This window comes from Delphinus delphis, chromosome 13 (assembly GCF_949987515.2).
Source record: "Delphinus delphis chromosome 13, mDelDel1.2, whole genome shotgun sequence".
In the NCBI taxonomy this organism is placed as follows: domain Eukaryota; kingdom Metazoa; phylum Chordata; class Mammalia; order Artiodactyla; family Delphinidae; genus Delphinus; species Delphinus delphis.
The window spans coordinates 73,308,374-73,452,552 of record NC_082695.1 but is presented as its reverse complement, the minus strand read 5'-3'; the positions used below and the strand labels follow the sequence as shown (position 1 = coordinate 73,452,552).

At 42.8% G+C, this 144,179-nt stretch overlaps 1 protein-coding gene and 1 pseudogene across 2 annotated transcripts; one reads left to right on the top strand and one right to left on the bottom strand.

The window, feature by feature from the left end:
• Positions 1-51,646: 51,646 nt before the first annotated feature.
• Positions 51,647-111,366, bottom strand: MALT1 (MALT1 paracaspase). Of its 2 annotated transcripts, XM_060029137.1 has the most exons (17): positions 110,973-111,366; positions 101,261-101,427; positions 92,140-92,261; positions 87,747-87,906; positions 85,918-86,096; positions 85,403-85,499; positions 84,775-84,807; positions 81,850-81,876; positions 80,071-80,103; positions 74,366-74,569; positions 66,473-66,650; positions 65,264-65,338; positions 64,591-64,718; positions 60,643-60,792; positions 59,340-59,497; positions 58,089-58,214; positions 51,647-57,049 (listed from the first exon to the last, which is right to left on the bottom strand). In XM_060029137.1, exons 1-17 carry the CDS (start codon positions 111,245-111,247, stop codon positions 56,609-56,611), a joined length of 2,553 nt encoding a protein of 850 aa, XP_059885120.1. In that variant the 5' UTR covers positions 111,248-111,366; the 3' UTR covers positions 51,647-56,608. The 2 variants fall into 2 exon arrangements, with proteins under 2 accessions (XP_059885120.1, XP_059885121.1); XM_060029138.1 differs by lacking the exon at positions 74,366-74,569.
• Positions 102,529-103,997, top strand: LOC132436314 (histone H3-like centromeric protein A pseudogene; annotated as a pseudogene).
• Positions 111,367-144,179: the final 32,813 nt, after the last annotated feature.

Below are 144,179 nucleotides of genomic sequence, written 5' to 3'. Positions count from 1 at the left end.
CCCAAGGAAAAATGTTTCTTCAGTACTTGAGTTTATTTTTAGAGCCTTATGGCCACAAGGGTAAGTAAGTCTTTGCTCAGAATTGAGTTCACCTCCTCCCTGAGGCTCCAAAGAGATCTGAGGGGGCAGTAGGTGAAACTGACTTGTCTCCTCCAGCTGTTTCCAGGGCTCACATCCATGAGGTCCTTCCCGGGGGCAGAGCCAGGTTTTGTGGGGCCTGGAGGTTAAACCATTTGCAGACCTTCTCTAAGAAAAGAATAGATAGAGCCATGGGAACACGTCACTAGGGTCCCTCTCAGGGTGCAGACAATCAAAGGCACTCAAGCTTAGGCTTCAACACCTTCATAGTAAATCCTCTCTTCTTCCCCATGCTTTTTTTTTTTTTTAGTATTTAAAAAAATTGAGGTCAAATTTACATGACATAAAATGAACCTTTTTTTTTTTTTGCGGTACGTGGGCCTCTCACTGTTGTGGCCTCTCCCGTTGCGGAGCACAGGCTCCGGACACGTAGGCTCAGCGGCCGTGGCTCACGGGCCCAGCCGCTCCGCAGCATGTGGGATCTTCCCGGACCGGGGTACGAACCCGTGTCCCCTGCATCGGCAGGTGGACGGACTCTCAACCACTGTGCCACCAGGGAAGCCCAAATTTAACCCTTTTAAAGCATACAGTTCAGTGGCATTTAGTGCATTTGCGGTGTTGTGCAACCACCAGGTTTATCAAGTTCCAAGATATTTCTATCACGCCAGAGGAAAACCCTGTAGCCATTAGGCAGTTGCTCCCCGTCTCCCACTCCCTCTGGTTCCTGTCAACCACCATTCTGCTTTCTGTCTCTGTGGATTAACATATTCTGGACACTAAACATAAATGGAATCACATAATACATAACCTTTCACGCCTGGCTTCTTTCACTTAGTATACCTTTTCAAGTTTCATCCATACTGTAACGTGTATCAGTACTTCATTCCTTTTTATGGGCAAATTATATTCTGTTGTATGGATATACCACAATTTGTTTATCCAGTCGACAGTGGATGGACATGTGGGGCATTTGGACCTTCCTTTTGGCTACTGTGAGTAATGCCTCTATGAACATTCATGCGCCAGTATTTGTTTGAGTCCCTTTTTTGAATTCTTTTGGGTCTTTATGAGGAGTGGAATTGCTGAGTCATATAATTCTACGTTTAACTTTTTAAGGAACTGCCACAGTGTTTTCCACAATGGCTACACTATTTTATATTCCCACCAGAAAAGTGTGAGGGCTACAATTTCTTCATATCCTCACCAACACTTATTTAATTTCCATTAAAAAAAATTATAGTTATCCTAGTGGGTATAAAGTGATGTCTCACTGTGTTTTCCCTCATGCTTTTTTTTGCTTTCCATTCAGTTGGACATTTTTCTGACTTTCAATAACATCTTGAATACAACCGTTTATGTAAAAACCTTTTTTTTCCTGATGAGTAATAGTCAATAACAAAGAATTTGGGCTTCCTTGGTGGTGCAGTGGTTAAGAATCCGCCTGCCAATGCAGGGGACACGGGTTCGAGCCCTGGTCCGGGAAGATGCCACAGAGCAACTAAGCCCGTGTGCTACAACTACTGAGCCTGTGCTCTAGAGCCTGTGCTCTGCAACAAGAGAAGCCACTGCAATGAGAAGCCCGCGCACTGCAACGAAGAGTGGCCCCTGCTCTCCGCAACTAGAGAAAGCCTGCACGCAGCAACAAAGACCCAATGCAGCCAAAAATAAATTTTAAAAAATTTTAATTAAAAAAAATAATAACAAAGAATTTACTTGGGTCCATGTTTACTCAGAGCAGTGCTATCAGCCCCCAAACATCTAAATGATAGGATATGAACTTGGGCCGATGGATGGTCTGTCTTCTCGGGGTAAACTAGGAGATGGGAATTGCAGACGCTTTGAGGATGTGGACTGGACTGCTGGAAAGATGCTGAGCTGGAAGTTGACATGCTTGGGCCTCCATCTTCTCTCTGACACTGAGAGAATTATTTAGTCCCTGTTTGCTAAGGTTGCCAAAATACCACTCACTGGGTGGCTGAAACAACAGAAATGAATTTTCTCTCAGTTCTGGAGGATGGAACTCTAAGATCACGGTGCTGGCAGGTTTGGTTTCTCCTGAGGCCTCTCTCCTTAGCTTGCAGGTGGTCACCTTCTCTCTGTGCCTTCACATGGCCTGTCCTCTGTGTGCATGCTTTCCCGGTATCTCCTACTCTTCTTGTAAGGACACCAGTCATAATGGTTGTGTCCCACCCAGATGACCTTATTTAGCCTTAATTATCTCTTTGAAGCTCCTGTCTCTAAATACAGTCACATTGAGAGTTAGGGCTTCAACATATGAGTTTATGGGGGACACAGTTCAGACCCTCTGAACTTTGATCTTATCATTATTGCAAAGAGAATTGAAATCAACTTGAGAAGTCTATAGGAAACGAAAAAGTAACATCTCAGCCCTCTACCATGCCATTAATTGGGTCGGTGAGTAAGACCAGATGGCGAGATATGACAAAAAAGCTGTGTCCTCAGGGCCAGGAGAGGATGGCTTTCTGCTTGGAGTTTACCACCAAAGTCCTTTTATTTCACTGGCCCAGGAGTTTATTATGAGGATCAAAAAAGAAAATACAGGGGACTTCCCTGGTGATCCAGTGGGTAAGACTCAGCACTCCCAATGCAGGGGGGCAAGGTTTGATTCCTGGCTGGGAAACTAGATCCCATATGCATGCCACAAATAAGAGTCTGCATGTTGAAACTAAAAAAAAAGAAAAAAAATTATTTTGGCACAGCCAAAATAAATAAATAAATAAAAATACATAGATAAACAAATAAGAAAATACATTTGGAAATGGTTTCAATTATAAAGCACTAAAAGAAGCAAGCCATTATTATTACTCTTTCTTGTTCATAGGATGCAATCTCAGCTATGTAGTTATCAATGTTGTCACTAAAGGCCACCTCCTTGAGTGCTTCACTTAGAGCATTTGCCACTGAATTAGTAATGATTTGGCCTAGCTGTGAGTGACAGAAAACCCCAATAACAGTTGCCTAACAAGATATACCAATTGAAGGAGTAAGCAATCTGCTCTAAGAAGTCTTCAGGGACCAACCGTTATGTCCAACACGGTGGCACTAGCGTTCCAAACACCAGGATGCAAGAAGGGATGATAAAGAAGAAAAGGATTGTGGGTCACATAACCTCTGCACCCGTCCATCCCATCGGCCAGAACTTCGTCACAGGGCCACACTGGGCAGCAAGGGAGGTCAGCAAATGTAATCTCTACTTTTTTTGTGTGTGTGGGTGGTCACGTCCTTTGATAAAATTTTTACTACTAGGAAAGATGAGAAAAGCAGATATTGCAGAAAACTCGGAGTCTGTGTCTTACAATGTGCTCCTCCAATTCTCTGGACTTCGGCAGTTATAAAAATCAATCAAAAAGGAGCTGTTAAATAAGCCAAGACACATAGTAGGCAATACTTTGGTGGGTGTGGTTTCATATTAAAACACTGATTTGGGGCTTCCCTGGTGGCGCGGTGGTTGAGAGTCCGCCTGCCGATGCAGGGCACACGGGTTCGTACCCCGGTCCGGGAAGATCCCACATGCTGCGGAGCGGCTGGGCCCGTGAGCCATGGCCGCTGAGCCTGCGCGTCCGGAGCCTGTGCTCCACAACGTGAGAGGCCACAGCAGTGAGAGGCCCGCGTATCGCCAAAACAAAACAAAACAAAAACAAAAAAACCCCACTGATTTTAATAACTTGCTTCAGAGTCCACAGGCTCTGAGGTGAGCTGAAACAGATAAACTATGAAAATAGTACTATGACACCATAAAAAAAAAGGAGTTTTGGAAGGCATTGATTCAGTTCTGCAGGAAGCCTCCTAAATCAATTCCTCCCTGAATCAAGTCAGGGTGCCAGTGTTTTAAAATTTGTGCTTGTTTCTTCAAAAAAGATATACAGACTGCCAACAAACACATGAAAAGATGCTCAACATCACTAATCATTAGAGAAATGCAAATCAAAACCACAATGAGGTATCACCTCACACAGGTCAGAATGGCCATCATCAAAAAATCTACAAACAATAAATGCTGGAGAGGGTGTGGAGAAAAGGGAACCCTCTTGCACTGTTGGTGGGAATGTAAATTGATACAGCCACTATGGAGAACAGCATGGAGGTTCCTTAAAAAACTAAAAATAGAACTACCATATGACCCAGCAATCCCACTACTGGGCATATACCCTGAGAAAACCATAATTCAAAAAGACACATCACCCCAATGTTCACTGCAGCACTATTTACAATAGCCAGGTCACGGAAGCAACCTAAGTGTCCATCGACAGATGAATGGATAAAGAAGATGTGACATATATACAATGGAATATTACTCAGCCATAAAAAAGAAACGAAATTGAGTTACTTGTAGTGAGGTGGATGGACCTAGAGTCTGTCATACAGAGTGAAGTAAGTCAGAAAGAGAAAAACAAATACCGTATGCTAACACATATATATGGAATCTAAAAAAAAAAAAAAAAAGGTTCTGAAGAGCCATGGGGCAGGACAGGAATAAAGATGCAGACATAGAGAATGGACTTGAGGACACGGGGAGGGGGAAGGGTAAGCTGGGACGAAGTGAGAGAGTGGCATGGACATATATACACTACCAAATGTAAAACAGATAGCTAGTGGGAAGCAGCCACATGGCACAGGGAGATCAGCTCGGTGCTTTGTGACCACCTAGAGGGGTGTGATAGGGAGGGTGGGAGGGAGGGAGACACAAGAGGGAGGGGATATGGGGACATATGTATACATATAGCTGATTCACTTTGTTATAAAGCAGAAACTAACACACCATTGTAAAGCAATTATACTCTAATAAAGATGTTAAAAAATTTTTTTAATAAATAAAATAAAACTAAAATTTGTGCCTGCAGAATTTTAATTTATGGAAGTAACTGAGTGATCACAGGGAGAGGCCAATGCCATTGAAAGATTTTTATTACTTACATTTCCTAAGAGAAGAGGGCATGCCATGTAAGGCCACAGGGGAAGCACCAGATTTTGGTCAGAGGAAGGGGAAAGCTGAGGCCAGTGTCTTCGCGGAGTTTTCTGTGGAAAAGGCATGGCAGGGCAGAGTATACAGCTTAGGAATGGCTACTCTGAATAATTCTAACGGGCTTTGGGCTATAAAGGAGGTTTTTAGTTGCCTGGTACCTGGCCCTGGGATGACTTAGGGGATATATTGACTTGATGTGTGAGAGTTAGATAAAGAGGTCACTGGGGTTATGGACTTGAGATTGTTCGGTTTGCACATGAAAAGTGCTCTCCTAAGTAGGCTGTTACTATCTTTAGGACTTAGCTTGCCCTGGTAAGTGCAGTCTCTCCCTGAATCTCTAAGGCCCCTCCGAGATGTCAAAACATCATAAGATACAAAAAAATTAAAAACATGATTAACACGGAGCTAGAACAGATAGAATTTCCATCACCAGGAATAGTGCTTCGCCATCAAACAACAAAGATTAGGGGCTGCCCTGTCTGCAACGGTGATTTGCAAGATTTCTTCCAGTCAGGAGACAGCATCATATGATTTTAAGGGAGCAGGTGTTGGAATCAGGCCCACGTTTAATTCTGCTTGTAGCCATGTGACTTGGAGAACTTGAAATACGGTCTCTAAAGCTCAATCACTTTATGTACAGAATGAGTAGAATAATATCTACATAGAGCTGTAGTTAGAATTAAGTGAGATCATGTGTATGAAGTCTTAGCTCAGTATCTGGTTGATAATAAGTGGCCAATGTTCCTTAGCTGTGTTAAAAGAGAAACTGAGGCATATTAAAAATTTTAAGAGTTTATTTGAGCAAAAATTGCTTCAAATAGGGCAATGCCAAATTAGAAGTGGTTAGGAGGACTCTACTGACAGGAGCTTGGGGAGACTTTTATAGAGAAAAGGTGGAAGCAAAGCAAGGAAATGATTGATTGGCTACAGCTTAAAGCCAAGTTGGCTGTTTGTAACTTGTTGTCCTTAGATTTCAGTTTCGTAACCTTGAGGCATTTACAGGCTTAGCGTTTGGTTTGCTGACACAGGTGCCATGGCCTTAGAGCCACCTCCGTCTAATGGGCTTTTTGTTAAAGTAAACAGTTGTTATTGTTGACATTATTATTAGCAACAGTTTGTTTACACAATACTCTAGAAGTACAAGAAAAAATAAGTTGTTTATTTATTCAGCACGTACTCTGTGGTAGTCACTATTCTAGGCCCCCGAAATATCTAAGTGACCAAGCAGGTTCCTGCTGGCCTGGAGTTCACATTCTAGTGGGGGACACACCATAAACACGTGGGTGAGGAAATGCAAGCAGGACATAGGAGAACGGTCATGGGAAAAGCTCTTATTTTCTCGCTGTGTGACAGGCACTGTGCTAAGGTCTTTCCATTCATTATCCAGTTTAACCCCCAGAACAACCCTATGAGGCATGTTATTATATCCCCATTTTATAGATGAGGAAACACTCAGAGAAATTATGGTGCCAGTAAGGGCAGAAACAAGACTCTAACTTCTTCGTGGGTATGTTGTGCTGCCCGTCTTTTTTAAAAAAAGACATTTATCTATTTTATTTATTTATTTGGTTGCACCGGGTCTTAGTTGTGGCATGTGAACTCTCAGCTGCAGCATGCATGTGGGATCTAGTTCCCTGACCAGGGTCTGAATCCAGGCCCCCTGCATTGGGCGTGCAGAGACTTAACCACTGTACTACCAGGGAAGTCCCTGCCTGCCTTTTTTTCTGTTGTGTTTTTTTGGTTTTCTTGTTTGTTTGTTTTTGTGTGGGTTTTTGTTTGTTTGTTTGTTTTTGCTGTCATGTTAAAACACAGCCTCCAGCTGATAGGAGTAAAATCATATAGATCAAGGAATCTTCAAAACACAGCTCTTTGTAGTAATTTAGTGTGCTCACTCTCTTAAACAAAGAATATTCCTGAAAGTACACTGTATCTAAATTAAGCCTATTCTGGGAAAACGACTTCATCAGCTTCTTGTGTCCATGAAGTGAAAAGCGCCGAGTCAGCCTACGCTAATGACTGGTTTAATCAGAGGTCTGTTTAGTTTATATTTCTCCTGAGCTGAGGTTCTTTGGCAGAGGACTTGGGAAATCTCATACCTCACAGGATGGGAGCTTTTAAGCTAGGAGCTGGCAAATGTAAGGAATCATAACTAACCACTGAGAGTTTAGGAGAATACATCCAGAGACTTTCATAATGCTACAAATGTGCATACCTCCCCTCCGGCAAAACATTTCCCCATAAAATGTAATTATGCATCGGATGGTGTACCATTTAACAACATGGTGGACGAGGCCATGCCACGTGTAATCTGATCCTTCACTGAATTTTACTTTATTGCTTAACCCAATTTCCCCCTACCTTTTATTTTTCACTAAGAATCATTACTTTCTTAAACATCCCCAATTTCTCTTCACTTCCAGGACAAGCACTTGGCTTTTTTTTTTTTTTTTTTCAGGGCTATGAGCATTTAATCTCTGTACATGAGAGATGGTACATCCAATTACAAGTGGGAGCTACCAATACTGACTGAGCCCTAGATGCTGGGAGCCTCCTTTACCAGCCACAGACGCACACACCCACCCTCACTCAGCAAGGTTCAATCAAATCTGTGACTCAGCAAAGTTAGGGAGAACTACATAACGTTTACATTTGAGCCACCAATAAAAAGTTGACACTATTAACGCCACAGTGCTGAGGACACAATAAGTTAATCATCTTTTGCTGCGTAAGAAATGACTCAAAATGTCGTAACTTAAAACAAAACCAAAGTCATTTATTATCTCTCTTGGTTTCTGTGGGATAGGAACTCATACAGGGCACAGCAGGGATAATCTCTGTTCCACAATGTCTGGGTCTCAGCTGGAAGACTTGAAAGTCTGTGGGCTTAAATCATCTTTTGCCTTGTTTGCTCCCATGTCTGGGAGTTCACCATGATGCTGACTGTTGGCTGGGGGGCGAGGGTTGTTGGTCAGAACATCCACACATGGTCTCTCCATGTAGCCTGGGCTTCCTCACAAAATGGTGGTTGGGTTCTAAGGGCAAACATTTTGTGTGTGTGTGTGTGTGTGTGTGTGAGAGAGAGAGAGAGAGAGAGAGAGAGAGAGAGGGAGGGAGAGAGCGCATGCTGGATGCTGTAACTTTCTACTACCTGGGCTCCAAAGTCACATAGCAACACTTCTGCTGTGCTCTACTGTTAGGGCAGTTACCACCACATACAACGGGTGGGGGAACCTGTTTCCTCTCAGTGGAAGGGGTGTCCGTCCAGTGTAGAAAGATCATGTGACATGGGATAAATATGTAGGTCTTTGGAAAATATAATCTGCCACAGATGGAACTCGACAAATGCTAATTGGGAATTCCCTGGCAGTCCAGTGGTTAGGACTCAGCACTTTCACTGCCATGGCCTGGGTTCAATTCCTGGCTGGGGAACTAAGATCTTGCAAGCCTCATGGCACAGCCAAAACAAACAAACAAACGAAAATACTTATTGAGTAAATACCTTCTCTCAAAGAAGTTGCAATCTGATGAAATAAAACAGAATCATAGAACACTTTTGCTAAATTGCACCTAAGATCAGCTGGTTATATGATTCTTAGCTGTTCTTTGTATATCACCAGTGGTATCCAGAGGTAGTCTAGATAGGTCAAGGGACTTTTCTGACACATAATAATAAGCATTTGTATCCCCTGGATACTGTGCTTGGGCAAGTAGGCGTAGTTTCAAGCCCCAGCTCGATTTCTCACTACTTGTGTGATCTTGGACAAGTTAGCTAATCTCGCCAGACTCATGTTTCTTCATAAAATCGCGTGATTGACCCAGTCAAGAAAAATTATCCAAAAACTTTGAAATAAGGTAAAAGGATGACTGCATGTCCTTTTAAAATCATATGGGAGCATGCCCAAGGCCCATCCAAAGTTTGTTTAATTCCCTAGGAGATGTACTTTTGTTTTTCTTTCTATTTACTCATGACTAAGACCCAGATTCCCTGAATTTACATGTTACCTTGTAGATTTCCAAGACTAGTGAAGATAACTCCAAAGGTTATAGTCTTATGGCCTTATAGGACATTAACCAGTTTCGTCTGCAATTTATAAAACTTATTTTAGGATACCTTTCCTATGACTACACAGACCTCCCTTCATTTAATTCTTTTGAGTCAGCTTTACCATCCTCCTGGCACCTTCATTTGTTACATAAATAATTGACAAGTATTCATTCTATATTTGTCTGAGAGTCAGGTGTTTAACTCTTTGAAAATTATTCTTTGATAGCCCAAAGTTCTAGGCACCACAGAAAAAAAAGTAATAGTGTCATGGCAGTTCACTAGAGAAAGAGATCTGAAGAGGTTCAGGAAGACTTTCTAGAAAATGCTTTTTATAGGAAGACTTTCAAGAAAAGATCTTGATAGATGTGTACAGTTATAGAACAGAGGGAGGACCTCTGCGCAGAAGGGCCAAATAAGTGGGGAAGTCAACTGAACAAACCAGAAAGCCACAGTCTGGAGAGGGTAATAAAATAAAATTTTGAAGCTAACCACATGAAAGGCTGTCGATGACTCAGTACTTCACCCATTGTAAATTATGAAGATGGAAACCAGCCGTTGTTACAGGTTTAAATTGTACTCGTTTTTTGTTTGGCTTTTTTTTTTTTTTCTCACCGTCGCGGCCTCTCCCGTTGCGGAGCACAGGCTCCGGACGCGCAGGCTCAGCGGCCATGGCTCACGGGCCCAGCCGCTCCGCAGCATGTGGGATCTTCCCGGACCGGGTCACGAACCCGTGTGCCCCACATCGGCAGGCGGACCCCCAAACACTGCGCCACCAGGGAAGCCCTGGCTCTTCTTTTTGTTTTGCTTTTTCATTGTGGAGGAAGTAGAAATATTGTTGCTTCAGTGTACAGTTGTTTTGTTCTGTCTGCACAAGCCTGCCTGGGTGGCCTTTCATGGGGTTAGTTTAGAAAGGAAATGATATAGTGCTCTTGGTCATAAAGTTTTAATTTTTTTCCCTGGGCTCTGCAGAGCAATCCAGTAACAAAAGCCCTTGTCAATGCAGGGGGTTCGGCTTACCAGCTAGATTTGCAACATATGTAAAAAAGAAGTTATTTGTTGGCTTTGTAATTTGTCTTTAGAACTCATGAATTTTTTTATTCTGTAAGTTAAAGAATGATTAAGTGCAACGGTTGGAACCAGCCAAACTAATCCATCGCAGAAAGCCATGGAAAAGGGAGCATGTTTAGAAAGAGTATTTAATATCACCTCCTTTTTTACCCTTGTTACTTGTGCCGTTGGCATCTCTACTCTCAGACACTGCTTTTTTCTTTCTTCAAATTGTAGTAAGCTATACATAACACAACATTGACTATTTTAACCATTTTGAAGCTGTACACAGTCAGTGACAGTAAGTACATTCACACCGTTGTATAACTATCACCGCCCTCTATCTCCAGAACTCTTTTCACCTTGCAAAACTGAAACTCTGTACCCATTAAACAACTCCCCATTCCCCCTCCTCCTAGAGCCTGGCAACCATCATTCTATTTTCTGTCTCTATGAACCTGACTACTTTATGTACTTCATGTAAGTGGAATTGTACAATATTTGTCCTTTTGTGACTGACTTATTTCATCTAGTATAATCTCCTCAAGGTTCCTCCAGGTTCTGGCCTGTGTCAGAATTTCCTTCCTTTCAAAGGCTTTTCTAGTGTATGCATATAGCACACTGTTTATCCATTCATCCATCAATGGAGCTTTGAGCTGCTTCCAGCTTTTTAGCGGTTGTGAATACTGCTGCTGTGAATATTGGTGCACCGACATGGCACACAGCTTTTTAAACGCTCACTTTCTAAAAAATGATAGGCATTGTCCAGGAGACTGAAACGTGTCCAATACCCCCTCAGTCTCATTGGGGGCTTTTTTGAAAACCTTTTGTCCAGTCCTAATTGTAATCAGCCTTCTACCTATTTTCATGAAGAGCAAAGTCATAAACTGTGATGATAGCATCTCAATGTAGCCTTTCTGTTTACCCCAGATCAAATATTCATGGGCATCAATTACTGGGTTTTTGGTGGGAGCTACTGAAGTCCTTCTGGCATATTTCCTAACTACCCACACCCTTTTCTGGGATCAGACCCAGCTGTGCCTGACCACAGGAGGGGGACAGGTGATGAAGCCAAACCAATCAGGTTATTTTTCCTGGGAATTTGAAAAAACTATCTGACGATAAGATCTTCAACAGAAGCTCATTATGAGCCTCTGCCACTATGCTTCCAGATCTGTCCTGGTTCCTGCTTTCATTGCTGTGAGCTGCCCAGCATCACTCAAAGAACCCCCTCCTTCTTGCCTTATGAGTTCCTGGGCCAATTTCTATTGCTTTCTATCAGAGAACTTCAACTGATAAACTATTCAAAGACTGATGCTTGAATTTCTTCGAGAAATACAGGAATACCATAAAACTCATTTGACAGGAAAATGACCTCTTTTATTATGGTCCATTTCTCTCAGCAGGTCCTGAGAGCTACTTTTAAAACATGTCATAACAGAAAGAAAATCTGTCTCCAGGACTTCCCTGGTGGCACAGTGGTTAAGAATCCGCCTGCCAATCCAGGGGACATGGGTTCGAGCCCTGGTCCAGGAAGATCCCACATGCCGTGGAGCAACTAAGCCTGTGCGCCACAACTACTGAGCCTGTGCTCTAGAGTCCGCGAGCCACAACTGCTGGCCCACGTGCCACAACTACTGAAACCCGTGCGCCTAGAGCCCCTGCTCTGCAAAAAGAGAAGCCCGCGCACCACAAGGAAGAGTAGCCCCTGCCCGCGCAGCTAGAGAAAGCCCACACGCAGCAACGAAGACCCAGCACAGCCAAAAATAAATAAATTAAATAAATAAATTTATTTTTTAAAAAAAGAAAATCTGTCTCTCTTTCCCTCTGTATCTCCATGTCTCTTTGTCTCTGACTCTGTGTTTGACTGTCTGTCTTTCTCTCTCAGAGGAGGAGGAGAAAGGAGGAGTAAAGAAGGAAGCAGAAGAGATGAACATTACAGAGCAGAAACTTCAATTGTATAAAAACGTGGAAACTTCCAGAATGGCGTCTGTTTCTTGCTCTGAGAATGCACACCTTTGTACGAGAAGAGACTGTTTCTAATTCAGTGCTTGATTTACTGCCTCCAGCTTCTGGAGTATCCTCAAAGTAAAGATTCCCTTCGGTTGGAAAGTTATTCCCATCAGGGTGGGAACAATTGTGTCTGCATTTTCCATTATTTGCTTTTGTGTTTTCTTATATGACAGAACTCCTCCTGAGTCAGAAATTCTCCAAGCGCTCGAAAGACTTCTCTCGTTTGAGCTGTAGCTCCGTCTGCGGGCTCTTTCTTCTAAAGAACCACTTCTGGTTGCTCTTCTACAAAGCATTTTAAAATGCGGTGTTGGTCTCTTTTTTTCTGAACCACATCAAAGAGCACATATTGTTTCCTTTCTGAGAACAGAACTCTTTAATGACAAGAAAGAACAAGAGACGGAGCGGCCAACCATCCCTATCAGAAAAGATACTGGTTACCCTAACTGTGACAAAGGATCCTCTTCTCCAATTCGTAGTCACTTTTTGAAATGTAAGCCCAAGTATAGTAATTATGTCCTGGCATATATGTCTTTAAAATGCAATCACACTTTTCCACTTTAAACACTCTTTGTCAACCTGAATTAAAAATTAATCCTCACAGGGCAGTTTAGTAACACCTATCAAGTATTCAACATGCAATATTTAGCAAAATCACAAAGATTCTTGTTCTTTGATTCAGAAATGTCACTTGTGGGACTTTATACTACATATGTCTATACATAATATATAGCTTATGTGTATGCATATGTGCAAAATGACAGATATAAAAGGTCATTTGTTGCAGCATTTTTTTTTAAATTTTTTTTATTTAACATGACAGCATTTCTTGGGTAGCACTGTTTTAAGAACAAAATATTGGAACCTACCTGAGGCTCAAATATGGCCTTCATGTTCCATCTATCCAGTGGAAAACTATGCAGCTGTTTTTTAAAAAGGGCATTCTCATACGTTGGTATGGAAGGACCTTTGAAATATTGTGAGGTAAAAAAAAAAGCAGGCTGGGCTTCCCTGGTGGCGCAGTGGTTGAGAGTCCGCCTGCCGATGCAGGGGACGCGGGTTCGTGCCCCGGTCCGGGAGGATCCCACATGCTGCGGAGCGGCTGGGCCTGTGAGCCATGGCCGCTGAGCCTGCGCAGTCCGGAGCCTGTGCTCCGCGACGGGAGAGGCCACGGCAGTGAGAGGTCCACGTACCGCAAAAAAAAAAAAAAAAAAAAAAAAGCAGGCTGCAGAGCAAAGCATATGCCACGGTTCTTGACGCCTCTGGACGCACAGTGGAATCACCTGAGGAATGTTTTAAATGCTGATGGCTGGGTCTCCCCCCGGAGAGTCTGATTTACGTGTTCTGGAAGGTTCCCCCGAATAATTCCACTGTATAGCCAAGGTGACGAGAAGCTGATCTGTAATATGCTTCCATTTGCTTAAAGAAAAAGAAAAAAAATACGGATTTGCTTTTATAAGCTAAAACTATCTCTAGAAGGATACCCAAGAAAGTAGTGTTCATGGCTACACCAAGGGTGGGAACTGGGTATAACTTTTCATCTGTATACTTTTCAACCATTTGGATTTCTTTTTTTTTTTTTTAATAACTATTTATTTATTTATTTTTGGCTGTGTTGGGTCTTTGTTGCTGCGCATGGGCTTTCTCTTGTTGCAGCAAGCGGGGGCTATTCTTCATTGCGGTGTGCCGGCTTCTCATTGCGGTGGCTTCTCTTGTTGCAGAGCAGGGGCTCCAGGCGCGCGGGCTTCAGTAGTCGTGGCGCACGGGCTTAGTTGCTCCGCGTCATGTGAGATCTTCCCGGACCACTGCTTGAACCCGTGTCCCGTGTATTGGCAGGCGGATTCTTAACCACTGCGCCACCAGGGAAGCCCACAATGTTTCTCCTCTTAAGAAGATGAGTCAGGCTGGGGAGAAAGAAATTTTAACCAATCATAACCATAATTCAAAGTGACGAGGGCTCCAACAGAGATATGCACAGCGTATTTTGCTTTGTTAAATATTTGCAATTCTCCTGCACCTGATGAAGACGTAAAAGTAGGAAAATTCATGGATAGGGATTTTCAAGTTTACTGACACCACGTGTTTTCCTACTCGGGACAAGTACCAAGGGGGTTGGTATGTATGGGAGGGGCCATGCCCATAACAGGCAAGGAGCATGGGTGTTATTTCTGCCTCAGAATATCTCCCCAATTCATCAATTGGCCTCTCAATGCTGACAGGATCTCCATGTTCATAAGTATGAATTAGATTAAGTTTATCACTGACTCCAACACAATTTCCTCTTCTCTCCTTTTTTCTGGGAATTCCAAATTCAGATGATTACTCCGTAATGCATTCTCAACAATTCATTTCTATTTAGCTACCAGTTACTGAGTGTCTTTTTATTTGAGGCACTGTGCTGGACACTGGGAGAGGAAACTAAATAGGACATTGTCTTGTAGCAGGAGAGACGGGCAGTTAAGCACAATTCAATGTGCTGAATACGACACTCTAATTGTTCATTCTGCCCACATCCTCCTTCTGAGAAAACAGGCAGTTCTTAAAGCAGAGTTCATCCAAGGCACCAACAAACATGTCAGATGTCCTGAGGAGGGAGCGATTACTTTAGGGTAGAGAGTGAGTTTGGGGTAGAGGTCAGTGTGGGATCAACCAAGGTGGTATTTGAATTTGGGTTGAGGAGTGTGCAATTTCATAAAGACATGCTACAAAGAGTGAAAAATATTTGTGAGAACTCGAAAGTATGCCTGTACAGGGAGTACTGGAGTCATGGTAAATGACTATTGAATATCATGTAAGGTTTGGGGGACAGAGAGCTGGAGATGAGGTAAGCTGGAAAAATAGGTTGGGGCCAGATTGTGAGGTAAATTTGGACGTATTCTATTGCAGTGAGGAGTCATCAATGCTTCATAGGCTCCAGACGACATTATAGATACACTCTTCCCTCGGTATGGGGGTGGGGGGGTACCAGGACCGGTGGCAGATACTCAGATCCGCGGATGCTCAAGTCCTGCTGTCGGCCTTCCTTCCGTATCCTCAGTTCGTATTAGCGGTTCCAACACGCAGATTCAACCAACCGCGGATCTACTAGGTTTACAGTCCCAGGTTGGTTGAACCTGCGGACATCGAACCCACGGCTACCGAGTGCTGACTGTATGTTGTTTTTTTGTTTTTGCGGTACGCGGGCCTCTCTCTGTTGTGGCCTCTCCCGTTGCGGAGCACAGGCTCCGGACGCGCAGGCTCAGCGGCCATGGCTCACGGGCCCAGCCGCTCCGCCGCATGTGGGATCTTCCCGGACCGGGGCACGAACCCGCGTCCCCTGCATCGGCAGGCGGACTCCCAACCACTGCGCCACCAGGGAAGCCCGCGACTGTACGTTTTTGAAAGAAAAGTCTAGTCTCAGTAAGAAGAAAGGAATGTAGTTTGTAGCTGTGAGGTACAAGGAGGCAAGATTAAAGGCTGGACGACCTGATGAGCTATTGTAGTAGTTTTGAGGGCCTGGCCTGGAGTTTCATAAATGGGAAGAGATCAAGATAATCAACTGGACCTCGGAGAACTGTGAGGGACCAGTGTTCACTTTTGTGGCGTTGTGATGACCGACCACAAAGACGACGGAGCTGGGGCGCACTGCAGAAGTAAGCTTGAGGGGGAAAGTCATTATCTTGGTTTTGATCGTGTTGAGTCTGAAATGTTTGTGAAACACCCAGGAGAGGGCTGTTAAGTATATGAGTGTACAGAGCGGCATGGACGACCCCCTCTTTCTAGGCAGCCTGTTAAGTCTTACATTGTACCCAATTGGAACGCACTTGCTTCTCTGCTTTCTCCGCTCACAGTAGATTTCAAAAATAAAACAACAAATTTGAAAGGAAATGCTGACCTGATGGAAGCAGGAAACTAGGGAGGAGACAGAGGAAAACTGGGAAAACAGACAAAAGCAATAGACAGCCAAGTTAGGTGACTACATTTAGTAACTTATTGAACCAATTTGGGGCTGGTAACTTTACAGGTCTGGCTGCACTTCATTCTAGATGATGATGTCGACCCTCAGGAGATGTTTAGGTTATGACTGGTATGCTCTGTTTAAGAAAACGGGGCTGTGTGTCAATATGGTGGAGAAAGTTTCCATTAAAAACAAATATGTTCAAGGTTTGGCACTTAAAGGGATAGAGCAAAAATTTTTTAAATTAATTATTTTATTGCAGTAAGTAAAACATAACATTTACCATTTTTACCGTTTTAAGTGTACAGTTCAGTGGCATTGGTACATTCACAGTGTTGAATTACCATCACCACTGTTTCCAGAGCTTTTTCATCATCCCAAAGAAAAACTTTGTACCTATTAAACAATTACTTTCCATTTCCTCTCTCCCAATCCCCATTTCATTTTCTGTCTCTATGAACTAGACTCCTCTAGATAGCTCATATAAATGGAATCATACAATATTTGTCTTTTTTGTGATTGGCTTATTCACTTAGCATAATGTCCTCAAGCTTCATCCATATCATAGAATGTATCAGAATTTCCTTCCTGAATAATAACTCTCTCCCTCTCTCTCTCTCTCTCTCTCTCTCTCTCTATATATATATATATAGGATATATAATATACATAATAATCCTATATAAATATATATCACATTCATCCATCGATGGACACTTGGGTTGCTTCCATTTTTTGGCTATTGTGAATAATGCTATGAACATTGGTATACAAATATCTGAGTCTCTGCTTTCAGTTCTTTTTTCTTTTCTTTTTTTTTTTTTTTTTGCAGTACGCGGGCCTCTCACTGTTGTGGCCTCTCCCGTTGCGGAGCACAGGTTCTGGACGCGCAGGCTCAGCGCCCATGGCTCACGGGCCCAGCCGCTCCGTGGCATGTGGGCTCTTCCCGGACCAGGGCACAAACCCGTGTCCCCTGCATCGGCAGGCGGACTCTCAACCGCTGCGCCACCAGGGAAGCCCTGCTTTCAGTTCTTTTGGATATGTAACCAGAAGTGAGATCGCTGGATATATGATAATTCTATTTTTAATTTTTTGCAGAATTGCCATACTACTGTCTAAAATAATTCCTTTGATCTTTTTCTGTACTGAACTGATCCCCGTCCTTCAAGGTCCTCACTGAGTTCTGTCTATTCCAGGAGGTCCTCAATGGTCTCCTCCACTCCTTTTACTTGTATATTTTGTGCCACACAATTTGGCACCTGACTAAATACTCCCCTGTGTTATTTGGTCTTGCTCCCCCCTGTGTTAGTTGTATATCCCAGTTTAGATAGTAAAGTCCCCATTTTCAATCATGTCGTGTTCAGGACTGTCCTCCTTCCCCATTGCATGTAGCCCAGAGAAGAAGATATGGTAAATACTCAGGAAAAACCACTGACTGATTGTTTGAAGTACCTTTAGAAGGAAGCACAATACCATAAATCTTCATCTCTCATATTTTAGGGGATTTGCTGGACAGCAAAGCTGTTTTGGAGGAGAACCCAGGAGAAGTTCCCACACGAACTGGGAGGTGTAAGTGGCAGGGGCTGAGACAAACAGATTGGGGTTGGGTTGACATGGGCATTGAGTATTAATGAAACAAAGCTTATTGCCTAGTAGTGTGGCTTTGTGGCCTTGGACAAATTATTAACTTCTCTGAGTCTCAGTTGCCCATCAGCAAAATGAGGTTGACATAGTATTACTTTATAAACCTCGATGAAGCTGGTCTGGAGAATGTCCAAAGTAGGAAAGCGTTGGTCGCCTACCCTTCTTCACAGATTCCCCTTTCTCTGTCTTCTGGGTTGAAGTGGTAGTCATGGGTTTTAGTGTTTCTTCTTTCTTTCTTGCTTCCTGGGAGTGTGTCTGAGAGCAGTGTTGGTGTTTTAAAAAGTGTAGACTTTGTTATTATTCAGGGATGATGAGACCAAAAGATGGGGAGACGACTGCCATTGAAGTGATAGTTCATTGCTCCAATTCCCTCAAAACAGGAGGCACGTGACGCCATGCAGGGCCACACAGGGAAGCACCAGGGTTGGTCAGGAGGGAGAAAGAGTGCGGGCAAAGCATGGAGGAGAGCCTTTACTGTGGGTTTCCTGGGAAGGAAGGGTGGATGCAGGGTAAGCAGGACAGACAGCTTTTGGCCTAGCTAATCTGAACAATTTCCATGGGCTCTGTAATATAGGGACTGTCTCTGGTCGTTTGGTACCTGACCCTGGGATGATTAGGGCAGAGAAATATCGCCTCCTGGAGGGCAAAAGCCACTTGGAGGAGGTACTTTGATGTATAGGCTTTGGGTTGGTGAGTTTGCATACGAAAGGACCCCTCCCAGACAAGTAGTTTGCTATCTCTAAGTAGTGGCTAGCCCTGGGAGGGGCTGTCTTTGCCCATTCAGCAAAGCGTCAGATGCTAGACATCAAGAATACAGAAAATTAGGCCTTCCCTGGTGGCGCAGTGGTTGAGAGTCTGCCTGCCGATGCAGGGGACACGGGTTCATGCCCGGGTCCGGGAGGATCCCACATGCCGCGGAGCGGCTAGGCCCGTGAGCCATGGCCGCTGAGCCTGCGCGTCCGGAGCCTGTGCTCCACAACCAGAGAGGCCACAACAGTGAGAGGCCCGCGTACCACAAAAAAAAAAAAAAAAAAGAATCCTCTTGCCAATGCAGAGGACACGAGTTTGAGCCCTGGCCCGGGAAGATCCCACACGCCGCAGAGCAACTAAGCCCCTGTGCCACAACTACTGAGCCTGTGCTCTAGAGCTCGTGCGCCACAACTACTGAGCCCACGTGCTGCAACTACTGAAGCCCACGTGCCTAGAGTCCGAGCTCTGCAACAAGAGAAGCCACTGCAACGAGAAGCTTGCACACCACAATGAAGAGTAGCCCCTGCTCTCCGCAACTAGAGAAAGCCCGTGCACAGCAACGAAGACCCAATGCAGCCAAAAATTAAAAAAAAAAAAGAATATAGAAAATTAGAAAATATACTACATTTGGTGTGTGAGGAATGCAGAGTAGCTCTCAAATACAGAGGTCATGATTCCTATGCTCCCAGGACCCTTGGCCCAAACCTGCCCCTATGGCTAAGGAACCACTCAATCTACTGGCCTGAGAATAATAGTCATTAGAAAAATAGCCTTTCTTTCCCCCAAATCCCCAAGGATTCTGACTTTCCTAGGTCCTATCAGCTGTCTTCTCTAAGCTCCCTTTACACAGAAAGGTTTTAAAGTCTTAAAGATAAATATCTCTGAGCAGTTAAGAAAATGACCTCAATGGGAAGAAGTGAAATCCTCCCTGGAAAATTTCACGGCCGGAGAGGGATGGCTCTTTTCCAAAGAGGAAACCCGAAAAAAAAATTAACAAGAATACTCATAAACATCATACTATTTTCAAATGAGGGTTGCGACTCAGCTGTAAGACTTCACTGAAGTCTAATCTTGAAAAAAGACTTTGAAATAATAAACCTCGCTCCAAATTAGGAACGCCTGCAAATGTAGTAATTTCTACCTAAGAGGCTTTGTGTCCAAACATGTCATTTGAGAGCCCAGGCAGACAAAGGAGAATGGCCTTGGAAACAAGGCCGCCATTCAGCCCGGCAGCCCCAGGGCATTGGATTTCCTCCCTGGGCTCCATAACATTTTCAGCCACATTAGGCACCAGCTTCAAACCTGGTGGGAAGCAAATTTAAGTGTCTCTTTTAGTGAAAAACAATGAGAATGCTGTATTTCACAAAAGAAAGGAATCCTATCACTCTTGGATTGGCAGATCTGGACTCCTAACGATTAAAGTTGACAGTAGCTTGTACTCCTAGATGTTGCATTTTAAAGCCGCCTTTGGGCTGGCAGAACTTACCCCAAGGGGGAAATGCCCTAGATCCTCTACTGAGCACAGGTTCTCCAAAGACCTAGGGGGAAACGTTTATCCTCTTCATATTTATCTTTGTATTTCTAAGGATACGTGAACAAATGAAGGATCCTATAACCAGAAGGCAGCCTTGTGGTACTGATACTAAGGAATAATAGGAGATTAGAAAAGCATAGGTGACTCAAATTGACCCGTGTATTCATCCACTCACTCTTGCGTTCAAGTAACAGGTATATGCTGAATGCTACCGCGTGCCAGGCGCCTGAGGTGCAGAATTAGATCTACGGTGAGCAATAGGAATAGTGGCATCTGGGGTGGAGAGTGGGAGACTCTCAAGCCTGCAGGTGGAGGAGAAAAAAGACTTTCAGGAGCTGCAGAAGAGACGAGAAGGGAGGGAGGGAGCCATGGGCACGGATTAAAGAACACAACGGGTGAAAGGAGATCAGATCAGGGGGCGGTGGGATTTCTGGTCACAACAAGAAAAGACTGAGAAACTAAGGGTTGAGGGGAATTCCCTGGTGGTCCAGTGGTTAGGACTCTGCGCTTTCACTGCCGAGGGCGTGGGTTCGATCCCTAGTCGGGGAACTAAAATCCTGCAAGCCATGCAGCATGGCCAAAATAAAACAAAGGGTTGAGAAGTGAATGGAGAAGTTTTACTATCAAGCAAGGACCCCAATCCAGCCCAGGTCTAAGCTCTAGGGGAGGAGAAATGAGCATCTTTTAAAGCTGAAAGATCATGAACCGTCTTGGTCTCAGTTTAGGAGAGCAAAGTCTCTGATGTGGCTGATGAGCTTGTCGGTTATATAAGCCCTGGACTTGCTAGAAGTGATCAGCTGTGGGTGTTGGGGACATTCAGTTCCCTCTGCCGTGTATGTGAGGTGCCCGAATTGGGATCATGCTGCCCAGTTAGGTCTACATAGTTGTCAGCAGGTCAGGAGGCCAGGTCAGCATTTGTCATGCTTAGGATGGGGGCAGAAACTGCACGGGTGGAGATCCTACCTCCAACAGTGCTTGCGCTTTTGTGTATTCTGAGACCCTTGTGGTAGGAGGAATCATAAAATGCCCCCTTGCCCCTGCCCCCACCAAGATTTCCTGTCCTAATCCCAGGGTCTGGGAATATGATGCAACACCATGCCCTAATTGTGTTACATTACATGGCAAAAAGGGAGTTTGCAAATGTCATTAAGGTTACTAATCAGCTGACTTAGAGTTAACACGGAGATTATCTGGGTGGGCCTAACTGAGTCACATTAGCCCACTGAAAGCACAGAGTTTTATCTGGCTGAGCGCTGCGAGGGGAAGTCAGAGAGACTGACAGTGTAAGGAGTTGACGCACTTTGCTAGCTTGAAGATGGAGGGGGTCCCATGCAAGGACCAAAGAGCAGCCTCTAGGAGCAATTAGTGACCCCTAACTGACAGCCAACAAGGTAACAGGCACTTTAGTCTTACAGCTGCAAGGAGCTGAGTTTTGCCAACAATCTGAATGAACTTGGAAGTGACTTCTTCCCCAGAGCCCAGGAGAGCTGACATCTTGTTATCAGCCTTGTGGTGCCCAGAACAGAGAACTCAGTTGAGCCTATCCTACAGAACTGTGAGTTAATATATAGGTGCTGTTCTAAGTGGCTAAGTGTGTGGCATTTGTTACACAGCAATGGAAACTAGTATAACCTTGTCAGTGGTGGACGTAGGGCTGCATAATATAGAGACACTGTCGCTGCCTTCAAAATCTTTCATCTTGTGGGGACAACAAATGCAGGCTGGTGCGGAGAAATGCAGGATTAAATTGGGGCATGGAAAAATCACTACTGAGATGTTCTGAGAAGAGAGGGGGCTATGGGCTGTGATGATGAGCCATGGCATCAGGGATGAGGTGGGTGGCTGCAGCTATAACATAAACCCCAACATTTAGGTGGTCCTGGGGCCCCAAAGGTGCTCTGGGAGGGGATGGCTATGCATATGGGAGCAATTTCCCTCTCTCTTTTTGCTGTCAAAATCAATGGGAAAACAATCAAGAAGTGAGAATTTAGTTAAGGAAAGGATATAAGGACGAAAATGCCACCTGTTGCTAAAAATGAATGGGCTATCCCCTACGGTGTTTATCACAGATACTATTAATAGACTGTCTCTATTTTGCTGTAAAAGATGATGCTACTGTCCAATTATCCAAAATTCTGTTTCTTTTCAACAGTACGTTATAAAAAGGTAGTACATTAAAATAAAAGGAATGTTCAGGAACCCAGGGGAGATTAAGCTGTCAGCCAGCTGAGGCAGGTCCTCTCTTGGGGAGAGATTCATTCCTCCTCTTTTAATCTCTGCAGACTCTTCCCCAGGACCCCATTGGATGAGGATGTCAGTGAAGAAAATGCACCTCCTGCAGATTTCTCCCTCTCTGAAGGGTGGGAGGTAGGGGGTGGTGTGGGCAGTGGCAGATGGGAGGGGGAAGGGAAACAATGCTTATTAATGCGTGGCCTGAGAGGCCCCCAGAAACAACACTCTCCCAGGGGTTAATTTGCATCCTTCCAATTAGTGTCTCCAAAGACCTCGATAAATGAATGGGAAAACAACCATTGGCTTTTGCCTTGCAATGTTGCCACTTTGACAGCCTGCCTTTTTTTTTTTTTTTTTTTTGGCCATGCCATGTGGCTTATGGGATTTTAGTTCCCTGACCACAGATTGAACCCTGCCTCTAGGTGGTGAGTGCAAGGAGTCCTAACCACTTAACAGTTTCCTTTGCCATGACTATGTGTCTCCTTCAGATTCATCGAACGTTTGCCCTTTTCCTTCCCAGCCTAAGAGGTGAAGGATTGGAGACTCAGACCACGGAGAAATAATCCAGTGACAGAAAGTATTTACAACTGCACAAATCCATTTCTTGGCTTTCATTCACTTGAGTATTGCTATGGGCTGAATGTTTGTGTCCCCCCGCCACGCCCCCCCTCAGCCAAATTCATATGTTGAAATCCTAACCCCCAAGATGACGGTGTCAGGAGGTGGGGCTTTGCGATGATTAGGTCATGAAGGTGCAGCCCTCGCGCACGTAGGATTTGTATCCTTCTGGAGGAGACCTGAAATAGCTTCCTTGTCCCTTCTGCCACGTGAGGACACAGCGAAAAGATGACTCTCTGTGACACTGAGTCTTCTGGGGCCTTGTCCTTTGACTTTCCAGCCTCCGGAACTGTGAAAAATAAATGTCTGTTGTTTGTAAGCCACCTAGTCTGTGGTATTTTACTATAGCAGCCTGAACACACTAAGACAAGCACCATGGAACCTATCTTGGGGTTTGGACATGGGTGGGAAATTGAGGATGGACCTGGTGCTGATTCAGTCACTGTGGTATGATTATCTCCTTGAAGGTGCCCTTGCCTTCCCTTGAAGGCATCCTGTGAGTACTTTCATGCAGGATGTGTGCTCAGCCTTGCTGCAATGGCTTGCTCATTTGCTGCCTGCAGGGAAGTTTCTACATCGTGGGCCTGCCATCACTTGCTCCTGGCCACCTGTCTGGTTTCATATTTGGAATTCTTCCCTCCATACTGATAGCTGCAGCCACTCTGGGCTGTTTTCTGCTTCCTAGCTACCCTGGGCTCTCTCTTCTCCTTTGTTAGAGCATTCTCTCCATCTGGAAGCCTCTGGACACCTCTTCCTCTCTCTTCTAGGCAACCTCCTTATTCTTCAAGTCTCAGTGCAAACTCCAGCTCTATTACACTTTCCGTGATGCTCTGAAACACTCAGGAACTGGTTTCTCCATGCTCCCACCACACCTTGACTGGTATGTGGTACTGTAATTGTCTGTTTGCCTGAAAGGCTCTCCACTGGACTCAACTACTTGAGGTAGAGATTCTGTTTTGTTTTGCATATTTTCAAATTTGTATCACTAACATTATCTTACTTGCATAATAAATATTCACTGACTGAATGAATATAGAGCTAACAGAGTGTTGTGCAGGTGTAAAGCGCCCTGTGGAATAGTGAGCTTATCCACCACAGGTGTTCATTCAGTGTTGCGCATCTTGTGGGAAAGGAGTGGTCATGCTGGGAAAAATGCAGAATGCTTTAGAGTAAAACCTCCTGAAATGCCAACATACCTGGGGGGGAGGGTTTATCTGAGGTGGAAAGAAAACAATGAAGACTTTGGAAAGTACTTGTGAGATATTCAACTTTTGAGAATTTTCAGTTGATGATCCATCAGGGAAGAAAAAATCAGATACCAGTTTCCTGTTGGCGCTGGTACTCAGCTGCAGTCTTATTGATTTCAAATGCTGTCTGTCTTTGGCAGGGCAAGCAGTTACATCTGTAACTCCTTTTTCAGCATCTGCACAGGAGCCTTCATGCACCCAAGAATGTTAGGTCCGTTTGTTTACTAAATCACAGTTCCTATGCTCGTCAATGATGAGCACATAAATAGTGTGATAGGGTGTCTTTTTTTTTAACTTAACAGAAAGAATGGGAGATTTGGAGCCAGAAGACGCTCGAAGTCCCAGCCTTGACTCTGTCACTCTTTGCTTGTGTGATCTTAAGCTCTTTTTATTTAATTTTTTGGCCGTGCCCAGACCAGACCTCTGCAGTGAAAGTGGCGAATCCTAACCACTAGACCACCAGGGAACTCCCAATCTTAAGCTCTTAGTTCCTCAGTGATGTCATCCTCAAAATGGGGTATAACAATGACAGTAGTAATGGGCGTACAGGGTTATAGTGACTGTCAAATGAGGTGCCTTAGACTTCGCTAAAAGATCCTTTTTTTATGGTAAAATTATGACTTTCATACAACTATGAAATAGACGAGGGTCAACGATTTTTATTTAACTCATTGGTTAATGTGAACACTAGTAAGATGTTCAAACTGGCTCAAATGAGAATTTGACTTACAGAGGTTTGTATTCTCCTCAGGACATAATTCGTTTGCATTGCCGTGAACAGAAAAAGAAAATTATGTTGTCAGTTTTCTGCAACTTAACTTCTATCCCTATAGAGTTGTTAAGTAGCTTAGTCCATCAAAAACCAAGGTGCACACTAAATGGAGTCAGATAATCCCTGGAAAGTCTGCTAGAAACCCCCCAGCACTCTACTGCAAGGACACCAGCATTCTCTTTTGCCCATTCCTAAGTCTAGCAATTTTTCCTGACACCCAGAAGCTGGGTATTCCTGCCCCTGGACAATCCTATCTAGTCCTTTTTTTTTTTTTTTGGCGGTCTCACTGCTGTGACCGCTCCCGTTGCGGAGCACAGGCTCTGGACGCGCAGGCTCAGTGGCCATGGCTCACGGGCCCAGCCGCTCCGCGGCATGTGGGATCTTCTCAGACCGGGGCACGAACCCGTGTCCCCTGCATCGGCAGGCGGACTCCCAACCACTGCACCACCAGGGAAGCCCTAGTCCTTTCTTTCTCCTTGAGAACATCACACCTGATCCCACCCCTCTCACCCCACCCTCTTCTCCACTGGACCAGATCTTTAGAGAAAAGGCTGGCCCCCTCTCCTCCAAGACCATTCTCCCTTAAATAACTTCCCTCTCTTGTTTTTTCAGTGGTTCCCCTACTCCTCCGTCTTGGTTCCTACTCCGTGGCTTAGAAACAGCTTTAAATCCCTCTTAACTTAAAAACAAACACAAAACAAAACAACTGCCCCTCTGTTTGTGCAGTTATGCTATATAAAAACAACAACAACAACAACAACAAAAACCCTTGACATTTTGATGGCTTATAGCAGAGATCAACAAACTTTTTCCTTAAAGGGACAGGTAGTAAATATTTTAAGCTTTGTGGACCACATATAGTTTTCTGTTCCTATTCACTTTGTTTTTCTTTACAACTCCTAAAAAATGTAAAAGCCATTCTTAGCTTGCAGACAGTACAAAAAGAGGCTGCAGGCTGGATTTGCTTTTGAGAAACAAGTGTTTACTTTTCACTCATGTCTCTGAGGCAGAATATATCTGTCCCTCCCCCCCACGGGGAGGGGGTGTGGGTGTGGCCATGTGCTGGCCTGGCCAATGGAATGTTAGCAAAGTGTGGCCTGAGGAGAACATACCTTGAGTACCTGCTGGTCTAAGAAAGATGAGAGACATGTGGAGCAGACCTGGACCCAGATCCCAGCTTGGAACCATGCCAGCTTACATTAGCCAAACCTCAGCCAGCCTGTGATGGGCAGTGTGGATGACTGACTATTTAAGTGTGAACAAGCTGGGGAATTTGGTAGTTGTAGTTATTTCTGTTTTGCTGGTGAAAATCTTAGACTAGTGTTCCTGAAAGTGTGATCAGGGACCACCTGCAAAGTGTGATCAGAACACCTGGGATACTTGTAAGTATCAGTTTCCTGGGGCCTCTCCTTGGAGGGACTAATTTGGAATATCTCGGGGGAAGACTTAATAACATGCATTATTACTAACCTCCCTGGGGAGTGTGAGAACGGCTGTCTCAGACTTCATGAGTTCCTTGGTTCATATTGGTAATAACTGCTTTCCCTGGGTACCGACCATGCACCAGATGCTTTGCATATATGTGTGATCTTAGTTTTAAATCTTGCAACAACTCTAAGAGGTAGGTATGACTATCCCCATTTTACAGCTGAGGAAACTGAGGCTTGGAGAGGTTAAATAAGCAAACTAAGATCACATGTGTATCAAGGAGCAGGGTCAGACTTACCCTGTGATTCTTCTGCTATGCCTGCTGCCCACTGGCATAACTTAATTTGGTTTCCAGCTTTAGTCTAACTTGACATATATAATTATGCAAATCACCCTGTGCTGTCAGTTCTTCTAGCCAAAGACGAGTGTAGTGAAACAAAAGAGAAGACTAGAGCAAGGGGGAAGAGGGGGATAATGGTGCTGGGAAGCTCTGCCTGTGGACTGTTTGTCAAGGGAAGGGGCAGGGCCAGGGCTACTCGGTCAGGGTTGATGGGCTGTTTCTGGTTCCTGAGGACCTAGAGAAAGGAGGGAGGGAGGGGAGAAGGGTCCGCCAGGGCCGAGGGGTTGAGTGGTCCCACCTGAGATGGCTCACAGTGGCGCCAGAACCTTTAGAGAGCCGACATCCACACAGGTGGATTCCATTCCCTTAGAATTGCCTGGAGAGGGTGTTTAGAATGCTGGTTTTCAGGCTACACTCCTCCCCCGGCCCCATTCTGACCTGATAGGTCTGGATTACACCCAGGGATCTTCCTTTTCAGCAGGCTTTCTGAGTCTGATGTTGGTGTCTTTAGATCACATTTTGAAAAACACTGAACTAAAGAAATGATTCACAAACGTCAGATTTTCCGCTTTGAAAAAAAATTAAGGAACATGAATAGTGTAAGTAAATTATAAAATGCAGAAAAATAAAAGGAAAAAAATCATTTGAAATTCTACCAGTAAAAGATACTACTGCCAACATTTTGATGTGTATTCTCCCACATTTTCCCTGTGTGTGTGCGTAGATAGATGGGGCCATACACTATATATTACTCTGTAGCTTGCTTTCTTGCCTTAACCATATACGTTAACACACCCTTGAAGTCAATAAATATACACGTACATCATATTTATGGTAGATTTTCAGGTATCCGTGGAGATGCTTGTCTTGGCGGACTGGTCTGGGACCTTTCACCTCCTCTTCAACTTGCACTATCGAGCAAACCCTACCCTTGGGTAAGGCCAGAGCTTGGGGTTCAATTCTGAACCCCAGTGCCCTTCCTTCAGCTGCACTTTATAAAGTCCTGCCTGGGCTGGGCGGGGAGGAGCTCTCGGTTGGTTCTGGGCAAGGGGCATCCTTTACCGGCATTGTGGGCAAATGCTCCTGGGTTCCTGCAAGCAATCGGGGATTCTTCAGCCTCTGAGGGTTTTCCGGCTCTGAAGCCACGGTCGGTCCACAAGGCTGGCAGCTTTGGGTTAAAGGAGTGTCCGTCCCGACCCCACCCCTTACCTCCCACCCACGGGAGCCCCTCAGGGATGGAGTTCAAGACTGACTCAAGGATTGAAACCATAAACCAAGCAAAGTGTTGCCTGAGCGGCTGCCTTTGAACTGCAGAGATGGCCTCCCCCAGGCTCTCCCCTCCCCTGCAGCCCCCTACCGGGGGCCCCAGCAACAACGCAAAGTTCAAATCTATGGCTACATGGAAGCGCATTTGGGAACAATCAGGGTGCCCCTGACCTCTGACCCCAGGGCCGCCCTCCCTGCCTCAGAGACTGGGCTTGAGTCCTTGGAGCCAAAGAAAAAAATGTGGTGTAGAGTCCCATTTTTGAGAAGAAATGAACTTAGAATACAATCACTAGTAAGCTTTTTTTAAAAAAAAGTAATTGGTATAATTGGCTTCAGTCTGCGAGATAAACAAACAACACAGCAAATCCTTTAACCTCCTGTTCAGGGCTGTAAAGGGGCCTGTATCTGTATTTTCCTGGTGCTTTTATGACCTAGGGCCTGGCCTCTCTCCCCTCTGGACTGGGGCCGGCACAAAGCCGGGCTAATCCCAGAGCAGTTTCGGAAATAAGAGTCTAGAATGGAATTTCCTCCACACGCCCTCCAGGCCACAGCCTCTTCACTGTGCTTCCCCCCCTACCCTGGATGGCTCTGAGCCCCACTCTGGGAAACAAAGGGACTGTTTCCGAGTTTTCCTTGGAGCCCAGCGAGCCTCGAGTGGTACAAAAATTCAGTGAAAGCAGCTCTTATGTTCCCTTCCCGGTGGCAGGGCTGTCAGAGGAAAGGAAATCAAGTGCTGCACGTTTATGCGGTTTACTATGTGTAAATCTCTCGGGGCGGGGGGAATACAAAAATGTATCTTGTAGCTAGGAGCCTTGCCCTCAAAGAGCTTACCGTTTAGTTGGAATATCATAACTAATCAGAGTACAGGGGGAAAGTCTACTCACAATTCAAGACGGCAATCCAAGCGATGCTTTGCTAGATGAACGTTCCAGGTCTTAAGAGTTCAGGAAATGTGAAATATTTGTTGAGCATCTCCTCTACTGGACAAGATAAGGGGTCGCAAAGACCCTTCAGTGGTAACTTGTCTCAAAAGGTGGTTCCCAACCATTTTTTCCTTCTGTGCACAGGCCACTCCCTCTTGGAGAGGTGGAGTCTATTTCTTCACTTCCTTGAATCCGGGCTGGCCTATCACTGCTTTGACAAGAAGAAGATCGTGGAAGTAATGCTGTGCTAGTTAGTTCCAGGCCTGGCCTTTAAGAAGACTGGCAATTTCTGCTTCTTTTCTCTTAGAACCCAGCAGACATGCTGTGAGGAAGTCCAAGAAGCCACATGGAAAGTCCAAATGGAGGCCAATTCAGGCTCCAGGACCATCGTCCCAGCTGAGTTTCTGCCAATGGTACCCACTTGCTAGGTATGTGGTGAGCCATCTTGGCAGTAGACCCTTCAGCCCGATTGGTCCACCTCAGCTGACAGTACTTGGAGCCGATAGGCGCTGCCTCGCAGAGTTGTGTCCAGGTGCAATGCTGTGAGCAGATCAATGACAGTCGTGGCATTCATGCCTCAGCTTTGCTCTCAAAACAATCCTATAAAGCAGATATTATTAGTATTACCCCCACTCTGTGGATGAGGGGCAGAGATGAAAGAGATAGGCAAATTATCCAAGATTACACAGCTAGTAAGTGGAGAAGGCATGAGAACACAGACTGTGTCCTGGGGTTGGTGCATATACCAATTGGAGTCAGGTATATTAATTAGGAAGTTGTGTGATATAAAACAGGAAGATGGATGGGTTGGGACTGAGTAAAGGAGGAACCCACATGCCAAGATAAAAAGTTAGCACTTCATTTAATAATGGCCCTTTAAAAGTGGTCATTGAAGGCTTTTGAGTAGAAGTGACAGGATAAAAAGAACTTACATAAGTGATTGACATTGGGTGGTTTGAAGGCACAAGGGGCCATAAGCAGATGGGTCAGCAGAGGGATAGAATTGTTCAGGAGGGAAGTGATGGGGATGCTGCCTAGGGTGGCAGCAGTGGGAATGGAAAGACACATGCCAAGACTTGAAAAGAAAACCAGTGTTAGGATCCAATGACCAACGGTTCCAAACATTTGCATCTGAGCGTCCCAAAGGAGAATGGTTTAAGTGATACCACTAAAGAATTGGTAATGCAGAAGGAGAGAAGTATGTCTTATGCACTCAGAAAGTTGTTAGTAGAAATGGATCAGAATTGAGGATGACAAATTGAGTTTTAGCTTTGCTGAAACCGAAGAGCTGGCAAAGAATGAAGATGTGGAAATCATGGCCTCTGCCCTCAAACAATTTATAATCCTGAACTCTCTCTCTCTCTTACATATATATGCACAACCACACATTCATACATGATACACATTCATACACGTACACCAGATGGCAAGTAGAAGTAGTGCATAATAAATAATAATAAAAAGAAAGAACTGCCAAAACGTTGGGTACTGAGAATAAATGCTATGAGCGATCAGGAAAGGGGAGATCGATGGCCCTGTGGCATCCAAAGGGGTTACCAGTAGAACCAGAGGTGGGATCTTCCTGTGAGACTCACTCAAAGACCAACATCCCAGGGTGTAGAGGGACCGTGGGAAAGAAAGATTATCACAGCCAGTACACATTGTTTGAAAACGTGATTTTTAATGACCATCAAGTATTCCATCTCATGAGTAACCACAATTTATTAAACTATCGCTGTAATACTGTACCTTGATGAGGTTGATAATCTTGGCGATTTTTTTAAAAAACATTAAAAAAATTAATTTTTGGCAGCGTTGGGTCTTCGTTGCTGCATGCGGGCTTTCTCTAGCTGCGGCAAGTGGAGGCTACTCTTTGTTGCAGTGCATGGGCTTCTCATTGTGGTGGCTTCTGTTGCGAAGCACGGGCTCTAGGTGCATGGGCTTCAGTAGTTGTGGCACATGGGCTCAGTAGTTGTGGCTCATGGTCTCTAGAGTGCAGGCTCAGTAGTTGTGGCACAGGCTTAGTTGCTCCGTGGCATGTGGGATCTTCCTGGACCAGGGCTCGAACCTGTGTCCCCTGCATTGGCAGGTGGACTCTTAACCACTGCACCATCAGGGAAGTCACCAGTTTTGGTGATTTTAAGTAACACTAACATGAGAGTTTCTGTAAAAAAAATTTTGCATGCATCTGATCATTCTTTGAAGAGCGATTCCTAGAAATGGAATAGTGGGCTAAAAGGTGAACATTAAAAAATATTCTTGATACACGTTGCCAAGCACCCTGCTAAAATAATTGCCCACTCACACTTTGTCCAGCCGTGTCTAAGAAGCCCATGCCACCTTTCAGGTTACGAAGGAATAAAAAAGAAGGCATAAAACTGTATACTCTGTCTAACCTTTTTGTAAATATGTGAAAATAGATGAAAAGATAACCCCAAATGTTTAACAGTGTGTAACTCTGGATAATGAGGGTTTACGGGTGATCTAATGTTCTTCTTTATCCCTTTCTATATAAATTTCCTAAATAGTATGTGTGTTACTTTCAAGAAACATCTTTTTTTAAAGCAGAGAAAGGAATATGACAGAAAGAACGCTGTGCTCAAGTCAAAGGAACTGTGTTGTCCAAGGTCTCCTGCTGGCAGTGTCCGCTCGGACAAGCCAGGCGGCCCTGCTGAGTTTCCGCTGGCTTATGTCAAACAGCCCCAGTGGTTCTCAGCCCAGAGAATCATTAAAATCACCTGGGCACTTAAAACATACCTTCCCTGGGACTTCCCTGGCAGTCCAGTGGTTAAGACTCCGCGCTTCCAACTGCAGGGGACACGGGTCCCATCCCTGGTCCTGGTCGGGGAACTAAGATCCCGCATGTCACAGGGCAAAAAAACCCCCCAAAAACCTTCCCTGAGTCCCACCCCAGACTCACTGAATCTGAATTTGCGGGGGGGCGGGGGAGAGCGGGGGCGGGCATGTGTATTTTGAAAACGTGACTCACGTCCCCCCATGAGCACCTGAGGGGCGAGCAGCCCCCAGCAAAGGCTCTGAGGAAGGCCTCGCAGGCCCGTCCGCCATTCCTCCCCGCAGAGCCGCGCTCGCATCTGGGGAGCAGGGGCGCAGAGGGGAAGGGGCGGTTGCCCGGACGGAGGCCCACCGCCTGTGTGCATTCGCCGCGCCTCAGCTGCAGGTAGGTGCCCTGACTCACATGCAAGCACATTTACAGCGAGTCAGGACCAAACAAAAGCGCGTCTCTCACTGAGGCAGCCAGTTCCTCCTTCATTCCAGGCGCCCGAGAGGTCAGAGGGGTGAAGCCGGGCAGCCCCCCGACCCATCCCGCGCGAGGGGCAGAACCGGTGATCTCGCCTCCGGGGGGTTTGTGGTCCAGGAGGGGCCGCGGAGGTGGGGCGGAAGGGAGCGCGGGACGAGGCTGCGTGCGGCCTCCTGCTGCCTCCGCGCCAATGGGGAGCCGCCACCTCACGCGGGCAGGGCCCGCGGCCTCCTCTGAAGCCGGCCGATTAGGGCGCTTTAATCCTTTGCTCTCGTCCTCGGCTCCGTCGGCGGGGAAGGGGGCTGGGCCGGCTGCCGGTTCCCTCAGCAACGGGGCTTGGCCCGGTTCCATTGTGCGGAGGGCCCCCGCTGGGAAGGGCCCCCGCTGGGAAGGGCCCCCGCTGGGAAGGGCCGTGGGGAAGGAAGGGGGGAGCGGCCTTGCCTGGGCCTTCCCTTCGCAGCCGCGGCGGAGCTGTGGACCCCCGGGCGCGTGCCGCCACAAGGCGGTGGGACGCCCTCGGGGTCCTTGGACCCGCCCTGGGCGGGGACGGCCGCGGAGGGGCCTGCGGGCAGAGCGGGGCTCGCTGTTTACGCGCCGACACGAGGCTGCAGGCCGACTTGGCAGCGCGCAGCGGGAGGAGGCGTTCGAGAGCATTCGCGGGCGGGCGAGCTTTCCCTTGGATGCGAGGAGGCGGCCGCTCCCCGACGGCCCTGCTTGGCGGCCCGTCCTGGCCTCCAGCCCCGAGAGCCCACACTTGGCATTTTCTGACCAGCCTGTCTAAACGACCGAGTATTCTTCTTAGCATTTCTATTTTCGGAGCTTCTTAATGCTTCTCCCACTACGGCCCCGTCTACCGCGAGGATTCGCCATCCTCCGCCCTCCGACTGCACCATCTTCTATCCCCGTTTTACTGTGGTCCTTTCTCCCCCTCCCTCCTGCGCCTTATTCAACTCTCCCCACATTCCTTCTTCACATTTATCTTTTATTTCCTTCACGCACGCACGTGTACACACACACACACACATTGCTAAAACAAAGGAAAACCTCCCATCCTCTTTCTAGTCTCAGTTTTCTGTCAGGATAGTAAAAGTTCAGGTGGCCTTGAGGGGGCTCAATAAGACCATCCAGGGCTAAAGATATTAGCGCACTTTGTGAACCAGATATGCCCTCCGCTTTAGAGAGCTTCTGTCGCTAGTAATGTTTGGATTCTTGGTACTTAAGGATGTGAGCTTCCAGATCTAGAGACACAGCTGCTACAAAAGTGACCACTTTTCCCTACCACACCCAAGGAGGAAGAAGCTCGTGTACTTTACAAACGCGATTTACATCCCTTAGGAATAAAATAAATGTCTTCTGGAGACACAACCTGCTGTTTTTAATAATTCCCACAATGCCGTTTCCTTACGGACTGTTGTTTCAGCCTGGAAGATGTCATGGCATTCAGTGTCACGTTGAGACTGTCACCCATTCATGAGGTGCCTTTTTACTGTTGGAGCATCACTGACAGTACCCAGGGCCCAGGAGCACAGAGCATGCGAGCCCACATTGAACCTACCCCCCCAACCTGCCCTCGAGTGAAAAGATCCCGGTTCATTTTTCACAGGGAGGAATGGTACCCTTAGACCAGCATCTTTCTCACGCCTGCCAGCACCACGGTCCTCAGACAGTTCAGTAGCCCACAAAGCCCTTCACTTCCAACTCCTGCAGGTAGGGTTGTTATGAGGATTAAGATAATTCATGTGTGTTGAACATGGCACATAGGGCCCAGTGCTCAGTAAGAATTAGTAATACTGTCTTTGACCTTCTGGCCTTGGGAATGCACCTCTGTTATCTCCATGGCTCACCATAAGCTAGTGCACCAGGATTACTAACCTCGATTCACAGAGATGGAACCTCAGGCGGTTCAGTAATGTGCCCAGGGTCACCCAGCAGTTAGACGGTGCCGTCTGGATTCGAACTCAAAACACTCAGCAACATACAGGCTCTCTCCAAAGCATCCGAGGTCTCTCCTGCATCCTGACGGTATTATAAATGGTCTGCCTAGCCTGAGTCCCCAGAGGTTTGTTCTATGAAGACAAGTCCATTATGTCAATGCATTTGAAATCAGCTGGAGGCAGTCCTTCAGTGCACGGCTTTTAATGCCTATTAAGCAGGGTGGAGAAAGATCAATGAACAGGGGTGTTTTTGCAGCTCCACTAGGGCTCGCCGTCCTGACTGTACTGCCCACGTTCTCTGGCAAGGCTGGAGTTTTAAAGCCTCCGAGGAGAACTACTTGAAACAAAGACGGAGGAGATGGCTGTTCCCATGCTCGTGTAATTTTAGGGGAAAAGGAAGATTCCCTGCAGCGTATCCTCTAGATCCAGATGGTCTGACATGAAATGTATCCGAAGAGCCATCATTAAGAATGATTCTCCTGAGATCTTCACTCTGTTCAGAGTTCTCTTTTCAAAGGAAGATGCCTACAAGCATCTTCCCAGGATGATGGGACCATCTTCTTGCAAAGCAAGGAAGCATCGCCATCAGGAGCTGGGGAGGCATGGGGGCGGGGCACGGAAAGGGGATGGGGTAACAAAGGCGAGAGGCACGGCACCTCGGTGTTCTTCCCGAGGCGTCCTGGGGAATATCTTTTGATTCGATATTGGTTTCATGATCTTGCTGGGTTTTCTTGCTCCTCTCTGCTCCTTTCTGACCAAGAATGGGAAAGAGGGATGATGGAGGAGAGGGTGTGGGTAGATGGTGGAAGTCAAGGGAGGGGTTGGCTACCTGGCTGAGTGGAGGAGAGTGGATGAGAGGGAAGTTGTCTCTCACTCCAACACACGTGTGTGCATATATGTCACACACACACACACACACACACACACTATCCCCTCCCTCCAGCAGCATTTTTAGAGAATAATAGTGCCCCCTGGTGGCCATTTACATGCAAGACTCCTCTAAACTTTCACTGAAGAATAACACAAGTTGTGTTATTCCATACTTATTTACTCTGGTTTCCCACAGTCGAAAGTCCCCCTTGTCCCTCTTGTCCTTTTCTTGGAAAATGAGCCAAGACATAAAGGTACTTCTGAGAAGTACTTTGCAGCATTCCCGGTGGTACTTGGCGCGAGAGAGACAATACCCAGAAAACAGCTCCCAAACAGAAGGCCGTGTCCTTAGTGTCTTAAGGCCCTGGCCTTGTGCTTATTTGGGAAAGCAGCAGGCTTGAGGAGCAGGGATCAGTGAAGAAGGTCTTGATTTCAGGAATTGATTCCAGCCACGGTGCATTTTTTTAATCTGTAAATTACCAGAAGAGCAGAGAACCCTGTATTATCAATATCATCAATTTCTGCTTCTCTGACCTAAGCTTGGTCTCTCCGGTAATGGCTCATTTCACTTTGCTATAATTAAAAGAAATGCCATCCATTTGCCTCACCGAGTTCCTACCCTGTACCAGGCTCTGTGCACAGGAGCTGGTGACATTAGGGTGGATGCAAACATACCTGTGGGACTTTGTTTTCCTCCCAGGAACTCAGACAGCCCAGGTCACAGGTGATCTTGATCTCCCTAAATCAACGACATCGTGTGCACAGTGAGCTTACTTCACTGCCTGGTACCTCGTAAGTGTTCTGTAACAGCAGCTCTGAATGTACCTGGTATGTATGGAACTACACATATGTATAGAACTAAAAGCCATTTCTAGGGAGCAACATGAATTTTTAAGTGCTTTGGGATTTTATAAGGACTCATTAAAAGGCATCAAGATTTCCAGCTGTGAGATTTTTTGTTTATGTAGGAGTTCAAAGAGTTCCTTCCAAATGCTAACTCATGAATCTTCGCAAAATCCCCTGGAAATGGCTGGCCAGAAAAGGGAACACGGACGAACCATTAATCGGAGTAATATGGCAGTAGAGTCAGGGCAGGGAACAAGCAGTTCTTCGATGTGCGCCCCCCGCCCGCAAGTCTGGAGCAGTAAAACTCCCCTGTAAAAAACTTGGTTTTGTACTGTAAGTTCTAGGTAAGGGAGACTCCTTCTTTACCCCAAGGTGGGGAAGGAATAAAGCTCTGAAAAATACTTCCGGATGAGCCGGGAGCAGGATAACAGGGAGGAGAGTGGAGGCCTCACGTTGCCCCTTCTCTCCAACATTTGAATATGGGTGAATCAGGTGAAAGTGAGTAGCAAGAGAGCCTCCAAGGGGAGGACGCAGAGAGGAGTGCTAAAGGGGCATCAGGTGGGCTTGCAGGAGGCTTCCGGGGAGAATCCGTTTCCTTGCCTTTTTTAGCTTCTACTGGCCGCCTGGGTTCCTTGGCTTGTTGCCTCTTCCTCCACCTTCAAAGAGCATCTGTCAGTGTCTGCTCCATCATCACATGGCCTTTTCCTTTTGTCTCTAGCTCTCCCTACGTTCCTGTTATAAGAATCCTTGTGATGACGTTGGCTTACCCACGTAATGCAGGATAATCTCTCCATCTCAAGATTGTTCATCACATCTGCAAAATCCCTCTTGCCATGTAAGGTGGCATTCCCAGGTCCTGGGGATTAGGATGTGGGTATCTTTGGGGACCGTTATTCTGCCTCCCATGCTGGGAAATCAGGGCAGAGAGACTGAATGATATTTTGAAGAGGAATTCCTATAATATAGAAATCTTCCCGTAACATCAACTTCCAAGGGCCGTGGACTGTTTCACCCACGAGTTGCCCATTGGGGTTCTGAAATGTGCAGATGGGAAGTGTGCTTCTCCACATGTCCGCCACCTTGGGGGCAAGGGAGGTCACACCTGGGACTTTCCTGAGCTAAGGGTGGTGAGACCCTAGAGCTGTACAAATTTCTTCCTCTGGAAAGAAGAGAAAGTCCTTTAAAGTCTAGCCACCCACCAGGCAGGCCCCACAGGTTGATAGGGAGATGACCTTGGCCACAGCAGTCATGGAGAATGGAAAAGAGATTTTATAACCAAAGCACACTGAGTCCTTTTGGACTGTCTCTGGCGAGACTGTTCCTGGCATTGGATTAGTAGGAGGAGTCTTGATGGGAGCCACTTATCAAATTTCCTTCTGCTTTGCAAGGGAACCAGGTTCAAGGTAAGAATTGTCAGTGGAGGGCTTCCCTGGTGGCGCAGTGGTTGAGAGTCCGCCTGCCGAGGCAGGGGACACGGGTTCGTGCCCCGGTCCGGGAAGATCCCACATGCCGCGGAGCGGCTGGGCCCGTGAGCCATGGCCACTGAGCCTGTGCATCTGGAGCCTGTGCTCCACAACGGGAGAGGCCACAGCAGTGAGAGGCCTGCGTACCGCAAAAAAAAAAAAAGAATTCTCAGTGGAGAAAGCTGGTTTCAGAACACCTTCAAGAAATCCCCCAGTCAGCGCCATTCAAAAGGAGTGACGCCACACTTTGCCCAGAGAGTAAGACAATGAGTTGGCATCCATGTGGCCCAGAACCTCCCAGATGGGCACAAGTCTTCTGTCCTGTTGTCAGATCTCGTGGGAGCTTCTAGGACTTGATCTGGCTCCAGAGCACGCAGGCGCCTCTGACCCTCCCTGCACCACAGCTGAACACACAGCCCTGAGCACAGCAGACTGACTGCCGCCTTTCTCAGCATTGAGGCTTTGGAGTCCCCAGTGGGAGGCTCTCCACAAACCACAGTCTCTTGTGTCACTGCTGAGGTTACAACGACCATCACTTCCCCAGCCCTGCCGGCCAATCCTCTCGAGCCTCGATTCCTGCTGTCCTTTCCCTTCCAAGGGGTTAGCCCCATCTACAAAGTCTTGGATAGCCCCGACTTTAGGATAAGCACACTTTCCCTCTTCCAAGCTTGTACTGTTTACAGAGCTCTTTCAATCCTTTGATTGTACCAGGGAGAACAATCTTAATGAGTGATGTATCAGATAGGAATTGGTTAAGTGGCAAAACATGGCAGACTTGACTAATGCTGGATCAGACAATCAGGGCAGTTTGAGGGTTTCTCAGCCTCAGTGCTGTTAACATCTGGAGCCAGATAATTCTTTGTTGGAGGGCTGTCCTGTGTGTTGTAGGATGTTTCACGGTGTCTTCAGCTTCTAACCACTAGATCAGTGATTCTCAATTGGGGAGGGGGCAATTTCGCCCCCAGAGGACGTTTGGCAATGTCTGGTGCTCACCACTGTGGAGGTAACTGGAGGGTGGTCTACTGGCATCTAGGGGGCTGCGGTCAGGGATGCTGCTAAATAACCCACAGTTCACAGCTCCCGACCACAAGGAATTATCTAGCCCCAAGTTTCAGTAGTGCCATGACTGAGAAACCCTGGTTTAAAGAAACAGAAATGATGTTTAAGTTGGTCCAACAGGACGGGGAGAGAAAATCCCAAAAGAAATCTCCCCTCCCGAAGTAGGATTCTTATCCTATTCTCTCTGCTGATAAAGCCAGAAATAGTTCGTTTTAGCTGATGATTCCTGGGATGAGATACCTCACTGGAGGCCCTTCCTGGCGAGAGACTCGGAGGGGACCTGGAGCAGGAGAGAGGGTGCTCGTTTCATTTGAAGGATGGCTGAGGAAGCATGGGAGAGAGTTAATAGATGCATGCACCACTGATTGGGAAAAGGGAATGCAAAAATTCTAAAAGCCACCGAATGCAGCTGCATTTGGCAGTAGGAGCACTGAGATACGTGGAAGAACGAAACGACAACTATTGAAAGGATCAGTTGCAGACACAGCCCACAGAAGACAGCAGGCAGGGCTCTTATCGTTCAGGATTATTTTTTTTTTAGTACCCGGTGTCTGTTGAAATACTTACATCTCAAAGTGCATTCAAACATCACCTACTTGTACCTACACGTGAAAGCAGGCCTCCATTACAAAAGATAATGAACAAATAACAAAGGGAAAATGGAAAGAGTGTGTTCATAAATGCCTCCGCTACAGATCATCAACGCTGGGCACCGAAGGCTGTATTTTTTTGTTCTGTGAGTGCAGCTGGGTGATAATAAATAGATGTAGGTTCTCACCAATTAGCGTAGCTGCTGGGTCCCTCCCCACACCCTCTCCCCAGGACAATGAAGTGGGTACAGGTTGAGAGGGAAGGTCAGAGGTGGAGCCAACGGAAGGAGAGGTTAATTAAACTCACGGTGTGCTCAGCTGCCTGGTGCACGGGAATATGATTCTCAAACCTTTTTTTCCCCACCTACCACTAGCTTGAGATATAAGAGCGAAAATACATTCAAAAAAACCAAGTACGGGCAAATAGAAAACCATGCGATATTTCTTGTTCTACTTTTTCTTTCGGCTCTTTCAGATCAAGGGATAACGCAACTTCCTGGCCGGGTGCTCTCGGGTTCAAATCTCTTAAAGAGCCGGCAGCAAAGCCAAGGATGAAGGGGAAGAAGGGACAGGCCGAGCAAGGTGTTCCTGCTGAAGTGTTCAAACATTCTGGACGTTCTCAGGTACTTTGGTGACATTTGTTTTTTCTTTTTGCGCTAAGACCAAAACTGAGGGCATGTGGTGGAAGGAGGGGGTGTGGCTCACGAGCATGTGTGTGAATGCCCCCGTTAAAGTTTTTATGTGAAAATTCACCAATTAAAATGGAAAGATTTAGGGCAATTCTAGCTCATCAGGACTGGTGACTCTGACATTGTTCAAAGATGGGGAACTCACCCTTCCACCCACTCCTGGGTTCCCTGGGGCTGGGAACTCCCACAGTCTGTCACTGCACACCCCCCCACCCCCCCCACCCCCCCCACCCCCCCCCACCCCCCGCCCCAGCATGTCAGGCAAAGGCGTGGTCATTAGGCCACGACCTGGAGCTAGTCTGCAGGGTCCACATCCAGGCTCCACCATTTCCTTCCTCTGTGACCTTGAGCAAGTCAGCTAGCCCTGGGGGGCTTCAGTTTCCTCCTCTGTAAAATGGGCACAACAAACAGCACCTCCATCGCAAAAGCCTGAATGAGAAAAGTAGTTGGCATCGTGCCAGGCTCATAGGCGCTGTTTAAATACTAGCCGTTATTATTATTAGGGGTTCAAGTTCTGTTTTGCTCAGCTTTGTAGCTTATCAAAGGCCAAATACCTGAATGTATTTTATTGCTTAAAATGTTTTGGGTCACAATTACTCACCCCTTCCCATTGACATTCCATTTACATGCTGTACAGATTATTTTCAAAGCGATGTTTGAGAGGATTTTGAATAACCTTCGGTCCTGTTTCTGAACATGGGCAGGGATCCCTTTGGGGGTGCTCTCTACCGCTTCTAGATGGGCTGCAGATTCTGTCCGGCCAATGTCTGGGGAAGGCCTGGGGGCGGATATGATCGAGCTGGACAGGATACCTGCACCCAGCCCCTCGGGGCAGAGGGGTCTGGAAACTTTGTGGGTGCATAATAGCCTGAGAAACCTCTCAGGCCCACCTTGGAATTCCTTCTGTATTTTTCTCAGCAAAATCATTCTCCAGGTCCCTGCCTTTTCTTTGAGGTTCACTGTATTTGTGCCTCGGGTTCTGTATTTGAAAAATCACACTTGAAATCTAGAGTGGGAACAATAGGCATGCCCTTAACAGTTCTGCGCTGCACACTTAAAATGGTTAAGATAGTAAATCTTAGGTTTCGGGATGTTTGACCACAGTTACAAATAATTTAAAGAAAAGAACAGACTGGACTGGGAGGGATGTGAGGGCCTTCGTTCATGATCTGACACCCAGTTCCGTGAGGCTCAAGTCCAGGGTGGCGGCTTCGGGGGCGGCTTCTGCAATCCTGGCGTTTTCTCTCGCTGTGTGGGTAGGACTCAGAGGGCAGCTGGGACTCTTAGGTCCTGTGGCTCCTGTGCCCTGACCCATCCCCAGAGGGGCCCTTGTTGACTGTTCCTCAAAGCAGGTGCCTCCCTGAGAGGAGGCCTGGTGTCCGAGGCCCCACCCAGGAGCAGTGCTTCTTACCGTTTCTCTGGGCTTTTGGGCACCAGGGTCATGGGGTGAGAGGTCAGGAGAGGAGGGGGCAGTGGCTACTTACAAGGCCTCATCGTGGCTTGGCTGCTCAGGCAGCCTTTCCCGAGGCTCCCGGCCTTCTCTGTGCCCTGGGTTGGAGGGGGAGACCCGGAGGGTGTGCAAGCTCCCGGGCTGTAAAAAAAGCCCAGACCCAGAGCCAAGGACAAATGAGCCTCTACTGCCCTCTGCTGGGAATCCCAGCTCATGACCACCAGGACTCGAGAAAAGGAAACACAAGGCAAGGCCTGGCCCAGAGAGCCAGGCAGGCCCAGGAGGCCCGTGCGGACCTGCAGTACTGAAACGGGGGCCTCGAATTTCCCCAGGGCCCCAGTTTCTCACCGAGCCCGCTGTGAGGGTGCATCACCACCAACAAGCCAGCTCCAGGCGAGCACGACTGGGCGCTCTCCCCTCCGGGCCAGGTGAGCTTCAGCTCTCCCCACAGCCCTCCGGGGGCGGGCTCTGGCTCCTAACCCCCTGAGGGGTGCGCCTCGCCCTGCTTGCTCCTCTAGGGTGTGCCCTGTCCTCGGCTCGTCTTTGTCATTGCTGTTCCCCCATTTCCTTTCCAAAACAGAATTCTAGACACGCTGCCCAGTCCCCCCTTGTTGCAAGAGTCTCTGAAAAGCTTGCCTGCCCTAGGCCATTCCCGCCTGACCCTGCAGCCAGACTGAATTTCCAGAATGTTGTTAAGGTGATGCTGTCATGCCCTTGTCTGACCTCCTTCAAAGTCTGCCAGTTGCCAAGAGGGTGATTAAAAAACAGCATGAAATACAGCGTGCATCATGATCTGGACCCTGCCCTTCCTTTCTGGGTTTCACACCAACATTACCTCCTCTGGAAGCGGGCATCTTCTTTTCATTCAAACAAGAGGCAGCATAGTCTCTGCTGCCAGACAGCCCAGATTCCTAGACCAGCCGCACTATTTGCTAGCTGACCTTGGGCGCGTTACCGCTCTGCCTCAACTTCCTCCTCCATAAAATGGGGATGGTAATAGTGATAGTATGCTTCGCAGGGTTGTCGTTAACGTGAACGATAGAATCCGTGTAAAGCACATAGTAGGCACCTTATACGTGTTGCTTATTATTATTTTCTTCAAGATTTTTTTTTGATGTGGACCATTTTTAAAGTCTTTATTGAATTTGTTACAATGTTGCTTCTGTTTTATGGTTTTTTTATTATGAATTTATTTATTTTTGGCTGCGTTGGGTCTCTGTTGTTGTGCACGGGCTTTCTCTAGTCTCGGTGAGCAGGGTCTGCTCTTCATTGCGGTGCACAGGCTTCTCATTGTGGTGGCTTCTCTTGTTGCGGAGCACAGGACTCTAGGCGCATGGGCTTCAGTAGCTGTGGCTCGTGGGCTCAGTAGCTGTTATTTACGGGCTCTAGAGCACAGTCTCAGGAGCTGTGGCACACGGGCTTAGTTGCTCCGTGGCATGTGGGATCTTCCCGGACCAGGGCTCGAACCGGTGCCCACTGTATTGGCAGGCAGATTCTTAACCCCTGCACCACCAGGGAAGCCCCTGGTTGGTTGGTTTGTTTGTTTGTTTGTTTTTGGCTGTGAGGCATGTGGGATCTTAGCTCCCTGACCAGGGATTGAACCCGCACCTCCTGTATCGGAAGGCGAAATCTTAACCATTGGACTGCCAGGGAATGGTGTTGGTTATTATTATTTGTTGAAAATCTTGGCAAAGTTGTCCCTTTGACTCCAACTCCTATTATCTATCTGATTGCTTGAATATTCATCTGAGCAAATTATCCAGCAACCTTAGATATATAAAAAAAAATATATATATATTTTAAAATATTTATTTATTTGGCTGCGTTGGGTCTTGGTTGTGGCACGCGGGATCTTCGTTGCGGCATGTGGGATCTTTAGTTGTGGCATGCGAAGTCTTAGTTGCAGTATGTGGGATCTAGTTCCCCGACCAGGGATCAAACCCGGGCCCCCTGCATTGGGAGCGTGGAGTCTTAGCCACTGGACCACCAGGGAAGTCCTGGCAACAGATTTCTTAACAGAGATAGTGGACATCAGAGATTCCACCTACAACTTGGTATTTTGAAATTGTGCCATTTGGAAGAGTATTTGAAGTAGAGTGTTTCTCTGGTTCAGGAACTCTGTTTTCACCAGCTTTATTTAAAAAGAATGATTTTGAATTCTCTTGCGTACTCATTCACGTTTTCACTCAGTACACATCCACTAAGCGCCCTCTATGTGCCAGGCACTGCGTCAGGGATCGGGCACACACAGTCCCTGCCCTCAAAGCTTAGGGTCTAGAAGAAAAAGACAAAAAGTAGGTTGACAATTCTACATTTACAAACTGAAGAAAGTGCGAGGAACATAATCAAGGGGGCGGTAGGATGAAGAGGACCTACTTAGGGGGCGTCTTCAGGGCTGACAACACGAAATTATTCATTGAATTTGACCAAATAGAAACCATTGGTAACTTTGACAACGACAGTTTCAGGTATAAAGAGTTGGGATTTGAGCACTTAAGAGTTAAGGAGGGCTTCCCTAGTGGCACAGTGGTTGAGAGTCCGCCTGCCGATGCAGGGGACACGGGTTCGTGCACTGGTCTGGGAAGATCCCACATGCCGCGGAGCGGCTGGGCCCGTGAGCCATGGCCGCTGAGCCTGCTCGTCCGGAGCCTGTGCCCCACAACAGGAGAGGCCACAACAGTGAGAGGCCCACGTATCGCAGAAAAAACAAAACAAAAAAAACAACAACAAAATACAGAAGCAATATTGTAACAAATTCAATAAAGACTTTAAAAATGGTCCACATCAAAAAAATCTTTAAAAAAAAAAAAAAGAGATGAGCTGCAGAGCTGGGCTTCAGACCCAGGGGAGCTGCCCTTTTAATCCCCGGCCTCTTAGTTTTATGCTGCCTCTTCTTGGTAGGATCACGTTTCTACCAGGAAGATTCCTGCAGTTAGAAGAATCTGAGTGGCTAAGGAAATCTGAAGTTCTGTACTACAGTGTAGAGAAAAGTGGGACTGCCTCTGGCTTCCCAGCTTAAACACTGTAACCCTGGAGCATGACATGTCACCAGCGTCAGTTACAGAGAGTGACAGAGGATGCAAAACGTGGGATCCAGTACTCATTTGTCCTCCTGCGGAACTGCCTTCCCCCTACGAGGTGCCTGGTATCCTGGCTTTCAAGATGCGTCTGTGCCAGCGTGGAGATGATACTTCAGGGCAGAAGGCAGCCAACCAGATCCACGGTTGCCAGCAGAGCACACCTGCGCTCATCGGCTCGCATCAGGGTGGTGTGCAGGTGTACCCGGCGGGCCACGGGCAGCTCGTGGTCATGAACAAGTACCACAGGCAGAAGCTGTGGGTGCAGAGCTTCAAGGAGGTGCCTTTCCGGTTCTTCCACAGCAGGCGGCACCGGCGCTGTGCGCCCGGGGGCCCTTTGCTTAGGAAGCTGGCTGAGCTCAGGCAGTGCTGGAGCGGCAGGGGTCCTTCCGCTTCTACTCCGGCTCCCGGCTGGTCATCCACGAGGGCAAGGCGTATAACCAATTCCTAAAGGGGATTCTAGAGACCCCTAGTCTTCCCACTTAAGTGCCCCGGGCATCATAGCTTCTGCAGACTCAGGCAGCAGCATTGACCTCGGGCACGTTTGCATACTCTTTGGACCAGATGTGAAGCTTGGAGTAGGTCCTGCAGTGTCCCTTCTGTCCCTCACAGCCCTGCTGTCCTCACTCAGATTGCATTTCTGGGGATAGATCTAGGGAGCGGGGCTCTGGTGACCCCAGGTCTAAGGCATCTGGTCAGAGAGCTCCCATGCAGTGTCGGCCGACCCTAATCGTGTCCCTTTAAAAAGGCGTTTTGGAAGCCAGCTGCCCCTGTGGCCCTGCCGGAAACAGACCTCCCTTCCCCCGTTGCTCACCAGTGGGGACTGGTCAGCCTCCTTCCCCTTCCTCACTGTATTATTTGGTGACCTTCTTTTCAGTCTATGGACAAATCAGTGCTATCTTACTACAGTTTCTGCAGCCACTGGCCCTCTTTGCTGGCCAGCTCCGACATGTGCCTTGGTCACCCATGTTGGTCACATCTGCCAACAAGGGTCCAGGGCATGAAAATGAGGGAAAAGGTAGTCCTGAGAGTCGCACCAAGATATTGACACTTCATGGGTCAGACCTGAGATGTGTGAGGTCAGTGGGTGTGGCTAGGATGGCTCCCAGACCAGCAAGGCGAGTCTCAAGCTGACTGGGTGTTTCTACTGCTGAAGAAGATCCTCTGTCAGAAAGGGGTGTTGGTAGCAGAAGCAGGTACTGCTGGGACAGGGACTCTCACTGTTGTGGCCTCTCCCGTTGCGGAGCACAGGCTCCGGACGAGCAGGCTCAGCGGCCATGGCTCACGGGCTCAGCTGCTCCGCGGCACGTGGGATCCTCCCGGACCGGGGCACGAACCCGTGTCCCCTGCATCGGCAGGCGGACTCTCAACCACTGCGCCACCAGGGAAGCCCTGGGACAGGGACTCTTGAAGCATCCAGGCTCATTGGCAAGGTTGGCTAATGAGATGGGTGTTTGGGTCAGCTCAGCCTGGCGTCCTTAACCACTGGATTCTTTACAGCGCCTCCCCTGGTTCCTATCATGCTTACAAAATGCTTTGCCCTTTCTACACAGGTGTGCTTCCAGGGAGGGTGCGTACAGGCGTGCTGACACTGGCGTGTCGCCCACCTGGCCTCCCCCAACAAGCACACTTTGCCCTGCTGGTGGGAATGCCACTGCATGCTCCGAAACCGTATAGTTCCTGGGATCCCAACAAGGTCAGGTGACTCCAAAGTATAAAATCCGGTATTAAGAAACTTAATACCTAGTTAGCAATAACTGATTCCAGTGGGAAGGTTATCAGATGGTGTCTTGCCTTGTTAATAACACCTACCAGGAAGCCACATCTTGAATGACAAAGTTGATTTCAGGGCCAAGTTTTGTGCTGTTTGCCAAAACTCCCAGTCAATACCTGCTCCTCTGGCCTGTACTTGTCATCAGCAGCTCAGACTGACTGCCCACTGACCTCCTCCCCTTAACGGGGAGACTGGAAGCCCTTGCAGCTCAGTGGGATTTTTCTCTTCCCCTTCTTTCTCAGCTCTGTAGTCTGCCTCAGGTCACCTAGCTTATGGGGGGGGGGGTCACCTAGCTGTGTGTGAGGGGAGGATCTCCCAGCAATGGTGGGATCTAGTGAGCAGAGACTAGATCCATTGTTTTTGGCTGAGAAACTTTTTATGCAAACCAAAGCTGACCTGGAAAGGCAGCATGTAAAATAGATAAAAGCAGAGCTGCTCCAGATGAAACAGAGGTGGGGAGCCCTAATCCCACCCTTCCAGAGAGAAGCTACTCTGAATAGTTTGAAAGGCAATGGACTCAGATGTGACGTCCACTATTATGGCAGGTCGTTGGGAAGGGAGACAAAGCCACTTACCCAAGCTGAGCACAGGACAGAGGATCCTGAGGTCAGAGAGTGATGTTGGAACCCAAGTGTGGCAGCAAAGGGGGGTGTTTGTAGAAGATGTATATTATAAAAATGATTGGTCTTTGGGAAGACACTAAATCATCATAATAGAAAAATGACCATTCTACACAAAGTCGAATGTGGTGAAACTAAAGCTAATGAAAACACTTTAAACAAATATTCTTTTTAACACCTTTCCCTGTCAGACTTTGTTGAGCAGAATACAGCAACATTTCTGAATTTAGGTCAACTTCTTAGGAAAGTTTTGGAATGTGACCTGTGACTTTCACACAGAGATGGTAAATTACCTTCTCTTTTAAGAATAATGTGTCAATATTTAGAAATTACTTCTCACCTTCTTAGAAGAGTGAAATATTAAGCCACTCTGTTAACACACATGTCATCAAAAATCGTACTTGGCTCTTTCTCTGCTGTGTTAGAAAAACACCAAGATCAAGTTTATAAGATTCAAGATGCCATTCCTTCTGTTTTCCAAGTAGGATGGTTTCTTGCAAGCTTCATTCAAACAAAGATTTGTATCTTTGGCACGATATTTAATACTCCATCAAATGTGAACATTTAATGTCATTTAACGTTAGCCCACTTTTGCATTGATTCCGCATTTATTATTCAACAAGGATTGTGTATCTCTTCATTACTGGGTAATAAGCAGCGGCATAGTGGAGAAAACAATGGGCTGTGTTCTGGGTCTGAGTCAACCTGCCCTTGCCACTTGCCAGTTGGGCTCTCCAGGTGAATTGAGAGATCTTGGGTCAGCCTAACAATTTGTTTCCTCATATAAATTGCAAAGATGTTGAGAGTTAAATGAGATGCTGTGTGTAAAACATTTGTACCCAGCACACAGAAAGTGGCACGTCCCACTCCAAAGACTTTTTCCTTCCTTGGCATAAATATTTATGCTCCCATGTCTTCATTCAGTAATATTGATGAACCACTTATTCTACTAAAATAGTAGATGCAAATTGCCTTTTAAAAAGTCAGTTTTGGGGTGGGATAGTGAATAGGAAGGGAAATAGTTTGCTCAGAAAGGTGTGAATTTTGAAACTGAGAGTAATCATTAGTTAGATCCATTACACTTGGAACCTGCCTTCACTAATCAAGCTTGCTTTAGTGCTTGCTACAAGAACTTGTATGTCCTCCAAACGGCACGTAGCATAAACAGTAAGATGTTTTCCAGGAACTTGGAGGCAGCTGTGTCTAGTTGGAGCTGAGCTGGTTGAGACTGGTTAGGACCACCCACCCTCCAACTGGGCATGCGCTAGTGTCCGCTCAGTGACCTTTTGACGTCAGAGGGCCGAAAACTCCACCCTCAGATCGGGCGAAGAGCCTCCATTTTTGAACGTGGAGAGAACAAGTGTCTCACCTTTTTCTTATTTCCAATCACCTTTCCCCACCCTCCCCGTGCCTCAGACCGCCCTGCTTCAATCTCATAAATACCCTGAGCCCCTGGCCTCCGGCGGGGTAGTTCTGAGGCTTGTTCCGCGGTCTCCTCGCTAGGCTGCCTCGCGGAGAAACTTCCACAAACTGGGGGCTGGGCGTTTATGGCTGCTTGGGCTTTGGGCGAGGGAATTTGGTTCAATAGCAAAAGCGCAGCAGGGGCAAGGGATGAACTCCCCGTTGTACTGAGTTTTATCCTCCGTTGATAGCAGGCTGCGGGGAAGGAGGGCCAGAGGGGAAGCCTGGGGAAAAGTGGGTTGCTGTAGTGGATTGAAAAGCGTCCCCCAAGTTCATATGCACCTGGAACCTCAGAACGTGAGAGGAACTAAGGTCTTTGCAGATGTTGGTAGTTGAGGTCGAAAGATAAGGAAAGATTATTTCCTAGAGCCCCAAAATGGGGTGTGGCCCTGGGGACACCCTGATTTCAGACTTTTGGTTTCCAGAACTGAGAATGTGTTGTTTTAAGTTAACCAGTTTGTAGTAATTTATTTCCGAAGTCCTAGGAAGAAGCCCTAGTTGCCAACGGTGGGTACAGGGAATTACCAGAAAAAATTCTTGTCTCTCCACTTCTGCCTCAATTTGCTTCCAAAGCATCTCGGAACTGGGGGGAGGGGGGTGCCTTGGGGATGACATGGGGATGGTGATTAGAGTTGTACGGAGGAAAGCAAACATAAAAAACAGGTGTTTGGTTTTATTTTCATTTAAGCAGGGCAGTCATCTTTAAAGTCAGGCTTTACTGAGTTTTCTAAGTTCCTTTCTTCTTAGAACAGAGTCTTACCTGCACAATCGGAAATCGGGAGTGTGTGAGGGTGTGGACGAGGGGACCCGGCCCTCAGATGCTGGGACAAAAGGGCTGACGGAGTCGGGGCTCATGGGGGCACGTAATCCCAACTCGAGTTCTTCTAACCTCGGGGTTGGGTTAGAACAAACCGAGGGAAACCGTGAGGACGGGAGCTGTTTCCCTGCTTCCCTTCTGGGACACGGGGCCTAGCCAGTCCGCACCCACCTACCAGAGGCAGCTTAGTGAGAGAGAACTGTTCTCCACTCATCCCCCAAACCGCTACATGACTGGGGGCTTATGAGGAAGACACGATCAGTGCCAGAGAAAAAGCATGAAGGGAATGCGTTTGCTCACGCGCACACGAAGGCCTATATGTGAATCTTCACCACAAGTGCAAATACCAGCTCAGTATATTTTTGCTTTCTAGCTCCAAATCACTGTATTGAGTCCTAGACATTTTCTTTCTTGTTTTTAAAGTCTTTCCCCCAATAACTTCGGCTTTCCAGAAGCTTTTTTTTTTCTTCCCCCCCGGGACGCGGGCCTCTTACTGCTGTGGCCTCTCCCGTTGCGGACGGAGCACAGGCTCCGGACGCACAGGCTCGGCGGCCATGGTTCACGGGCCCAGCCGCTCCGCGACATGTGGGATCTTCCCGGACCGGGGCACGAACCCGTGTCCCCTGCATCGGGAGGCGGACTCTCAACCACTGCGCCACCAGGTAAGCCCTCCAGAAGCTTCTTGGTGAATCATTCTTTTTCTATCTACAAGGGGAAGGTTGATTTCTGACAGCTCCATCAAAAGAGGTTCCTGAATTTCTAATCTGCACCTGGCCCTCCCCATTCCCACCTTGCCTCTGTCTGCCTTCATCTTTAAAGTACAGGTGTTTAAACTTAACCCTTTGGTTTCATGTTGTAAATTCACAACCCAGTTCCCCCATCTTCAGTGCCTGTTGCCCATGGTACAACCATGCTGATGTCTCCTTTGGGGATTGTATTGGGAACCTCATTTGCTCATAGATAAAACAAGAGACACTTCTTCTCAAAAGAGACCAAGGTGGCTTCCATTTCAATGGAAGATTTTAAAGATTGAGGCCAACTCAGCACCAAGTCATTAGCGGTGAAGAAGAGTTAGTTTAGCGGCAAGTACATATTAACCAAAGCACAGGACCCTCGGGCAGGTTAGCGGGTAGAAGATCAACGTCTCGATAGAATTAGACGAGAACCAGACTCTGAAGGGATGGACAAACCCTCCCTGCCTCTGTCGGCAAAGGGACACGGGACCAACAACAGACTGGTTGGATGTCCACTCCTTTGACCTATTTTTGAGCACCTACTATGTGCCTTGCACCACGATGAGTAAGACTAACCCTGTCCTCCCCTCATGGATCTCACTGTCCAGGGAACTTTGCTTCTCCTGTTGAAGAAGCTGTCTCTGAATCTAATCAGGTAACTGTTGCTGCCGGCTGGGTAACTGTGCCCTCCTGGAACTGTACTCTCTCGAGCCGCTTAAGACTGGTTAGGGCCACTGACCCTCCAGCTGGGCGTGTGTGAATGTCCTCTTGGTGACCTTTTGACATCAGAGAGCCGAGAACTCTACCCTCTGATCGTGCTGGTGCTACCATTTTCTCAACACTCTTCCTGTGAAGAAGCCTAGTTGCACCTGCACAGAATGACGACTACCTCACCTTTCTCTTGTCTCAGATCACCTTTCCCCACTCTCCCTCAGTTTTATCCCATAAAAGCCCCTTGCCTTCCAGGAGGCAGATTTGAGATTAGTTCTCCCGTCTCCTTGCTTGGCTGCCTTGCAAAGAAACCCTTTCTCTGCTGCAGACCTTGGTGTTTCAGGGTTGACTTGCTGTGCTTTGAGCCATGAACCCTGGTTTGGTAATAGTTTCTTGCAATATATGCAAACTCATCTGAAAGTATTTTTGAATATGTGATTAGTTTTAAAAATTACTTGCGAATGTTCACTTAGCCATGATGGAATGATAAGGCCGGAGGTACTGTCCCATCTTAAACAACCAAAATAGCAGACAAAATACAGGAAACAATAGTTTTTAGATACTGGACCAGGAGCACAGGATGGTGATCCCTGAGGGAAGGGAGACAAACAAGATAAGCCCTCGGTTCCTGGCGGTCAGGCCACAGCAGAGGGAGGTTCTGGAATCCTAAGTGTCATCTTGACAGTGTGTTACCAAGAATGTTCTTGTTTTTAGGCAATACACACCTAAGTATTTGCTTAGGGGCTAAAGGGTTACTTCCGAACAGCTCAGGAAAAAATGTCATACATATATGTATATAGATATACATACAAACATATACATTTGAGACAAAATGATATGATATGGGAAAATGTTAGTATTTAGAGAATCAGGGTGATGGGAATATGGGAATTCTTTGTATTAGTTTTGCAACTTTTCTCTTGAGTTTGGGAACATCTCAATTTTAAAATTTAAAAAAGCACCTATGTATGAATTATGACATCAAAAACCACATGAGAGAACTTCCCTGGTGTCGCAGTGGTTAAGAATCTGCCTGCCAATGCAGGGGACACAGGTTCGAGCCCTGGTCCGGGAAGATTCCACATGCTGCACAGCAACTAAGCCCATGTGCCACAACTACTGAGCCTGTGCTCTAGACCCACGAGCCACAACTACTGAGCCCATGTGCCACAACTACTGAAGCCCGAGCACTTAGAGCCTCTGCTCCGCAACAAGAGAAGCCACCGCAATGAGAAGCCCACGCGCGCACCACATGGAGTAGCCTCTGCTCGCCACAATTAGAGAAAGCCCGTGTGCAGCAACGAAGACCCAATGCAGCGAAAACTAAATAAATAAATTTACAAAAAAACCCCTATATGAGACCCTTTGCATTTTTAAACTTGATTGCATTTATGAAAAAATGCAAATGCAATGTGTTCAAAAACATTGATGCTCAGAATATTAAACAATATATTTTAAAACTATACTTGTTCTCTGTATAAGAACTGGAAAATACAGGTAAGCAAAGACAAATAATCCCACCAATTAGAAACACTGCTAATCAAATTGTTTTTGTGTGTAAAGTACTTTATGTAACATTAACGGCTGGGGACGTTCAATTTCCATACTTTTTGAAAAGTGAATTTGGAGTGAAAAAAATTCAATTGCAACTTACTTTAGAAGCCAATATGCACTGCCAATACTATGAAAAGTGCATTGTAGGAAGTACCTTAATAACAGATACTACACCCCGTGTAGGGACTGGTACGATTTTGACAATGCCAGATGGAGAATGATGATCCTTTTAAAAAGGCTGGCACTTTACGGGAATTTCTGGAGTATTGCCAACCCTGTAAAGTGTTCTAAACCCTATGATATTATATGATCATCCCTATTTTACAGATAAAGAAATAGAAAAAGCATACACAAGATAAATAACACACTAAGTCACACCACTTGGATGGACTCAGACTTCAGTAAAGCCAAACTTTGTGTCTGCTGAAATGTTTTTAATGCTGTCAAACAGAAAAAAAAAAAAAAACGTTTATACAAACATTACTTCTGGGTGTATTTTTCTTTACTAACAGCTTATCAATATGAGAAATATGTCATATAATTCAAGGGCAAGTATTGAAAACTTATTGTGGTTAGGCCTGGATAAAATTCACAATGTTAAGCTAGAAAAACAGGTTGAAATACATGAAAGTAATGTGTAAATCCTGAGTTTTTGGCAACAGTTGGTAGTTGAAAGCAACAGCATACAAATACCAGGGGAACGTTTAAACAACAGGAAACAACTTAAAATTTATTGGGCCTTAAAAAAAAAAAATCAGATCTCATCCTGACACTGAACTGGTGCAGATCTATGTGTCAATATATCAGTTATCTGAGCTATGGATACATAATGGAATTTCTTGAGTTTGACGAGTTGAAAAAAATTGTGATTACTGAGACCACTTCATTGTTGCTTCACGTGCAAGTTAGATTTGGAGATCAAGGAAAAACAAAAGGTCTAAATGCCCCTTTTCAGTATTCTTTAAAGACTTTCTTTCCTAAGGCTATACCTCTATTTACCTGTTCACCTCTGGAAGAACAACACTTTAATGTTTTACATTCAAATGATCCCATGTATTGAGGTTTGATTTTTCTTTTATTAGAAAACATGTAACTTATAATTTTTAAAGTTACTTTCCAGAAAATACCTTCTCCAGAATCAAGTATTAGCTTTGGATTTAGTGAGCCTTTACTATCCTAATCTCTTCCTCACTTTGTCATTGGTATGGATAGGTTACCTTTCCTAAATTCCCCTGATGTATATAAAAAAAAAATCCTATGCTAATATTACAAAGCAATTGGTGTGAGAGATTCAAGTAAAATAAAAGCATGGCTGATGGAAAAGATGAAAAAACTGCACCATTCTTATTTTTTTAATGTTTTAAAATTATAAATACATGCTTGGTTTAAAAATTCAAATGTACAGAAAAATATAAAGTGAAAGGCAAAAAGTCCCTTTACCCTACCTAACTTCTAGCCCCATTCTCTACAGCTGCGCAGTTGAATATGGAAGCCCCTAGCTATATGTAGCTATTTAAATTAAAACCAAAATTAAAAAAAAGTTCCTCACACCAGCTATATTGCAACTCCTCAATGACCACATGGGACTAGAAGTTATCATATTGGAGAGTGAAGATATACAAGATTTCCATCATCACAGAAAGTCCACTGGTTACTGCTCCACAGAAACCATAATTAAGCACTAGCATATAAAAGGCTCATTATTAGGAGTTACGAGTTCTTTATATATTCCAGATACAAACCCCTTATCAGATGTGATTTTCAAAAATTTTCTCACTCTGTGGGTTGTCTTTTTACTTTCTTGATGGTGTCCTTTAAAGCACAAAAGTTCATTTTGATTAAGTCCAATTTATTTTTTTCCCCTTGTTTGTACTTTTGGTGCTGTATCTAAGAAGCTGTTGGTTAGCCCAAGGTCACAAAGATTTACTTCTCTGTTTTCCTGTAAGAGTTTTATAGTTTTAGCTCTTATTTAGGTGTATGATCCATTTTGAGTTAAAATTTGTGTATGGTATAAGGAAGGGATAGCCTTCCTTGTACCGTAAGTGGCTATCCAGGGATAGCCACTGGATAGCATGTGGCTATCCAGTTGTCCTTGGATCATTTGTTGAAAAGACTACTCTTCCTCATTGAATGGTATTGGCACCCTTACCAAATATCAATTGATCATAAAATGTATGGGTTTATTTCTGGACTGTTATATTTTATATTCCTTTGTAATGTCTGTCCTGTTTTGATTACTATAGCTTTGTAATAAGTTTTAAAATTGGTTAAGTGTGAATCTTCCCACTTTGTTCTCTTTCAAGATTGTTTTGGGTATTGTGGGTTTCTTGCATTTCCATGTGAATTTTATCAGCTTATCAATTTCTGCCAAAAAGCCAGCTGGAATTTTGATGGGAATTGCATTGAATCTGTAGACCAATTTGGGGAGCACTGCCATCTAAACAGTGTTAAGTCTTCCAATCCACCAACAAAGATGTCTTTCCATTTATTTACATCTTCTTTCTTTCAATAATGTTCTGTAGTTTTGTTTTATTCATCTAATGCTATTATAAACAGGAGTAAAAAAAAAATCTCAATTTTAGAATGTCCATGCTAGTATAGAAATAAAACTGATTTTTGTATGGTGATCTTTGTATCTATCCTGCAACCTGTTGAACTCATTAGTTTTGAAATTAATTCCTTATAATTTTCTATATACAACAAGATCATGTCATCTCTGAATACATATAGTCTTACTTCTTTTCCAATATGGTTGCCCTTTCTTTTTCTTGCCTAATTGCCCTGGCTAGTGCCTCAAGTACAGTGTTGAATAGAAGTGGTGAGAATGAAAATCCTTGTCTTATTTCTGATCTTGGGGGAAAGCAGTCAGTATTCAGTCTGTCACCATTAAGTATGATGTTTAAGTAGGTGTGTATTTTTGGTAGATGCCCTTTATCATCCTGAGGACGTTCCCCTTTTATTTCTAGCTTCTTGAGTATTTTTATTATGAAAGGGTGCTGAATTTTATCAAAGCTTTTTCTGTATACATTAAGACAAGACAGTGTGGTAATTTTGATCTTTAGGAACATGATCCTCATTCATGATTCTGTGTTTGTAAATTTGCCAATTTACTTATTTAAAATTTGTTTATAACCCTAACGTCAATACTGGCAGCACTTTTATGACCATTCATGGACATGTGCAGACAGGTGAAAAAAACTGAGTTCCTTGAGGTGCATGGTCTCAGCTGAGGTCAAACAAGGCAATGCTTTGCCTTCTTGTTTCAGCTCTCCTGCAGAGATGACCAGAGGATGGAGAAGGCATGGGGAAAGGCAGTATAGTGCAAGAAGCTCTGGCTCTGGGGCCAGTTGGATGTGTCTGAATCCCAAGTCTGGCCCATTAGTTGGGTGGCCTCAGGCAAGTCACTTAATACTTCTGAACCTCATTTTGTCTCTTATAAAATAAATAGACTCTACCAGGATAAGTTGTTTTTAGGATTTAAGGTTACAGTCTATTTGAGATACGTATACGTGTAAAACACACACATTTCCCCTAGGAGCAATGGCTCTGTATTCGCTAATTCAGTATTCATAGTGACATTATAGAATATAACTATTGTGAATAACAAGATAATTTACACATTATGTTTGATTTTGGATGTTAAACCAACCTTGCATTCCTGGGATAAATTTCACTTGGTCATGGTGTATGACCCTTTTTATATTTTGCTAGTATTTTGTTGATGATTTTTTGTGTCTATAGTCATAATAGATATTGCTCTGTAGTTTTCTTGCAATGTCTTTGGTTTTGTATTAGGGTAATACTGGCCTCAAAAAATTGAGTTGGGAAGTGTTCTCCTATTTTTGGAAAAAGTTTGCAAAGGATTGGTGCTACTTCTTTAAAAAATGTCTGGTAGAATACAGCAGTGAAGACATCTAGGCCTGGGATTTTCTTTGTGGGATGTTTTAAAATTACTAATTCAACCTTTTTATTGCCAGCTGCTTTTTAAACTTGCTTTTAGGTAGAACCAAAGGTGACTCTCTCCTAAGGCCAATAAAATGAGAAAATACACCTTATTAAGGAAGACATGTCCAATATTTGTAAGATTCAGGTAAACAGCTACCAAGGTCATCCAGCAGCAAAATTATTCTGCTGTCTAGGGCTTTAACATAGACAAACATCTTGTCACTTCTCATGTGCTTTCATGACCTTAAGAAATTTCAGCCTGTTATACATAAGATTTACATACAAACCTCTTAACTGGCATTTGCAGCGAAGTCCTATAATCACAAACTAAAGTCCATACATTTCTAGATTATATACAGATATCCATATTTATATATCTTTAAATCTATCTACCAAAATACTACCTGTCTCAGAACCTGTCAGGAAGGCAGTGTGTAGTGGAATAAACACTGGAATAGAAGCCTGGAGGTCTCAGCTCTAACTTAAACAAGATGCCTCAATCTGTTTCTCCCACTGATAAAGTTAGGTTAAGCCTGATGACCACCAAGGTACATTTTCTGGCTCTAAAAATACAACAACTTATTCTACAGTAATGCCATTCCCACTGTTCTTACTTCAGAGTGGTCAAAATGAAAACACTTTCGTTATATACACATAAACATATACACATCCGTACTTCATACTTACAGAACAAATCAACCAATTCACAGAATCTTAAAAGAGGAAGTCCGTAGTTAATATAATTCCAGCATCTCAAAGTCCTGAGTTTGCCATGAAACAGCTGTTACTAATTTTTTCTTTCCACATGTATATATATTTGCTTTTCCCCAATATCTCACTTTATGTTAAGTACTGTTGGATGAGACATCTATTAATTATGATAACTTTCAAAAATAAAAAGGTCACTTTTCAGAAATTCTGAGCCCATCAGAGAAACCGAATGGTATTTCATCAGTTGTCTCTACTGGCACATTGCTTCTGCCAAACTGACATGAATAATGGTGGGTATGATGACTTGAAATAAATGCATCTGCAGTCCGGCTGCAACGACAACTATCTGACGGCATCGCATTACTTGAGTTACTAAGATGTGAATGGTAAACACCACAGAATGAGTCTTGAGATGAACGATAATGGCCAGCTCCCACGGACACAGCTGTTGAGCTCTGGTAAGGGCTGTTACACATAACACAAGTTTGGAAGCAAGTCTTCCGTCCGGAGCCTCGGTGAATGTCTAGTTTAGCAATGAGAGGTTTTCCGACATTCACTTCCTGCTTTTCCTCTACAGTATCTTCCAATCCTGAGTACTGATACGATAAACACACTGTGAAGACTAGGTGCTCCTGAAAAGGAAAAGGAAAGGTTTGTTATCTTTATCAACCCTGAAAGTATATCCATCTTAGACTCTCATTCACACAACATACAGACAAAACCAAACAACAACAAAAACCCAGTCTCACTCCTGTTTCCCAGGTTCCAGACCCTCAAGGTATCCTTTACACCTTCCCTATACTAAGAAAGGTCGGCTAGAATTAGCTTCCTTTTCCCTCATTCAATACTTTGAATTAGTATAGTCAAAATCATAGAGATCTGGTATTGTATTCCTGATGAACAGGGAAAAGGTATTTTCCAAGCAGTGGGGCTTGGGAAACGATCTTTCCCTATTACTGGAGATGGGGAATAATCTTTTAATGAAACAATAACTGGCTTTACATCTAGGTCAAAATTTTGTTTAGCTGTTTTAAAATACTACAGAATAATCACAACCATAGGTGGAGAAGTATAATTGAATCAGATAATGGACAGAAGTTCAAAGATACAAGGAGAGTGGAAGTAGATTAGCCACGGACGGGGCAACGGCAGGTTTATGACTGTCCTCGTCAACAGTGCTCACTTCATTCCCCAGGTTTTGGCTATAAATAAAAACTCAGTTTGGCAAGAATTTGGTTCTGTTAGAAAGCTCAACCCTATAGACCATGTACCATGTAGTTTCTGATTTAAGGTCAATGAGAGATGAAAAGAGATCAAAATAAATTCCAATTCTAATTTGTTACGTTTTGTAGAAAGTCAGAAATAGGAAATGCTTAACTGAAAATGCTAAGATATTTACAAGTAGACTATGCTTTTTGTCTCTAACTTTTTAACACCGTGGAGGGCAATTACTTGCATTCTCACACACAAATCCTCAGGCCATTATCAGGGACAGGATACAACATGCAAAAGGCCACTGAGACTTGCTGCACAGCCAGCCGTTCGCTCTACTTCAACTTAATACGCAAAGCAGCAGCACATCTATGGACCAATCCAAGGTTCACAGGCAAAAATGCATTTTCACTTTCATAAAGTTTTCCCTTAGTAGTTATAGACAGGAAAAGTAATAACCTTTAATTTTTGCAGTGAGCTGAGTCTAGTATAGAGGCAATGCTTGGGGAGATCCTTTGATACTAAATAGCTCCCAGTTTCTTCGGGCGTCCCTTTATTTGCATCTTTTGGATCAATATCTAGGTCCTGTGAAAATCAGCAAATGTTATTAATGAAATCAATGGAAGTCACAACATCATCTGACCATAAAACATCTTAACAGGTACTGCTCTCTGATGAACTGTGGTCAGAGTAGGTAATCCCTTACCTAGGGCTAGAGATACAATGAAAATAACATTCTAGAGTAAATTCTAAATTCCTCACCGATACACTTAAGAAGTTAGCTCTGAAAGGACAGTTACTTTCAAACTATTCCTACAAACACTTCTAAGTGTCCTGAAGTTTCCTTTTAAGTTCGAGCCCCACTAGTGTTAGATTCCTGGATTCTCTCCTTCCACATTCATCACTTTTGGGAAGGTGCAGAGGGATTTATGTGATTTGTATGTTTAAGAGGAATAAGTAGACATGCCAAAGGCAGCTTTTCCCTTTTTTCTTTTAGAGGCAACAGCTGTCGAGAGCAGGGGATCTACTCTGTGACTCTATAGAGAGCAGCCCTCAGGCTCCGCCTGGCCAGTGCCCGGGGGCCAACCCGGGTCCAGAGCTGCCGGGACTGGTGCACAGACCCGTCTAATTCTGGGGGTCACACTGAGCAAATGTCCTCCATGAAGGAGAAGCAAAGGAGATGTTTTGGATTGTTTGCCTTACTCCGTGCTTACGCCTCAATTTACTACAACTATGTAGGAACGAGGGATATAGTTTAGTGGCTTCCTTAGGCCAATACGAAATAAATGTTTTGTTTTGGAACTAGGTTTCTATTCTTCCAATATACTACTATAGCTTGACAAATACGACTTACACTGTTGTAGTAACTTTTTTGGAAACGTCCTTGGAAACGTTTTTAAAAGGAAGTTATTCTGGACATATGTATAGCACATTTTATTCCTTCATATTTGATATCCTATTTAGGGTAAGGGAAATTAAATCCTTCTTTTCTGGGTGAACTTCAGACATTCCTAAACTTAACATATTTAAGGTATTTTGGCAATTAGTTTTTAAATATTAACGACTATCATAACTGAAATGCAAATATTTTTGTAAGTGTAATATATATATATATTGCCTTTACATTTATCAACTTCTAAATTTTCAAAAACTTAGTTGTTAGTAAGTAAGGATATATCATGATATTTTAAATAGAAGAAAAAGACTTACAAGTGGAAAATCGGTAACATAGGCATCGCACATTAATATATCAGGTGGTTTGTGGACTATGCTTGTATAGATTATCATGACGTTGGAAAACTCAGCTGCAAATCCTAATTGGATCTGAACACCACATTGAAATTTAAGACACATACTTTCTGGAAGTTCTGAAAAAACAATTTATAAATATTTAAAGAATGCTTCGTAAGTTTTCTGATGTTAAGTGGCAAACTAATATTCTTTATGAGGCAAAATACAATTAGAGCTATTTCTGCTGCTTAAAAATGTTATATAAGTAACATTGTTTAAAGACACACACACACACACACACATAAAAAAAGGGTGCAATATTCTACTGGTCAAGCAAGTATCTTTTGTTTTCTATTTTCTTACAGCTCTTGTCCCTCTGCATACATAGTTTTTATAGTGGTAATCAAAAGTATACATACAATTGTAGACATATTTCCACTGTTTCCTTACTCCTCATGAAAATAGTTTTATTTAATGTGCTTCAATGTGTTAATTTACCAAAAATATATCTTAGAGAACAGACTGTTATGAAAAATAAGACATTATATAGGAGTTCAACAAATACAATTAATTTTCAGTTATCACTTAATAATGTATCCACAGCATAGATATTTGGGATTCATAGAAGATTCAACCAACTATTATTTCAGCCAATAATTTAAACTTACTTTTTCACTAAATCACATAGAATTACCAGAGGTGATTAAGTTGCAGATGATTTCTGCCTCACCTTCTTTCTCTTGCTCACCCACCCATGGATTCAAATGTCCAGGAGACAATGCTCAGTTATGCTCAGTAATATTTATAAGCATTCAGTATTTGCTGACCATCATGTTTGTGTCTTTACATGTGATTTCATTCAATATCAACAACCCTATCAAGTAAGCACTACTTCTTGTCCCCATTTTACAGAAAACATGTTTATCAAGTAGGGGACTGTCTGATTTTTGAAATGGCACATTTCAACATCTCACAATATAGGAGAATCTAAGGGATTGTATATTAGACAAATTGAAAATAGTTTTAAAGACAGAATTTAAGAATGATCATTTTAATTTTACCAAATGTGAAAATAATGGGTTAATTTAATATTTCCAACATCAAATAAATCAGTGTAATATCTATAACTGAAACCTTTGCTTAGTCTTGGGTTTACTCACTAGGCTAAAATATTTTCCTTACAAAATTCGGAGGAAAGCTGTATGTTCAGAAGGAAAAACACTTTACGATTTTATATAAACATATTATAGAAACAGCTCATAGAAAGTAGACTTTACTGTACCATGTGCCTTGGCCCACTGGAGATTCCGCACCAGAGATTCTGCAGAATGTGCTGTTCCCTGTATTGGGTCCGTAAGTGCTCTCTTTTCAGATAAGCTACTTCGAATCTCTAGAGCCTGTTTGCCTTTGGTAAGGTGACATTTACCCATATCTAAAAGATAAAAGTGAATATAGGTTTTAAGACCACATCCTTTCATTTAGACCAAGAACTCTTCTACAAATCACACTATATCCTCAATATCACTTATTCACTCAACAGATATTTACCAAGCACCTACTATGTGCCAGGCATGGTTCCAGGTGCTAGGGATATAGCAGTGAGCAAAAAGGTAAAAATACTGGGCCAGCTCACTTCTAAAGGCCCCTTTCTAGCTTTTATCTTCTATAATTCTCTTAATGAATCCCCAATATTTTAAGCCTTGAAATTCACAAAGGGCTGAAAGTGTATTTCTTTACTGTATGGGCAGTCATAATTTTATGTCTATACTCTGTTGAGAAATCCATTCTCAACATGATAAACAAATACATTCTCATAATAAATGATGACACAGCTATGAGCAAGTTAAAATATCATGCTGTCTTTACCTAAGATTTGTTTTTAAAAAAGGAAATAATGTGTTAAAACTACCAATATGTTAAAGCACCATCACTGTCCTCCCCCAACTCAAAGTAACCAAAGTACTCTGTATATTCTTATGCATATTTTAATTTTCACTCATGTAGATACTGGTAAATAGTATGTGCGAACATTTTAGACTTTGTGCTTAACAAAAATGTTACACACATATTTTTGTAATACTATTTTCATTCAACATGATTTAGAGACTTATGAATAGTAACAAATCTCAATTTAAATTTATAAAACCAGATATTCTTTTGTATGAATACATTACAATAAATTTATCCCATTTCTGTGTATATTAATAAAAATAAATTAATATCTGTCTTGGGAAAGTAGTTACTTATCTGGGAAAAAGAGACATAAAACTCTAAGACTTTATCCCTTTTGCTCACAAAGAGATTCCAAATGTTTTTCTTTCACCAATAGTAAGGTCAGAGAGAGAGAGACAGAGTGTGATTTTATATATATGATTATTATAAACACACACACACACACACACACAGAATGGGAGGAATATATCAAACAATTGAGAACTAAGTTATATCAACATATTGGGGGTTGGGGGGGAGCCTAAGGGTCATGAGCATATATAAAATTATATTGTTGTAGAAGAGAAGATATAGAAATCAATGTTTTAAAAGATGAAAAAGGAAGAATGAGCCAAATAAAAAATTAAATGGTTAAAACAGATATGAAAAGCCTACGGTAAATGTAGTTGAACTAAATTCTCTAGTTGAAGGAAAAAGGTTATCACGTTGGATTTAAATTCATTGATTCTAAATGTGAAAATATTAGAAGCATTCCGTTTAAAATCAGAAATGAGGCAAGAATGTCTACCACTACTACTTTTATTCAAGAATGTCTCAGAGGTCCTAGCTAGTGCGACATCAAGAACATATCAGAATTCCTCTAAATCAGTAAGAAAAGCAAAAACACCACAATAGAAAAATGGACCAAGGACACGAGCAGATTTTCATAAGACATACGTATTGCCATTAAAAACATGTTCAATATCACTAATAATCAGGGAAACCCAAATCAAAACCACAATGAGATAGTATTTAACACATCTGATTGGCAAAAATAAAAAAATCTGACATATGAAGTGATGAAGAGAGTGCAGATTTACACGACCTCTTGTACATTACGGGGAAGAGGGTAAGTGTAGATTGGTGCAACCACTTTGCAAAACGGTTTGGCATTATTTCTTAAAATTGAATACTGACACACCCCACGATCCAGTAATTCCAAATACTAGATTTATACCCCAAAGAAACTCTTGCATACATACTCCAGGAGACATATAAGAGATTGTTACAGTGGTACTGTTCACGATAGCAAAAACTGGGATGTAACTCAAATGCTCAACAGGAGGGCAGCTGAAAAAACTAGTATGTTTGCACAGTAGAATATTATAATACAGTCAAAATGAATGAACCACAGTCATGCAACAATATGCATTACTCTTAGCAATATAACATTAATTGAAAAACTTCAAGTCCCAAATACACAGCATAATTAATATCTTTTGATAAAGTTAAAAACAACTAAAATTAAAATATACATACTTCTTGCAGACATAATATAAACTCAATTAAAACTATGTAAGAAGCAAATCAAGGGAATGATAAACAAGATTTAGAATGATGGTTACCATGTAAGGGGGGGCAAGGAAAGAGAGAGAGGGAACATATAATTGGATGTAGATTACTGTCAAGGTCTGAGATTCATGTTAAACAACTAATTCCACAATAAAAACTGTCAGAAGTACGTTCTAAGGGACTTACATCATTAAAAATGAAATACTAATTAAATAATTTTTTCTAGCAGGTCTTGGAGTTTTATATAGTAAGATGGTTTTTGGGTCCCTTAAATGCCATACTGCTAAAACTAGATAGGAAAGAATTTATTTTGTAATTTCAAGCAACTGAACAATAATGCTGTCTGGAGTACAAAAATCAAAATCCGGGGTCACAGATTAACAGCTGGAGCCTTGTAATAGCAGTCAGCTTATTTCATATTTTGTTTCACGGGTACACAACTGAAACTGGAAAGGTAGTTTTTCTGCCTTGACCATTTGGTCTATGATCTTTGAATACTTACATTTTTTCTGAATATTTTTAAGTTATCCAGAAGATCCAAAGTTCAAATATATAATAAAATAAAAATATAATCCAGAAGTTCAAATATAAACTCACAGCACATACTGGGATGCCACTCATTGCCATAACAACAAAGTATATATCATATGTGGGTGAACTGGTGCTTTTTACTAAGTGTTAAGATAGTTAATATATCTTAAAGACTAAAATTAGAATCAAGCATTTTAGAGTCTCTGAAGCACCTTCACAGATCTCACTTTGAAAATAACTGACATACTCCAAAGGCTTTAATTTTTTTTTTTTTTAAGCGCCAGAACTTTGTCTTCAAATGAGAACTTAAATAGAAGCCCACACAATATGTAAAACACATAAAAGCAGAACTTCTTTGGTTGAAGAAGGAGGGCCAAAGCTCTGACTGTCTACATTAAAGGGGAAAGTAGTTAAGTGATCCAGCTAAGGGATCTACACCGACAAAAACATGAAAATAAACGAATGTGACTAACAGCAGGTTGTGAAACACTCAGATACCATACACTCAAGCTGCCATCTTAGGAACATCCATGAAACTCCATTTGCTAGTGAGCCAGTTTGTAAAAGAACTGCCTTCTCTTTGATAGGACTTGTAAAATGGCATTTCAAAAACCACATGTCAATCTACAGCTGTAACGTGATTATTCAACACCTGACACGAGCACAGCATTATGCCAGGCAGGGAAGGAAGGAATAGAAGGGAATGGAAGACAAGGTGTTAGACCTCTAGGATCCTGTCCTTAAAGCAGAATTTTAAAACTACTAAGTTCATCAAGAAAAAAGAAAAAGAACCCAGCTTTTCCCCATAGGGTCTCAGCATTTCTGTAAAGTTTATCTGTCTGATCCTGAAAGAGGATGCTCATTAGACAGTTTTTTTTTTTTTTTTTGCAAATAAGCAGACCGGGCAGCATCAGGCACTAAGCATAGAAACAAGGTGAAGAGCTCTGAGGATCAAACTTCATTTATTTCACAACCATGTCTGGGGTCAGACTTGTACTTCAAGTAATACTGCACAGATGCATGTAGCTAAGCCAACAGGGAAGGAAGGAGGGAAACCTGAGTGTTGTGAACATTATATAAAAAAAATTGTCTTATAAATACGAATTCCAAATCTGCACAGGAATAGGAACAATAGGAATAAAATAATGACCCAACAGAGAACCCTGAGTAGCTTTCTCTTTAGTTTTTATTTTACCTTCTGCCACTTCATCCAGTAACACAGTTATTTTCTTTTCTTCTAATAATCTATCTTTTAAAAATTTCATGAAGATTCCATTTGCCAACCCAGAATGCTGTATTTCAAAGGCTTCTGCTCCTTGACACCTGAAAAAAGACATTTTTAAAAAAGCAAACACTTGCTGCATGAGGCTTCTGCAAAAACTGATGAGCCTCATGTACTCCCCTGCCTCTCTCATGGCATCCCAAATAAAGAGTTAATCTTTAAGCAAGAACTAAATGCTTTGCTGCTTAGTAAAAAGAAGATGCCAAGCTACGAAGTGCTGAAGTCAATTATTTAAAAATTTCTATCAAGAATATCGAGGCAGGGCTTCCCTGGTGGCGCAGTGGTTGAGAGTCCACCTGCCGATGCAGGGGACGTGGGTTCGTGCCCTGGTCCGGGAAGATCCCACATGCCGCGGAGCGGCTGGGCCCGTGAGCCATAGCGGCTGAGCCTGCGCGTCCGGAGCCTGTGCTCCGCAACGGGAGAGGCCACAACAGTGAGAGGCCCGCGTACCGCAAAAAAAAAAAAAAATATCGAGGCAAAATTTATGCCTAGATGGCTACGGATATTTCTAGGCTTCTAATCTACAATCAAAAAGAAGTCATCGAAGAATGAAGGAATCCTCAACATAAACATAAAAGTTTCTTACGTGGCATATCCAAACACAATATTGGCAGTGACTTTTAGTGCGTCCAAGATTGGGATGGTATCATCGTAGTCATTTCTATTTAAAAGGTAAGAGAGGAGAAGGACAGATATAAATATGAAAAGTTAAAACAGCATTCTTAAAAGAACATCAATAACAAACATGATACTATCCTATTACACATAACTTAAAATTATAGGTTCAAATTCCTTTATCTTATTAGCTACATATTTACCAAAAGTAATCCAGGGCTCCTAAACTATTGAGACAGCAGAGACTCACACCTTTTTTCTTGTTAGCTTTAAAACTGGAGTTACGTTTGAATTCGGCCATTGGATTCTGATTGGTAAAAGCTGAGCAAGCAAAACACTAACTCTGAGTAGAATCATCATTGGCTCCACTCCTTAGTATCACAATGGCAGACAAATGGGATCCAAATCTTCAAACGTCTGCTTCAGCTAAACTTTCTCTGTCTGCAATACCATGACTAACTAGAGGCCCTCACTCCGTGCATGGTGTCTCTGCTAATTCCTGGAGGAACAGCTGCAGGGATTGTTAGAAACGTTCTAAAGGCAGGCTGAAGAGCTGTATGTTTTCTTTCTTTTTTTTTTTAATTTATATTGTTTACTTTTGGCTGCGTTGGGTCTTCGTTGCTGCACTCAGGCTTTCTCTAGTTGGTGGCGAGCGGGAGCGACTCTTTGTTGTGGTGTGCAGGCTTCTCATTTCGGTGGCTTCTCTTGTTGCGGAGCATGGGCTCTAGGCACGCGAGCTTCAGTAGTTACGGCACACAGGCTCAGCAGTTGTGGCTCGCGGGCTCTAGAGCACAGGCTCAGTCGTTGGGGCGCACGGGCTTAGGTGCTCCGTGGCATGTGGGATCTTCCCGGACCAGGGCTGGAGACCGTATCCCCTGCACTGGCAGGTGGATTCTTAACCACTGCGCCACCAGGGAAGCCCCTGTATCTTTTCTATTATGAGAAAATACCCATGCCCTTTTGTTCTTCACTTTTGTCCTAGAGCAGACAGGAAAAAGTAAAACACACACAGAAAATATATTTTCCTCTAGTTTTCTTCTTCATCACTTTCAGTCTATAAGCTAAAATTCACAAACTTAAGTGATTCCTACCATGCAGAGGTTTGCCTTCAGATTTAACTTCTCAAGGTTGATATTTAACTGACCAACAAGTTTCAGTATATAAAGAATGGACAGTTTACCTTTTCCTGCACATGTCCAACAGGAACACATTGAGTCCGGTTTCTTTCTCTTGCATCAATTTCAGTATATTTTGTACACACAGGCAATTTTCAGACCTATATGGATTTGGAGCATCGACAGGGACCATAAAGCTGTTCCCGAAGTTTTCATAACCATGTCCTGCATAATATAACAGTCCTGAAAAGCAGGAAAAAAGAGAAATCGCACTCTGAACATGTAGCACTCTTTAAGAAAAAAAGACGTTAATGCATGCTTATTTAAGAGATGTGCAACTATAAACACAACTCAGTGTTAACTGAATTTGTATTACATTATTTTGACAACCATCTTCATTTAAGTACTGAATTTTCAACCAACATCAAGATGCTATCCAGAAGTGTATTTTAATTCATAAAGGTAATACATTTGTAACCAATGGTATCATATGGAATGCAGTTTTATCTCATGATGTTAAAATACAAAAAAAGGCTAAGGACTTCTTTGCTGACTCATCTGTCTCCTCTGTGAAAGCAGAAACTTCTTCAGGGCAGGGTAGTCTTACATTTATCTGCGCATTCCTGGCACACAGCAGGAGTATAGTATTTAATGGATGAAGGAATAAACACAACTCAGACGAATAGCCACTGCAGTGTCAAGTATTCGAACCCATGTCCCCTGCATTGGCAGGTGGATTCTCAACCACTGCACCACCAGGGAGGCCCCTCTAACTCTTTGTAGTTACAGCCCTAACCCCTAGCAAGAATGTGGCTTTAAACGGCCAAGAAAACTTGCTTCCTTTGGCCCTAGAGGGCAGGATCCAGGTTGCCTACTTTTCTTGAACTCCTATTTAAATGAGAAAAATGGGTATTTCATATGTATCGCTTTGGGTAAAAAATGACAGAAGGGGCACACCCATATATTCAGCGTGGGTTTATTCTACCTCAAGTGAGCCCTGAATATTATCACGTAGGCAGTGAGGACAATGAAACAGAAACGAAGACAGAGTTCCTGGCCCTGAGGGTCTTGTAATTCATTCAGGCTCGCTCACGTTATTACTTAAAGAAGAGTCGGCATCTAATTAAATACCATATATCATGTGACGAGGGCAACCCTGTATGAAATGAATAAAGGGCAGAGAGGAATATCAGTGTAAGGTGAAGCAATAACGGACGGTCTTGAGAGAAAGGGTACGATCTGGAAAGGCAGCGAGAAAGCAAGGTGCGCTACAGGCAGGATGCACAGAAACAAAGCTTGGGCCTGGAATGACAGCTAATGGAAAGGAGACTAGCCTGGCAAGGAATTAAATGATCACTGGAAATGAAAGTAAGCGTGCACAGATAGCATTTTGAAAATCACGACAAAGGGAGTGGGTTTAATACGCTAAGCCATGAAGATCAAGTGAAAAGACGACCCACAGAACGGGAGAAAATACTTATCTGTCTATAAGGACATATATATTTGTAAGGATGAATCCTGTATCTGTAAGGACACTTTGTATGCAGAATATATAAAGAACTTCAATTCAACAATAAAAAGACAATCCAATTTTAAAACGGGCAAAGGATTTGAATAAACATTTCTCCAAAGACAATATACAAATGGCAAATAAGCACATGAAAAGATGCCCAACATCATTAACCATGCAAAACAAAACAATGGGATACCATTTCACACTTATCAGCATGGCTATAATCAAAAAGGCAGTAACAAATGCTGACAAGGATGTAGAGAAATTGGAAAGCTTGTTTATTTCCGGCAGAAATATACAATAGCACAGGCACTTTGGAGTTAAGCAGTTCGTCAAAAAACGAAACTCAGAATTATATGACCCAGCAATTCCACTCCAAGGGAAGTATCCAAGAGAACTGAAAACAAGTGTCCACAGAAGAATATGCACACGAATGTTCATAGCAGTGCTATTCGTAATATCCCAAAACTGCCTAAATGCCAATCTGCTGATGAATGGATAAATAAAATGTTCTATATGCACACAGTGGATGACTCATTAGCCGTAAAAGTAACGCTACCACAGATGAACCTTAACTACACTGTGCTAAGTGAAAGAAGCCAGACACAAAAGGACGCACATGGAGTGATTCCATTTATATGAAATGTCCTCAACAGACAAATCCAGAGACAGAAAGTGATTTGTTGTTGCCAGGAGTTTGGGGTATGGAGGACTGAGGTGTGACCGCTAATGGATATGGGTTTTTTGGGGGGCGTGATGAAAATGTTCTGGAATTAGGTGACTGCACAACTTTGTGCATACACTAAAAACCACTTGTATACTTTAAAAGAATTGTATACTTTATTTATTTATTTAGTTTTTGGTACGCGGGCCTCTCACTGTTGTGGCCTCTCCCCTTGCGGAGCACAGGCTCCGGACGCGCAGGCTCAGCGGCCATGGTTCACGGGCCCAGCCGCTCCGCGACATGTGGGATCTTCCCGGACCGGGGCACGAACCCGTGTCCCCTGCATCGGCAGGCGGACTCTCAACCACAGCGCCACCAGGGAAGCCCAAGAATTGTATACTTTAAAAGAGTAAAATTTATACTCTGTCAAGTATTCAAAATCTGACTCTGCTCTCTCTTTCCTGCTTCCAGAGCAAGACATGCTTATCTGTAACCTCCATGACCCTGCTCAGGTCACGATCTCCTTTCCATCTACCCAAGTCTTCACCAAGGCTCCAGGCTTATCTCAGGTTCAGAACCCGTGGCAACTTATCACCTGGTCTCTAGTTTTCTAACACACTTCAGCCTCACCCTGCTGGGAAATCCTACAGCAGCACTCTTGACACTTAAAGTCATATACAGTATTTGCTTTATTGACATTTTACGATTCTACGTAGATATAGTTTCTCTGATAAAAGTGATCGTAATAAAAACAGGAACTTTATGTTTGCGTAGCATTTTCATGGTTTTCAAAGCACCTTCATATACATGATCTGATTTTAACCCATATAACAATCTTTAAATGACCTATTTAATAAGTGAGGAAATCAAATTTTAAAAGATTAAACAATTTGTTTAAAATCATGTAGCTGATAGGTGTTTGGATTCCATTTACAGTCTTCTCCCCCTCCCGTTATATTAAGGGACTTATAATTTTCTTTCCTTTTTTTTGGTCGGGCCACGCGGCATGTGGGATCTCAGTTCTCCCACCAGGGATCAAACACACGCCCCCCCAGTGGAAGCTTGGAGTCTTAACCACTGGACCACCAGGGAAGTCCTGTAATTTTCTTGGAGTATAGATCATGTTCTTTATTTTCTGTATCTCCCTCAACACCTAGAATACTCCTTATCTGGGCTAGGGACATAACAGGAACTCAGTAATTACTTCTTTTTTTTTTTTTTTTTGCGGTACGTGGGCCTCTCACTGTTGTGGCCTCTCCCGTTGCGGAGCACAGGCTCCGGACGCGCAGGCTCAGCGGTCATGGCTCACGGGCCCAGCCTCTTCGCGGCATGTGGGATCCTCCCGGACCGGGGCACGAACCCGTGTCCCCTGCATCGGCAGGCGGACTCTCAACCACTGCGCCACCGGGGAAGCCCCAGTAATTACTTCTTGACTGTATTAAATTAACAATGCAAACTGGTCAGGGCAGAGGTAGATCTGGAGACCTTTCTAGAAAGGGTCTGACTTTCAGTAGAAATGGTACCATTTCTACAACTGATATCATTAAGAGACAGCCAACCAGAAAGCATGGGTATTGCTCCCATTGTATCACTTAACACATTCTGGCTCAAGCAAGACTTGGCTTGGGAGAAGCAGCAACTTCAAGGGAAGGTTCAGCCTCCATCATCCAGGAAAAGCTAAGTGTGTGGTCCAGTGTTTCAGTGCTGAATGCTCAGCTCTGCAATCACGGATATTAAGGCACTGACAACAAAATACCTTTTCTCCACTGCAGAATAATTCATGAAAAGTGTAACAAGAATTTTGTATCAAAGTCTACCTACAAATTATACTGCAGGAGATTAAGCATTTTTATGTTAAATAACTAGACCAAATGACTGTATTTTAAAAATTCCATCTGTAGTACTACTTGTACGTTTAATTAACTACCCTCATTACTCAAGGATAGAAGGACAAAACAGATCTCTTTTAAAATGTCAAAGAATTCAATGTGGTTAAAAATACAATCTTATAAATTAGATCTTTGGGGAATTTTATTTCTTGGGAATATGATTTCTAAGAATATAGTCTGTCACAGATATTTATTTTTGCCTACAGAGAAAATAATTGTTTAAATGGAAGATTTTTCCCACTTGAGTTGAGCTGCAGTGCACCTGGCACAGGGCTCTGATTAGAACATGCACCACCATGACCACCACCGCTGCCGCCACCGACCTACATAGCTCTTACTACACGCCAGGCACTGTTGGAAGAAAGCCCTTTACTTTTATTATCTCATAATGCTCACAACACATATCTCACAATAAGGTAGGCAATGTTACCATCCCCCTCTTACAGATGTACAAGCTGAGACACCGGGAGGTTTAATAGCTTACCCACAGTCACATGACTAATAAGTGATAGACTCGGAAGTGGGATGCCAGCCAGAGTAACTGCTGCGCTATGTTATACTGTCTCTTTATAATCTACTGCTGGCTTTCTAGTTAACTTTACTCTCAGAAAATATAAAATGTTGGTGTGCTGGTTTTCATCACTTCACCACACTATCACTTTAAAAACCCCTTCTTGTTTTTCAAATGAAATCTTAGACTGAACCGTAACACATAATACCAGATGAAAGCTGGGTTTCTCTGTTGAGGCCTGAAGTGGAATGTTGTCCAAATCCCCCATCTATCGGTGAAGGAAAATCTGAATTCAGAAAATCATGACAACAATAGCTACAGTACTTTGAGCGCTTTTAGTGTGCCAGACACAGGGATGATTATTTTATCTTACTTATTCTGGAACAACTTCATTAATTTAGTCTATCCATTTTATAAGTCCTTTTTGGCTTAGAAAAGTGAAATAACTTGGTCATAGTCACACAGCTAGGAAGCAGAAAAGCCAGAGCGCTGAGCCTGGGGTTGGTTACTCTCAGGTTTGTTGCTTAACCACTGAGCTACACTGACGTGAATGATTCCTCTAGAGTGAATGAGGCTTTGGCCTTATTCTGACCAGACTCCTTTAATCTTTTTTTCTTTTTCTTTTCAGGTTTGACATGAGCGTTGTATTTTATTTATTTTTTAAAACATCTTTATTGGAGTGTAATTGCTTTACAATGGTGTGTTAGTTTCTGCTGTATAACAAAGTGGATCAGTTATACATATACATATATCCCCATATCTCTTCCTTCTTGCGTCTCCCTCCCTCCCACCTTCCCTATCCCGCCCCTCTAGGTGGTCACAAAGCACCGAGCTGATCTCTCTGTGCTATGCGGCTGCTTCCCACTAGCTATCTATTTTACATTTGGTAGTGTATATATGTCCATGCCACTGTCTCACTTCGTCCCAGCTTACCCTTACCCCTCCCCGTATCCTCAAGTCCATTCTCTAGTAGGTCTGCGTCTTTATTCGCGTCCTGCCCCTAGGTTCTTCATGACCCTTTTTTTTTTTTTAGATTCCCTACATATGTGTTAGCATACGGTATTTGTTTTTCTCTCTCTGACTTACTTCACTCTGTATGACAGACTCTAGGGGACTCCTTTAGTCTTGTTTTCTATCAAAGCATATCTAAGCTGCAGCAAGTGACGAATGTAAAAAGGTGTTAGGTAGGGTGGATATCAAGCCAAATATGTAGTTATTCTCCATCCTAGTTTATGTATACAACTGAAATCTTTATCCTTATTTATCTTCAAGGACATGTAGTATTTAAGTCAGTTATTCCTGTTCTTAGATTGTGTTTTTAATGTTTATGTATGTTTAAAAATTGAGTTACTTATTTTCTGTTAATTTTTATTTCTCTCACAAACCCAAGGGCACTATAGTACAAAAGGGCATAAACTTGAATGCCTGTGTTTCCCACGTCTAATGGGAAATTCCTATGACTCTGCCTTGGCCTCCCCTACCCGCGAAGTGCTCCTGGCCCCCCGGGGCTGTCAGCTGGACACAGGGCACAGTCCAGGGGAAACGCCTATGCCCTCAGGCCTCTACCACACTTACATTGAAAGTAGATGTGTCTGATGTTTGGGATATTCACAATACTTCAAAATATAATGCAGCCACCCTGTTAAGACATGAATCAGTAGTATGTAAACATCTTTTCCAGCTTTCTTAAGCTGCCATTTCGCTTTAATATACCTATTTATTCCATATTCCAAGTTGAGGTTTTCATACTGGGGCAAAGCTTCAGCATAAGCTGAACTCTTCTTGCCAGAACTTTAAATATTTCTGGTTCTCAAGCTTGCAGGGGCAATTAAAAGTTTTGATTTAAAAAGCCAAACCAAGGACTTAAAGCCAAGGTGATAATGTTAATAAGAAATGAGAACAAATAATCAAGTACATAATTCTTCATAAAATTCCCTCACTCTTAAAATACTTCACCAATTCCAAAACCTAAATCGGTAAATATTTTTTCCTTCTACCTCCTTACTTTTGGGGAAGTTTTAGAAGCCTTTTCCTGTTTAAGCCATCTATGCACTTAAAAATGGAGATAAATTATGTAATGTAAAAATAATCAACCAACCACCTAATTAGAGACTAAAAATATAAACCAACTACCACAAAGGCACATTAGTATCGTATATTCTACCATATTTTCATAAGACAAATGAACGGATTCACCCAGATTCATCACTTTATATACTCATAAACAAGATTATGTTATTAAAACGTCAGCATAATAGTTGAAATCCCAAATCTGAGAGATTTAATTTGTTGATTCACTTGCCTAACAACTGTAATCCTTATTACTTAAGAAGAAACTCATTTAAAACTTATTTAGTACGATTTTAAGACTGTCCCTCATCCCACATACAGTAATGTGTTAAATCTTGGAAAAAATCTTTTCTTCCATTAAAAATTCTACTCTGAGAACCTTCAGCAATTGTACCAAGCTTGCCTCATCATATGACTCTAATTAGAAGTAAAAAGGCTAAATTTAGAAATTATTGAAGTAAAATAATTGGAAAGGTATAGAAGCCAGATAGACGCTTTGTTTATCGGTGGCATCCTGACAACAGGCCTGGAGATGTCACCTTCCCAGCAGTTGAATGTTATTACACAACATCGTGGTGAGCACAACTCTGAGAAACATGGCTCACAGCACAACATTTGGCCGTTCCATGCTTGTGGTTATGCCCACTAAAAGAAAGAAATTACCGAAGAAACTGCTTACTACTGACAGCATGTTCTCTCTTTAAAGAATCACTGACATATATGTAGTGTTCTTAACATATTTAAAAGAATGAGAAAAACCATTACAAATTTACTGTTAGAATTTTTGTGGAGGTCCATCTTTAACTGCATCTGCATAAAACTTTAGTTTACTGATAGTTTTCATATGTCTCACTCACCAACATTTTCTTGTTAAATTCTATTGTCCACTAAAAGACCTGAAAATACTATGCAATATTTAGAAAAAGGAAACAAACTTGAAATGTTCATTCGGTTACAGCATTTTGTACGCTACACACACACACACACACAGTAATATTTAACATATATGAATATACAATTTGCTATTTGGTCATTGAACTTTACTGTAGCTCTCGTAGTCAATAAAACAAAATCACGTAAGGTAGGTAAGAATTCTAATAAGAACAACATTGTTTTGACACATGAAAGTAAAGACATCAAGCTAATTAGTCATATGGAACTATGGAATGAAGATCAAAATCCATCTTTTATTACAAGAATAAAACTTTTCAACAATCCGTTTACCATGCCTTTCTGTTTTTTAACTCTTAACCTAACTTATACAAGAAAAATAGTGGATAATTATAAAAGCAAAGATGATAAACATCTTACCATAGACTCCTTTGTCTAAAAGCAGTAAAAATTCGTCCACGGCATTACGCATCTCATATTCAGTAAGATCCAGCAGTGAAACGACTTTGAAATCTAGCTGTCTTAACAAGTTGGTCAATTCATACACATCCACCAAAGGAGCTTTAAGCTTGGGGTGCTCCCAGTAATTCATATTTCCTATCAAAAGAGCAACCTTGTCCTTTGCTATTTAAAAAAAAAGGGGGGGGGGAGGGGGAGAAATTTAAAGGAGGATATAAAAATTAAACCTAATAAAATGCTTTACACATAAGATTTCATTATTTAATTTCATTTTAGAGTGATCACCTTACATAGCAGACCAATAAACTCTACTGAGGAATACAGAGGCTGATGACTCAAACAACTGAAATTAATTGATGCTTCTGAGAACCAGGCAAAGGATATTAGCTGTATATGAAGCATAATAGTAACTAATATTAAAGTAATACTTTTACTGATTTACAACAGAAGGAAAGAATATTCAATATAGACTTTTAGAGCAAATTTAAACAAAGAATGTTTGGAATTGGGTTCCCATCAAATTAGGTTCTGTTTTGCTGACAATGAACAGGCTAGAAACAAAAGAAATATCAAAAAGAGGGAAAGGAAGAATTCCCATCAGAGCAGATAAGGGGAAATGCCAAAGAGGAGGGAAAAGCAGGAGTTTAACAAATACTGTATTTTTAAATTTTCAGTTGATGTACTGTCTCCCGTTAGCTGCTTTAAAAAAAATTTCGTGTTTGGGTGAGATGTGGTTACCTCAGGGCTGCATGAAGACTTTTTGTATGAATACCTTAGCAGTTCCATCTGTGACCTTAGTGAACTGAGGCTTTGCTCAAGGACGTGGTCTCATACAAAAAGTGGTTCTGTTTGTAAGAGGCCAAAAGATCCACACCTGTGCCTTTAAAAGTACCAGCTGGCTTTATCTGGTGTATAGCTTGTCCGAAAGAGTTGTGGAAGGCTGAGCATAGCTTAGTGCCTAAGAGGTCTTCAGAATTGTACTTTTGCTAGTCGCGGGTGGGGTTAAAGATTAAAGACTTGAGACTGTGCCACGACAACAGGAACTTGTCATGATGTTTTTCTCAAGGGCTGGCAGTGGGGTGTGTGCAGCACGTTACGGTCTAAATCCATGATGGAGACACCAGAGAGCAGCAGAGAAGGTGGAACAGGAGCACGTGGCAGTCCCAGACTGACGCTGGCCAGGACTTGGTGACCAGCCTTTGTCACAAAGTGCTGTTAAGTAGCTTATTTATAAATTAACATGGATACTACTCCTGTGCAATTGAAACAGGCACAAATAATCACATTGCTGACTTGATGGCTACAATATGTCATCTAATTTCAGATGCTTCAGATCGTTAAGATGATTAAATGTCACCAAAAATCTCTGGTGGAATTTCTTCTCTTTCCACAGAGCATTTAAGTCTACAGTTAAACAAGGTCTGGAGAAAAACTAGCACCAACTAAAAGAATGTGACCCTCTCAAAGTGGCAGAATACCCCACTTTGTGAAAATCCTCAATACTTCTGTCATGGTATCTTTTTTTTGTTTCTTTGGCCTCGCCGCGCGGCTTGTGCAACCAGGGATTGAACCCGGGCCCTCGGCAGTGAAAGCGCCGAGTCCTAACTGCTGGATGGCCAGGGAATTCCCCTTGTCATGGTATGTTTATTCTACACTGACATTTTCGGAGATTTCTTGCTCATTGCCTATTCTTATGAGTATACACATTTTTGAAAAACATGAAATGATACTTAAGCCACATTTCTAACTCAATAAAAGTCACTTCAAGTCCTGTACAAATGATAATCTCTTCTTCTATTCCAAAGAAAAGGCCAATTTTCAAGACTGTTTAATAAATAAGTAAATTGAGACATAAAGCCTCTACTAAACTGCCTTTCGTTTTAAAACAATAAAAAAAGTTGAGAATACTCAGGATGGATTTCAACTAGGAGGCAGTATAAAACATGATCACTTGTATTTCCTTTTTTTTTTTTAAAGTTTCTTCTTAAATAAACTAGAAATGTACTCTTACCCCAATTTACGCACTATATAGGAACACTTCAGCTGGCTAACCCACAGAAAAATTTCAGAGCATGTTTTTCTGAGCCCATCAACCCTATCAGAGTTCAGAGCCAATGTCAATACACTGATGGACTCAGTTCAATCTGCTCCTAAGTGAGAGGAGGTGGAGGATGTGTGGTCACTGGCTGACATCATTACAGTCCAAATCATGGGGTTCCCAATGCGATTCAAGTAGTAAAGTGTCTGCAAAGCATCGTGGGTTTCGTGGTGGGATATTATGATAGTTTAGGATATATATTAGATTAAAATTTTCTGTTGGCGGAAGACAATTATAAAGGTATGTAATAGAAAAAAATCACTGGGGTTTTTGGTTGGGGGAACAGTTGTCAAACTAACCATACAGGCTGTTTCTGCTAAGATCGATTATTTATTCACTGGTTTTGTTATCTGTTTGGAAGGAACACTTGGCATTATTTATAGAATGCAAGGGTTCAGGGCTTCCCTGGTGGCGCAGTGGTTAAGAATCCGCCTGCCAATACAAGGGGCATGGGTTCGAGCCCTGGTCCGGGAAGATCCCACATGCCGCGGAGCAACTACGCCTGTGCGCCACAACTACTGAGCCTGAGCTCAAGAGCCCCCAAGCCACAGCTGCTGAGCCCACGTGCCACAACTACTGAAGCCTGTGTGCCTAGAGCCTGTGCTCCGCCACAAGAGAAGCCATGACAATGAGAAGCCCACGCACCGCAACGAAGAGTAGCCCCTGCTCGCCGCAACTGGAGAAAAGCCCGCGTACGGCAACGAAGACCCAACACAGCCAAAAATAAATAAATAAATAAATAAATTAAAAAGAAAAAAAAAAGAATGCAAGGGTTCAGCAATTTGAGAACTACGGGCTTAAAATGTGTGCATCAATAATTGACCATAACTCTTCAAAAACTTTTCCCCAAGGATAATTTTTAACAGCTAGTTCCTAAACCGTCTTGGAGCATTTTCAGTTTGATGGTAATAAAGATGATGGGTAGGGAACTTACCTTGCCCACTCTACTGGTAAACCAGTTCCTGAACGATAGGTGAACTGGGGTGGATTTAGAATAGAGAAGCAGACTGCAGTGGTCGAAATGAGAGGTGACAAAGTCTTATTCCAGGAATTGGTTGTAGAAAGGGAAAGGAAAAGTCAGACTTTAGAGCTATGACAGAGAAAGAAACAGTAAAATTTGAAGTTGAGGAGACAAGAGTGAGGAATCAAAGAAAACTTCAAAATAGCAACTATATAAGCGACTTATGATGGTTTTCAAGTGATAAAATAAATGGAAGAAATTTTCTGTAGAAAAACATTTACTGTAAGAGCCACCCACAACTTCTTGAACACAAACCATTCACTGGAAAAAGGAAACACAAACACCAGTTGATTAAGCAACAGGATAAAACAACTTCAGAAAGAGATTTTAACTACATGATCCTAGACATCTTCCAAAGTTTAATGAAATGTATTCTTTAAAAACTGGTACAAGTTACATCAATAATTTTATGTCTGATTATTCTAATAGTGTATTACTCATCTCATCCAAAAAGAGTTAATATTCATAAGCAACTGGAAAAGGACCTGGTACATATTAAGTGCTATATAAGTGTTTAAATAAAAAACCCTTTGCGGCTTCCCTGGTGGCGCAGTGGTTGAGAGTCCGCCTGCCGAGGCAGAGAACACGGGTTCGTGCCCCGGTCTGGCAAGATCCCACATGCCGCGGAGAGGCTGGGCCCATGAGCCATGGCCGCTGAGCCTGCGCGTCCGGAGCCTGTGCTCCGCAACGGGAGAGGCCACAACAGTGAGAGGCCCGCGTACCGCAAAAACAACAACAACAAAAAACCTTTGGCCATCTTTCAGTGATTGAGTATTAACATCAACTTTGACTGGGTGAATATACAGTCCTTGTTGGTTTCATGCATCAGATCTTTTAATTTCTATGTCCTACAAAATAAAGTCCAAGTTCCTTAGACAAAACCATTCATATTCTAATCCAGGCTGCCTTTCCAGCTTGTGGTAAGAGGCAGCCCCTGCGGAACCATGGCTTCCTTGTCTTTAAGCAGTGTGGTCACCCTCACCCTGGCCCCTGCCCCCGGCTCCAAATCTGGGCTGCCCTGTAGTTCTCTCTGAGCTTAATGTAGTGTGACACTTTGCCAGTTCTGGGTCTCAACCTTAAGTCCAGAGAGTTTCCGGTTTGGGGATTCAGCCACCATGTAAAGAAATTTAACTACCTGGTGAGACCATGTGGGGAAGGAGGGGAGGAGAGAGAGGGAGAGAGTGAAGTAGACTGAGAAGATTACATGACAGGAAAACAGGGGCACATGCCCTTTTACAGGGACAGCTACTATTTAAGCACAACTGACAGCTCTCACTCAAAATCTACCATTTTCAGGAGAATCTAGAAACCTGAATTTATATATGCTATCTGATCAGTGACAACTGATTCTAATTGTTCAACACTGTGTGGGCCACCCCCCTTCCCCAGTCAGTGCCCTTTTCTCCACGGGCCGAGCAATCCCACGTTATGCTACCCTTCATGGTGTCAGCCTCCACCTCTATGCTGATGACGCTCATGACGGTATCTCCGAGCCTGGCCTCTCCTTAGAATTCCAGATCCACGTGCACAATTGCCTGCTGTGTATCTCCGCCTAGACGCGACACAGATACCTCAAACCGGTTAGGTCCCAAAATGAGGGTCATCTATCCTTTGAATCCTGCTTTTGATTCTGTATTCTCTAACTCAGTGGGCTGTATTACCACCTGCCTAGTGGTCCAGCAAGAATCTGGAGCAGGCATGGTGCTTCCGCTGTACTTTTTATACCCTATGGTGAGGTGATGAAAACAGCTTACTGATTCCATCACCTCAAGGTCTTTTGAATTTGTTCTGTCTTCTTCTGCATGGTCTTGGTACTACCCTGGTTTAGATTCTCATTATTTCTTATCTAGACCATTGCAACAGTCTCAATTGTTCTCCTAACCTAAACAATGTCTCCCTCCAGTTTATTTTCTACACCGATACTAGACTGGCCTTTCAGAGGGACAAATCTCACCCCTCTATCAAGTTTCCTTCCAATAGCTTGTCTGAGAAATGGGGCTCAAGACCTGGACTCACCCTGCTTCTCCAGGCTCCTTCTCTTCATGTTCTAGAGAATCGTTTGTTACCTGCAACTCCCCAAATACAACAGGCACCCTGTATTCTTTCTCTACGAAGTTTACTTAGGATTTCACGTTCCCTCTATCTGGAAGGCCCTTCTCCTATTCATCCTTCAACATGTAGAGCTGCTATGGCAGCCTCTTTCGTGCTTTCCTAACCTCTAACTCCACCAAGATATAGTATTACTCGTTTTTATGTGACCTATACATGTTTCTTATTGTCTATATGTATATTTGTTTGTACATTGACAAACACAGAAATCACTCCACAGAAGCTGATCTGGTCCCTGAAACTGAATTCATAATATTTTAAAGTCTCCTATTCTGTAATTTCTTGTATACATATCCAAAATAAAACATTTGGTTTCGATGTTATTCAAATATTTATAAAAGTTGTCAATTTAAAAAGTCTCAGATCCCTTCATGATCCCCATAAAAGAGTTACATGCTACAATTATATTTTGATGAAGCATTTTAAAGCTCTACTCACCCAAAGGCTGGTCGACTGTTTGCTCTTTATTATCTATAGAAAGGTAAAAATGCAAAAAGATAAGGAGCTGTTATCCACGATCCATCTTCGGGGTTAGAGAGATACGGAAACAATGAACAATCGCATCTGCAGCACCGAAGGGCAGAATGTGGATCCTAACGGCTAATTTATGATTTTTAAGGTTTTCAGGTTCTTGATTAAAAACATGTACCTAGATGGACAAGAGTCGGAATCGGGGCAGGAGAATGTCTCTGGTAATTGATTACCACAGCTGGGGGTGATACTCTTTAACACGTGAGGTAGAAATTACAATCTGAAAATGGTTGGTGGTGGCAAGCAGCAGCAGGAATTTCACATCTGCTGAATGATGGCGTGGGACTGCTGTACGTGCTGTAAATATAACTGATTTAAATCATCTCCGTTTATGAGGTATGTACTGTTATTACCTCCATTATACAAATAAGGAATCTGAGGCAGAGAAAGACTGAGTCACTTGCCCAATGTTTTCAAGCTAGGAAATCTCATTCCGTGGTCACGCTCTTTGCCATCAACTATACATAAAATGAAATACCTCCCACTCTCAAGGACCATGCAGGAAGAGATGCAGGGAAAGATGGAGTTCAGTCAGTAATATGTCTCTTAGACAGAGTGTTTGCATTTTTAATAATATATATGCTACTAGAGTCCACTAAAAATATATTAAATTCTTTTAAACTAAATTTCTTGGTGTTTCTAACTCTTGAGGAGTAACGATATAATGAAAGAGGAGGTCGGGAAAATTTTAGAAGCTTAGTGGTGCTGGTTTGCAAAAGTTTTCCTGAAATAGCTTTTCATAATGTTCATTGAAGGGCATGAAATAACAGACAAACTTAGGAAAAGGGGATTCCTAACCAGATCAAGAGAAGCAACTAGCTACATGACGAGGGTGGTTCTCCAACACCACTTAGTTTTGGGTGCTTGAAGCACGTCTCACAGGGGCTTCCCGGAGCTCAAGGCTGGCACAGCAGGAATGACATGGGGGTAACAGTGGCGTTCTGGTTTGTCTCACTGGCTTATGTGTCATCAGCACAGCCCAATCATCACTCACAATAACAGATGTTTTTTAACAAAATATGGGCACAAAACTAAGCAAACTAGTCATAGTGCTAAAACTATGAGAAATCACATGTCAAGAAATAAGAGGGATCTCTACATATATTAACTGATACATATAACTACCTTCTTATTGTACTCCTGTGAGGTTTTATTTTCAGATAGTCACAGGTTCCATCAGTGCCTTTCAGAATGCCCACAGCCTGGACTGATGTCCTCGGTCTTTATGGAGTCCTCATTATTACTATGCCTTTCATCTCACGTAAGGCTTCCCTTTAGCTTAACTTGTTCAGAAATCTGTTCTGATTAAAACTGGCCAAAGGATGATAAATACTCCTGCCAACGGTCAGTCCCTTAATGGTCAATGACGAACTACTCATCTGTACAGCACTAACAATAATTTTACTTCCGTTACAGACACCCACCCAACTAGTTCAGATGTGTTCAATGACTGAGCAGCTTTGAACAAGGACCCAGGGGTCTGGTGAGTTCAGAGATGTTACTCCTGTCACTCTTTCAAAGGCTGCTTCTTGTCTTTCAAATTAAAGAGCAAGCATTTCCCCATTTAACTGCCTTTTGATGACACAGAGTTATTCACAAGGATAGAAAATATCTATAGTATCTTTAAGTTACTGTATTCAATAACTAAATATCTAAAGCTAATGTTTTAATGTTTGTATTACTCACCGGGATGCCCGAGATTATTTAATTCATCTAAAATAAAATAAGAGAAAATAGATTAAATAATCTTTAAATAATTTAAATAGATTTAAATAACCTTTAAATAATCTGCCAATTTAGCACAGATAGTAAGACTGACAAAAGAAGTTGATTCTTGCACTGCTGAATCGTGTTATAATGTCTTATCAGGTTAGAACTTTTAAAATGCCATAAAGGAGAAGTCATGCAGTCAAATTGTGAAGAGGAGAGAACGTGGTTGTGGACATCAGTTAGGACTCCTGAGCGATTACTACTTTCATTAAATGACGAAAAGCTAAATAGACTCATTCTTAATTTGATCAAAGTTTTAGATATGCTGGCCAATTATTGGATGAAAACAATCACGAGACAGGTTTGTCTATGGCCTCGACTACACACTTCATGAAACTAATTAAAAACCTCAAATGATATTTTTGAGAATAAACTTTTAATTTTAGAACAGTTCAAGATTTTACAGAACTATCGTGAAGATACTACAGAGAGTTTCTACAGACACCCATACCTAGTTTCCCTATTTCTAACATCTGTTGTCAGTAAGGCGTATTTGTCACAATTAATGAACCATTAAAGTTCTTTTTTGTTCCAGGACCCCATTCGGGACACCACATCACATTTACTTGTGTCTCCTTGGGCTCCTCTTTGTTGTGACAGTTTCTCAGACTTTCCTTGTTTTTGATAACACTGACAGTTTTGAGGATTATCGGTGAGGTATTTTGTAGAATGTCTGTAAATCGGGAGATGTCTGATGTTTTTCTCCTGGTTACACTGGTGGAACGTGTTTTTGGAGGTATAGTGGTTTCAGAATTGTTAGCCTGTAGAGCCTGGCTAACGGAAAGAAAATCATCTAAGCAAATACCTATGACATTATAGCCATCTATTTTTCCTTTACAAATTGTGTGAAGATAAAAATTAACATTCACAAATTATAAATGCTATACTATTCATAAAATATTATGCAGTAACTTCTATGAGATATAAAATCAACTACAGAGTGGTATCGGCTAGAGTACAGGGTTCTGTACAATATCTTCTGCCTTCTGTGTTCACTCATTCCCAGGTACTTAGGTTAGCACCTGTTCTTCCATCCCATAATCAGTGAGGTTGCTTCATACACTTGCAATAGGTTTAGATTCTTCTGTCATATTCTGTGTTCCATCCTGGGATCCCCCTCCTCTGATCTTCCTAAACGATTTAAAACCTGCATATATGTATTTACCACTACAGCTGCCATATAGAATGTTTTCACTGCCCTAAATAAATCCCCTGAGCTCCACCTATCCAACCCCCTACCCCTTCTCCTGATCAAGTATCTTTAACGAAGCACATAAAATAGGTCACATCATGTTCTACAGGTAAAAAAAGATACGGTATGTTGGGACATTGTTAACACGTGCCACTCCACCAACTATAAAATGCCTCAACTTTGAAGACTTTTTTAGAAAGAAGAGTTGGATCTAATTTTTCCATCTGAAATTTTTGGAGTAGTTTCATAGTTGGGTTTTCATCTGTGTTTGGAACAGATTTATCTGAAAGTTATTACTTAATAGTGTGTTTGCCACTGCAAAAATTATAGGAAGAATCTTGCAGGTAAAGAAGCAGCAAGGTGGTAATATACATGCATTACCCAGAAGCTGAACAGCAATGCTAGTTTATGTTTATTCTTAGAGGTCTCCAATGTTAGGAGGTTTTAAAAATCATGCAATTAGCTGAAAAAGGAGAAGGAAGAAGAGTTTGGTTAGGATTTCTTTACATAGATTCCCTCATGTAGGGCCCATAGGTCACAGGATTAGAACTGCTTTATGCTAGAGAATTCCTGTCCGCAACTATGACTGGGATGAAAACAGTACTTATAGTATTTCAAAGTGACACCATAGCAGTATGAAGGACAGGAAAACCAGGAAACGTAAGATTTAACATTATTTTTTTACTTTGCTCAAGTAGAGCCTAAGGGTTTATAATAAAGAGGCAGAAATTGAAAAAATACTTTGCTATCCACAAACCTAATTTTGCAAAACAGTGACATCACACTAGGGGAACGTAATTTAAGTTTTAAAATTTACTCATTACAACTTATGTGCAAGGCTTTGGTTAATTAAAACAAGATAAAAGTTTATGTTAAAATAACTGTCAGTTCTTTTTAATCTACCATGTCACTTTTACCATAATATATAGTCTTCAGCCTTGTAGCTTCAAAAAATGGATCTTATAAATTTTATATTAAAACAGGATATTTAATATTTGCTAAAGCATGCGTTAAACAATAAAGCTCCTGTCCTGAAACTGTTATAGAAATTACATTTGCATTTGAGAGGCATCTTACCATGGCTAAAGGACAGATAAAATAACCTAAACAACTACCCATGACAGTATAGCCATGGATTTTTACAAATTTTATGAAGATAATTAACATTAAGAATTAATTGCAACTGTTCACTATTCGTAAGGTGCTGTACAGGAGCTTTGTTTTATTTTTTATTTTTTGGCCACATCATGCGGCATGTGGCATCTTAGTTCCCCCACCAGGGATCGCACCTACACCCCCTGCAGTGGAAGCGCAGAGTCTTAACCACTGGACCGTCAGGGAAGTCCCAGGAACTTTATTTTTATATACAATAGAAAATCAATTAAAAATTAGTTGTTTTTTTTTTAACATCTTTATTGGGGTATAATTGCTTTACAATAAAAATTAGTTGTTTTAATTAATGTCAGTTTAATAGTGTCTCTGGTAATTTATTAACCCTCAAAGACTAAGATACAGTATCCTTCTATCAAAATTTTTTCTTATAGCTAGTATTTTTTCCATCACTGCCCTCAGTAAACCAGGGCACTCCACCAATCCCAAGAGGAACCAGCATGCGGGATATTTGGTTTCAAACCAAAGGATTACACTACCTTCAGTGCACTCCACTGCCACATCTGTTCTTCCTTGTTTCAGAGAAAACAAATGTAAATATATTGTAATTCATGATCTTAGGAAGGGCAGCCATCAAGCAGAGATAAATAGCACAGAAATACGTTGACAAACCAACATATGCATCAGTATCTCCTCCTACTGACAACATAACTAAATGCATTAAGCTTAACTAGAACACACCCCCACATTATGCACTTCATAGAGGGATTGTTGGTTAATAATCATTCTTTTCTTTATATGCCTGTGATTTTTTTTGAAAAAATAGTTTATTAAAAATCTTTTTCCCCTAAATCAAGGGTTTTTTTTTTTTTTTAGCTAAAGCTTTGAGGAATACATTTTTGCCATAAATGTTTAACATAAACGATAAAACTAAAAAAATTATGAAAACGGTCTCAATAAAATAGCCTTTTTTACAGTTCTTTCTGCTCTTTGTATGTGAATCCTGATTAGGAGTTTTAGTATGTATGCTCTCAAATTTCTACTTAAGCATCAGCAGTTATTTTGTTTAACATACCATTAAATTCAATGGGTGAACAGAATTTCCGCTGTTCAAACACTTCATTTTATACGGCTCCATGTGTCAGAATACTGAGCGATACTGCTTACCTACGATGACTTCTACTTTCTTGCTGTTCTGACTGTCTCGATCATTATATACACGACACCAATAGGTTCCTTGATGCTCCAAATCCACATAAGGCACCTGTATCAATATTAGAACATGCTCACATTTCCTCAATTTTAATTTAAGTGGCTTGGAGAAAGTTATTTTGAGTTTTTTTTTTTTTTAAACCTACAAATCCTAACATTTCAGACATTCCTAGATTATTTCCATTCATTAGGTCAAATATTAGCAAGCAAATAATACAATGAATCTAACAGTGGTGAGTCTGATGCAATACTCAGTTTGACATTTTTCATACAAGCACTTACATGTGGGCTGGTGTTCTAGCCCTTTTGCAAATATAAGAATCAATTAATATTAGATAATAAAGAACTTGAAAAAATACTGAAAACATTAAAACACCCCAGAGAATATGAATTTTAATATTCACTGTAATTTTCAATTATACTATTTTACATATTAACCCCCCCAAATACCCCCAAGGCCAACTTCCTACCATGTACAGCTTTTTTGTCTCATGTGTTAATGGTGATTCATTTCTGAACCACTGGTAGTGAGGAATGGGGCTTCCAACAGCAACACACTGTAGGATCAACGTGCTGCCAGGCATCAACTTTTGGGACTTTGGTTCAATACAGATTTGCAACTTAGAGTCAGAGACGCCATCCAAACTTCCTTAAATTAAAAGAAAAATATCACGGAACATAAATAAAATCTCGAGGTTAAAAAAATTTTTTTTAATTAAAAAAATATTTTCAAGTTCATCCATCTTTTTTTTTTTTTTTTTACAATCTTCAATAGCATCTCCCAAATGATGTTTCATAAAACTGTAGCACATCTAGAAATATTAAGAGATGTTCTGTGGATAAAAGGATGCGATAGACAAATAAGTTTAGAACATTCTGGGTTAAACAAAGTTAAACAGATGTCTTTATTGCAGGACTTCTCAGTTTTCCAAGTGTTAGTATGCACTGTGTATTTAAGAGGGGAAAACAGTTTAAGTGGTTCCTAAATGTGTTTGGCCACAGAGTCTTTTCGGTGGGAGCAAAGGACAGAAACACCTTGAGTGATGTTTCTGTTCAAAACAGAAAGCTCTACGTTCTGCTGTTTCATTTAACTTGCCTTAAAATTAGGAGTTTTGTTATTAGCACTGAATAAATATGGATGGGTTAAGCGTTATCTATTTTTTTTTTTTTTTTTAAATTTATTTATTTATTTTTGTGGTACGCGGGCCTCTCACTGTTGTGGCCTTTCCCGTTGCGGAGCATAGGCTCCGGACACGCAGGCTCAGCGGCCGTGGCTCACGGGCCCAGCCGCTCCGCGGCATGTGGGATCTTCCCAGACCAGGGCACGAACCCATGTCCCCTGCATTGGCAGGCGGACTCTCAACCACTGCGCCACCAGGGAAGCCCCGCGTTATCTATTGAATGCTCATCTGTTACTCTCTAAGGGCCTTGAGGACAGAAGCCTTGTCAATGTGATCCAGTAACAATGAAACTCAGTGTCTAGCACATTGCAGGCGATCAATAATATTTGTTGAATGAATAAGATTCCATTTATAAACATATTAAAGTTAATTACATGCACAGAAACATTCTAGGGAAACATAAATCACTCAATTAATCATGACTATTTCTAGAGACTTTATTCGGGTGTAGGAAAAGCTAAATTGAGAGAAGAATGGAAGACAGACAAATTGGCCACAAAAAGTCTGTTTCCCTCATTCTTTTTGTCTAGCAAAAATGACAAATATGGTTCTTGACTGTTTGTGTGAAAAAATAATACCTGATGGCTACTCTTTAGAGTACACTGGGTTTTTCCCTTGATCAATACTGGTTATAGGACTAAAAAGATGGATGGCAAAAGTAGAAAACCAGTTGGATGAAAGGCTTCACTGCAGCAAATGATGCACTATATGCCCTGTCACGCCTACTTCAACTCTATAGATAGTCTTTATTCCATGACACAAGTTTTTAGAAGTAATACAATAGTTTGGGAGAAAAAGTATAGAAAGGAACTGAAAAGTGAGCAAGACGGCATTAGATTTCTCTTCTCTCCCAAAACCAGAGACCACAACATTCAGACCCATGAAAGGTGGCAAGTTTGAATAGGTCAGCAGCAGGGCCAAACCGTCTTGTCTGTCTATCTATCCATCACATGGGATATGGGATAAAATATTATCGACTGGTGACATTATATTGGGTGAAGTACATATGTGAGTACTATCTTTGATACTTTGAAATTATTTATTTAAAAGTAAACATTTAAAATAAAATTTAAAAAAGGCAATTCCCATCCCAGCATTCAAGTTACTTTATCACTTACTCTGGAAGCCTTCTGTTACTTCTGTGACATCACAAACATCCAACTGTGACCACTGGCTAAATTCGAAGGTGAAATTATTATTAACTCGACAGACATAAAAGCCTGCATCTTTTATATGCACCGTGTTAAAAATAAGTTCTGATGCATTTCCGTTCGGAATCTGTGAAAGAATCAATGAGAGGATAAAAATGAATGACTCATCAAAACACACCTTATAAAAACGTGCTGTGCAAAATGTATGATGTTCTTGGAACTTTGCAAAGTATATCTTTTTTTCCCCCAGTTCTAAAGTATCTGTTACTTAAAAAACAACAACATTTTGAGTAACTTGGGACTGAAGTCTTAGAAAATCAGTCTTCTACAAATCTGTTAACAAGAGAGTTAGGCTCTCTCTCTCCCTTATATCTTCCCCAAACTCACTAATAGAAAGGTATCTAATCTGTCATTTAAAATTGTTTGATCATTCGTATCTAACGAATCTAGAATTGTAACATTTATGAGCTAAGTAGTCATACAACATGACCAACCCATGATGGAGTGAAGGGATCACAGAAAGTTAGGCTTGGCTCTTTATTTCTGTTCTGATCAAATTAGCTGTCAGTATAAGAGCAAGTTATTTTACCCCAAGGCCTCATTTCCTCATCTGCAAAATTCTATCAGAGGATAGATGCCGTGACCAATACGCTTCTCTCAAGGTCTGGGTGGAGAAGGGCTATGGGAAGCCTATCAGTGATGGGAAGGAAGGCCCATGCAAGGGTTTCCCAAGCTTTTACTCCTGGGCTCTGGTCACCACGTTAAGTTTTCTTTCACCTTAGCTGCTCCCATCAATTTATCAGCACCACCCAACTCTGGCATATTGTCAAAGGGCTTTGTCAAGTGCCTCATTATATATTGGCTCCCTTGCAAAGTACTTTATTTAATAAGCTCTCCGTCTCCAAACTCCAACCAATTGAATTCGGCTCTCTCTCCTCTCAGAACCTGCACCGGAGAGAGAGCATTTTGCTGAAGATCTGACAACTGGGATGGAGGCTGCCTTAGCACTGCCTGACCATCCTAACCACGTGAACCTACTAAGTCTGCTTTCCTACTAGGCTATTCCTGTGGACTTTCTCTCTCAAACCTCCTGCAATCCCACTTCTCTCAGCCATTGACTTTAGTCTGTGCTTATTTGTAACTCTCTTCCCTCCTGTTAAAATGGAAAGCGTGTCTTCCTAACAAAGGTTACCTGGGCTTGGGTTGCATGGGGATCCTAAACCACTCAGAGTCCCAAAGCTGGTATGTAAACTAGCTCAAGCTGAAGATGTTTAGGATTCAACAGATGCAGAAAGAAGCCTTATCAGAGCTTTCCTTATCTGACCAAAAGCAGAAACTTCTGGGAAATGAGGCTGCCATAAATCCCCTCTTCAGGGTGGCTTTTATTCCTAGGAAGAAGACCAAGAGGAAACCTACCATAAATCCCCTCTCCAGGGAAGTTTTAAATAGCCATGAGGAAGATGGAAAGACCATTTGCACTTGCATGAATAGATATTACCACAAACTTTCTCATCTCCTGTTTATTCTCCTAGAAACCCCTTTGTATCTATTTCCTAAAGAAACCCCTTTGTTCTTCCCAGAGAGGCTTTTTCTCCTTCCTCCCTTTTCCTCTAACTGTAACCAATCACAGGACTACTTCTTTTGTAATTTCCCATATGAATAAACTTCTCTTGTTAATCTGTATTTTGCCTGTTAATTCACAGGCCCCCAGGGACTGAGCATGAGAGGGTGGGAGAAAGGTTTTTTCCTCTCCAACAATCCCCTCATCCTCTCTGACTTTGCTCCTGCAATTTTCTCTCTGCTTTAGCATCTATTTCTCCCTTTTATTGTATCACTCCCCCAAACATACTCTAGTACCTTTATATCTTAAACAAAAGAATCCCAAGTACACCCCCCCTTGACCCACATACCTCTCAGCAGCACTGAAAATGCTGACCACCCCTTTCTTCTTGAAATACTTTCCCAAGGGCTTCATACCATTCTCTCCTGGTTTTCCTCTTATCTTGCAAATTCTTCTTAGTCTCTCTACTGGTTCCTCCTCCACTACACAAACTTTCTTTCTTTTTTTTTTTTTTTAACACATTTATCTATGTATTTATTTATTTTGGCCGTGCACGCGGGATCTTAGTTCCCTGACCAGGGATCAAATCTGTGCCCCTTGCAGTGGAAGCGTCGAGTCCTAACCACTAGACTGCCAGGGAAGTCCCAACAAACTTTCAATGTTGTCTCCTGAGGTATCCAAGCTGACTTAGATGCATTTAGACATCCAATAGGCACTTCAAACTTAACATGTCTAAAACCAAACTCTTGAGTTTCTGCCCTTAATCTCTTCCTCTCCCGGTCTCTTAACACCTCAGTAAATAACAGGTCCCCAGATGCTTAAGTAGAAAATCTAGGGTCATCCTTGAGCTCTCTTCCTTTCCCCTCAGGCTCCACATTTAATCTGTCAGGTTTGATGAACTCTATCTCTAAAATAAAGTGGCTTACCCACTTTGATCCATCTCCACTGCCATGTCCTAATCCACACTACTGTTATTTCTAGTCCAGTGTAGGCATTAGATAACTGGTCTTTTTTTTTTTTTTTTTTTGCGGTACGCGGGCCTCTCACTGTTGTGGCCCCTCCCGTTGCGGAGCACAGGCTCCAGACGCGCAGGCTCAGCGGCCATGGCTCATGGGCGCAGCCGCTCTGCGGCATGTGGGATCTTCCCGGACCGGGGCATGAACCCGCGTCCCCTGCATCGGCAGGCGGACTCTCAACCACTGCGCCACCAGGGGAGCCCCTAACTGGTCTTCTTGCTTTGCTCTTGCTTCCCTTCAAGCAGCAAGTTGGTGTTTTAAAAACAAAAATTCTATCATGTTACTTCTCCTACTTAAGACCTTTAGTGGCTTCTCCCTTTGTATCACGCTGTTTATGTTCTCACAGCTCTTAACTCACAGAGTTATCTTATTTGCTCACTGTCTTTCCCCAGTGGAGCTGGCAGGGCCCCTGTGTGTCGGTGCTTCACCATCCTGGACTTAGAACCTGGCCTGACACAAAACAGGTGTCCAACAAGTAGTTGTTAAATGAGTATCTCCTGAAATAGACTATGAACCTAAGTGTGGTTTGACAAAACTCGACTGGTAAGGGCTTTAAAATCCATTGCAACTCTTCAAATCCACGACGCACTGCTCACCCTCTACATTCCTCCCCTTCTCAAGTCAGGACATAGTTCACAAATGATATACTTAATAGAGTAAGTTTTGTCCATGATTTCTTCCTCAAAAGGTGTTTATTAAAATGAAAGCCACTTTGCAATTGAGAAAATATGGTAAAATAACTTTAGTTACCATCTCTCGAGAGCCTTGGTACATAAACTATCTCATCAATTAAGTTCTCTCAACCCCTGACGATAGGAATTCGAGTCGCTACTAACAGTCAAGGATCCAACACAGGCCTGTCTGGTGCCAGTGCAGTCCTGTTACTGCAGTTCACATCTGCCTTACCTCACCTGTGTGTGAGGGACGGAAATTAAAAATTGTACAAATCCACACGTTTCCTTTGATGGGATCCTTTGATCCCATCAAAGGAAAGATTGTCATCTCGGAACAGCTCTTGAACTTAGTTTCAGATTTGCAAATGGAGTCTTAATGTTGAGTTGGAAAGAAAGTTTAGTTATGTGACTAACAGGCTGAAAAGAATAATGGAGTTTCAAGGTACCATCTAGGAGGGAAGGGAGCAAGGGGAGATGAATGAGGGAGAAGAGAGAAGCCCACCACAGTGGGACACAACGTGGCCAGACCACTGAGAAATTCCCAGCAGCAGAGTGCTCAAAGAATGTTTAAGACAAGAGGATTCCAATATGCAATTTTAAATTATTGGTTGGGTGGCATGGGGATACAATCCTTCCACAAAAGGAATAAATGCCCCTTTCTACCGACCTGAGTTTTACTTCAGAATCTACCATAAAAGCCTAAATCTTCTGATATAATACAGTTACGGGGAATGCTTAAAATAATATTGCCTTCCATGTTGCTTTGAAAATCTTTTAAAGATTCAGACTGGAACATAATCTGTTGTAAAGGATTTTGTGTAGATATTTTAGAATGTACTGGTGATGTTTCATGTTTGTTAACATTGTTGCCCCAAGTACTCCTGATTTTCCACAATTTTCAGAATAGAGAACTGATTTTATTACTGCTTACCAAAGTAATGATTACTGAATAAACACTCCGGTAATAACACAGATCCTTTAACAAGGACCTATCATATCCTCAAACAAAACTCCTAAAAACACACTGAAGACAACAGGCTAATTAATTTTCTTTCTCTCTTCTCATGACAGAGGAATTAAAAGGCATTTAAAAGACATTAAAAAATTACCTCTTTATTCATTTTGAACCACTGATATTGTACAAAAGGATGCCCAGTTGCCCGGCAACACAGCTTCACAAACTGTCCAGCCAAGACTGCCTTGGATTCTGGGTTTACAGTGATCTTTATTCCTTAAAAAAAAAAAAAGTTATATAAAGTCAGAGAAGAGGGGTTTTCCTTGTTTATGTTTCTGAAACCAAAAGAAGAAATATTTTGGAAATAACCTGCATATTCATCCTGGTTATAAATCACCCATTCACATCTCCTTCTCCATCAGATGATGAGTTTGTGAGTTCCAGGCTCTATAAAACCTGGAGGAAAGGAACTCACCTGCAGAAGACTTTGATCTACTGTACTTCCCCACGATTGGGGGAAAAAAATGTTTGCCATATTTCTTCAATTCTGAGAAACATTTTTTCCACATTCTAACGCCTCTGAAACCAGGATGAGCCTTATCATAGCTGTCTGCATACAGCAGTCACGATGTTTTCTCTGTGCCAGCTCTAGAAATACTTAGTCATAAAGGCTTATCCGGCCAGCCCTTCAACTGAGTTAGGTGCGCTGTTAGTAAGACAACTGTGAGTTTAAATACCACTTAAATGTCTTCAAAAGACATATGAGGGACTTCCCTGGTGGCCCAGTGGGTGAGACTCTGTGCTCCCAATGAGGGGGCCCGGGTTCGATCCCTGGTCAGGGAACTAGATCCTGCCTGCCACAACTAAGAGCCTGCGTGTGGTAATTAAGACCTGGTGCATGGGGCTTCCCTGGTGGCGCAGTGGTTAAGAATCCACCTGCCAATGCAGGGGACATGGGTTCGAGCCCTGGTCGGGGAAGATCCCACATGCCGCAGAGCAACTAAGCGTGTGCGCCACAACTACTGAGCCTGTGCTCTAGAGCCCGCGAGCCACAACTACTGAGCCCACGTGCCACAACTACTGAAGCCTGTGCGCCTAGAGCCCACGCTCCACAACAAGAAAAGCCACGACAATGAGAAGCCTGCGCACCGCAACGAAGAGTAGCCCCCGCTCACCGCAACTAGAGAAAGCCCGTGCGCAGCAGTGAAGACCCAACACAGCCAAAAATAAAAACAAAACAAATAAACAAATTAAAAAAAAAAAAGACCTGGCACAGCCTAAATAAAAAAATAAATATTAAAAAAGAAAGGGCATATGAATGTCAATGCTGTGATTTAGCATTAAAACTATTCTGTAATCAGAAAGGTACAGAAACAGAACAGCAGGATATAAATTTGATACATGTGATGCAAACAGTTCTCATCTGAGAAATGACTACCAGCATCAGAACTTGGAAAACTTTTGACAGGAGCTTCCTGTCAAAGATCCTGGAGTTGGGCTTCCCTGGTGGCGCAGTGGTTGAGAGTCCGCCTGCCGATGCAGGGGACACGGGTTCGTGCCCCGGTCCGGGAAGATCCCACACAAGATCTCCTCCTCCGCGAGAGCCCCCAGTCTTGTCCATCTCAGGGAAGATAAACCAGGCCCCGGCCTCACCCCAAGCATCCAGTTACTCAGGACGGAAACTTAGCAGCCCCCCCAAACCCCTCCTGCCCATGTCCTCCTTCCCCACGTGTAATTTAGCTGCGAGGCCTGTCGCTTACGCATTTCCACATCTCACCATCTTCAATGCCATGAGCTTAATCCAAGCCGCCATCCCCTCCCGAACTGAACTATTCTCACAGCCGGCGAACTTTCTTTCCTTACTTCCAACCAGCAGCCCAATGTCTTTTTAAAACAAATTAATCCATGTCACTCCTCTGATAAAACCCTTTACTGACCTCCCATTGGATTTAGAATGAAACCCAAGCTCCTTACATGGCCAACGAGGCCCTCGTGCCCACCAGGCTCCAGCCGCGAGGGCCTCTTTCCTTCGGAAGACAAGCTCTTTCCTGCCTTTCCACCTCCTGGTTCTCTGCTGGATTCCCCCCTAACCCCCACTGTTTCCTGACAGACTCTCTCATCATCCAGGTCTCCAGCTGGTCCAGGAAACATGAGCTACCTCCCCCCTCCCACCCAGCATTACACTCATCCCACTTTGTGGGCTTCACTGCACTAATCACCCCAAGTCCCGTTTCTTATTATCTGTGTCACCTGCTAAAACAGAAGCTCTTGTCTCAGCCACCAGGTTACCAGACGCCTAGAACAGTGCCTGGTATATGTGAAACGGTGGGTGTTCAACACATATTTGTTGAACGAATGTGTATAGTAATAACAAAAATTACTATAACGGCAATTTACTGGCTGCTTTCCATATGCCCAGCACTTTGATCTCTTTCAAAATAATCACGTGAGTTAGATATTAACTAGATCTATGTTACAATGAGGAAAATGAACTTACGTCATTTGCAGAAAGTCATCCAAATTACCCTGTGTAAATTATTAACTTCTCTGAGATTCCTTTTTTTCTCATTGTAAAACAGCAGAACCAGGATGCAGAGCTAAGGTTTCTTGGGCTTTAAAACCCTTTTAAGCCTTGGGTTATCCCAGTGATTGTTCTTTTTTCCTTCCCCCTTCATTGAGGTATAAGTGACAAATAAAAACTGCATATATATAAGGGTGTGCAACATGATTCAGTATAGGTATACGTTTGTGAAATGGTTGTCACAATCAAGTTAATTAACACATCCATCACCTCACATAGCTATCATTTTCTGATGGTTCTTAATGCATCTCCCATGCTAATCCCATCTTCTGCCACAGTGAGCCTCTCTTACTGGAAGGAGGCTGTCAGGCACCGTGCAGTGTCTTGTGCCGTGGCAGTGCTTCCAAATGTACTGTGGCCAAGAGCCTCTGCTATTACACAAAGAGACAAGAGATGAGAATGAAGGAAACCGAAAGGCTTTCTCTCTAGAGGGTCTTACGAAGAAATGAATGACTTCAGAGGAAGGCGCCCATGTGACCAGGATGTTCTAAAAGCTTCCTTTGTGGGAGACAAGACTGAATGATTTTTAACAGACATTCAAACTCACAGTTGATACATCTGTCCTGTACCAACAATTTTAGTAGTCTAAGTCTTCGAGAAGCAATCAAAGACATGTCTTTATTATCTACTGCTTCAAAGACTGAGAATTGAAAGGCACAGTGTGATTTGGAACCTGCCCTGGTGAGTAGCACAGAGAGAAGTCACAACACCTCCCGTGTCTTAACCACACATATTTCTTTCCACCCTGTCTCGTGTGCGACAGGGAACCACGGTCACCTCTAACCACCCTCGCGCAGCGCCCACTAGGCAGAATGTGCTGAACAAAGTAAAGAGGGAAGATGACACAGAGCTCTGGACGGTGTACCAAGGCAGACGAAAGTTCTGTTTTAAAGGTTGAATGCACAGCTTCCTGGCAAACGAGCCTATTTTCAGATAACATCTGCAAAGAAGTCAGAGAGGTTACTTGATTTCCTGTAAGCCGGAGAGAATCTGACTGGGTCTGATGGAACACGGGGATTGTGCTTTCAACACGTGTACACCTGTATAGAGCAACCGGCTCAAGACATTACACAATAAAACTACAACCCCTGCAGGAATCACTAAACAGATAAATTAGGGTGATTCTTGACCTGACAAAAGGATTCATCATAGGTTCCCTTTGAGTTGTTCTCTCTTACAATGCAGTTACTAGCGAAGTAATTCACAGCTTTTCCAGGAACAGATCTATTGGGTATGTCACAGCGCATCCATTTTCAGAGGCCATGAACCAAAAAACATTTTCTATCATCTTCCATCTAAAACTCTCCCTCAACGTTATTTTGAACATTTCAAAACTATTACTGAAAAGCACCCCAGAGAGTCCCAGAATAAATACCATTCCTCTTCCTCTAACAACTTCCCCTCATTACACAACCAGTGTACTGGCTGTGTACTTTCCTCTTACAGGTCAATTTACATTTGCATCTACTGTGGCTAAACCTGGTCTCCTACATCACACCCCTCATCCTTCTACATCATCGACAACTCCCTTTAACACCTTGGCGTGGAAACCCATCCTTCCAGCCCTCACCACCACTCTCTTTCTAGCTCTCTTCTTCTTTCATTTTATTCCCATTTATACGATCTTTGCCTCTTTTCACTTCTTAATATCTTGCTTTCAGGAATTTCTGTTGTTCACGGAACAAGATGAGTCCCTTATAAGTAAGATCTAGTAGTTGAGTACTTTTTAATTTGGCAAGAAGGAAAAAATGGAAGTCTGTGGGTCAAAGAGAGAATTGAGGTAGTAATCCATAACTAAGCCTCCCAAACAATCCAGAAACTTCCTAGTATTATTGAAATGACATTGAGTTCAGGTCAGGGTCAGGAGACCCGGATTCTGATACTACTTTTGTCAATAACCAACTGTGATTTTGGCCAAATGATAACTTCTGGTCATCTCTTTTTCCACATAAATGTGTGCTCGCATTTAAAATTTAAATGTACAGGACATGGAAGCAACCTAAGTGTCCATCGACAGATGAATGGATAAAGAAGATGTGGCACATATATACAATGGAATATTACTCAGCCATAAAAGGAAACGAAATTGAGTTATTTGTAGTGAGATGGATGGACCTAGAGTCTGTCATACAGAGTGCAGTAAGTCAGAAAGAGAAAAACAAACACCGTATGTTAACACATATATATGGAAGCTAAATAAAAAAAAAAAATCCAAAAACCTAGGGGCAGGACAGGAATAAAGACTCAGACGTAGAGAATGGACTTGAGGACACAGGGAGGGGGAAGGGTAAGTGGTGACAAAGTGAGAGAGTGGCATGGACATATATACACTACTAAACGTAAAATCGATAGCTAGAGGGAAGCAGCCGCATAGCACAGGGAGATCAGCTCAGTGCTTTGTGACCACCTAGAGGGGTGGGATAGAGAGAGTGGGAGGGAGGTGCAAGAGGGAGGAGATATGGGGATATATGTATATATATAACTGATTCACTTTGTTATACAGCAGAAACTAACATACCATTGTAAAGCAATTATACTCCAATAAAGATGTTAAAAAAATAAAAGTAAAATAAAACATAAAATAAAATTTAAATGTTCATAATAGTACTGTTCTGGGCTTTCACAGAATTGCGAAGATAAAATGTGAAGTAAAGCTATCCTGGAAACGAAAGAATAATATTCAACTATCTTTGCTCTTGTCTTAGAGACAATAAAAGTAATAAACAATTGGTACCAGAAACATGAGTATAGTACAAGGAATTAAAGAAGAAAGATGAATTGATATGAAAAAGGGGTGGGGAAAAATGGAAAAGATGTCAGTGAAATCACATGACTCTGCCAGCACTTCTGAAATGTATGCGCAGCCAAGCTCCTTTCATACAAGAATGAAATAAAATGGCAGCATCACAGAACTGGAGCAGAAAGAACCTTGGGAATCCATCTAATGAAAGCCACGTGTAACGTGTTAATTCTCTCTAAACATCCCCCACTGTCTAGCCTCTGCTTAGCCGATTCCAGGTCAGAGCACGGCTTCCTTGGCAACCAATCTCGTGATGTGCAGGACTCTAGTCGATAGAGGCTACTAGTCAGCACTCAAATGGTTTCACTCAAAACAAAAACATCTCAAATGGCACATCTAAGTTTATCTGTATTTGCCAAGGTTACAGATGCCAATTTTGGTTGCTTTGAGATCAGAGTCTTTGACCCTTAAATAAAAAAATAAATAAAGGTCTAAAAAAATCATTACAGACCTCTGGTTCAAAACAATTTCAGCAACTTCATTTAACACCCCGCCCCTCTTCAATTCCCACTGAAATGACCAAAGGAATAAAAGTAGGGAAACAAGGAGTCAGAGCTGGAAAATGCAGATGGACACCATCCATCCATAAAAATTATAAGCCATTTCTCTAACAAAGGGCAGGCAAGACCAGTCTGAGAGGCAAGCTGGCCAACCCATGTGCTATGGAAAAGCCCAATCGGAGGGAAAGCAGAAGACAGTAAACCACAACCTTTTGAAAAATATATTACGTGTCAGAGCCCATGGAGCACAAGAATTTGGGGGTGAGTTACCCTTGGCTTAGACCTCATGCTAAATGAGGGACCACTGAAGTTGGCTCCTGATCAAGGCAGGTGTTCCAGTTAGAGATGGGGGAACCCTCCCCAGCTACCTCTGAGCCACCAAAGCAAAGACATCCAAGAAACTTGGTACCACAGCCATCTTCTATGGCCATCTCTGGCTGTCATCCCACAAACAACTGGGATGGAATATGACAAAATCAGACTAAAATAAATCTGAAGTTTCCCCTTCTCCTTGTATTTAGGCCTGAAAGACCTGTTCAGAGGTTCACAGCATCTTAGTCACCCAAAACCAGAGCTCTCTATAACGACAATCAGATAAAAGTCATCAGGCTCTTTGTGGAATAAGAACTAATGTCTTCTTATGAAACTGCGCTACCAAAAAAAAAAAGAGAGAAAATGTTAGATTATTCCTCCTTTTATTTTCACCAAGATTCAGGAATACACTGAGAAGGAAAAACGAGATTTAATATATACTTGTTTTTAGGATTGTACTGGACGTGATGAGTTACATGTTTGTCTCCCCTACTAGACGATGAATTTTGGACATGCAGGAAGTATTGTTTTAATTCATAGTACCAAGCACAATGCCTGGAATAGCAGAAGTATTAGAATACAGTAATGTTGATCGAATGAGCAAAATCCCAGATCTAGCTGATTCTATCAGAGCTTGCATTCTTAATATAATTACAGTAGTTTTTATTCTCAATGTCTTTATTGAAATATAAAAATTATTCTCAAATTCTTATATTTCTATATTCTAATGTATGTAAATACAGTAAGTTTTAGATTATCCAAGTAAGATTCAGGTAGAAAGCTAATTGTAAATTACTGAGTTTTATTAGACCCCCAAATATTTCCTCTTAAATCAATAATTAACATTCAAGTAACAACTGCTTTCTAATGAATACTATATAGCTAATGAATACGATATGCCTAATATGACATAAAACTTCACAGAAATAGTGCATAAGTGGTCATGTAGAAACTGCTGTCTTTTTCCTGTTCTCCCCTCAAATACGAAAGAGTCCCAGGGGATAACTGAAAAAGCCCGTTGGCCCAACATCGGAACGATCTGCGCAGGGGACACTGACGGTGAAGCGCTGATCCTACTATTTGGAGAGAAACACAAAGAGCAGAAACAGATTTTTCCCAAGAAGATGACTGATGTTTATCAGGATGGCACTGTATTCGCTGCTGGCCTATCACGTCAAAACAGAGAATACTGCTAAAAATTCCAGGTGCATCATTACACACAAATAAACATGTGACTCAATTTCAGTTAAGCTCAGTTTCATACATGGGAAACTGTGAAAACTTGGAAACCTTTGATCTCAGGCCAGTGATCACACCACAGATCATGAGATGTGTGTGCAGCCTCCGTGGTCACCTAGATGCAACTCAACACAGCATCATCTCAGCAGCTCCTCCAAGTCTGAGAGGTAGAGAACACTGACTCTCATTTTATTGACTTGGCAACAACGGTGGAATAATTAAGTGCAATTATTGAAAAACGTAATGAGATATTAAAGTTATAGTTAATTCCCAGAGAGGTTCCTTAGAGGCCCCGGTAAGTCTATAAAGTCTGAGAACTTAGAGGCTGAGTGCCCTAGACTGGCAGATTTCAATTGCCACAACTCTTGGGTACTTTTGAGACACTGGGGATACAAAAATTAATAAATGTCACCTGAAGAAATAATTTACTGTTTGGTGACAGAAAGCAATTGCATCTAGATGGGATCTGCATTATCCCAGGCCTCTTGTATGAAGAGGCACTGAGAAACATTTGTCAAGCATCAGATACAGTGGGTAACACAAGAGAGGCGTTTATAGAGGACCTACTTCCTCATCTACACTAGGCCTGGTAGAGCCAGGGATAACCTGAGAGTCCAGATTTCCTGGCTCACAATCCAGGGTCCCTTCCATTTGTAGTAGACTTTTCAGGTGCTCCCCCTCACACGCCCAGCATCCAATTTTGTTTGGCGATCCATGAGGTTTCTGGAAAGCTAACTGAACCCACTCCACTCCTGGCTCTAAGCCAGGGGAACTGGCACATTCCAACTCCCTGGCTGGTGACAGGTACAGGGACAGGCACGTGGCCAAAATTAGTTAGCTTATTAGGGAATCCTACGCTTTTTGCTGAGACGAAGATTAATGCAAGGAACAGCTAGTAGACATCCCATGACTAGGTAGAAAGTCAGCCTTGGGAGGAAGCCAATGACAAGAAAGGAAGAGCAAAGACAAAATCCAACTCCTTGGAAACAGGGCTGCCCCCTGCCTTTCTCGAAGCCCAACCTGCTTCAAGACTTTTCTGTTGGAACCAGCATGCTCCCTTTATTACACCAACTTGAGTTGGGGTTTCTGCTACGTGTACTTGTCAGTACATCACTACAAGACGTGTCTCTAATTCCCCAAGCCCCCAAGAAAGAAGGTCTGCAGCGCCGCTGCCATCACGTGACTTGGATGACATGGTCCCTCCTGCTGACGTCATGGTAACTGACCAACTCCATCCACAGTTGTGGAAAGGTGGGACTGTTTCCTGTTCCTCAAATCTGACCTTGGAAGTGAGCAACCTCACAATATTGGTATATTCAGGAAAAAAAAAATCATGTGGTTGAGTTACTCAACATTTCAAAAGCACCATGTTGGCAAAAAACTTCAACAATAAACATTTGTTACACTTTCTCTCATTCATATACATAAATAAATGTGTGTATTTACTTTCTTGGCTGCACTATTTTAACATAAGTTATAGAAACCTTTCCCCTCAACACTTTCACATGCACTTCCTTGGAATAAAGACATTCCTCTATAGAAGTACAGCACCATCATCACATGGTGATTCCCTAATGTCTAATATGCAGGTTACACTCAAGTTATTCCAATTGTCCCCAAAATGTCTTCTATAGCTGTTTTTTTGGAAAACAATCCAACAAATGTTTATACACTGTATTTGCTTTTTATGTGTTCTTTAGTCTCAACCTGGGGGGGAAAACGAGGCTCCATATGTTCACATGTTTCAAAAATACTTAACACAATTCATTTGGTCAAATGAGATATTTTCCTCTGAGTCTGTCTCCATGAACTCCTGGAGAACGTGCCCCCGGGAAGCACGTACCTGGGGGGTTGAGGAGCTGAAGGACCTCAGTGTGCTCCATTGTCTGCAGGAAGTCGCTCAGCTCCACGACCGTACAGCCTTTCTCACCCAGCAGCTTCAGTAAACACAGGCTCGGGCTGCCTTCAGGCTCCAGGACCTTAAGACAACACTGCTCCAAGTCTAGACAACTGCAAACAACAAATTTAATTCAAGTCAACAGATTTTCTTCACTATGACCTGCCTGCTATGTGTTTGGCCCCGTCATGGGTGTTGTAGAGAATACACAGCAAGTTGTTGCGTGGTGGGGAAAACGGTTTACATTACGAATGCTGCTGTCCCTTTAGACACGGTCTCCTAATGATGCTCATCTTGGATAGCAGAAGTTGGCAAACTTTTCCTGTAAAGTGCCAGAGAGTAAATGTTTTAGGCTTCATACGGGCCACAGAGTCTCTGCTGCATATTCTTTTCTTGATTTTTGTTTTGTTTTATAATTTTTAAAATATAAAAAACATTCTTAGCTATACAAAAACAGGCAGTGGCCTCAATATGGCCCACAGGCTGTTGTTTGCAGACTCCTGTTCTATATGTTTCGACACAATTTTGTCTTAAAATCATGAGCTTTTCTTTCACAAGCATGTCTTCTTTACCCAACTAGATAACAGTACTCCTTGCAAGTAGACACCCTATCATATATATATATATATATATATATATCTTTTTAAAATCCCTCAATACCTAAAATTTCTTGCCCATATGAATTATTTATAACTGAAATGCCTGGAAGCCTGGATGGAAGGGGTCAAACATAATGGTACCACAGCTGCGGCAGAGCCAAGATTAGTTAGCAAGCTTTCATACGACTTAAAATATTGTTAGTCCACATTCATTTTGATCAGTTTTAGTAAAAGGCTGCCACAGCATTTATATAATGGTCACCCAAGATTTATAATTCTGTGATAAAGTAGGTTATTTCATGAAGAAAATGGATCCAACCAAAATAACTTCAATACTAATCTTCTATCTCACAGTATTGTTAGAATTAAATTAGACAATCCATGTAAAAAGTACTTAGCACAGTGTGCGGCAAATAATAAGCACTCAATAAAAGCTAGCTCTTATTATGCAATAAAAATATGGGAATATTAAAAGGAGACTAAGGCTAATTTCGCTTATTTCTAAAACTGTTTTAGCTTTTCCTTAAAAACTGTTTTTGACCCTGGACGCCAGCCTCTGCCGCTGGACCCGGAAGGCCGAGAAGGAGCCGCGGTCCGCAACCCCGAGCTCCAACCATGGGCCCGCGCCGCCGGATCCGCAAGCCCGAAGCCCCAAGGAGGCGCGACGCGAGCCCGGCTCCCGCCGCCCGCCCCCCCCACCCCACTCCGGCCGGGCCCATCCTTAGGCACTTCCTCCCGTCAACTTGCTCGCCGGAGACATCGGGTTCTGAAGGAGATCCGAACTCTTCAGAAGAGCACACACCTGTTGTTAAAGGAAGAACCCCTTCTGCCGCCTGGCAAGAGAAATACGTGTTAAATTCACTCGTGGTGTGGACTTCAATTGGGAAACCCAGGCCCTGCTGGCCCTACAAGAGGCAGCAGAAGCGTTTCTAGTTCGTCTCTTTGAGGATGCCTATCTCCTCTCCTTACATGCCGGCCGTGTCACTCTGTTCCCGAAGGATGTGCCGCTGGCCAGGAGGATCCGAGGCATCAGGAAGGGCTCGGCTGAGCTCCTGCCGCCCATGACTCTGGATGATACCAGGGACTCTACCCGTAACTAGGGCCAGATCCACGGAGTACAAGGTGCTGCCTGGACTTGCTGTCTCTGAGCAGAGCGTGTGTGTTGCTTTTGTAATTAGGTTTTTTTTAAGAAGAATAAGACTGCATGGCTTTCCTCTGTAACAGAGGTAATACATGACAGAATCAACACATTCCAAAAGTCCTGAGAATAATTTTCAGATGAAGAGACTCCAAGTTTGACTTCGCTTTGCAAATTATTCATACGCCTGATGATTTGGAAGACACCAGATTTTCTAGGTTATGAGAGAAAAGGATATTTACTGATTATTTTAGATCTTTCTGTACCATTTAAATTTTTTACCATATGTATATTTACTTTTATTTAAAACATAAGGGAAAAAAATAAGAGAAGACCACTTCAACCAGTTGCATGGAAGAGCCTGGCGCGTCCAGCATACAAATCTCTGTCCTTCAGATTGATTTCATCATCAGTGGCAGCAGCAAGTTCCTGTGTGGATTGTGCCTGTCAACAGATTATACAGCTTTTCAAAAACTCAATTGGGATGAAAACAGGAAATCGTTAAGGTTTGATGTTCTGGCTCCTTCTGGTAAATTCCTATCAAAATCATTCAGAAATTCTAGCTTGTAGAATTTATTCTTATTTGCAAGTCATAGACGATGTATCGTAATTTATACTGCAGAATTTTTCATTCCAGGACTTTTAAGAGCCTTTTCAATGTTCTTACAGGTATTTTTTATAACTCCCTTGTGGAGAGATAATAAAAATAATTCTTTAATGAGAAAAGGTTGAAGCGAAGTCACTATTATACAGAGATTATACTGTGTCCTTTGTGCGTTAGCATTAAGTTCTTCATTTGAATGCTTTGCCAACAGCCACAATTTGAACAAGAGAATTCAGGGATGTGTTTTTGGCTCCGGTGGAGTAGAGTGAGAACAGATAAAAACCTTCCCCATCTCTTGTAACTGAAAACAGCTTAAGAGATCTCCAGAGAAATGGGAAGTACCGCCCGAAGACTTTTAGATATTGTGTGTGGTGAAAATGATTAGTGAGGGCGGACACGAATAATGATGCATCAGCCAACTGAACTGAGAGACAAACTAAAGGGAAAAGGACCAAGTTCTGTTGTGTGATAGACTTTAACCCTTTGGAAAAACCGTTTCCTGTTATCAAGACATCAACTCATTTTTATGTAGACGTTGGAATAAAGCTTACCTATCTATGACTAAAACAAACAAACAAACAAACAAAAACTGTTTTTGAGAGACTTCCCTGGTGGCGCAGTGGTTGAGGATCCGCCTGCCAGTGCAGGGGACATGGGTTCGAGCCCTGGTCCAGGAAGATCCCACGTGCTGCGAAGCAACTAAGCCTGTGCGCCACAACTACTGAGCCTGTGCTCTAAAGCCTGCGAGCCACAACTACTGAGCCCATGTGCCACAACTACTGAAGCCCACACGCCTAGAGCCCATGCTCCGCAACGAGAAGCCACCACAATGAGAAGCCCGCGCACCGCAAAGAAGAGTAGCCCCTGCGTACCGCAACAAAGACCCAATGCAGCCAAAAATAAATAAATAAAATAATTTTTTAAAAAATTGTTTTTGAGTTATTACTGTTTTGGTAACCAGATAGTGTCCTCCAAAGCCTCCAGTCACTAGGTATTCTTTTCTAGGTATTCTAGCTAAATTTGTATATTCAATAGTCTATCCTTGTTAAATGTCAATAATCATATTACAGATCAACCGTTCCCAATTCTGGGCTGTACACTCTGGCAGCACAAACTGAAGTCCACGGCAAATTGATAAAGGTAAGGACAATAAGACTGTCTTTTACCCTAAGATCATCTTTCCTATTTTTAAAAGTGTCAAAGTGTCCTTTCTTTTATGAAATAATGGTGATTGCGATGGTAGCAAAAACAAAAGCAGAAGGTGCTGCTACAATATTTTGTACAATTTTCTTTTACTAGTCTCTGGAATACCCAAGGGACCGGTATTAGACACAATATAAGGATTACCCATTTTTCAAATAATTATAATATGAAATTTATAAAAACAAGGATGCTGTATGCTATTTTTTTTATGATTCAGAAAGGTTATCAAGATCTGATACAGGAAATTAAGATGCCGTCTTGTCAGATGCAACCAAACGGTGCTTTAATCTTTATATTAATATGGAGAAAACTAAAAACAATTTTACTTTCCCCCCACCAAATGAAGAAAGATCAAATTGAAATAGACAACGACTTCTCTTCCAATACAAGAGGCACTGGAGAAAAACAAGGTGCCCTCTCTTCTTTCCTTTTACTGATTTTCCACATGGGCACCGACTTTCAGCTAAGATGATGTTTATACATACTCAACTTTTCTTTCTTTCCTTTTTTAGCTACATTCCTGTCAGGCTGTGCTTTGAAGTGGTTTCTACCAGCTCTAATTTGAAATTTCTGATTTAATTAAAAAGACTGCTTTCTTACTGAAACAAATAGACTTTGCTTTAAAAAAACCCCCTATATTTATCTTTTTAAAATGTATAATCAAATAGAACATATTGATATTATACACCTTTTAGGGTACAAACCATGGCACTGCTTTTAGATTCTTTTGTTTCTCTTGGTACATTTACACTTCAGAATCCTTATTCATTAATTCAACAACTACTTATTAATCACCTAAAATAGGACAACCATTTTTTCTAGGTATTTTTCTAGCTGCAAACAAAATCGCCCATCCTCCTGGATTCTTCTACAGGAGAGGGACAGATATGTATACACACACAGAGACCTGTGCATCCATCCATCCAACTGTCCTAAGTGCTTTGGAGAAAAACAAAGCAAAGCAGGGGGATAGGTAAGGCTGGAGCAGATGTAGAGGGTGATTTTAAGTAGTGTGATCAGAGAAGACCTCACTGAGAAGGTGACCTTTTTAAAAAAAATGTAATCAATGTTGTTTATTTTTAAAATTTTTATTGAAATATAGTTGATTTACAATGCTGTGCTAGTTTCAAATGTATAGCAAAGTGATTCAATTATACATAAATATACAAATATATTCCTTTTTTACATTCTCCTCCATTATAGGTTATTACAAGATATTGAGTATAGTTCCCTCTGCTATATAGTAGGCCCTTGTTGGTTACCTATTTTATATACAGTAGTGTGTATATTTTAGTCCCAAGTTCCTAATTTATCGCTCCCTCCTTTCCCCTTTGGTAACCATAAGTCTGTTTTCTACATCTGTGAGTCTATTTCTGTTTTGTAAATAACTTCATTTGTATCATTCTTTTAGATTCTACATATAAGCAATATCATATGATATTTGTCATTCTCTTGTGAGAAGGTGACTTTTAAGCAAACACCTGAAGAGGTAAAGGAGCCTGTCTTGTGGTTCATCCGTGGAAAACATCTCAGGTTGAGCAAACAGCAAGTCCAAAGGCCCTACTGTCTTCAAGGAAGGGCAAGAAAGCATGTGTGACTAGAGCTGAGAGAGGGAGGGAGACACTAACAGGATATCAGTTCCAAGAGCTCACTGGTAGCTAACTGGTGTTTTTACTCTGAGATGGAGAAACAATAGGAGGGTTTTGAACACAGGGAGGATAAGACCAGATTTAATGTTTTAAAAGATTCTTACTGCTATATTGAGAATAGACTGGGATGGGAGCAAAGCAGGAGGCGGAGAAGTTAGGCGGCCATTGGAACAATGCAGGTGAGAGATAATGGTGGCCTGGACCAGGGTGGTCGCAGTGGACGTAGGATTCTAGACACATACTGGAGGTATGGCAGAAGGGATTTGCTGATGCAGTGGATGTGGTATATAAAAGCGGAGTCAGGAATGACTCTGAAGTTTCTGGCCTCAGCACCTGGACAGATGTAGTTGCCCTTCACTGAAATGCAGAAGACTGCAAGAGAAAGAGGTTATGGTGGAAGACGTGTTAAGTTTTGGACGTGTTGCATTTAGGATGTCTATTAGTCATTCAAGAGGAGATCTACACGAATGAATCCAGGAGTTCAAAGCAAAGACATGGGCTGAAGATATGAACTGAGAGTAATCAACCTAAGTATGTGTAAAGCTAGGAGGACTTAAGGATCACGCCAAGGTGGGGATTAAGTGAGGGAGCCTAGACAAAGAGATACAACGCCTAAGCCCTAGGGCATTCCAAAAATCCAAAGTTGAAGAGGTAGAGACTGAAGAGGTAGGGACAGGAGGAAACCTTCCTATCATAAAGTGCTCAAGGGCAGGATTCCGTAGCTAAAAGAGCACCTTCTACACAGCAAGTATGCAGTGGCTGACTGTTTTCCCTGGTCCCAAAGCCCCATCTCTAAGCTCCCTCCTTCATGGAATTTACACACTATTAGAGCCTCCTGAAAGTTCTGTCATCTTTGGGGCTCGAACGTTCCAAGCCTCCGCAGAATTCACACTGCTTGGGCAAGACACTCAGAACCTGTGCTTATCTACACTGACAGCAAAGGGCATTCAATATTCAGGCAGTTTGGAATGGAACTAGGGCTGAGTTTGTTTAGGGCACTCCCACATGTTCATGTTTTGGGAAACTAAACTATATGTAAGGATTTATCCTGAATCACCAATAGCCATCTGGAAACACTCCTTATCCCTGATGGGACAGTTCAGAAGGAACTCCTGTGGCTTATTTATTAAATTCTTACCTAGTCTGAGGAAAGTCGTATAGAGTGAGGAAAAAAAGTGAAAAGAAACAGAATAGGCAAACTTCTGGGATTTTAGGGCTGTGAATCCAGCGACTCTGCAGAAAGCACTGCACATCCTCGTGGGAACTGTCATCCATTTGGACTAGATTCACTATAATTCCTGTGTTTGACACTAGAGAAAAATGCCTTTCGGACCTTTTACTATTGTAGATGCTCTTTTGCCATCGGTATGAAATCGTTTTAAAATCACTGTTTTAGTCTTAAATAGAAAAAGCACCGCCAGCTTACCTTGCCCCCTCAGTTGTCACTCCCCAGCCTCCAAGTTCCCAGGGCTAACCTTTTGTTAGGTCAGTTTAATTCTTCTGATCTCAACAGGTATGTGAGCTTAATGTTCTCCAGTTCTCCAACCTTCAGGGTGGCCTCCACTTTCCCCAGCACAACTAACCTACTCTGAGCTAACTTTCACCATCCTGGAAGGCTGGCCAAACTCATCTGTCCCCAGTAAACTTCCCACCCTGAAATCCCCAGCTTCCACAACTTCATGCCCTTTGTTGCTTGTCTCCTCTTGCTGGGCAACTGCCCTCTCTCCATACTACCTTCACCAGAGAAGTGGTCTCAAACTTTTCCATTAGTTCCTCAAACAAAGCTAATACCATTCTATAGCCTTTAACAAAACTTAACTGAAGGCTTAGGGAGGAAAACTGAACACCTGATGTCAGGTATCCACTACTTTTAGATTCCATCAGCCATGCCTCTTCAGCGACAGGGCCTTACTGATGTTCTCCCTCCTTCATGGCCAAATAGGAGTGCTCACTTCAGGAGAACCTTCTTCAGGAAAGGCCAGAGCCTTCCCTAACTAGAGTAGTAGTTAATTTCACAAATTAACCAATCACAGATCTGGTAATCTGACCCCGCCCCCTGCCCACAAAGAAGACAACTGTTTATGTTATTGTAAGTCTAGAAATTCAGAAATCTATGGACCTAGAATAATAGTATGTATCTTGGATTTTCTTTGCACAGCCAAAAGCACAATGTATTCTTCCTAGAATAGAAAAAAAAAGAAAAGGGGGGGGGTACTTCCCTGGCAGTCCAGTGGTTAAGACTCTGTGCTTCCAATGCAGGGAACATGGGTTCGATCCCTGGTTGGGGAACTAAGACCCCACGTGCCGTGCAGAGTAGCAAAAAATTAAAAAGAAAAAAAGAAAGAAAGAAAGAAAAAAGTATGCCATCTGCTCAACTTTGCAAATTTACCACTTCTTGATTCCATCCTCACATCATTACTCCATTGAACAGCCAAATGATCCCAAATCATCATTATTCTGGTTTAACCTCAAACTCTTTGAAACTCAAGGTTGTGGTGAGAATTAAATACTTAATACATTGTCTGTTATATATATTAACTGATTAATAAATGATAAAAACCCACTGTTATTATTCACACCCAACATAGCCTCTAACATATTATTTGTGATTGTCTCAGAATAACAGTCTATTACTGCATAAGCCCTTGTAAGTAGGAGCTAAATATCTGACATCGTTTTATCTTCTGAAACATTTGCAAAGATCAGGCACTCAAAAAACTTAATTTTGAATGAATGGTTCCCCTCTCAATTCAAAATTATTTATAGAGTGTCTAAGATAGGTTCTATGCATAACATATAGGATCTTAAATCTTCTTGTTCTCGAGGAGTTTATAAAGACGTGTACAAATAATTATAGTACAAGACAAAGTTTGGTTATATGAGAAGTTAAAAAAACTGCTAAGGGGTTCAAAGGCAGACCCAAATCGTAACAGTGATCTAGAGCAGTGGTTCTAAGTGTAGTCTGGGAAGCCCTACTGCAGTTCCTGAGGCCCTTTTCACAGGATGCCCAAGGTCAAAATGACTTTTCATAATAATACTAAGATGTTATTTATTTTTTTCATTCATTCTCTCAAGAATGGACATTGGCATATCCAGTGTTACCTGACCTGTGACAGTGCAACAGACTGAGTGCAGAAGGACATAAAAGATGCCGGTTCTCTGGGATTAAGGCAAGACATTAAAGAGATTTTCAAAATGTAAAACAATGCCACTTTTCTAACTAAATTTTTTGTTTTGGAAAAGTTTGTTCTTCCACAAAAACACGTCATTTCTGTTAACATGTAATGAATTGTTCTCTTTAAATATTAAAAAATTCTTGATTTTAATTTCTAATATGGTAAATATCAGTATATGTTGTATGTATGTAACATATAGAACCCACGTTAAAAACTCTCGGGCGGGGGGGGGGGGGCGGTTTCCCTGGCAGCGCAGTGGTTAAGAATCCGCCTGCCTACGCAGGGGGCACGGGTTCGAGCCCTGGTCCAGGAAGATCCCACATGCTGCGGCACAACTAAGCCCGTGCGCCACAACTACTGAGTCTGCGCTCTAGAGCCCGTGAGCCACAACTACTGAAGCCCTCACACCACAACTACTGAAGCCTGCGTGCCTAGAGCCCGTGCTCCACAATGAGAAGCTCACGCACCACAACGAAGAGTAGCCCCAGCTCGCCGCAACTAGAGAAAGCCCGCGTGCAACAACGAAGACCCAACATAGCCAAAAATAAATAAATAAATAAATAAAACCCAAAAACTCTCTGGGGTTCTCAATAATTCGTAAGAGTGTAAAGGAGTCCTGAGAGTCTTAAGCCCAGTTCCAAGCCTGGTAATAGGAAAATGGTTTAATGTTCATGGTGAAATCAGGAAGAAAACCTGGCAAGTTGGTTTGATGGAGGAAGACGGTGAGTTTAGTTTCTTTCTTTCCCACTATCCTTCTCTCTCTACATCTACATTAAAACCTTCATGAATTCCTGCACCTCAAACCCTTCACCTTCATTATCTACCTGCACGTCCCCTTCCTAACGTCCCTTAGGTCTTCTAGGTCTGTGTATTTTAATCTTTTGGAATTACCGCCCTAACGTAATGGTCTCCAGATAGCTTTCTTTATATTCTCTTTGGTCAACCTCGATTTCTCTCTTTCAGCTAAAGGGGAGGAGAGTAGGAAAAGGGTGTGCACTGCCGGTGTCCAACCACGAATCTCTGCATTCCCAGGAGTTTCCTGGGTTCAGGCTCTCTGTCTGGAAGGTTATTTAAGTTCTCCCACCTCCTTCCCTCCGCGCTCCTTACCCCCAGCGGCCCCTGCACCATCTCAAGTGGCCCCGCTGTTTTCCAACCTCACCCATCGCCGCGTCCGCCCTCCCTCTCCCGCGCCCACTTCACTCTCCCCGCGCGCCCCCCGCCCAAGTACGCCCCCACGTGACCCCGCCCCGCCCTTACACCCCACCCCACCCCGGGCCCCGGTGCCGCACCTGAGCCGGAGGCGCCCCCGACTCCCTGCCACCTCGGCCAGCCTCCTCCATCCCCGGCCCTCGGGCGCTCGGTCCAAGCTCCGGCCGAGCCTCCGCAGCAGCGGCTCCGGAAGGCGGTTGAGGGTCACGCCGGCTGCTGCGGGGAGCGGCGGCCCCGAGGGCGCGGCCGCCGGCGGCTGCGACGCCAGGGGCGGCGGGGCCTGCAGCAGCTCCCCGCACAGCGACATGTCCCGCGCCGGCGACCCCGCGACAGCCGCTGCTCCCGCCGGCCGCATCGCGCACTTTCCGCTCGCCCCCTCGCTCGTCGCGGCGCCGCGGAGGCAGGGGCGGAAGGACTAATTGGACGGCGCTGCACCGTGCTCGGAGGAGGAAGCGCCGCTTCCCGCCCCGCAGAGGCAGGTTTGCCTGGGTGAGTCGGGCCCGCTGGCCGCGGTAGCGGCTCCGGGGGCGGGGCCTCGGGCGGGGGCGGGGCTGCCCACTGCGCGCGTGCGCGCGGCCGCGCACCTCCCCCCGCCCTTCGCGCCGCCTCTTCTGGGCCGCGGCGAGGCGCGCGCTTCAAGCCCGGGTGGGAGGTGGAGTCGTTGCTGAGCAGGAAGGGTCGAGTGGTGGCAGCTGGAGGAGGAAGCGGTGGAGGAACTACGGTCGGGCGGCACCACTATGGCGAGGAAGCCTGTGGCGTCGGGGCTTCCCGAGGCTGTGGGAGGAGGATTGCCTCACGCCAAGGAGGGGAGCACGTGGCTTTCCATCGCCGGCGGGTCCGCTCCTCCAGAGGCGCGCTCTGCTGACTCAGTGACTTGCGTGTGCCCGGCGACGCCACCAGCACCCGCGTTGGGCAGCCTCAGCGGAGGCTTCCTCGTTTTAGGATTAGATGTGTATGGCATTGCTAAGGGAAGTGGTGCTAGAGATCCAGATACTCAGTGGAAATTGCCTGAAATCTGTGCCTAGACTTTAACAACAACAACAAAACTGGGCTATGGTGTATTTAAACCTAATTCGATCTTGGAAATGATTGTTTTTAGCAGGAATCACCTGGTTTCCTCCGAGTCAGACTGCCATCCAGAATCTTCATAAATCACAGCAGACAGATTTATAGAGGTTGCCCTTCCCTGGAAGGATGCAGATTAGATGAAATAACAAATGCAGTCGCACCTGAGCCCACTCTCCCGCTCTTAGCGATATTCGAGGCCATTGCCCCATTGAAAACTAGAGGATAGTTTGGGACAAAAGCGAGCAAGTAACTTATAAAGTGTGACTAGCCAGGTAGCCCCCAGACAGAAGGTTTCCTGGTCCAGTTTCTGGTGGCATTAACTTTTTCATCACACGGGACAGCAGGATTTTCTGTAGCAATAATTTGGACACCCAAATTCTCACTACCTTTTTTCAGGGTGGTAGCTCCACACAGCTTCCACCACATTCTAGCACAGTTAGTCACTATCCAGTGATTTTTTTTAATCCAGTGTAAGTTCACAGTTCAGAATGCGGTATAATGGCTAAGTGCACAAACTTTGGATCCAGGAAGATCTGCTGGGTTCTAGTTTTATGACTTTGAATAAGTTACTTAATTCTCTGCCTCATCTATTAAAATGGGACTGAAAATATAGTATATATAGAGTTGTTACCAGAATTAAAGGAGTTGATGTATGTAAATCACTTAGCTCTGCTTAGCAAGTAGTAGATAATAAATGCCAACTTATCAGCATTATTCTTACAAGTGCAAATGCTTGTTTCGTACTCGGTTTGACCTTGGTAAACCTTTTCCAATTACTTCTAGTGCCTTCTGCTTTTGTCCTCAGTCGGTGAACAAATATTAGTCTATTACCTTCAGGTACCAAGTATGGAAATCAAGTCTTCTGGTCTTTATTGGTCTGGTCCTTGTTAGTCTAGTCTTGTAGTCTGTTAAAATTGAGATTCAAGGGACTTTTTTCTAAGTGTACTATACACAAGTTTTTGCTTGTGCGCCTGCTCATTCATTACCCTGTGAGTATCCTTCCCAATTTGACCAGGTGCATCTTAGCCAGTACAGCTCAGCTGGGTAATGATGATGTCAGAGCCCTCCCACCCCCTCCCCTGCTTCTCCTCTCTGCCTCAAGACAAGTGCCTCTCTCATTTCACTCGAGTCAGGGCCCTGTTTTTCACCTAGCAATTTTATATCCTATGCATTCACCTCACCCGTCACCCTCCAGCCTCTACCTTGGACTAACATTACGTTTTATGACTGGTCTTTTTCTCCTCCCAATCAAATGTTAATATTTTTTTTTACTTTTTTTTTTTTTTTTTTTTTTTTGCGTTACCTGGGCCTCTCACTGTTGTGACCTCTCCCGTTGCGGAGCACAGGCTCCGGACGCGCAGGCTCAGCGGCCATGGCTCACGGGCCCAGCCGCTCCGCGGCATGTGGGATCTTCCCGGACCCGGGCACGAACCCGTGTCCCCTGCATCGGCAGGCGGACTCTCAACCACTGCACCACCAGGGAAGCCCTCAAATGTTAATATTTTTTAATGTAATTTCACTCCTGTGGTTCTCTTATGGGGGCTAATGGTACAGTAGAAAGAATGTGACCTTTAGAGTTAGCCCTGAATTTGAATTTTGATGCTGCCAGTCATTAATGGTGTGACTTTAGGCAAGTTAACCTCTCACCTACAGTTTCCACATCTGTAAAGAGTAGAAGATGATAGTACCTGTTTCAAATGATTGTTATGAGAATTAATTGAGAGATAATTTCTATATGTACACATAGAAAGTGTCTGGGAGAAGTAGGTGCAGAGTTTATTAGTACTCTCAAAGTTGCCAGGTTAATTTTGGAAAAACATAATAAACAGTAATTCAACATTGTAAATCAACTATGCTCCAGTAAAATTAAAATATTAAAAAAATAAACAGTAAGTCACGTACCTTTTCTATATCAGCCATTACATTTCTATAAAGATAGGAGAAAAACAGAGTGGAGATCTGACTTTTAAATGCCCCTTGAAAGTTCATGCATGTCTACGGATAATATACTTGGGAGTTCTTCCTCCTTAGTTGAAAGTGACATAGGGCTTTGTGAATCCAGACGATTTGCAGGAAGCCTGTGGTTTCATTCTATAGAAATCCATTGATGTCATCTTTAAAACACTCACACATCTGGAATCTGACCCATAGCTCTTTTTTCCTTTACGTGTTTTGACTAGAGTTGGTACTCTAACCAAAAATGCCAGAATGCCATTATTTTATATCTGGACAGATTTTCAAAGGCCCAGTGCAGGAGAATACCCAGAGGTCCTGGGATCTGTATACAACAGAGGGAAAGGAAACAGGAGTCCTGTGACTTAAATGACATTCCTTGTCTCCCACCTTATTCCATGCTCATCACCCTTTGTGACCTCCGACTCAGCCTCTGTGTTGAGTCCACGCAAGCCACTTTCTGACACAAGGTTCTCCACTTTCCTTGCTGCCCCTTCTTGCCGCCATCTCTCAAAGGATTGGGGGGATTTTCCCATTTCAATTTCAACTTGGGAATAACAGCTAAGCATTGCATTAATATTCCATACCCTTCCTTCATGATGAATCATCCAGGGCAGAGATTACATTTACTTGTCTCATTCATTCACAAATATTAATTGGATTCCTACCTTGTGCCAGGCTCTGTGCCAAATACTGTTAAGGGATGATTTTCATTTAGTTTTGTTTTTATTAAGCCTGTATTTTTTCTAGCGTTGTTTTAGGTTCACAGCAAAATTGAGGGGAAGGTACAGAGATATCTCATGTACCCTCTGCTCTCACCTACTTACAGCCTCCCCCATTATCAATATCCACCACCAGAGTGGTACATTTGTTACAACTGATGAACCTACACGGATACGTAATAATCACCTTAAGTCCATAATTTACATTAGGGGTCATCCTGGTGTTGTACGTTCTGTGGGTTTAGACAAATGTATAATGATATGTATCCACCATTAAGGTATCATACAGAGTATTTTCACTGTCCTAAAAATCCTCTGTACTCTGCCTATTCATCTCTGCTCCCCCCCAATCCTTTTCAGTCACTGGTCTTTTTATCGTCTCCATATTTTGACCCTTTTCAGAAAGTGATATAAGTGGAATCATACAGCCTTTTCAGATTGGCTTCTTTCACTTAATAATACGCATCTAAGATTCCTCCATGTCTTTTCATAGCTTGATAGCTCATTTCTTTTTAGTGCTAAATAATATTCTATTGTCTGGATGTACCACAGTTTGTTTAGCCATTCACCTACTGAAGGACATCTGGGTTGTGTCTAAGTTTTGGCAACTGTGAATAAAGCTGCTGTAAAGATCTGTGTGTAGGTTTTGTGTGGACATACGTTTTCAGCTCCTCTGAGTAAATACCAAGGAGGGTGATTGCTAGATCATAGGGTAAGAGTATGTTTAGTTTTGTAAGAACCCCAAACTGTTTCCCACAGTGTCTGTGTCCTGCATTCCCACCATCAATGAATGAGAGTTCCTGTTGCCCACAACCTGGCCAACACTTGGTGTTTTTGGTGTTTCAGATTTTGGATAAGATGGTTTTTCAAAAAGAAAGTTAAAATCATGACTCTCAACGAATGTACAGTGAATACAAGTCAAAGATTTTAGTTAACACGTTAGTGAATGAGGGAAGCAGAAAGGTGTTGTGACCACTTCAAAGGAGAATCCAAAAGTGAGATAAATATGTAAGCCCAGCAGGGAGCTGAGGTGAATTAGCTTAATAGATGCAAAACAACTTCTTCCACAGTGGAGGAGGGAAATCCATTGAACCTCCCCCGACAGAATTTATCTATTTATAATCAAGAATTATTTGCATTAGTATCAGTTTTCTACAACTTCTGTCTCTCGGAGTTGCAAGATACCTTAGTCAAAGGCAAAGAAAAGCATAGATAACCCAGACAGATGAGCTAGTTAGGACATCCATTGCGTTCTACATCTTTGTTAATTCTTTCTTACAGTGCTTAGAGTACAGGGTTGACTAAATCCAATCTCTGCTTATGGCAAAGAAAGGGAGTGGTGAGTACTCTGTTGGCAGCAAGAAGGAAGGCTGAAAACGTGGAGGAGAAAGTACCATGTGGAGCAGCAAGAGAGAAAACAAAACAAAAACCTCCTCACATACAAGGGATTTCCCATGAGGCTGTCAGTAGCTAGTTTAGCAGCGCTTTAGGAGATGGAAGACATTCCCGTGTACAGCACACCCCTGTATACACTGCCACTTTCTCCTTCCTATTCAAGAAAACGTATCTGAGGAATAATACCAGGTATCATGATAGATACAACATTACGATAGGAAAAGTCTTGAATCAGGTCTAATTTACTATCTAAAATGCCAATCATGTATTATCTACAAAGCAGATCAGAAACTCTGATACTTAAATGATCAGCAGTAGCAAATCACTGGGGACACATTTCAACTGAAGGCAGGAACTGCAGTTGACGTGATATTTCTCATGGCCGTGAGACACTTTGTTGGGGTTTTCAAAAGGATGCTAACTATGTTAAGCCACCCAACAGTCTTTTTTTTTTTTTTTTTTTTTTGCGGTACGCAGGCCTCTCACTGCTGTGGCCTCTCCCGTTGCGGAGCACAGGCTCCGGACGTGCAGGCTCAGCGGCCATGGCTCACGGGTCCAGCCGCTCCATGGCATGTGGGATCTTCCTGGACCGGGGCACGAACCCGCGTCCCCTGCATCGGCAGGCGGACTCTCAACCACTGCGCCACCAGGGAAGCCCCCGACAGTCTTTTGACTTTGTGACACTAACAACTGCATTGGGCTACGATGCAATTTATGAAGAAATTAATCCAATAATATTTACCAACTACCAATCTGTACTCTCTTAGGACGTAACAGGGATGCTGGCCTCGCCAGTGTTCCTCATCCTTGACTGCACATAAGAATCACATGAGGGTAGCCCAGTTCCTCAAAAAGTTAAACATAGAATTATCATATGATCCAGCAATCCCACTTCTGGAATATACCCAAAAGAATTGCAAGCAGCAACTCAAACAGATGCCTGTACATCAATATTTGTAGCAGCATTATTCACGGTAACCAAAAGGTGGCAACAGCCCAAATGTCCAGTAACAGATGAATGGAAAAGCAAAACGTGCTACATACACACAATGGAATATTATGCAGCCTTAAAAAGGAAGGAAATTCTGACGCATGCTACAACCTGGAAAGCATATGCTTAGTGAAATACACCAGAAACAGAAGGACAAATATTGTATGATTCCGTTTATATAAGGTACCTAGAATGGGCAAATTCATAGAGACAGAAAGTAGAATAGAGTGGGGCTGGGGGGCCAGGGGAAATAAGGAGTCATTGCTTAATGGACACAAAGTTTCTGTTCGGGATGATGAAAAAGTTCTGGAAATGGATAGTGGTGACGGTTGCACAACATTGTGAATGTCCTTAATGCCACTGAATTATATACTTAAAAATGGTTAAAATGGTGAACTTTATGTTGTATATGGTTTACCACATACACGCAAAGGAACCTTAAAACCTGAGAAACCTTAAAAACATACTGTACCTGGCTCACAATCCCCAGAGATCTGATCTTAATTGGTCTGGGGTGTCTTTAGTTTTTCTTTCTTTTTTTTAATAGTAGTTTTAAAAGTCCCTGAAGTGATTCTAAGGTACAACCAGGTTTCAGAAGGGATGCTTAATCTCCAGGGTGGTGGTGCTCAGCCTTGACTATATATTAGACGCATTTGGGGAGTTTTAAAGTACATTGGTGTCTGAGTCTCACACCCAAGATTCTTATTTAATTGGCTTGCGGATGCTGCCTGGTTACTGAGAATATTTTCTTAGTTTCCCATCTGATTCTAATATGTAACCAAGGTGAGACCCACTGCTCTAGGGAGAGCCCAGGATCTCTGCCTTTCATTCCATCTTTGGAGAGCAAGCACTTCCTTGTCTGTCAATGATGAAACCAAGGGCATAGTGGGAAAGGAACTACTGACGAGAGTCAGAGGCTCAACTTCTCCAAGGCCACTTGATTCTTTCTCTTTCGCTTCACAGTCAGAATGTTAAAAGTGGGAGAAGTAGGCTTCCCTGGTGGAGCAGTGGTTGAGAGTCCGCCTGCCGATGCAGGGGACACGGGTTCGTGCCCCGGTCCGGGAGGATCCCACATGCCGCGGAGCGGCTGGGCCCGTGAGCCATGGCCGCTGAGCCTGCGCGTCCGGAGCCTGTGCTCCGCAACGGGAGAGGCCGCAGCAGTGAGAGGCCCGCGTGCCGCAAAAAAAAAAAAGTGGGAGAAGCAAAGCAGACCAGTAGAGGGTCCAGGAGAAAGGAGTGAAGATCTACCTATTAGGCTCATTCCTAAGGGAGAAAGGCTCTTTATTCTTCTGGCATCCAGCTCCTCCCAGCTTCTAACATGGGCGCTGCTCCCTCACCATCCCTAGTCCCCACTTATTCCACTCCTTCCCCAAGAGGGGCTCAGAGCTGACCTGTCCAGCCAGGATTCCAAAGACCCAGGGCTGTTAAGAGTATCTCGATCAAGGGACCATAGCTCTGGGACTTCCCTGGCGGTCCAGTGGTTTAGACTCTGTGCTAACAATGTAAGGGGCGCGGGTTCGATCCCTGGTTGGGGAACTAAGATCCCACATGTGTGTGGTTCAGCCAAAAAAAGGGGGGGGGGGAACCATAGTGCTGGTGCATGAAAAATTAGCTAGTTTACCTTTAAAGGATCATCTAGATGGTGGACATACATCATCCCTTGATTGATCCTGACTTACCTTCAGCCAATCTTTCGTCCCTTTTATCTTCCTTGGTATTTGTATTTCTGTTCTTCTGTATAAATACTGGCTCAGTCTGCTTATTAGGTCCTGTTGCATCCTGCTATCTTGTTTGTGATCGCCCTACTCCAACTCTCAGTCCTTGGAAGCAAGGCCAACTAGACCGGGTGGGGTGGATTTAGACACGCAGCTGAAAAGCAACGTGAGGTCGGGGTGGCCCCCGGAAGACAGGAAGTATGGAGAGAGCAGATGAGGCCAGCTCTACTCTAAGCCTTGAGGTAAAGTAGTGGTTCCCCATTAGTCTATGCCATTCCATCAAGGTGGAGTCCCACCATGAGGATTTTGGCTGATAACTTACCCAATTATAATGAGAACACATTGCAGGCAATGTCCCCTATATAACATGTCCTTCTTCCATATATATGTCCCTTGGGAAACAAGCAGACATTGGCAAGGAGACTTGGGGTTCCAGATCCTGTCTGTCCGTTCAGACACAGCAGACAAGGGACACAAAATATAAAATAGAACCTATGTTTTCTAGAAGCGTATGATCTAGCTGAGGAGAGAAATTTTATAAACATGAAAAAGTGGCAAAGCAAGATTTTGGACCTTAGGATTTCTATATTGGTGTATGCAGTTTAGAAGTTTTCCAGAGACTTTTATCAAAAGCCCTAGAGATGGGCCAGGAACGAAGAGAAGTAAACTTCTAGGATTAGGGATGGTAGACTCAGAGAGTGAAAGGAGTCTGACCAGTGAAGGCATGATTATTTCCTGGATAATACTGATATAATTTTACTTTTTAAAAAATGTGACACCTATGACTATTCCCAGTTGAATGACAATATTAGCCTTTGTAGGTGAACACACTCAGGTGGAAAGGTGAAAATACACTAGTGCTGGCTCTGCTCCGTGCTTCCAAGGGTGACCTGTTCTCAGTTTCTTGGGGGTCACTGATGGAGGGATCTGACTGTGCACATGGTATTATGTGCCAAGAATTGATTCAACACTCCCGGCAGCTTGGGCTGTCCATCAGAGCCGGGGCTTCCTAGGTGTGGTGCCCTGAGGACATATTTGGTGGCTCAGATCGAGGGTGTGGACTAGATGCTATGTAAGCCCCCTTCAACATTATGGTTCTGAGTGGAAGGGCATGAGGTCTCAGAGGAGAGCACGTGATCAAAGACTAGCCCTGGATGGTGATCACAGCTCTTCCAGTATCCTGGACTACTTCTAGTTAAGCAAATGAACATATATATAAGATTATTTGTTGGGGGGCAGAGGGGCAATATTTAAATGACTGAAGGTTTAAATTGTAACATATTAGTTATATGCTCAAATTAGATGTCGAGAACAAACAATGCTGTTTCAGGAGAATGGACACCGTATTAAATTAAAATGCAATAATATTTATTGGTTGAGGGAAAGGGGAGAAGGTGCATGTTTAGTCAAGCAACAGTTTAAATCATACTTAAGGCCTTTAAACATTAGTTATTTGCTAATCTTTACATGCTAATCATTCATTTGTTCTGTAAAGCTACGTCAATGAAAACTTTTCTTTGAAACATTTTTTGTAGGAGGCTAGTTGAAATTATGAGTAAAAGGGCATTTATTTAAAATATTCTCTAAGCTTTTCACTGAGTGACTAATGAATTTAACTTACTGAGGTTTTGCTGTATATAGATCAGAGCACTGAAGCTACTGGAAATTTTTATGGTATCATAATAATCAATAATTATTTCATGATAATGAGAATAGCTTGAACAAGTATGGATATGGTCACCTGTTCAACACGATATTCATGGAAAGTCAGCCCTGAAGAGCACCTCAGTTGACTTAGGTCAGCACCTTCAATTTCAGATGAGAGCTCCGTGGCGTAGAGAGGTTTTCTGTCTCTTCTTAAGCCTCTACCATAGTAGTTCTCAAAGTGAGGGCCCTGGCCCAACTGCATCAGCTTTTCGGAAATGCAAATTCTCAGGCCCCCCACCAAACCTACTGAAAAACTCTGGGCGTGAGCCCAGGAAGATGTGGCTGAACCAGCCCACCAGGTGATTCCCATCCACAGCAGTTTGAGAACTGCTCCCCCCAACTCTAGCTTTAAAACATCTTGAGACAATAACTTCTCCAGTGACATAGAGAATTACTTCCTGTTTTATGTCTAAATTTATCTCCCTAAAGCTTTGCAGGGCGTGGCACACAGTCTGTACAAGTGCAGAGACACCTTTACGGGTAACAGCGCAGAGTGGGGCTCAGCAGAAGGGGGAGATGAAGACAGGGCTGGCGGTGGGCAGGGGCTGGGGAAACAAGGGCTGGTCTTTGCCCCTTCTTATTACTATTAATCGATAATTTTCTAATCTGAGATCCAGTCCAAAGAGGAGTGTGGCACAGTTTCATTTGGGGTCTGGGTTTTTAAGACAAACAACACTGAGTCGAGGGAGTGCAGAGTTGGGGTAAAGCTTAGGAGCGATGTGGTAGAGACATGGGTGTCTCAGACGCTGGCCAACATAGTTCCACAAGTTGTCTGAATAAAGGAACGTAGAATGGAGAAGGGTCTAGCCCTCTGGGAGTGGAGCACAGACAAGCTAAAAAAGGCTCCAGATGACTGGCTGGGATCCAGGGCAGGATTCTGCCCCTCCCCACCCACTCCTGCCAAACCAGTGTTAGGGGAGAGATCCAGGGATTCAGGGTACCCAAGAGATGGGGGTTCAGGATGCCGAGGGAGCCATGTAGGTGGCCTGACTGTTTCTGAGGTCTTCACAATGCTGTTTGGAAGGACTGTTCTGTCTGCCTAGAGTGGCACTCTTTTCTCAGAAATATTGCTTTTCAATACATGGTTCATTGGGAGCCCCCAGTTTCTTACCAGTCTGCTTCCTCAACCCAGTGATGGGCCGGAGGCAGGCGTGTTGCCCAAGCTTGGCCGGTCCTGGGGATTTCTGACCTTCACCTTGATGAAGAGGGTCTCGGGCTCTCTCAGGTGGCAAACCTGTGAAGTATGAGCCTGAGCTGGCAGGTGGTCATGTCCCCACCGGCTGTGTGGACTTTTCCCATAGGGGGAGAAAGTGACCGGTACCCTGAGAGAAGCAGGAACGAGAGGTGGAGAAAGTAGTGTTCCATCCCTGGTTGTGGTTGCCGCCGAGGCCCAGCTCACTTTTCACCTTTCCTTTTCTGCAGTCGGCTGAGCCAACAAATTTGCTTTTTTGCTGTAGGGGAGGGAAAAAAAAAAACCTTTTCCTCTACCCTCTTATGTTCAGTACCTGGGTCCTGCGAATTACACTGGTAAGCAACAGATGAGCCGGAGAAAATGTTTATTTCATGTGCACGTGGGAACCATCAAAGGAAGTCGATGCCTCCTTAACTGGTTGGCCTTAAAGAATTATATACCTAATTTAGTAGAAGAGGGGGAGGGGAGAGAAAAGGCTTCTTATGGGAAGAACAAATAGGTTTCTTTAAGAAAGGCCAGTGGGTTTTAGAAAACTAGATGGGAGAGGAGAAAGTTTGTGATAACGTTTGTCTGTACAGGTATGGGTAGTCTTTCCATCTTCTTCAGGGTCATAACAATCCCCTGGAGAAGGGAATCGGGTTAGGTTTTATTTTTGTTCTTTCTTCTGGGAGTAGATCCACCCTGCAGAGGAATTTATGGCAGCCTTATTTCCCAGAAGTCACTGCTTTTAGTCAAATAAGGGAAGCTCCCAGAGGGCTGTGTGTGTGTGTGTGTGTGTGTGTGTGTGTGTGTGTGTGTATCTGTTGAATCTCAAATGTCTTCAGCCTAAAATAATCGTTATACAGAATATTTTGGTGTCTTTTGGAGAGGCATATTCTGAACCTCTTCATTGCCTAAGCCAATTTCGTACCCTTAGGTACCGTGCCTATAGCTTCGCGACATCTTTCTGTACATGCTTTAACTAGCAAGACACCCAGTAGGTTTTCTAAAAAAATATTTTCTAAGTGGATAAGCAATCAATTCATACTAATTATTTTAGACTTAATTTTTTTTTTTACAGTAGTGTTAGGTTTACAACAAAATTGAGAGGAAGATACATAGATTTCCCATATACCCCTGGTACCCACACATGTATAGCCTTTCCCGTTATCAACATCACTCACCAAAATGATACATTTCTTACAATTGACAAACCTACACTGTCGCATCATAATTACCCAAAAGTCCACAGTTTACCTTAAAATTCACTCTTGGTGTTATACATTCATTCTATGGATTTAGACAAATATACAATGACATATAGCCATCATTATAATACACAGTATTTTCACTGCCCTAAAAAATCTCTGTGCTCCCCCTGTTAACACCCTCCACCCTCATCCCTGACAACCACTGATATTTTTACTGTGTTCATAGTTTTTTCTTTTCCAGAATGTCATGTAGTTGGAATCATACAGCCTTTCCAGACTGGTTTCTTTCACTTAGTAGTCTGCATTTAAGGTTCTTCCACGTCTTTTCATGGCTTGCTGGCTTATTTCTTTTTAGTGCTAAATAGTATTCCATTGTCTGCATGTACCAGTTTATTTACCCATTCACCTACTGAAGGACATCTGGGTTGCTTCCAAGTTTTGACAATTGTGAATAAAGCTGCTATAAACATCCGTGTGCAGATTTTTGTGTGGACATAAGTTTTCAACTCCTTTGTGTAAATACCAAGGAGTGTGATTGCTGGATTGTAGAGTATGTTTAGTTTTGTAAGAACCGCAAACTGTTTCCCACAGTGTCTGTGTCCTTCTGCATTCCCACCAGCAATAAATGAGAGTTCCCGTTGCCCACAGCCTGGCCAACACTTGGTGTTGTTGAAGTTCCAAATTTTGGTCCTTCTAATCTGTGTGTAGTGGTTATTTTTAAAATTATGCCATCTGCTTTATAAATCAAGCATGGAGTATTCTTGTACCTCTTTAGAATGTGGTGTCTATTTCAGGGGCCTCAGCTGAAAATTTCATTTTACCATCTTGTTACACTCATCTTCCTTAACTTGGTATCTTCCCAAGCTCACTGATATCCATAAACTTGTAGATTTCAAAGTTCACATATCTTCATGATATATAGTAACGACTTGAAAGGGCTATTACCTTCCTCTCTTGAGAAGCATTTCCCTTTATTCCTACCCTTCATTTACTGTCACTGAGCCAACACTTGAACCTTTGCACACTCTTTAATATAGTTATGACCACGTGGTTAGAAAAATTTGCTTGTGTAGAATTTTGCCGAAGAATTTTATCACTATAAATAATTTACATCCACTTATTTGTACAATTTTAATCAATTATGCTTTCTTTTTTCTGGAAAACATGTTGCTATTCACTCAACGGATTGATCGTTCTTGCATTTAGATGCTGCTACATTTTATGATAGATTCCTCTTAGGGTGTCCTCTGGAACAAATATATATTTTTTTGCATGGAAGTAGCATTGGCAGCTTGCTAGTCCCTAGCTCAGCGGTCATCTGTAACATCAGCTTTATCAATAGTAACACAGTTTCATCCGTAGCTGTCTTCAGAGCTCTTCAAAGGATACTGCCTAATTCTGTTAACTTAATATTCAGGTGATTTGCCAAGTGAGTTTTAAATAGCTTCTGTTTAATCGAATGCCTTAGACCTATTTGCCTCAAAAGACATTGGGGAACAAGATTATCCCTAAATGATGGCATAAAGAAAAGACCAAGGCAGAGAAAGCTTCACTGCTGCAATCGTATCATTCCCGAGTGCACGTTTGCACTGCATTGGTCTAGTACACAACGAAATGACATGGACTCTAAGTTTTGACTGTAAACTTCTGGTTTCACCTTGTTATGTTTCCTCCCTTTGTGGTTAGCCACTTGGGAGGAGATTTCCGGAGATGCAGGTTATATAGTTTGTTTCCCAAAATATTTTGTATTGTTTGAGGTAAGAGAGTATGTTGCCTACTCTGCAAAACCTTGGTCTCAGAGAGCTAATACGACTTATAGCTGTAATAACATGATCATAATTTGTCTCAGTGGTGAGGGGAGGTGCCTCTATTATGACACATTCTTTCATAAGAAAAGAAAACTTTAAAAAATATATTCTTTTTTTAAGTTGGTAAAATACACATAACATAAAATTTACCATTTTTTCTTCCAGTTTATATAACTGACATACGGCACTGTATGAGTTTCAGGCGTACAGCATAATTATTTGACTTATATACACCACGAAATGATGATCACGATAAGTTCAGTGAACATCCGTCATCTCATAGAGACGCGAAAGTAAAGAAATAGAAAAAAATTTTTTTCCTTGCGATGAGAACTCTTAGGATTTCCTCTCCTAACAACTTTCATGTAAAACACGCCACAGTGCTCATTATATTTACCATATTGTACATTACATCCCTGGTACTTCTTTATCTTATAACTGGAAGTTTGTGCCTTTTGACTGCTTTCCTCCAGTTCCCCCTCCCCCTATTCCCCATCTCTGGCATCCACAAATCCGAGGTCTTTTTCTGTGAGTTTGTTTGCATGTCTGTTTGTTTTCGAAGTATAACTGACCTATAATAATATGTTAATTTCTGTTAGGCAACATAGTGATTTTTTTCTATACATTCCAAATGTGGTAAAATACACATAAAATTTACCCTTTTAACCAATTTTAATTGTACAATTAAGGGGCATTAAGTTCTCAACGTTGTACAACCATCATCACCACATATTCCCAGAACCTTTTCATCATCCCAAACAGACACTCTGTCCATTTAACAATAACTCCCCATTTCCCCCTTCCTCCAGTCCCTGGTAACCTCTATTCTACTTTCTGTTTCTATGAATTTGCCTTTTCTAGGTACCTTGACATAAATGGAATCATACAATATTTGTCCTTCTGTTTCTGGTGTATTTCACCATAATGCTTTCTAGGTCCCTCCATGTTGTAGCATGTGTCAGAATTTCCTTCCTTTAGAAGGCTGCATCCATTGTGTGGCTATAGGACATTTTGTTTATCTGCTCATCTGGTGATGGACATTTGGGCTGTTTCCACCTTTTGGCTATCGTGACTAATAATGCTGCTATGGACGTTGGTATATGAGGATCTCTTTGTGTCCCCATTTGTAATTCTTTTGGGTGTGATCTACCTAGGAGTGGAATCTTATGGTAATTTCACTTTCTGAGGAACTGAAGAAAGGAAAACTTTTGAAGTATTGTACTTTTTCTTCACTAACCACAAGTTGGCTCTGCAGTCCCCAAATATGATGTAACAGAATGTCTCAGAATACACTGTTGCCATTTAGAGCCATGAGGTTTGAGGTCATGGGTACACTCCCACAGCCTGTGAAATGCTCTAGAAACTGGTCTGGTATTCCTGATACGGGTTGGGGGAAGCAATTCACTTTGGGGTATCTTGTCTGAACCAACGATATCTCTTTACAGAAGAGCTCCAGGTCTTTTTCCAAGAGCACCCTGCTTTTCAGGGCAACTCCCAAACTAACAGTGCACCCTTGGATTGATCCAGATTGGGGTCTTTATAGAACTGGACTAAATCCCAGGGTTGCTCCGGGCAAGACTCGAAAACCACCTACCTCTTCCTAAACTGTCAAATCACATTCATCACCAAGTCCTGCCAATTTTAATTTTTCCGTATCACTTGATCCTATTTTCTCTCCATCTCTACTGTCACCCTCCTGGTCCAGGTTACCCTCACATCTCTTGTGAACTCGTGCACTAGCATTTCTCACGGGTCTTCCCTCATGTACCCTTGTTCTCCACACTGTAGCCAGAATGATTTTTGAAATTCAGATCTGATAATGTCAACAACAGGAGTTTGGTGGAGGGAGACCAGACAAGATGATTATAAAGTTCATATGGAAAAATAAACAGGTGATAACCAGGAAGTTTTTGAAAAACAAGAATAATGATAAAAAGACCAGCTCTAGCAAATATCAAAATAGATTTAAAAAGCCATAAGTACTAAAATGGTTTTACATCATTGCATGGCTAGACAGATCAGTTGAACAGAATGTAGAGCCATAAAAAAGAGACCCCAAATAGATGAGAACTTAAATTATAATGAAGATGGCATTTCCAATCACTGGGGAGATTTGATTTTGAATAACTGGGTGTTGAGACAAATTGTTTCCTTAATTCATGTATCACACCAAAACAAGTTCCAAATGTATCAGAGATTTAGGTAATATTTTTAAAAACTGAAACCACAAACATGGTACAATAAGGGAATTCAGGACAACATCTTCCCGCCCAGTATTCACTGAAAAACTCCCACCATCCCCACGAACTTTAAGAATTCGGGGAATTCAAAGTGTCAAAACAAATGAGTGACATACCCAGAGGAGGGAGGTTGAGGAAGGCTGGGATGGGAGCTGCCGGGAGGAGGTGGAAGGACAGATGTCAGCAAAGCTACACGGGAGAGATGATAATAGAGTGTGTTTGAGGAAAAGTGAAGAGATGGGCCAAGAGGGGAGGAGCAGAGTTCAGGGAAGCATTTCTACCTACGGGTCAAGATATTCTGGTCCTGGGAAGGAGCTCTGAGATGGTCCAGGTTCACACCAGTATAAAATATATTCTCCTTGAGAAGTCTCCGAAGTGCTGATGTCATGTGCCACCGACAGTCTGTGTCATTGATTAAGCTCTGATCCACACGTGTTACCAGTCGACGGAGGTGAAGGGACGGCTGAAACGGACAAGAAAGTTGAGCCTGGGCAGGACGAGTGTTTGAAGACAAGCCTGGCACGCTCCCTACACAAGAGCAGGAATAATTCGGAAACAAGACCTACATTTCCCTCAGAATTTGCTTCTGGGTCGGTTTCATCACAGGACAAGAGAGGACTCAGGAACGTCAGGCTGAGAGGTTTTCGCTTTATTCTGTTAATGATGGGGAATCGTAGGAGATTTGTAAGCAAGGGAGACATCTGGAGAACAGCAGGGTTCCTAGAAGAGTGGTCTAGTGGCTCTCTGCTGGCAGGCTCAGGTGGCGCTGTGGTGCTGGGAAGTGGTGGTGATGGTGGTCGACCCGGTAAGGGGTGGTGAGTAGGCAGTTGCTGTGGTCCCATCGCTAGGGGGTGCGGGGGGCTGGGGAGAAACGAATGGACTCCAGTGAACACTCATAAAGTAAATGAACGTGGGGAAGTGCTTGTGTAACACACGCAGATGCTAACTGGTTGTTCTACTGTCACTATCACGTGCAGCCACATCTGCAGGTTGGGATGATATCTTCCTACCTGGAATGAGGTTTTCTTTTTGTCCTCGGGGAGACAGGTTTGGACAACTTATGAGAAAGAGGACTGTGAAATGTAAAGAGAAGGAAGGGCCATGTTCTCAAGGGTGTAGTCACAAGCCCTCTCACGGGGGCAGCAAAGACGGGAGTTTGCTGGGCTGGCAACACTGAGCCCAGAACTCAGCCACGGGAACCTTTTACACCAAGAGAAGGGATCTAACTGCATGAAGCTTGGACACGACTCTGAAGTTCAAGAAAGGGAGAAAGGCAACTGGGGGTCAGCTGTGCTACAGAAAGCTGTGAGTTGGGGGGAACCTCCTTTGTGAAGTTTTGCTCCAGATAAGGAACATACACTTTCCCTGCTGAATTTATCTGTTAAGTAGAATTAACTGGTCTCTTAATTGACCGTGTAAATATAAAAGTAAATGGTAGGAACAGGAAACAATATTTTGCCCAAAACCCTGATTTAAGATCAGCTTTACTATGCTTTAAAAATGCATGTTATTAATGCAGAATTTTGGGCATCAATGTCTGCAAGGCTACCTGACCAGTGGGTAACACATGGTACAAGAGTTCAGGAGCTCTGTCCCCTGACTTTTGCAGAGCTCCTTAGGGCACACACAGTTTACATCTGCCTTTCACCTTTACATGTGCTGGAGGACGGGCTCTTGGGCTGTTTGGTTGCATAAGAGAGCAGCATGATGACACTGTCAAATGAGCAAGTGTCACACGAGGTGATCATTCTTGTCTTAGACGTCTGGCTCTGGATATCTGTCACGAGGAATATCATGTTCAGGAGCCTTTACCTGCTGGGTATCTGCTTCTTGGGCTCATGGGAATTGAAATCCAAAGGAATCATTCAAAGTCACAGGTTTACCAAATAGGTCCTATGGTTTTTGATGTCTCTATGAAGGTCAGCTAAAAGGCATCCAAATTGGAAAGGAGAATATAAAATTACCTCTGTCTGCAGATGACACGATGTAGGAAACCCTAAAGATTCCACAAAACAACTGGTAGAATAAATGAATTCAGTGAATTGCAGCATACAAAATCAACATACAAAGATCAGTTGAGTTTCTACACACCAAACTATGAACCATCTGAAAAGGAAATTAAGAAACAATCCCATTTACAATAGCACCAAAGAGAATAAAATACTTAGGAATAAATTTAACCAAGGGGATGAATGATTTGTACTATGAGAACTATAAAACACTGATAAAAGAAATGAAAGGAGACACAAATAAATGGAAAGATATCCTGTATCCATGGATTAGAAGAATTAATATCATTGAGATGTCCATACTTACCTAAAGCAATCTACAATTTCAATGCAATCTCTATAAAAATCCCAAAGACTTCTTTACACAAACAGAAGAAAATAATCCTAAGATTCATATGGAACCACAGAAGACCTGAATGGCCACAGTGATCTTGAGAAAGAACCAAAAAGCTGGAGGCATTATACTTCCTGATTTCAAACTATATTATAAAGCAATAGTAATCAAAATAGTATAATACTGGCATAAAAACAGAGACCAATAGAACAGAATAGAGAGCCAGAAATAAACCCATGCATATAGTGTCAACTAATTTTTGACAAGTAGGTGCCAAGAACACACAATGAGGAAAGGATATTCTTTTCAATAAATAGTGTCTGGAAACTGGATAACCACATGCAAAAGAATGAAACTGTACACTTATCTTTCACCATACACAAAAAGTAACTCAAAATGGACTAAAGATTTGAATGTAACATCTAAAACCATAAAACTCCTAGAAGAAGACATGGGGGAAAAACTTCTTGACATTGATCTTGACAATGATTTCTTGAATATGACACCAAAATCACAGTCAACAAAAGCAAAAATACACAAGTGAGATTATGTCAAACTAAAAAGCTTTTGCATAGCACAGGAAACAATCGACAGGGTGAAAAGGCAACCTGCAGGATGGGAGAAAATATTTGCAAACCGTATACAAATTATACCTCAAATAACCTGGAAAGTACATAAAGTACAAATTAAAAAAATTTTTAAAGGATAGGCGAGGGATCCATTAACTGTTTTTATTGTACATTTTAAAAAGCTTTACTGAAATATAATTTACATAAAATAAAATGCTCCAAATGTTAGTGTATGATTCAACAATGTTGAATATATTTATAGTTGTGCAGCCATTACCACAATCCAGTTTTAGAGCGTTTCATCATCCCCAAAAGTTCCATCATGTCCCAGTCTGTGGTGTGTAATGATGTCTTTTGAGGCAGAAGAATTTTTAATTTTGATAAAACTCAATTTCCTAATTTTTATGGATCATGATTTTGGTGTCATATAGAAGAACTCTTTGTATAACTCAAAGTCACAATTTTCTCCTATGTGTTTCTCTAGAAGTTTATCATTGTAGCACTTACATTTAGTTCTGTGATCCATTTTGAGTTAATTTTTGTGTATGGTATAAGGTAAGTTTCAAAGTTTGGATTTTTTGCATATGGATATCCAATTGTCCCAGCATCATTTATTGAAAAGACAATCCTGGACTTCCCCGGTGGCTCAGTGGTTAAGAATCTGCTGGCCAATGCAGGGGACACGGGTTCTATCCCTGGCTGGGGAAGATCCCACATGCTGCGGAGCAACTAAGCCCGTGCGCCACAACTACTGAGCCTGCGCTCGAGAGCCCACGAGCCACAACTACTGAGCCCGCGTGCCTAGAACCCCTGCTCCGCAACAAGAGAAGCCACCGCAATGGGAAGCCCGCGCACCGCAACAAAGAGTGGCCCCCGCTCGCTGCAACTAGAGAAAGCCTGCGCATGCAACAAAGATCTGATGCAGCCAAAAAATTTAAAAATAAATAAATAAATAAAATAAAAAAAGACAATCCTTTCTTTTGTTGAATTACCTTGGTACCTTTGTCAAAAATCAATTGACATAAATGTGATTTTTATTATTTCTGGGCTTATTTCTGGACTCTCGATTCTGATACATATATAGCAACTGTCCATCTATATAATAGTGCGTCACTATTGCACTGTCTTGATTACGGTGGCTTTTTAACACGTTTTACAATCAGGTAGTATAAGTCCTCCAACTTTGCTGTTCTTTTTCAAAATTGTTTTAGCTATTCTAATTCCATTGCACTTCCATATAAATTTTAGGATCAGCTTATTAATTTCTACAAAAGTATCACTGGAATTTTGATCGGCATTGTGTTGAATATATAGATCAATTTGGGGAGAATTGCAATCTTGACAATACTGAGTCTTCCAGTCCATAAATATAGAATGTCTATTTATTTAATCTTCTTCAATTTCTCTTTTCAATGTTTTATAATTTTCATTATATGTCTTTTAAGTATTTTATTCTTATTGACACTATTGTGAATATAATTATTAATTCCATTTTTGAATTGTGTCATTTGGGTTTTTCTGTACTATCTTACTGAAAAACTCAAACGAACTTTTTGGCCAACCCAATATATCGTGGTAGCTCTGAGTTCCAGTTATCTCCCCCGATCCCCAAGGCTCTTGTTGTTATTGCTGTTCGGTTTATTTTTTAGTTTAGTAATTTACCTGAGATAAAACTGTGCAATCTGTCATGCCCAAAGTATGTGGGCACAAATATTTCTGTTCAGTTTTCTTAAAAAAAATTTTTTTAAGCTTTGTTTCCTGGGAGTCACTCCTGTGTTTGCATGGCCTGGTGGGCAGCCAGTGAATGACTGGACAGAGGTTGTGTTTCAAATACCTTGAGCCAGTAAAACTTCCATCCTCTGCCAGTGTATCTGTGGGTGGGTAGGGGAATGCATTCAAGTTTCAGCCATGTTTGAGTCTGCCCTAATGTTTAGTTTCCGCTGGACCCTTTCATGTCTCCTCTGTGCATGCTGGGAATGTGTGGATGGAGAGCTGGGTCCCTCCTGGTCTCCACTGCACATGAACGCAGCCCCAGCCAGACAGATGCCTACCCCAACCTCAACCCCATCCTCATGCTGCTAGAGCTGCTGGCCTCCTCCACTCATCTGCTGCCGAGAGTTACTTCCGTTGAGAACACTGCCGGGCACAGGTGTTATCCACTGCTCCAGATACAGTGCGCCCCCTTCAACTGTGGCAATAAACATGGCAGTGCTCACAGCCTGCCCCGGCAGGACCTCTGTGACGCTGGAGCTGGGTGGGGGAGTGAGAGCAGCTCTAGCCAAGAATGTCATAGAGACTCACTGTTAGTAGCCCAAGTTGAGATGTTTCTCAACCATAAATACTTCTCCTATTGTTGTACGCCTTTGGTTGATTTCCAGAGCATTAAAATGGTTTATTGTCTATCTTTATATTTGCTTTTTGGGGAGAAGATTTTCTAGCCTCCTCATTCAGTCATGGCTGAAAGTCCTAACTCCCATTTCATTCTGTTTTTAATGGGGGTAAAAAATCTAGTTTTCAAACCAAAATCCTAACTATTATACCTATACGTATATCACTCTCTTAGTTGTCAAGGGTGGAAGCCCCTAAAACAGCAAGGAAACTGAGAATCCTAGATGTCTGGGAGTCTAAGGGAAAAGGCACAAGTTGATCGGGTACATTAGCACAGACCAAATAACACGACAAAGAGGGAGAAGGGCTCCATGTGAACTCTAATCTCCACTCTGCCTTGGGGCAGTATGGGATAGTGGATCAGTACATGTAGGGATGGGGCTTAATAAGCGAAGGAAGAAACCACAAGAAAGAGATAGCTTTTTAAAATTTGTGGTCCAAAAAACCCCATAAAATTTGTCACGTTCATCATTTTTAAGTGCGCAATGTAGTAATGGTAAGTATATTCACACTGTTGTCAAACAGGTCTCCAGAATGTTTTCATCTTGCAAAACTGAAACTCTGTACCCTTTAAAAAACAAATCCCTTTTCCTTCTTCCTGTGTAGTTTTTATTAAATAAAAATTCATAGCTTCTCTATATCAAAACTTCACAAATTCATAACTTCTATGTATCAAAGCCACAGATTGGAAGGTAGAGCCTATTTGCAGGAAATTATATATGGAGGGCTTTTATATGTGCAAAAGGAAAATACTCAAATAGCAAAGTTGACCCCCGAAATTGAAAAGACAATTCATGAAAGAAGAAGGTCCAAAGAACTTATAAAACACTATTTAACTTCATTAGCAATCAAAGAAATTGTGCTTCTAAGATGGCAAAAACATTGTCAGTGATAGTGTTCAGTGCCAAGAGTAATTACTCTGTCAGTAAGATGGGCGGGCTTACACCTGCTGGTGGAAACATAGCACAATACAACTGATAGAGTTTTGTTTGGCAGTATATTTCAAAACCTTAAAATATTTGTAACTTCTGACTCACCAATACCACTTTTAACATCCTTAGACAAGAGTGATGTGCCCAAAGATTTATTTACAAGAATGTGTATCACATCATTGTTTATAAAAGCAAAAATATGTAAGCAATCTAAATATCTAGCAGTAGAACACTAGCTACATAAAGTATAACACAGTCATCTAACAGATTAGTATGTAGGCTTTCCTAAAGAATTCTTAATGAGAGGCCCATGTTAAGTAAAAAACAAACAGACAAACAAACAAACAAAAAACCAGAAAACAAAACTGTATGTGTAAGCATGCACAAACGGAAAATAGAAGAGTAGAAGGAATACACAAAAATGGTGGTTATCTTTGGGTAGCGGGAGATTTGAAATTTTTGAAATCAAAATATTAAAAATTTTTAGTGATGGGGATGTAATTTTCAGTAATTAGTATGTATTGCTCTTATAATCAGAAGGAAAGTCTTAAAAATGAAACTTTTATAAAATACTATACACAAATATATATTTTTTAAATTACAAATTTATTTTCACTAATGTCTCACTGAAAGTGAATGATTTTTTTAAAAATTTATTTATTACTTTATATTTTTTATTTTTGGCTGCGTTGGGTCTTCGTTGCTGCTCGGGGGCTTTCTCTAGTTGCGGTGAGCAGGGGCTACTCTTTGTTGCGGTGCGGGGCTTGTCATTGCAGTGGCTTCTCTTGTTGTGGAGCACGGGCTCTAGGCATGCGGGCTTCAGTAGTTGTGGCGTACAGGTTCAGTAGTTGTGGCTTGCGGGCTCCAGAGCACAGGCTCAGTAGTTATGGCACACGGGCTTAGTTGCTCCGCGGCATCTTCCCGGACCAGGGCTCGAACCCGTGTCTCCTGCATTGACAGGCGGATTCTTAACCACTGCACCACCAGGGAAGTCCCACAAATATTTTTTTTTAAAAACTTTTTTTTTTTTTTTCTGGTACGCGGGCCTCTTACTGTTGTGGCCTCTCCCGTTGTGGAGCACAGGCTCCAGACGCGCAGGCTCAGCGGCCATGGCTCACGGGCCCAGCCGCTCCGCGGCACGAACCGGGTCACAAACCCGTGTCCCTTGCATCGGCAGGCGGACTCTCAACCACTGCGCCACCAGGGAAGCCCCTCCCACAAATATTTTTAAAAATTTAAATTTCCATACACCATTCAAGTAATTAATTTGACTTAGTATTTGTGAAATTGGACCTCGGGCTTAACCTACAAATTTGTAAAAATTGGAATTTTCTCCTGTTCTGACAGTTGTAGTGCTTTCTTGGTGGCTGTTTTAAAATGAAACTGAAGCACGGGAATAACTGTGCTGGAACTTTATCATGGAAGTTCGGATTTTTTTTTCAGATACTTAGACTGTCATATGCAGTTAAATTGAATTTTAACCTGGTTTTGATACTTGGGGTTTTAGGTAGCTGAAATAGGTACTTTAGGAACACGATGGATTAAATACAGTACTTCTGTAAGGTGTTCTGTGAACCTAACTACCATTTATGATTTTGATACCCTGGGGAAAAATGAATTCCAAATTCCAAACAACATTCATATGTTTGGAAAAGTTCCTCTTGAATAAATGAATTCTGAAAAATTGCATTTTTAATCTTTAGTTTGCAAGTAGTTTAAAACTTCATATTCTCATGAAGAATTTTATAGAAATCTGTTCCCTGGGATGAAAAACGCTAAGAGAACAGAATCTTATTTACAGTACTAATTCTTTTGCCATTGTACCTGAGGGAAAGGAGTACCTGTGGAGTCGACCCACCTGAGTGACTAGCAGCCGTTTAATATACAGGGAACTGAATGAAGGTTGCAAAGGCCGATTTAGGTCATGGCCACTGAGCAAGGAACCACACATACTGCAGAAGCTCTGAGAAACTTGGACCCTGGATGGGGATGAACTGTTGCTCTCCGTGGTGGGGGACCCTCCCCAGACACTGACCGCTCCCCGCAGCTGGACTGAACTGCCCAGTTCCAGCTTGGCCAAGGACCGTGGCAGAAAATCTGATCTGACCTGACATGTGGTTGGTACCAAACCTCAGCTAAGAACGCGCTCTGCTGGGAAGGGCATTCAACACTCGTACCATTAGACGCGAGCATTCGAAGACCTTCTGTGCCAGGAGGAATAAAGTGAGTGATAAACCCCTCACATACTAACCTCAGTTCAAGATTTGGGAGCGAAGAGCAGTTTAAGAACCTAATGGATTTGCTTGAAATATTCGTTGGAAACTGACTAGATCCCAGTCCCTGGCAAGCCCAGAGTGGCTGGTGAATTGCACGGCACCCATTCTCATTCCAGACGCCAAGGAACTAACACAGCCCCAGAGGCCTTTCAGGGAAGCAATTACATAAAAAATACATTTCCAGCTCTGATAAAAAAATACATTTCCAGCTCTGCTCCTTAGATGGAAAATCTCCTCTCAAATGAAACATGTTTCCTTCTCCTGTAGCTTCAGAAAAAGAGATTACCTAAATATATTTTCTCTGTTCCACATTACTTCACTTGGAATGATGCCAAATATTTTTAGGTCTTCATTTTTAATCACAAACACATACTTTTTGATGCTATTAGAGGGACACAAATAAATATATGCCCTTCTTTTTCTCAACATCCCTCCTTCTATTCCTTCCTTCAAATAATCATAAAAAATTCAGAACCTGGCCTGAGTTTAATCCCAAGGTCTCTGTTTCTGATTTCCTTCCATTCCTGCTTCCCCAAATGTAAGAGTTAAAACAAAAATTACACTGCTGCAGGCTGTGAGATGACTAATCCATTATATATATAAATATATATATATATTTATATAGGACTTGAGGGAGTTCATCTTTCAAATTGTTTGTGAAGAACAAAATTAAGTTTCATAATGAGTGTCAACTTTTCCATTTAAGAACTCCCAGGCAACTCTTCTTTCTTGATCACATCACATTTACCTACTGTGTGGGACACTGGTTCCCTTTTGGCTTTATCCTGTCCTGCTGTGTGTGATAACATTTGTTTATTTTTTATCATCATAACCTTCTCTCTTCAATCTCACCTTAAAGCTATCTCCTCTTATCTGGAAAGGACCTTCTTCTGTGAAGAGGATTGGGCTTTAAATAAATCCAATGGATATCTACAATCACAAAAGTTTGGTAATTTCTGCATTCTGCTGCAGTTCATAGAAACGTGTTCCAAAAGAGACTGTCATTATTTTAAAGTCTCTCAGCTTCCAGTATCTTTCTTCTCAAATGAAGGTAAAACTGAAATAAATAGAACACATCCACAGTACTCTTGATACCTAATAATTCTAGATGATGATTTTTCGTCTTGTGAGAAGTTTAATTCCACCAAGGTATAGTGATGCATGCCCTGTTCTGTGTTAAAACAATTTGCTTTTGAGGATTATAGTGCCCCGTAGGGAGTGAATATTTACAGTTACGCCCCTTTCAAAGTCACCCCACTTGAAGCTGCTAATTTTAGCTGTGAGTCTCATAAGAGGTTTCCTTCTCAGCTGTCAGTTTCCAGGTATGGTACATTAAAATAACTTTTGCAAAGAGGCAAAGTGGTTACAGAATGATACTTCTGGATTTTCTACATTCTTTCTTGGAATTGGACAAAATTCAAGAAAAGAAATGTCCACGTTACAAAACCTACTCTACCAACATGAACGATTTGAAAAAAAAGGGCTCATGGTATTTCTCCTCTGGATTTCTTCGGGTCTTCCTCCCTTTTCTTCTTACTACTGCAGTCAAAATAGGAAGAGAGAGAATGTGTGTGAGTGTGTGTGTGTGTGTGTGTGTGTGTGTCTGAGAGAGACAGAAAGGGGTGTGCGGTGGGGAGAGGGGGGACCACTGTGGGAGGAGGGTGGATCCTGCCTTGCTGTGGCTTCTGCTTTTCTCAGAGAACTTCAGAGAACGACTGTAATACCAGCTCTAAATGAACAACACATGACTCTTATTTTCACCACCCCTCCCCCTCAACCCCCCTTCAGGTTTCCTATGTGTATTTCAAGTGCCTGATAGCCTTGGTAGGAGAACTCTGGTGTTACTCTGACCTTAATCACTTTATAAGGCAGCGAGATTTTGCTTTTCTAAGAGGCAAGCACCTGAACCTGAGGTCCTGCATGGGCCCTGCCAAACGCTGCTGTCTCCAAGCCACCAGTGACAGCTCATCTGGGTTTCATCCGCTCTCCCGGGGCTGCATTTCATCAGGCCGCTTTGCCAGGGCCTCCCCAGCAGCGTCAACAAGTGTCGCACCTACTGCAGAAACAGCCCTCGAGTTTCATCACAGTGATGCTAAAAAGTATTCTCCAGCTTCAGCAATGATCTAGTTCATTCAAGGGCAGGGAAAAAAATGCTCTGCTTCCAGAACTTCCCTGGGCACGGAACCTTCCCTCTTAGGAAGATAGGAGCTTTTCTGGAAACAGACCCAACTGCGCTTTGAAAAACTTTGGAAAGGACCCTGAACCCTGTAACTCCTCTGAATCCCCAATCCCAGGAACAGGGACTCCCAATCAGTGCCTCACACACAGCCTGGGGAGCCCACAGCTGAGCCGGCCCTCTTATCGCGTCTCTTGGACAAAAAGTATTGAAAAGTAAGTATCTAGATTTTGGGTTTTACCTGAGGAATGGCTGTGCTTTAAGTATGTAGTTGTTTACATTTTCTACAACAGGGAACAAAGCGGATTGTTTCCTTGTGAACTAGAATGAGATGAAACAAGTGGGGTCTATAGAGCATATGTGGGTACATTACAGGGTTTTAAAGTGGCCAAATTCTCCTTTTTCAGTTTTGGTCCATTCTGACCCTTTTGAGAAACCATTATTATTTTTTAATGTCTGTTTATTTATTTTGGCTTGACAATAATTTTAAAAGATTCTTTCACCTCATGGCTATCTCAATAATTAGAAAAAATAAACATCTAGGATGGCTCAAAGGAGTGATCTGTGAAGGCTTTGCAAAGTAAAGTGTCATGAAAATCTGAGGTAATGACCCAGGTAACTCAGGCCCTAGGTCCTTCTGCCTGAAATATTTTAGTGTTTTAGTCAAAAGTTATTCCTTTTATTTGGACTATCTGGATGATTGCAAATCTGCACTTTCTGAGGGGACACAGCAGCATCTTGTCTGACAGTGGGAATGAAAGCTGCTGAAAAGCTATCAGGCATTTCAAAATGGCTGATGCAGACATCCACTGAGTCATTCAAATATTTATTTTCCTTTTTTTAAAATTGGGTTAAGAACTCTTAACCTGAGATCTACTGTCTTAATAAATTTTTAAGTGTATAATACAGTATTGTTAACTATAGGCAAGGCATTATACTTGAGTTGTTAAATAGCTTTTTGAAAAAATTTAAGGCAAAAAAGTCAACCCCAGAAAGATCGATAAAACAGCAGCACTGTCATGTTACATTTTGACGACCACATCCAAACTTTGAAACTACCGATTCAGGGTGTCAGTTGCAGACATCTGGCAATCATTTAAAAATAGATAAAAGCAAGAGCAGCATTTAGAGCTGCTTCTGCACTAATTATTTCCCATCCACAAACTTTTCCTTAGGTAGCCTTCATTTTTGAAGATGAGTTAACCAGGAACGGTCAGAAACGTTTTATAACAGCATACTAGGTAAGGGTAGATGGAACGAGCTTCTTTGCTGTAATCCTTCTTAACTGAAACCCCGGATGTTGTGAGCTGCCTTCTGAATGGACAAATTGACAAATCCTGTAGTAAAAGGCAACTGATGGTCAAGAAACATGATCAGATTTTGGAAATCCAGATTTAAAACCAATTTAAATGTAGTTTAGCTCCCAAACTCCACTGTCCTTTGAAGTTTTTGCAAAACATGTAATCACAATTTGGGGAAGATTTTTAGGTAGGGTGGAATTCCTATTTTCATCACTTGCAAAGACACCCCCCCCAATTTAATTCATTTTTCATCACCCCCCCCTACACACACACACACACACACACACACACTTACCTGTGGATATCAGCCTATGGAAAGAGGACGTAGTCGAGTATCTTAACCCAGATGGAGGTTGGGGAAGCAGGGTACAGCTGAGGAATAAAGCCCAGGCTCTGGAGGCAGATCTGGAACCAGATCCTGACTTTAGCACAGTTTCCAGCCTGTCTGAACTCCAGTGTTCTCACCGGTAAAACGAAGACAACATCCACTTTGACAGGATTGCTGGGGGAATTACATGAATAAATATACCTAAAGTGTCTTGTCACATCGTAGTTTCTCCACAAAGACTAGTTCCTAGTTCCTCCCCTTAATTAAAAAGCTTCTCTCTCTCTTTTTCTTTGCTACAATTTCAGAATGCTTTCATAACATAAATCACTAAAGTAATAAAAACTAAATATGTTGACACCAGTGCAACGATTAAACAAAAATAACATAGAAAATTAGATATTTTGAAGAAAATTTTATACTTGAAAACATTTGAGAGCAAAAGAAAAACCATTATGTTTTCGAATGCATTTGCAATAAATAAGAAAAATTATTTTTGCCTGAAAACAGTTGATGGTGTACTTGTTATCTAAAAAGCAGAGATTTATCAGTATCATCTGATGATGCTGTTTAATACATATCAGTATGATATTTAAATAGGAGTTTTCACATATCCATGGGAATGGAAGGTAAAGGTCAGTCCATGCATACAAGATGATGCGTGTGATTACTGTGAAAACTTAGGCACAAACCTGTCTTTCCTCAAAGATTATAGTTGAGCCTTGCATTGATTCCCTTTTTCGCTCAGACGTGAGCATTGTAGAGTGGGGGGATTGGGGGTAGGGGGGCGGTGAGGATGCTCGGGAAATGGGCTCGCCATTGGGGGAGCTGAGGGGAGATGGCAGCTGGGTGGGCCATCTCAGGAGCCATGGCTGGAATTTCAAGGTCAGTGATAAAGGTTCATAATGAACAGGTGCTCCCTTGTTCTGGGGTGAGGGCGAGACAGGCACGGAGGGACGGAGAAGACAAGAATCACAAGCAGGGCTCGTGGGATGGCTCTGAAGAGCTGTACCATCGTCTTTATTATTGCCCTTGTGGTCTTGACTGAGATAGCACGCAGCTTTTGTCCAGGCACCTCGGGGTATCTGGATAAATTCTTTGCTTGAGTTACTGACAGGTTTGCAAGGAACCCTGTTAATCTGTGCTTAATTCTGCAAAAAGGAAATTTGGAAATTCAGAACTGTAAACAAACTTGGAAGAAAGTAATCATGTCGTCTTAGGAGGCAAAAATGAAAGAATAAGTGCCCAACCTATATGAGAGAAAAGAGCATTTAAAAATGTTGGAGCCTTCATTGAGGTTTCTGCCAATGCACACCCACCTGGCCCATCCTGCTGTCCGCCAGCAGACTTTGGACATCAGGTTGAAGAGACGTCAGTCTGGGAGTTCACTTCTGAATACACAGTACCCTACCCCTCCCAGGGCCATTTCCTCCATGGCTGCTACCAGCACGTCTGGGGCCACCCAGCTCACCTTGATCGTCACTTGGCCTTCATTCCTGCTCTTAGAAAACAAGGTTCATTCGCTCCTCAGTCAGTAGTTCAAGACCTTTCTCTAGTCCAGTGGTTTTCACACTTCAAAGTGCAACAGAATCTAGAGAGCTTGTTAAAACACATTTTCCTGGGTCCCACACCCAGAGCTTCTCATTCTGAAGGTCCCAAGAATTTGCATTTCAGACTAGTTCCCAGGTGATGCTGATGGTGTGGTCCAGGGACCAGCACTCTGAGAACCACTTTAGCCATTTCTTTGGCCTCTAATTCCTGAAGAAAACCTATTCGCGCTTGTTCTTTTCAACACTAAAGTTGCCTACTTCTCAGAGATGCAGAAGGCCCAGCCACAACAGCTGTGGAGAACACAAAAGCTAAACCTATCAGGTGTCTTGCAGGCAAACAGCCTGCAGCGGAGCATGTCTGCTGGGAATACTGAGTGTGGAGAGGACACACTGAGGTGAGCAGTCCATTATTTGGGAGGGGGCTGTTTTTTCCAGCTGAGGCTATGGGAGAGGCGTCAAGGACAAGTCAGCACTTGAGCTGGGGTTTGAAACTGGTGGGATATGAACATATAGAGATGGAAGGTGGTCTTTTTCCGTAAAGGAAACAACGATAACAAAAACCAAGACAAAATACGGAGGTCAGAAAGAGACAGGATGCCAGTGGAAATCAGAAATTTGTTCGGTTGGTTTGGTTAGTTGTTCCTAGAACTTTCTTGCAGAAGCATTCTTTGATTAAGCCGTCTATACTTAAATCGTTTACTTCTGTCTGTAACTTGCTGAAGGCATGTCCGACATAGCAATCTGGAACGGAGGGCTAATGGTAGGAATTTTAGGTACCATGGGGAAGTATGTATGCATCTGTATGCTTTTTAGAAGTAACAATCAAAAAATCAACTCTCCTTTGCTCCCGCAACTAAAAAGTCCAAGAAGTTTGGTCAGGATCCCAGGTCCGGTCTCTGCATTTCTGGAGACTCTGCTCTTTTGTGTGCTTTGGTTTCAACCTCAGGCTGGCTTTTTCAGTCTCAGCTGGTATCAACCTCCCTTGGAGTCAGCACGCTTTCTTCTTCCTGGTTAGAGGACAGAGTGAAAGACTTAAGCTTTGCATTGATTGGATAACCGCGGAATTTACTTTCTGCAGAAAGCCATGTGCTGATTGGTGTAGACCTTAGTTAGTGAACCCATCCCCGAGCAAGAGTGCTTGATCAGTTTAGGCCAATCAGAACCCACAGAGCAGGAAGGACGCAGTCCAGCCCACCCGTCACCAGGTTTGAGTGATGCGAGAGGCGTGGAATGGAGTTAGGAAGACAAGCGAAATGGCTGCTTCGGGAGGTTTTGCATATTTTGGAGAAAGGTCTCTAAAGTCACACGAACTCCCCCCTTAGTCATAAGTTTAGCAATGGGCAGCATTCTTACTTCAAAGACTTAGGATGGGCCTACCTTATACTGCAGCGCAGACAAGTTATTCTCCCACAGAATAGTGCTGCCTTTGAGTGGAATGAAGCTACTTATCTCTTACCTTAAAAAAAAAAAAGATAAAGAACGATTAAAAAAATTCTTCCGAAAACAAAACAATTGGAGGCAAAAATAAAAGGTTTTCTCTTAAGACCCTCTGACTGGCTGGGTTGGAGGATGGTGGTAGGAGGAGGTTGAGGTAATATTGACGCTCTCCACAGCGCCGTGTCCCCGGTCCCCCGTCTTTCTTTGTGCTGGCTCACTGAGAGGTGGTTTGTTCAGCATAATTAATCCAGGCTCAGTTCATTACACCAGGGGCAGTGTTATTCCTGCCCATTACAGGGCAAGGAGCGGGACAGAAGAGAAACTAGCATTTCCCAGGTCCTTCCCTACACTGGCTGATGCCTGAAATTTCACAGGATGTCACCTCTAGGTCCATTAATAATAAACAGTCTCCAAAGAGGGATGACTCAGAGTTGCTCTGGGTTTTTCGTTGTAGGGAAAGCAAGCATGAGGACACAGGGAGTCTGGGAGAAATGTGGAGGACCAGCCAGAGAGGGGATTTCTTTATCACATGTGTTCTTAGTGATGACCTTGATGACACTTGCCTAGATTGGACACAATGGTCAGTTCACCTCATTCAACTTCAAACCAAAGTGATTTTAACCAATTAATTCACTGAAGTTGGTCTCATTAAAACATGGTCATGCACTATGTGTTTATATCGTCATGATCTTTCCTCTCTTCCTTTTACCCTGAGGGAGGAGGACACGTTTAAGAAAGGCAGAGACATGTATCCTTTCAATAAGCTGAAAATCAGAATCAAGAAACCTGGACTCTGCCATTAACAAGCTGTGTGACCTTGGAAAAGCAACTTGACCTGCCTGTGATTCAGGGGTGTTTTTCAATTGTAAAATCAGGGGAGTTACTAAACTCACAGGTTTTATTTAACCTTGAGCTATTTTTCTTTTTTTTTTTTAACATCTTTATTGGGGTATAATTGCTTTACAATGGTGTGTTAGTTTCTGCTTTATAACAAAGTGAATCAGTTATACATATACATATGTTCCCATATCTCTTCCCTTTTGCGTCTCCCTCCCTCCCACCCACCCTCCCTATCCCACCCCTCCAGGCGGTCACAAAGCACCGAGCCGATATCCCTGTGCCATGCGGCTGCTTCCCACTAGCTATCTATGTTACGTTAGTTAGTGTGTATATGTCCATGACTCTCTCTCGCCCTGTCACAGCAACCTTGAGCTATTTTTTTACCCTCCTTTAAAGAATTTCAAACTGCCACAGATTTTAAGGAGAGGGGAATGGGAAGACTCTCTAGCGCACCAAAAAAAAAAAAAAAAAAAAGTTCAAAACAAATCCAGAGGGAGCCAAGTAGCAGCTATAGCTCAGTGTGTTCACGTATCTATGTGCCAGGCACAGTCTCGGGCACATGGAGTCACTCACTGTTAATATTTAAAAATTAAATTATATTTGTTTATTAGGTAACATCTATAAATTTAAAATATTCAAAAGGATATGCAAAGACAAGCAATGTTCCCAACTAGCATCCCCTCCTTTCCCCAGGTACTCAGGCCTCTTCCCAGGGGCAACCAGGTTACCAGTTTCTTGTCTATTTCTAGAATCATTATGTGTATAAATAAGCATATTATAATACTTATTCTTCCTTTTTTTGCTTATGCAAGTGATAACATACGCTACGCTCTCTTCTATACTTTATTTCACTCAACAATATATCTTGGAGATCATTCCATATCAGTGCATACAGAACTGCCTTATTCTTTTTTAATGCTCATTGCTGTTAGAAATGTAAAATTCCATTGTATAGTTATACTGTAACCAGGTACCTGTTGATGGACATTTAGATTACTTTCAGTCTTCTGCTATCACAAGCAATGCTGCAATGAATATTAGGTGCTTACTTGTTTGTCTCCTTCTTGTCTGTATTTAAAAAATTAACTATATTGAAGCATGTTTTGCATATTGTACAATTCACCCTTTCTAAGTGTTCAATGATGTTGTTAGTTAAATTTATCTAGTTG

What these genes read in the sequence shown, in the direction of transcription:
- MALT1 (XM_060029137.1), bottom strand. Translation starts at nt 111,247, where the DNA reads ATGCGGCCGGCGGGAGCAGCGGCTGTCGCGGGGTCGCCGGCGCGGGAC. An exon ending in AACAGTCGACCAGCCTTTGG is followed by an intron (nt 74,570 to 80,070) that starts GTGAGTAGAGCT and finishes TTTTTTAAATAG; the next exon opens with CAAAGGACAAGGTTGCTCTT. An exon ending in GCTCACTGCAAAAATTAAAG is followed by an intron (nt 57,050 to 58,088) that starts GTTATTACTTTT and finishes TTTCCTTTTCAG; the next exon opens with GAGCACCTAGTCTTCACAGT.